The sequence below is a fragment of the Phaenicophaeus curvirostris genome, chromosome 1 (genome assembly GCF_032191515.1).
Source record: "Phaenicophaeus curvirostris isolate KB17595 chromosome 1, BPBGC_Pcur_1.0, whole genome shotgun sequence".
Classification (NCBI taxonomy): Eukaryota; Metazoa; Chordata; class Aves; order Cuculiformes; family Cuculidae; genus Phaenicophaeus; species Phaenicophaeus curvirostris.
In genome coordinates, this window is record NC_091392.1 from 177,821,343 (window position 1) to 177,965,521 (window position 144,179).

General features: G+C 41.8%; 1 protein-coding gene across 7 annotated transcripts; it reads right to left on the bottom strand.

Moving 5' to 3' along the window:
• Nucleotides 1-25,806: 25,806 nt before the first annotated feature.
• TSC22D1 (TSC22 domain family member 1) lies at nt 25,807-118,326 on the bottom strand. 7 transcript variants are annotated; one of them, XM_069881260.1, is made up of 4 exons: nt 117,896-118,291; nt 114,546-117,406; nt 28,125-28,176; nt 25,807-27,220 (listed from the first exon to the last, which is right to left on the bottom strand). In XM_069881260.1, the coding sequence occupies exons 2-4, from the start codon at nt 117,371-117,373 to the stop codon at nt 26,963-26,965; spliced, it is 3,138 nt and encodes a 1,045-aa protein (XP_069737361.1). In that variant the 5' UTR covers nt 117,374-117,406; nt 117,896-118,291; the 3' UTR covers nt 25,807-26,962. The 7 variants fall into 7 exon arrangements, 5 of the variants coding, with proteins under 5 accessions (XP_069737361.1, XP_069737352.1, XP_069737367.1 ...); XR_011339456.1 differs by lacking the exons at nt 25,807-27,220; nt 28,125-28,176 and adding exons at nt 77,337-79,529; nt 80,500-80,760 and having other exon boundaries at nt 117,896-118,326; XR_011339462.1 differs by lacking the exons at nt 25,807-27,220; nt 28,125-28,176 and adding exons at nt 77,339-79,529; nt 80,500-80,692 and having other exon boundaries at nt 117,896-118,325.
• Nucleotides 118,327-144,179: the final 25,853 nt, after the last annotated feature.

Here is a 144,179-nt window from a genome sequence, read left to right on the forward strand (position 1 = left end):
TATTAACTCAGAATGGGAGAAGACTCAAGCCATGGTGCAGGAGCATAACAGACTGATGTTCCCGGGAGTGCAATTCCAGACCGTGCTGATTATCCTACATTTGCACCAAGGGGACCCAGCCAGTGCAGCGCACCTCATTAACCAAGGGACCTGGGAATCCTATCATTGCATACTTTTCTCCACAGTTCAGAAGCAAGGAATTCCCTAACATTTTCCTCTTTGCTAATTTCCCCTCACTGCAGATCTAACTAATTTTAATTAAATCAGTACGTACTAAGAATAATCCCTGTGACTTCATATTAATGCCAGCCAACAGAGATGGAAATCTGCCTTGCAGTGCCTCCTTCTTGGCAGTCATCATCCTGATGAACCTCAGTTGTGATTAACTGAGCTCCACCTGTAGAGATGAACCTAAAGGAGGTGGTTTGATGTGGAAACCCTGGCAGGAATCCCAGAGGAGTGGGTGAGAAATCCTAGAAAATGTCTCATAAACTTCAATGTAACAAAAATTTCACCTTTATCTCCAACATATGTATGTATTCAGGATAGACTTGCTATCCTATTGTTTTCGATATATTGTCCTGAGCTATAAAACAGAGTTAAATCTGTTAAACAAGTAGCTACTTAGTCTGGACCTACTGCTGCTTTGCGTAAGTGGAATGGCAAAAGGCAGCTCGCGAGTGTAGTTGAATCCAGCCAAAGCTTGCCCAAGATTTTTCAGTTGGAATAATTTCCTTATAGAAAGACCGTGGATGGGCAATTAAGTAACCATTACAGGTTACTGAAGCTAGAGAAATGGTTTGAGCTTTCAGTTGTATTAGTAAAACCCAGAGTATCTCTGCTTGGAGGTGTGGAAGTGGGGTGGCTGCACCAGGGCCCCGCACCGTCTGGCTTTGAAAATGGGGGAGGTAGAAATAACCTTTCCACGGTGCATGCCAGGACCTTGGGAGACACTGAAATATCACTGGGATTTAGGAAGGACATTCAGATCACCTGGTTTTGGGTCATGTCTTGGAGGTGAGTGCACAGGAGTGATGCTCAGTGAGGAAACGGATGTTCTAATAGGCCCTGGGTCGGAGTGATTGGCCAGATCAAATGGAACCACTTTAGTTCCTCTGTGCCTACTCCCAAGGTAAATACTACACAATTGAAAAAAAACCCCACACATGCCCACAGCTCCTTCTCCGTCACACAAAGTACTTTTCTCAGGGCACATATTTTGAAAGATGTTTATTGTCCTTTGTTTTTTTCAGGAAATTAAAAAGATGGAATCCACTCCCCAAAACTGTTTCTGCTTAATTAAAGTTAATATGCTCCACCAAGACAGACGTTATTCTTCTGTTTGGCTGCTATTTTTTGTTTGCCTCTATTCATTATGTGTGTGTGTCTATTATTATTCTTTATCAGTAATCTCCTTGGAGCGATACAATGATACAAGATTCTGACATTTGCCACTCCTAGAGCTCACTATACCAATCACAAACTAATGATCATCAAGAACCATAACAACGGAGCCACTGATGTGAGCCAACCTTTGATCTGTGTTGGGGATTTGAGGAATCAAAAGATTGTCAGGACCTTGAGTTTTTATGTGATCCATCAGAAAATGCTAGGGCACGTTCAATGCACATTCTTTTGAGTATGCTAGGACTTTTTCCTTGGTTGGGATTTTATTTCCCCACATATGGCACTGGTTTGAAAGTATTTAAGTGGTGATTATCCCTTATTTTCCTACTTTATTGGCAACAGTGAATTGTGAGGATAAACAGAATATGTGCAAAAAAAAAAAAAAAGCAGAAAGGCACTTTTCTGGGTTAAGAAAATGAACTGTGGAGAAAGACCACAGCATGATTACACAAGCTTATTCACTGATGGAAATAAGTGCTGTGGCAGGCAATTATTTCCAGATCTTACCATGCAAGAAAGGCAAACTGTTTGCTGGAGAGCATTCATGAGGGTCAGATGATGGAGGGAAAGGCCAGGAAGACAAGAAGGAAAGCTTTCACATCCCTTTTTCAAGCTGTCACATGAAAGAAATGCCTGCAGTAACACTCAATGAATGTGAACTGGAGGATGTTTGCCAACTGCCAAAATGTCCCTCAGTGGGGTGGAGGGAGGAGGAAGAAGAAAATTATCATGAAATAAAACAATAAGACATGTCATGTCATTTTTGATGTCCACATCCAAGTGAAGACAAATGAGTCATGCCTGTCTGGTATGAGCTACAACAATGCTATTACAGGTACTGTATAGACTTCTCAGGTGCTGCTAGTGAGGGGCAACTCAATACGGTTTTATGTCTTGAGTATTTAATGACAACCAGGAGGAACTAATCACAGTAAAAGCAGAGTCAATAAAGGTCTTGGACTTGACTTTCCACCACATGAAAAACAGGAGTGCTAGAAGCATGTTCTCTGAGCCCTGTCCCAGCTGCAAAATCACCTGGGCTTGTTCAGAAAGAGTACCAGTCACAACAGCAGGTGTGCATACAGGGAGGTGGCTCTGGACCTGCCAGACACTTGTACAACTATCCCAACGCGCAGGGGAATGCACCCGTTCCTGTGGGTACAACAGTTCCTTTAGCCCAGGGAGCTGCTGAGAACGAAGTGATGCTGCGGAGAAAGCTTCTCAGGAAACGCAGCCATTCAGGCATAAGAAAGCATATCCTGCTATCTGGAGATAAGGGGTTGAAAAACAGGAAAACGAGGTCAGGAGCAGACAGCCAGTTCTCACAACGGCACCAGGATAGCAGTGACCTTCCATGGGGGTCTGTACAGTGACCTCGGCTGCTCGGCATCTTGGTACACGGCCTGGAAAAGAGGTGAGGAGTGAGGTAAGAGAGTATGGTGCTGATAAGGAGTTATCTGAGTACAATGACGCGTCTGTGGGAACTGTACATGGTGTGAATTGTCAAAGGGCAGATGAAATTCAACACAGCAAATTAGGTGTTTGGAGGGTTCTAGACACACATGGGCACTGCCAGTCAAAAGCTGGGTCCTCTGTTTAGTGTCCACTGAAACGTGAGCTCAACGCTCAGCAGCAGTCAAGGGAGCGAGTCAAGCACTAGGAACATGCAGGAAGGGAACAGAGATCCCAGAGGTTACCAGGAGAAGATTCACAAGCTCTGTTCTCCCTCTTCCCACAGCCGCCACAGCTGGAGACAGATGCTGGGGTGGATATGAAACTGATCTAACCCAGGCAGCCAAGCCTGCTCCGTTGGCCACAGTGTCACCTCAGCACACATCTGGAGCAGGAGTTTTCTGCACCACACAGCATTATGGCTATGGCCTTCCTCTCTCCATACCTAGTAAAATGAGAAGATATGCAAATTAAATGAAAGTGAGACCCTTATGCCTTTCTACAAAGATAACACTGTCCCAATAAATGACTGAAGTTCTTCTCAGCCTTTAACAATGGGTTATGAAATGTCGATACTGAAAGCAGAGACTAGAATACCGACCCTGGAAAGGTCCATCATGTTGATTGTTTGTTGGCTGAAAGTTTGTTTAAAAAGCATCTAGCAATAGGTTTATTTCTTTTGGGTTGGTAATGACAAGCTACATTGGTTTCTAAAGGAGTCACCTGACCATGCAGCTATGCCATAAAGCACCATCCTCTCTGTTTTGCCACATGTAGTCAAACTTTTATGCTACAGGTCTTGTCGCAGGGCTACTGCAAGCAGCTGGACAGTTTGCCATGTGTTTTCGTCACTACAGCTTGAAATAATTAATACGGATCTGTTCTATCCTGAAAGCTGAGACAGCCCCAGACTAAAGGAGCCGGAGAGCCGCCTGCACTCTGATTTCGAGAACCAGTCAGTCTATGACAAGTGGTCAAGTTCTACCAAACTGCTTCAAGTCCCAGATTTCTCCCCCAGAGGAAATTCTGCACTCAAAGGGCTGGAAATAAGTGATGCCCATCAGAGGGTGAGAGCATCATGAGAGGAAAGCGGTCTTCGCTTTAATCTCAGAGACCATCCTCGCTGGTGTTGGGAACCACTTCTCCCAAATGCCATCTCACCTATCTATCTATATAAAGAGAAAGATATATACTTTAGCCTGGAGAAGAGGAGGCTGAGGGGAGACCTCATTGCTCTCTACAAATACCTGAAAGGAGGTTGTAGAGAGGAGGGTGCTGGCCTCTTCTCCCAAGTGACGGGGGACAGGACAAGAGGGAATGGCCTCAAGCTCCGCCAGGGGAGGTTCAGGCTGAACATTAGGAAAAAATTTTTCACAGAAAGGGTCATTGGGCACTGGAACAGGCTGCCCAGGGAGGTGGTTGAGTCACCTTCCCTGGAGGTGTTTAGGGCACGGGTGGACGAGGTGCTAAGGGGCATGGTTTAGTGTTTGAAAGGAATGGTTGGACTCGATGATCTGGTGGGTCTCTTCCAACCTGGTTATTCTATGATTCTATGATTGTGTGTATATATGCTTAAAATTAATTTATATATACGTATATGTATGTATGTATATATGAAATTAGAAAGCAATGAGAGCCAAACAGTTGATCTGGATGGCAAGTGAAAAGCACAGTGAACCCTTCACCCACCAGAAACGAAAGATAGCCCAGCCCTGGTAAGGTGCTGCTGGGGTAGTACAGGGGGTGGCAGGGGTCCTTTTGTATGTTCCCCCAAGGCAAGTAAGGTTTCTTCCTCCCTGGCATCCTCTTCAAAAGGGAGGAAAATAAAATGCATGTTAGTTCACTGTGAAGCGTGCATCTGCCCCAACGAAACCAGTAGAGGAAGCATCAGGCTCCACCCTGCAAAAAATATACCCATGTGAATGTGTACGTACATTTCTATATACAGATGGTTCAGGGGAGCAGTGGTTTTGTGGCCAAAAGGCATCGAAATCTCCCCTTTGCAGCCCTGGTAGCTGTGTCTGTGCTCCAACTCTAGCAGTGGATCCACCCAGCAACCAACGCCGCCCACCAGCATTCGGGCTGCTGAAGCTAACAATAGCCAAAAGCTGGCTTATGAAACATGGCTTTTAATTTAAGCCTAGCCTGCCTTTATTTAAAATTCATTTACAGCTCTTACCATGTCTAAATTCACCAGCAAAAGGAGATAGATGGAAAGCAAAGCGTGGATGTCCTCTTTTCCCTTCTCTCCATCCCAGCAGTACAGCTTCCCTCCAAAGGAAGGGGGTGATTTCTGCTGTCCCAAAGGGGAGGAGGGAGACTCACAGCAGGGATTTTTTGGTGGCCATCAGGGAAGTGACCTACTCCACCTCGGAATCAGGACTTCTCTTCAGCTACATTTGGCCACAGTCCAGCTTTGCTGTTGAAACACTCTCACATCTCTGAAGATAAACTTTAAAAGAAAGTATATTACAGTTTTTGATGTTTTCTGGTCCTTAGGTAAAACTGGTAATGTTTTTTTTTTAAAAAAAAGAGGTAACTCAAAGTCAACTATTGCAATCTAATTTGAAACGCAGTGTTTCTCCAGCCCAGTGCCCTTCTGATAGTAAGAGGGGAGGGTTTGGTTGGATTTTTTTTTCATGTTTACTTTAAACCAAGTCAATCTGTTTTTTCTTTTCGCTCCTGCCACTTGCTGATGAGCGAGGCAGCCTTTGTGCTTGGGGCACCCATGACTAACAGCAGGAGTAACCACTCCTGGCATAAACAGCCTGGGACTCTTGGTTGCTACTCTGGTGCCTCCTCTGCCCGCAGCCCCATGCAGCTCCAGATCTCATGCCTTGGGTCGAGGGGACACTCCCGTTGAGTTGTGTTATGCCTGGATTTTGGACTTTCTGCCTCTGAAATAGTGTTTGAATGTTGTTTTTTATGCTCAGCATGAACCAGGTACATTGCCTTGTGTCAGAGGGGACCAGTGTGGGTGAGACCCCTCAGGATGATTGCTCTCAACATCCTTCTTTGCCCAGTGGGTTCCCTGGGGATGTGGCACAGCCAGGGGTGCTGCCAATGCCCCTTCATGCCAGTGGGGAACTGCTCCGGGATCTGCCTCCAAGGGCTGGGTACCCAGAGCTGGAAGAGCAGAAGTGGGGGCTGTCAGGAGGCAGTAATGATACCGACATTAAAAATGGAAAGGAAAAGAAAAAAAAAAAGGAAGTAAGAGTAGAGCTTCAGTTACCTTTCAACAAAGCCAAAGGGGAGGAGTCAGTCTGTTACACTGCCTTTACTCTGCTACTGCTAAACTCTACCCATTGAACAAGTCTAATGAGTAATTATCGCTATACATAAGCTGTTATTTCAGTCCTGGCAACATCTGCATTTAGAGAACATCTGGGGTTTATGTGAAGCTGTGAGTGCTATAGTTAACATATCAGTATTTAACTCTTTGTTAATAAAAAAAAAAATCTTCAACCTGTTCCATGAGTACCATGCTAGCAGTGCACATGCAAATGAAATTCACTGGTCCAAAATGGATATAAATTAATCAGCTTCTTCTTTCCACATTCTTCCCCAGCGCCAGAGCTCTGCCTTGTGCTGCTTCATTGTATTGTCTCGAAATAAACTGAATCGAAGTTGCAACATCTTCGCACATTTCACATAAGGGTATTCCTGGCATAGGCTGAGAAGTATCTGTTTTAATGGATTGAGAGGGGATGAATAACAACTTAGATGCTTATTGGGAAGAGGTGTCTGTGTCACTAGTGACTGAGGCATCTCAACAAACGAAAAAGAACAAACCTCCTGTGAGTGATGCTACTGGGCTGTTGAAGCTTTCAGACTTCAGAGAATCTTTTATGTTACTTACAGCTATTCTGTGACTAAATACTGTTTTCCAGTTACTATATTATGTGTTTTTTCAGTTGGACTCCTTAACCGTTCTTCGAAGCAACATGACCACATGGTAAAATGTTTTTGAGGAGTGTTGGCTGTTTGAGGTTAGAAGCTGAAACCACAAGAGTTCCTTATCTTGTCTTTCTGTACTTGTTTTCACATGAGCTAGCGGGTCAAAAGCATAAAGTGCCAACAACTGAAATCTTCTTTTACCCCTCTTCCCACCCATGTTTTTGAGGCCACAGGAGGAGAAGTGTCCTGTAGGAACCAGCTCCTGGCTCTCTTTTGTTTTGTCGTCTGCCGACCAGGTATGAATACACTTCTGAAGGGCGGGCAGGGAGGGGAGGAAAGGGGCTGAGCTGAAAGGTGGAAAGCAACCACCTACCTAGCATGGTTCCCCATGAAACATGTCTTCATGGCTTAGGAAAAAGCTCTGGAAAATTCAGAAAAATATTTGCTACCTTTCCTCCGCAAAATTTCAGCATCTATTTTTTAACTGCTGCTAAGTCTTGCAAACAAGTGTGTCTGGATGTGAAAGCTGGTGGGAGTCTTGATCAGTACGTGGGGCCCTGGGGAGTGCAGAGGTGCTAGCTGGGGTCTGTTCTCATGGGCTGCAGGTTGGAAATGGGTATGGGAGGGTAGTGACTGTCACTGCTGCCATCTGAGAGAGTTTTTTGTAACCGACAGAGAAGACATTTGGGTGAGCCCAGCTGACAAAATCTGCTCTTGTTATTCAATTTATGTTACAATCTTAAGAGGCTTCTAGCTGGGACACACCGAGCCACCTTCACAGGAAGGGATGGAGCTTCTGGGGGTGAGTGTCTAGTCCCCGTGCTGCACTGTGCTCTGTTGGTATCTTGAGGTCTTTCAAACCTGCTCAAGCTTTCACAAGCCTTGAAGTGTATTTTGAAGGCTTTTGTTTTTCACATGCTCCAGTGTTCATGCTGGATACATCCCAGTATGATGTTTTTATACCAGGACAAGTGTGCTGGTACAAATAATTTTGTAATGCTATCTCATGCAGCCTCCCAGAACTGCCTGAGTTCAGAAAAGGCTGGACAAGCTGGGTTTGGTATTTGGTCTTTAACAACTGCCATAGTTGGGCTTCTGTGGCTTCTTGACTTTGTGACCTTTAGCTAAGAGAGAAAAGATTAAAATGAAAAAAAGATGAACAGTTTCTTAGACATATCTCCTGGTGTTATTGTTATCTCTGAGCAGCTGTTCCTTGCTGTGACAAGGTACCCAGCTGTTTCAAGCTTCTTCGGGCAGGCAGCACAAACACTGCCTCCTGTGCTCACTCCCCATGTGTTTGTCACATCGAACCAACCCCATTGGAACAAATGGCACAAAATCTGCCTTAGAGCACCTGAAGCACCCTGAGGCCAAGAAGAGGAGGAGGAGCCAGTGAGCATGTGAGTTGAAGCATGTTGTGACTGAGAATAAGTCACCAGCGCACAGCTAAATAGGCAGCCTAATCTTGTAAAGCTCACGGCTGAATCTGGGAGATGACATGATTTTTCTAGCAGCAAACGATTGCCTCAATCAATGGATTGATTTCCAAGTGAAAACATTTGTAGTATTGAACCCCAAGCGGCATTCATTATTTTTCAACAAATTACTTGGAAATTTTGCCTGAGCAACAGAATTAGTTTCATTATCTGGAGACCCATCTTGAAAACACAGCACTGATAATGACCTGGATTTAGTGCTGCCTCTCAGAAACTCTGACTTCGTTCTTGAATAAGACAACCAGGGGAGCTGTGTTTAAGAAAATGCTTCCTGCTGGCAGAAGTTTCCAAATCACTTGTCAAGCTCTGTGTGATCCAAGCAGCTTCACGTCAGCAGGTGTCTTCTCCCCAACACTGAACTCTTATCTCAATGTCTAACCTGAACCTTGTTCCTTCTCTAGATTCAGGACATTGGTCCTTGAAGTAACTCCCTGCTTTCTTTTCTGTTGGTACCTGTCACTAAAGCTGTTCCCTTCCTCTCCTCACTTGACCCTTCCCAGGAAGGACCCTTAGCAGCCCTAGGAGTTACATGCACAGGTCTGTTTCTGTCTTCTGTGTATTTGAGCTAGGTTTTTGTATGCCTTTCCTAAACACCAAAGCTCAAAACCACAAACTACATCTCCCATTGGCCACTATGGCATTATTAACCTCATGGATTTTTAATGCAATCAGCCATCATTCCACTTCCCAATGTTTTTCTCCACAATGCAGTGGCATTTAACTTAACGTTTGCCTTGCTGGTAACTGCTCCCCATCCCCAGGGGCTTGGCAGGTGTTTATGTTCACAGCTCCACGATCCCACCCAGGGGAGAGATTGCAGGATGCGATGGCATCACCCTTCTGCTATGCATGACTGGTAACCTTCCCAAACAGAGACTTCTGACATTGGAAAGTGCATCTTCTCAATAGCTACTTCATCTCCTAGACAGAGCAAGGACTGATGTCTCTTGCACATGAGGATACAGTGGCATTCTTCCCCTCCTTCTTCATTAATTTGCTCTGACAGGCAGTAGAAGACATTGGCATCCAGGGGAGAAGCTGCTCTGCTGGGGCTACCTGATGGCTGGAGTTGCAGAGGGGATGGGACACCGAACAGCACCTCACAGTGATGGGGCAAGTGAACTGGAGATGTTCCTCCTCCAAGGCATCCCAGTGTGCAGCATCCCTGTCTGAGCACCAGCCCAGGCACTGCTGCTCATCAGCATGAAGGCATGTCCCATCCAGAAGCAACTGAACCCAGGTCTGGAGAGAGGAGCCTCTTCCTTCCCACTGGCTATTGAGGAAATGGGTTGATCTGTTCTGCTCTAGCTAATTTTTAAATATCTACAACTAGAACTTGTACATCCCACTCATTTAAATTGTTTGCAAAGTGCCCAGGAGTGAAAGGCATCTTGTGGATGTGCAGTGTCACTGCTGCTAAAGCCCCCCTCATCTGCTTGCATAGTGGGAGACCAAAGCCCATTTCCATGAACTGGAGCTGGTTGAGGAACCCAGTGACTTCTTTATGTATTTTCTTTTACTAATTCATCTGTTGCAGACAGAGAGGGATTGACAGGTCTTGTAGCATGTTCTGAATCACAGTCTGAGAGCATCCTTCCCCGAGATGCTTGGAGAAGGCGCAGCACATTTGGGTGCTGCAGGAGGCAGACCAAGCAGCCAGTACCTACTCTTCTCGCAGCTTCTCCCTGCTTCACTCTTAGTGGGTCCAGGGCAGAGATGATACAATTGCTTTTGCTGGTCCTCAGAGGACATTTCTTCATCCAACTCCTTCCATATCCCCACCGTGTGTCTCTGAGAGCACCCCAAATCCAGCACTGACCACAGGACAATGAGCAGAGATGTGCTCAGCCGTCCAGCCTGGCTGGATGCTGAAAGCAGCTCTCCACGTGCCTGCCTTGCCTTAGCCCATCTCAATTTCTTTCTCTGCTTTATTTCCTGTGACAAATTTGCCATGCTGAGTCTGTGGAAAGCAGCTGGAAGGGTTTCATGCCTGCAGTGTTTTTCTCCTTCTTTATTCTCCTCAGCAGGCCTGGATCTATTCAAATCTCCATTTCTTTTTATTCTTTGTTTCATTTCAGTGCAGCTTCCTACAGTTTCAGCTTTTTGGCTGACTCGTGGCTTGAACTCTGTCTTTCCTCTTTCCCAGTGCTTCCTCCTCCAGTAACTCTTCACACACCATAGGCTTGCTTTTCACAAGTACATGGAGCTGTGTTATGCAGAGCACAGTGAAAAGCTGCTGCCTTTTCAGTAGGAAGGCTCCCATCACTCCCAAATTATCTCATTAACATCCCAGAGGCAGCAAGGGCATCATCTGCTTCATCCCACAGATGCAGACATGCAAGAGAAGAACATTGGTGCGTTGTACGCAGCTCCTCACCTTCCCACGGGTTTTTCCAGGAAAAAGTGGTTCCAATCCCTGTGTCAGAGCTTCTGGGACGTGAGGTCTGCCTACCCACCAGCTCTCTGTGTGGTTTTAGAGTTTGTCAAGAAGTTACCAGCACCTGTTCTGAGTGATGGTAAATCTCTGAAGCCACCAGTGGAGAAACAAGCCTAATGTCCCAGCTGAACCACATTCCCTTTCAATATTGTGTTGTGCCCCTCCTTTCTCTCTGTTTTTTTTCCTAATATTACAGGCAACATCCAACAAAGCCACATATAAGGAAATCCATGGCAAGAAGCTTTGGCACCACATGGCAAACTCAGCCTGGTCAAAAACGAATGGAAAAGGAAAGACCCCTACAAAAATAAAGTCACTCTTTTGAAATGCTGTTTCTCACTTTCATTTAACTTTTTCTCTGTGTTGGGTTTGGTTTTTTTATACCATTTCATGGCATTTCATTAGTGCTGTGTGTTATATAAGAATATCTTACTAAGGTTTTATTCTGTTTCATTTTAAAACTATTAAAGCCATCTGCCACTTAGTAAACACTAACATATTTTCTTTTCTAGATCAAAGTGTCTCCTGTCTGTGTTGTAATGGAAGTTTGACATTATTTTTTTTACAAGACAGGCAGGAGACACTTTGATCAGGTGCCAAACTGTTTCACTACAACAAACAGGCAACACTCTGAGCTAGAAATGATAAGAGGTTATTATGTGCAGTGATGATTTCATGACATGTCAGCCTAAATGTTAAAAACCAACTCTACACAACATGGAACATTCAAAATATCAGTGTAAAACTCCAGATTTTTAAAAAATGAGCAATTTATTAATTGAAAGCATTCCTTTTGTATTTTTCCCTAAAAAACTGGGACCTTTTTCAAGTGTTTTTTTGAATATTTTTGTAATCCTTTTCATTTCAACAAATCGGTATGTTCTGTCAAAAACAATTCATTGAAAAAAATTTGATGGAGTCGACTTGAAAAGCTTTTCTTGGAAGCCTTTTTTATATACAAAAGATTATTGTCCCTGTCAGCGAACAAAAGAATCACCTGCTGGCCTTTTTTTGTCATTCCTAAATAAATTAATTGCTCAAGGATTATCTCATCCGTATTTCTCAAACATGACCCTCCCCATCACCCCTTGTACACAGTTGCCTTTTATCCTGGGATGCAGGATGCCTCCACAGCAAGCCCCAAGCTTTCCAAACCCACAAATACTGCAGCTACACATAGGGGAGAAAAAAAAATAAGCGCACGTTGTCATTTCTGTCTTAATTTGCATGTTGAAGAGAAGGGCTCTTCCACAGTCATCGATGTCAAACACCTGGGCACCAAAGAGGGGCTGGACATGACTGCAGGAGCTGCAGGTAGAGTAGTTGAAGGCAACCAGCCCCTCTCCCTCTCCTAAAAGCAGGTCTACTCCTGTTTTGTTGAGAAAAGCTATTCTAGTTTTCCATGTAGACAACTGTTAGTTGTCCCCAACAAGTTAGAGAGGATGCCCACAGCCTAGAATCGCTGGTAGCAGAAGGGCAGAAGCATGCATGAGGGGAACCTATCTCACCAACAAGAAAAGCCAGGCACTTCTCATCCAAAACCTGCAATTTATCTCACCCTAAAAGAGGAGAGAAATTTCAGGGGCCCCAAATTTGGTTCTGTACAATGATTAAAAAGGAATCAAAGACGTCTCTGTTGTAGAAACCAGAAAAAAAAAGTTACACCAAAAAAAAAGTCTGATTGGGTATTAGGGAAAAAAGCATTGCAAAAACTGGAGGAGTTTTCCCAGAGGGGATGTGGGATCTTTGTCCCTGGAGGGTTCCAAAACTCAGCTGGATTTGGCCATGAGTGATCTGTTCTAACATTACAGTTAGCCCTGCCTGGAGTGGCCAGTCGGATTAGACGACCTCCACAGGTCCCTTAAAGATTCAGTCACTCTACGTCCATGTTATGACATCCCTACACTTACGTGGGATGAGTCTCATCTCAGGAGATAACAAGCCTCAGGTTTACCTGAACCTCGTCTCTCATCCTTACCCACAGCTCACAGCAGGAACGATGTTTGCTGCATCAGCAGTGGTGCAGGTCACCGTCTCCTGTGGCTTCAGTCCTTGGCTTCCCAGATAACCTCATTTCAAAACATGCATTTGAACCAATCTGGGGTTGAAGGACTTGCATCTCATTGCCCAAGGTCGGGAGGAGACCCCAGGCAGTGCTGGTCTGCGGGTGTTTCAGCACGGGAAGTTGTTTGTAGCAATAGAGCCACATGCTGGTGCAGCATCCACACACGGAGCATGTCCAAGAACAGCCTGGGCTACCACACACTGGGGGGTTTTGTCAGTATGCACAGTGAAAACAGGCACCAGGAGTGGGCTGCTTCATGTATTGATCTGTTTTCCTCCCCTGATGTTTTGGGTCAGTGGGTGTCCCTGTCCTGAGAATGACTTCCCAGCATCGCAGAGCAAAGGCGGCTCAAGAAACCGAGTCTTAGCTCATCTTGTCCTCTTTTAAATGCAGGCTGGTTAGAAACAAAAGCTGTAGGATTGTGTACATTTGTCATTTCAACCCAGCGGTGAGTATTTTAGTGTGCAATAAATCATTATTGAGAGAAAAGGTCAGAAATCCAGAGCCTGAGAAGTTAGAGGGGTGCACTGGGCATTTCGAACCAACTGACAGGAATAAAAAGACGTTTCATTCTCTAGGGTTCCACCAAAATTCACAGTTTTCATGTTTTTCTTCCTGAAAGGCTGCATTTAAGGCAAGTCTGTTTATCCTGGAAAGCTGAGAATTCAGTGGTTTTTTTCGCCTATGAGAAGAAGACCCACTTCCCACAGGTTGTTTATTATTTATTATTACCGGTTGTCTGTTAGCACCTCTTGCCCTTTCTTGTCTTCTCCAGGCAAAACTCAAAGCCTTTCCTACCACCTATGATGTTTTACCGTTCTACAGGATCAGCAACTAACTTGTGCTGTTCCTCCACACTGGATGACCCAGCCACCCACACAGCACAGCGTGCCCGAGGGCTTCCCTCCACACCAAGAGACGGAAACCACCAGGAAGAGACAACCACAACTCCCAAAGAACCCCTCTCTTCCCAAATGAAAATATTATGGAGCTGTGGCCTAAATACAATGGTTGTTTGCCAATGAGTCAGAAATGCCTGCATAAATCTACCCTCTGGCTCAGTGTGAGGACCACCTGGTACTCAGGAGCAGAACACCATGTGGCACTGAGAGCCCGTCCTGTGCTTCATCAGCCATGCCCATTCATCTCTGTGAATCAATTATAGAATCACAGAATCGTAGAATCATAGAATCACCAGGTTGGAAAAGTCCAACCATTCCTATCAATCACTAAACTTTGAAGGACTTTGATTTGGACTAGCAAAGGGGCTAGGGGTGATGCACACCAGGATAAACATTGCTCGTGGGCCACAGCAGAGACCCTTGGAGAAGTGCAGAATAGCCTTCAGTTCCAGCGCTGACAGCTCACTTGGCTGTGCTTGGCAGCTGCCAAGCTGCCTCTGCACCAAATATTCTGCCCTTTGCTGGCAGGAAGAATTTGAAGATTGCCGGGGTACTATGGACTATACACTAATAGTCCAGGTCATAAATGTGTCATTTAAACCTGTTTTTGTAAGTGTTCATGCCTCTCCCATCCCCAAAGACATCTCCAGAAGGACTGATCTACTATCCTGTGGCACCTCATTGAAATACCTCGCCTCTTAGTGAGGGAAGATCTTATTGCTCTCTACAACTACCTAGAAGGAGGTTGTAGAGAGGTGGGTGTTGGTCTCTTCTCCCAAGTGACAGGTGATAAGACAAGAGGGAATGGCTTTAAGCTGCATCAGGGGAAGTTTAGATTGGACATCAGGAAAAATTCCTTCATAGAAAGGGTCATCAAGCACTGGAACAGGCTGCCCAGGGGCGTGGTTGAGTCACTGTCCTGGGAAGAGTTTAAAAAGCGTGTAGATGAGGTTCTTGAGGACATGATCTAGTAGTAGACAGGTACGGTTGGAGTTGATGACCTCTAAGGTCTTTTCCAACCTAATGATTCTATAGTGATTCTAAGTAAACATTGCTGGAAACCCTTCGTATTTACCCACTCCAGCAAAGCCCTTTGGTTTAACCTTGTAAGGATGCACCTGCCAGAGGGGCAACGTACTCTATGTTGTGTCTCTCTGCTTGCGTGGGTCAAGGAAATGGGCTGCCTGTACAACCATCTTCCAGGTGGAGTGGTCCCTTATGCATCCACACCTTTGTTAGCAGTTATCAGACTTACATGGTATGTGAGAAACACCTTATATGTAACTGCAGGGCTGCAGTGTTTTGTTTAATCGTTTGGCTGACAGCAGAATACAGAATTGCCCCCTTGGAAACCTCCCTGACCACACATTGCAGGAAAGGTGAGATAAATTAGATCTCCTAACAGGCTCATGATAGACAAATACAGTTTCATGGGGAACTTGGGGAGAAAATGTTTGAAATTTTACTTTTTAAAAAAGGAAAGCTGGGGAGGGGCTTTTTTATCAGGGAGAGCAGTTATAGGACAAAGTGGAATGGTTTTAAGCTGAAAGAGGAGAGATTTAGATTAGATATTAGGAAGATTTTTTTTTCCTGTGAAGGTGGTGAGCCACTGGAACAGATTGTCCAGAGAAGTCATGAATGCCCCATCCCTGGAGGTGTTCAAGGCCAGGCTGGATGAGGCTTTGAGCAACTTGATCTAGTGGGAGGTGTCCCTGCCCATGGCAGGGGAGTTGAAACTGGATGATCTTTAAGGTCCCTTCCAACCCAAACCATTCTATGATTCTATTATTCTATGAAAAGGCTCTCTCTCTTCAGCTTAGCTACACCCCTAATGTAGTTCTGCAAAGACAACAGCGCACGTCATGGACTGAAGATGGGATTGTTATTGCTTCTAGTTATTTTTGTTGGAAATAGCTCTTGCTATTTTTTAGTCTGGTTGATTTAGCCAGCAGTTTCCCAAGAACAAAAAAGTCAGTGTTTTCTCTTGACCCTTCACTGCAAAATGCAACCTGAGCTTTAGGAAAGTTGTTGCTGGGGCTATTTTGCCCCAACAATGCCGAGGGCTGCAGGGTGGCCATGCCAGCAGGCACAGGAGGGCACTAGTCCTGGCTGCCTGGGAATGGTCTGTGAGAGCCCCTCTTCCAAGGAAGCAACCTACTACAGAGCAGCTGGTGTCACACAGTGCCCAGGTTGTAGGTGGTATAACAAAAGCCCTCCAGCATCTCTTTTGGGGTGAATGGATGGATACTATTGCTTCCAAAGCAAAAGCAAAGTGTAATTTTGGGAGGCTCAGTACAGCTACAGCATCGTGCAACCCCAATGTGAACGCTGTTTCTCCTTACCTGTTTGAACGGCTAAAAGAAGCAGCTGTTTGCATTTTCCATTTTCATAAACAAGGTTACAACCTTTATTCCTGTCTTAAGGAACAGAATGAATTGCTTTTGATGATCCAGAGTGATGTCATTATTTATTCCCTCCCCCAAAGCAATTAGCTTTTCAGCTTAATTATTTGCATATAATAGGAGTCACTGGACGAAATATTGTGGGTATAAAAATGCCCTTTGATGGAGAAATCGCTAGGGATATCTAAGGTTAAAGATCCAACATACAATTAAATACCTCGGAAACTTTGGCCTCACTTTGTGAACTAGGAAGGTTGATCCTGTGTTTCTGTTTGATTCCAATTCCTTAATTAATTCTTTGCAGGATCAGGGCACCGTAAGACCAAAGGCAGCTTGTACTATTGTTGGAGCTCATAAGGCACAGCAACTTTGCTCTAACACAGTTTCAGAGCTGTCAAAGCATCGAAAACCCTCCTAAGTCAGGCCCAAATGTCTTGTTTAATCTTAAGAAATTATTTTGAATGTTTTTACTCTTATTCCTTCTCCTATTTCTGGCTCGGTGCACTGCAGCTCGTTAATATTTCCCCTCAGAAACTGAAGTCTAGAAGCTGACTCATTCTTAATAGAAAGTATGAGTCTCACAGGAGCACCATGATTTCAGCAGCTCAGACTTTAATGGGACCATTAAAGCTATCTGGCATTACGATAATATCATCAGAAATTAGCAACACTGAAGGTATATCCTGGGTGTGCTTCTAACATAGATCGCAGCTGATATATGTATATGTCTGTACTGACATTGCCAAACAGACTCATTGGCATCTTTTGGACTCAAGTATAGCTAGAAATGGAGTTTGGTGAAAATTTCAACCAAAAGTAAAGGTTGTTTTCCTTCTCCTTTATTTTAAAAAGAAAAAAGTCATTGACATCTGTGGGTTTTCATATGCAACATCTCAAAAGGGTAGACCTGCTTCCACTTAAACCTCCCTTTAAGTATGCTGGCCACAGCCCTGCTGGGATGACATCCTCGTCAGGGAAAGAGAAAGCAAAACTTTGCACAGAAACATAAATGAGCCATTGAAAGGTGTCACATCTAATAAGAATCAATGCTGGTGAGGGATGCCAAAACCCAAAATCCTCTACATATCTGAAAGCAGAGAATTACTTCTTCTAAATATCTAAGCAGGCAGGTGAGGTCAGTGAAGGTGAAGAGTCAAGGTTTGTGGAGGACAGCACATTGGCCATGAGAGCCTACCTGACACTTCAAGGGTGAGGACTTGCAGAGGATCTCATGATACCAAGTATGAGGCAACACATCTGGAGCAGAAAACTCCATGTCTGAAGTGGTCCATGGGTTAACAGCACAAATCAGGGCCAAGGCAAGCACGAGCACTGGGGACCCTGGGGAGGTAGGCTGGAAGAGGACAACTGGGGAACAACTGCTTCTGCAGAGTGATCAAAAGGATGGAAATTAATTTAAACACATACCTGAAGGACACATCCAAAGACAACCCTAAAACACAGCTGTCCAGCTGCAGCCTTTGGTTTGGGAGGTCCCCAAGTTGTTGGCTGCGTCTTCTCAAGATGCTCAGGGACAAGGACAGCTCCACACCTTCTTCCCTTGTGTCCCTGCTGCTGGCCGTGGCCAGTCAGAGGTGCTGGGCTAGGTGGGCTGGGTAAGTCCTCGCCAACAGCCCCAGCAAGGACGTTACAAATGGATACTGCTCTGGGTTGCTCTGTTTATACTGAGCACAAAGCATTGCTTTAAGTGTGGTAACATCAATATCACAGCACTGCCACTGGATAAATTATTAGGAATACCCACAGCTAAAATACAATCATACCCACGCTAGGGAGTCCCGTGACCCCAGTAATGGGCTTGATCTCTAACAGATACCTTTACCTTTAAGAACATAACCGCAATTTTGGGGCAGTACTTTGGCGATGACTTTTAAGGGATGAGTTGGCAGACAGTGTTCCAGTATTGGGGTGCAGGATTTTTACGCTGGGTATGTCACTAAGCAGTGTGTTCTCCACTCGTGGCCTGGGTGCTGCAGCATATACTCGATCAGGCGCTGTCTGGAACAGTGATGAACTGCCAGGCTGTGATGGAAGGACTCTTTCTTCCCTCTAGGGTGGGCTGGGATAAGATTTTCATGACCAAAACCACCAAAAATCACTGTGTACAGAATTGCCCTTGATTCTGCAGGGTATTTTTTGTTTATATTAGTTTGGGTTGATTTGGGGCTTTTTGCATTGCTCATTCTTCTTGATTAATTCAAGTGCCTACCTGTTGAGAAAAGGTGAGGGATCTTACCCATCTGTAAACAACAGACTGTAGATATGAGATGTTTTTTCCCCTCTCTAAATCACTAATAACTGATATCTGCTTTTTCACATCCCAAAAAGAAAGCAGCGTTTACTTCTGAAGCAGCACAGTGAAGTGAAGAGTTTTGATGTGGGTTGTTTTTACCTCCGGGATGACTAAGATGAAATAACAGTAGCATGGAAAACTGGAGTATTTCCCCCAGGGCTGCAGGGTGCAGAGGTGCAGCCCTCTCCTTGCCCTCTGTGCCTCTGCACTCACTGAGAATGTTAACCCTCAGGAGGAGTTCATCAGCTCTCTTGAAGGAAGGGTGGGTGAGCAATGACCTGCTGAAAGTCCCCATCCGCTGTCACCTAATCTTACAGCTCCTCCACCTCCTGATCCAACAGGCTCAGCGTGGATGGCCTAGGGAGCATGGGCACATACATCTCTGCCAAAACCCAGAGTGTCCAGGAGCAAGTTTAAGCACGTCAGGCATTGAGGATGCTCCACTAGAAAAACAGCCCCAGACCTCCTCCACTGGCAACTCTTCAGAACAGATAGGGGTCCATGCTAGGCTTCCCTTCCCCTGTAAGGTTTCACTTCATTTATTAAAAATATATTAAGCACATCAATGGTGTGAAAGACAGGGGGAAAAAAGAGCTCTCTCTTCAATCTTGGCCCTGGAAGGCAGTCCGAGACTTTGCTGGCTACCAAGTCCACAAAAAAAGCCCAAGACCAGAGTAAAATCACTGCCCAACTCTGAGAATTCCAACACAGGAACTGTCATCCAACAGGTCATACCAGAATATGGCCTGTTCCCACCATCCCCCTCTATCCTACATCTACCTGACAACCCAAGCCCTGACTTATTTGTGTCCTGTTGTTGGCTGGAGCTGTTTCAGTTCTTTCCACACGCCCAGGCAATACAGCTGCTGCTGTTCCATAGAAAGCCTGAGTACATTTATGGCACTTAAGTAGTAAATAGAAGTAATTGCCTTCTGAGCAAACAGACTGTCCTGACTCAAATCCTCTACACAAACTCATTCAATGGGGAGCTGCTGTTCATTAAGAGCGTGACTGAACTTGACCCACCACCATTGCTCACTGGATTTAAAGTTAAAGATGATCAAGACAGGGAGATGGGCCAGGGGATGACTTTTTCCCACACTGTCTACAATTTCATCCTCTTGCCACCCCCTCCACGCCTTCCTGCCAGACATGAAACACTTTCATTGTCACCATTGGGTGGATCCCCTTCAAACTGCAGATGGGGAAAGTCCACGGCTGCAGGGCACTTACTGAGGCTTTACTAAATCCTGCACTTAGGGACTATGGCAGGTAACACACCCCAACCCATCGGGCCAGCTGCATTGCCCTGATCCCCACTTACTTTTCTGTCATCCTAGGCAAGAATTAAACCTGCTTCTCTACCAGTTGGAGGCTGCTGCTCCCTGAAGGAAGGAAAGCTTGCAGTGAGCTGCAAGCTATATCCATACCCCATGCTCACCTTCACTTCTCTTCAGGTTTAGGATTCTTGTCAACTGCATCTTTTCTACAAAGAAGCCCCCACAAATCTCATATGCCTGCTTTCTCTTGTGATTTGGCAAGCCTCTATCACTGGTTCTTAGTACTGCTTTAAGCAACACCACTAATGCACTTAGTTCCATCCTCCTGGAGCACTTATAAACAAGGTTGTGGTGCGCGTCAGGGACCAGCCTGACATCACTTGGAGGTCACCTTTACCTCTAGGGTCATGGAAATATTTCCAAAGAGCTGTTCTTCACAGAGGTTCAGTGGTGCGGCCTGCCCAGAAGGTGCTTGGATTTTGCCTTGGTCACCTCATAGGGTCACTTCAAGCAAGAACGGTGGTGCTGGAGCAGCCAGCACCAGAGGATATGCACTCACCGAACTGGAGACTGAATTAAGTTGGTGAAAATACAGAAGCCCAGTTTCTTTCAGTACAAACATTCCTATCAATTCTTTGTGCTTTCATGTCCATGCAAAAAGTGCAATAATTCACCCCCGGAGCACCTTTGGAGCTTCTTAATCCTAGCTCCCAAGGCAGGAAGATGCTACTCTGCAGCAACCACTTTCAACATGTTATAGAGAAGATTTTGTGACTCCTAAGTAATGCCAAGTTTCTAGCTTCTCTCCTGCTTTGCAAGGAAGAAGAAATAAACTCCTAGCAGCCTCCTACGAGGAATGGGTCCTCATTTCAAGCATCTGTAAGCAGGGCCAGCAGGGCAAGAGGGGGATAAGCCCGTGGCAGAAGTGCTGGAGCAGAACCCTGGAGGCTGCAGCACCAGTGAGCCCAGAGCACGGAGGGCACGCTGTTCTGGCAGCGGCTGGTTTCACAGAGATCATGCGTTTAAGCACATTTCTAATTGAATTGCAGATGTCTTTTCTGATGGCTATCGGGTAGCCAAGCTTTGATTAAAGCAGCAGTAGAAAGGCAGAACAGGCTGGTTCTCAGTAATAAAACTAATGGAAGGAAGAATGACCATTTACTGCAGCCTCCACAGGGAGCATAATGCAGGCAGATAAACAAGATTTCTGGGAGGAGTGGATGATACGCTAGAAGGCTGTGCTGCCATTCAGCGAGACCTGGACAGGCTGGAAAGATGGGCAGAGAGGAACCTAATGAACTTCAGCATCAGCAAGTGTCAGGTACTGCACCTGGGGAGGAATAACCCCACGCACCACAGTACAGGTTAGGGGCTGACCTGCTGGAAAGCAGCTCCCTGGAGAAGGACCGGGGAATCCTGGTGGACAACAAGCTAATCATGAGCAGCAACATACCCTTGTAGGCAAGAAGGCCAATGGTATCCTGGGGTGCATTAAGAAATGTGTGGCCAGCAGGTCAAGACAGGGTATCCTCCCCACCCTGCTCTGCCCTAGTGGGACCCCATGTGGAGTATTGTGTCCAGTTCTGGGCTTCTCAGCTTAACAAAGACAAAGAACTACTGGAGAGAGTCCAGCAGAGGCCACAAAGATGATCAGGGGACTGGAGATCTCTCTTATGAGGAAAGGCTGAGTGAGCTTGCTCTGTTCAACCTGGAAGACTGAGAGGGGACCTTATCAATGTTTATAAATACCTAAAGGGCAGGTGGCAGGAAGATGGGGCCACACTCTTCCTAACAGCACCCAGCGACAGGACAAGGGCCAACAGGCACAAACTTGAACACAAGAAGTTCCACCTTAACGTGGGGAAAAACATCTTTACTGTGAGGGAACAGGCTGCCCGGTGAGGTTGTGGAGTCGTCTTCTCTGGAGATATTCAAACATGCCTGGATGCGTTCCTGTGCAACCTGCTGTAGGTGAACCTGCTTCAGCAGGGGGGATCAGATGATCTCCAGAGGTCCCTTCCAATCCCTAACACTCTCTGATTCTGTGATCTGAGAGCTTAGAACAGATACCCAGCTTCCAGCTCCTAGAGATCCTGAATGTACATTGGACTGGAAAGCAGCTGTCAGTAATTTAATAATCCACAAACAAGCTCATGGCCCTCCCTTCCCATACTCCCTGATGAACAACAGATCTGCTTTCCTTTCTGGAGGCCATAGAGGTTCAGTTCTTCTTGGCTTTGTTTTTTAAAGGCTGACAGGTTTTTTTTGCTGCCCTTTTGTTACATCCAAGATTCAGGTGGTTTTCCCCTGAGCTTGTCCTTGCCAGATCTCAACCTCTCACCATTCTGAAGTGCCTTCAGAGCCCCGGAGAGGGACAACCTTAACAGACCTCCCAGTCCACCTAAACCAGAAGACTGTAAATTGGAGTGTTATGACTTTTTTTTTGCCTGTAGCCACTTTCTCATGACGACTTGAACCCCATCCAGAATGGATTACTACATACACATCTCTGAAAAACCACCTCCACCCAATGCAGCTGAAGATTCAAAGTTAAGCTCCAAGATGACCTAAGAACACAGCTTAGCTCAGGAATAAGGGTTCTGAGAACTGTTTTCCCTTTCCTTGGCTGACTGTTAATGCTGCACCCAAATTCCTGTTTTGTCACATTTCAGGAGCCTCTTGGCCCAGCACAGCTCTCCTGGGGGCGTCTCAACGAACAACCACCACCTGCGACTTCGTTTCAAGGAAAGTCATTGCAATTTTGCACATTTTCCCCTTTGAACTGCTGCCCTTTTCCAATCTATTTACAATGTAAGGAAGTTAGTTTATTCATGGTTTGGCTTTCAACTTCATTGTTGAGCTTGGCTTTGCTCCTGTTGGAAATTGGACCCCGATTCAGGAGGGCAGCCACCAGCGTCCGCTGAAAACTCCTTGCCGTGGGATTTTCAAACACACCATGTGTTCATCCAGCTCAGCACACACTAAATGCAGTCGGAAGAGTCTGCTTACTCATTGTAGGAAAAGGAATGGGCCAGTAGCAGGTGTTTTTTTCAGAGTATCCTCAAACAAGCACTTCAAATGCCTAAACTCATTCCAGACTTACCAGGAGTTCCCTCCAGCACCCTTCCTCTGTTTAGTTCCATACATCTGAAGTTACACTGGCCAGCAACGGTTGGAAGCGGGCTGATTTCCAGTTTAAGCAAAGCCTTGGATTTGTGACGTCTTTCAGGTTCACCCCATCAGAAAACTCTCTAGAAAGTTCAAATGCATAATCCCAAAGAGAGAGGAGAAAAGCAAGAAATAATGCAATGTCTGTAAGATGTGAACTGTTAGTAAAGTACTCAAGACAATTAACGAGGTTTTACAAGTGGCATCTATTAAGCTAAACAAGTATGCTTTCAGTCAGCGAGCCCGAGCACTTCTCTTTCACTCTACAAGGAATAAATAATAATTAAAATTCTTTGTATTGAGATTAATAAATTCACTGTAGCTACAGAAATCAAGGGTGGCAACTCCCAAATAGCCTCACTGGGTTCTTTCTCCAGTTAAAAGACGGGAAGTTGCCTCCCAGGCACTGATTTATTCCATAAGAATTAGAGAGAGGCATCTCTAAGGCACCGCTGCTGGGCAGCCATGTCTGGGTGCTTTCAGAAACGTAATGGAAGGGTATTTCTTTTCCACAAATATTGACAGAACCCTCAGAATGTGGATGATATGGACTTGCCTTAGAATTACTTGCCAAAAATTAATGGTTTAAAAAAAAAAAAAAAGTCACAAGAGGAAAAATAGCAACTTGGTGTCACTGATAATTTGCTTAGATCAGTTTAACATATTGCTGTCAAAAATAAAGCAAATATGCAGCTGAATGTCAACAAGAAGTTAAATGACAAGCAGCTTGAACATAGCCTGAAGAGCTACTGAATTGGAGATATGCGAGAATAAAGAACCTGACATATACGAGACAGATTACATTTAATTTGATTCTTGCTGTGGATGAAAACCTGAGCATTTCAGAGTTTGTACAAAGAAAAACTCCGTTGGAAAAAGACAACACTTGACTATTGATAACATTTGATTTAAAGTGCTCTGAAAAATGATTTGTTCTAGAACAAGAACAAAAATCAAAACAATTCATTCCACAAGTGTTACGACACCACCAAGTAAAACATCCACTCTTTGTTTTTGTCTCAAGTGCAATTTTAGTCAATTTGAATCCATTTCACGGAGAAAGACTGCAGTTTTTGACAGAGCTATTGCTAAAATCAGCTCAGCAGCAAAACATTGTTCTGTCTAACTTTAGCAATTACTAAACAGGTCCAAAACTGGCTCCAGAGTTTTAAAATTATTCAGTACCTAAAAACAAAATGATCAGCTTTGACAACACTGAAGCAGTGTACTAAAATTATCAATGTATTACCTAACAGAAGACCTTCAGACTTCCAGATACTGTATTAAAGAACAGTTTTAAACCCCATAATCTTGGATTTAGAAAACGCTCAAGCTGTTCTTTACACGAAGTTGAAGAAATAAACCCAAAGGTCAATTCCTTTTATACACAAAAAATAATTCTTTGCAGATTATGGTCAGTGAAGTGGGTGAAAAAGCCTATCTGCATATAAAAATGGACTTTTTATATACTTGATGTTATGGCCTGGAAGCGCTAAAGAGACATTCAGAATATAAAGGCAACTAGAGACAATTAGGCCATTTAAAAAGGACCAAAATTAGCATTCCTTTTGTCAGGTCCAGATAATTCAAGTGCTGTTCTGCCACAAAGGCTATCATCATTTTCTAATTTTAGCTTAATCCATCAAAAAAAGCATCTTGCGTTTCTCTCTGGCATTTCCTCATTAAGAACACCCTTGAATTCTGTATTTAAATCTCAGGAACACAAACTACGAGATAAAGTTCACACTCCCACTGAGACACACTCACGCACATACTTTGATACGCTAATCCCAATAAAAGTAACACAACAGCTTGTGCTGCATACAGCCAGGCAGTGCCAGAACGGCTGCCCGATGAGCATCCAAAAGCAAGAATTTAGAAATACATCACAGAAAAAGGTCCTGCCTTTGAATCCTCAGCCTTCTCATTCCCTCTGCTGCACCTGACTATTCTCAATTTAGTGCCACAAGGTATCGCCTGATTTTCATTATATGCAGTAAGCAGTCATATAAGACTGTATAAAAAACTTTGTAATTACCTGTCAGTTTAATGTCTTGCATTTGAATTCTAGGACACTGCTTGCACAGCCTAAGTACTGACCTACTTATCTTCAAAAGGACTGATCATTTTAACCTACTAATTGTGAATACTGCAAGTATTCAAGACTGCCATCCTTAACACCAGTTAACAGAATGCACCATAAAATTGAAAGTTCCTTTACTCCCACAGCTGCAGACTGTAACACAGTATCTGTAGTCTTTCACCTAAAAATCTGTAGGTTTAGATTCAGTTCTATTTTAATTATCATAACTAGAGAGGAAAACTACTTTTTCAAATTGAAGCTAAACAGTTTTACTTTGAAACAGGACTGGAAACTCTTCTTTCAGAAAGCAGAATACATACAAGTTTATGGGATTTAAACTCTAACCCCCATCCTATGAAATAAATAGGGTAAGACTGCAGAGGTGAAAGTGAGAAATTTTTGGACAGAAGAGATTCCAGCCTCGTCTCATCATAGAAGCTTTCAAGAGAAGACAGCACTACAGCCGGGGAAGCAGTAATGCCCACTGCCTTTGTCACCCCAAAGTTAGGGCACTGCAGATGCTGTCAGTGTGGGATGACCCGTGCTCAGGCAAGGGATCAGCTGTTGCACAAGACTTACTCATTTATGGTTGATGATACAGCAGAGGTCTGTGCCCCTGCTTATACATAATTTGATGTATAGTAAACACCCTGACTGTACGGGGCTGGAGAAAAAAGCAGAGCTTTGCTCTTCCTCAGGCCCCTCCTCCTCCCTCCTTCATCTGAATTCACACTTGCTGCAGTTTTTAGAAACTGCGGAAAACAGGAGCTACATTTTCAGCGGAAACTTTTGAGAAAACTCTGACACCAAGAGACAGGACCTCACACCCCGATCTACGCTTCCTGACCTCACTGTAACATGGCGAAAGTGACTGCACTTAACATTAGTACAATATACAAACAGTGATTTATCAACATTGTATGCTTTATTGAAAGTTGACAAGTGCAACAGTTAAATACATCGACGTGTTACAACTGTTTAGAGAACATGCACAAAAACATATGCATACTACTATACAGATCATATGCAAAAAACCCATACTGGGAAATCCAACTTTTTTTTCTTTTTTAAATTCTTTGCTAGCAGGGTTTGATAATTTTTGGAGTGGTTTTCCCTGTCTTGAACCAAACTACAATGAACAAAGATTTACTTCAAGATAATCAACAGCCAGGGAACTTCAAAAGTTACACAAACAGCATAAGTCTGCCAAATTCTGAACAGTTGCGTAGGTGCATTCTTATTTACGTAGCATAAAAAAAAAAACTTCCCAAACTTCTTCAGATCAGCCAATGAAACAACTAAACTTCAATCTGTACAACCTAAATAGTTACAGTTTTCTATTTTACAAAGTAATTACACTAAATACACAAATATACAGTAGGCAAATAACCTTCATTGTATCCTATGACCCAACTGTACGTCACCTACCTGCTTTATATATATAATACAGCTTTATGCACCTGTCCACTGCTTCAGAAAACGGTGCGAATATTTGCACTTAAGGTTTCAGGTGACAATTAAGTGTTAAACACTGAATTTACCTTTCTCCCTCTTCCTCTGTACCTTCCTACGCACCAGTCCTCACTTTGGAATCCCAGTGCACTATGGGGGATTTAGCCATCGTTTTTCACTCCAGTCTATTTCTTCTCATTTCCAAGCTTGAAAAGCACTTGTATCAGTTGTATCACTGGATGAGTGGAAGATTTAAAAACGAAAGAAAAAATTGAGGCATGCAGCTTCGTCTCTCAGCCATTTGCAGAAGCTGCTTGAGTCTCCAGTGTACTTGTGCTAATTGTCTGGAAGAAGTTTTATTTTATTCAATCAACTCAAGAACAAAGACTCCTTCAAGCCAAAGAGAAAAGGGAGGGAAGAGAGAGACAGATAAGTGCATAATACAGGGGTGAGAAGCCTCTCTTGATGTGTGCAGGGCATGGAGTCCTCAGTCTGGGTTGCAGTGTGCATTGAAATGGGTGAAGGGTGGCTGTGGCAGATTCCCGCTAGTCCTTCTTGCTCTGGGCAGTCCAGAGGCCAGCGATCACGATGGCAACGGCATCTTGAACTACGCTGAAGGCCCCGACCCCTGTGATGCCGGCTGAGCAGGCTGCTGTGTTGTCCCTTGTGACTGGGAAGAGGAAGGCGGGGAACCAGTCTGCAGCTGTGCTTGGAACTGGGCAAGCTGCTCTGGGCTGGCGAGTGTTTTTAGCAGAGTGTTTTCTTGCTCCAGCTGGGAGTTCTTCTCCACCAGCTCTTTGATTTGCTCTTTGAGGACCTCCACTTCCTCCCTTACGGCATACATCAAGTGACTCTTCACCAGATCCTAAAACGCAGAAGAGAGCACATACGTTAACACAGCGGCGCAGCGCCAGGCCCGGGCTCCCACCTCAGCTCAGCGAGTGACACGGCGGTTCCACCTGTACAGAGAGCGGGTGCAAACCCAGCTCTTCGACTGCAGAAGAGCATCCCAGCAAGGGCCACGAGCCCACAGCTCATGCCAGCGAAGGAGAGAGCTGGACTGGACAAAAGCCCCTCAATCGGGGGGACGGTGACAGTGACAACCCCGCCGCACACGTGCGGCCCCGGGAAGGGGCGGAGGGGGAAAGGCAGCAAGCCCCGCCCACCCGCGCTTGGCCCCGCCCCTTACCGCTTGGTCCCGCCCCTCGGCCCCGGCCCCGCCCCCCCCGCACCGGCTGCAGCCAGTTCTGGGCGCAGGTTGCCGCATTCCCCTCCCTCCCGCCGCCCGCGGGTGACGTCAGAGCGCGGCGCGGCCAATGGGCGCCCGAGTTATTTATAGCCGGGAGTTAAAGGCTCGCAGTTTGCCTAGCAACAGCCGGCGGAGGCTCCCGGGAGAGCGGCTCCCGGCACCGCTCCAGTAACAAAGGGCGGCCGGGCCCGGGCGGCGCAGCGCCCGCCGCGGGACGCGGCACGGAAAGCGCCCGCCCCGCACGCCTGGGAGGCGACGCGAAAACAACCCGGCCCCGAGGCAGCGCCGCGTTCCGCCCTCCCCCGCGGCGCGGATCGGGGGCTCCGGGAAGCGGGAGCCCAAAGCGGTGCCGCAGCTCCGCGCCCGGCGTCCGTAGGGAAGCCTCTGATCGATAAAGCGGCAACCGCCGAAATAAACGGGAGGGCGGTTTGGGTGGGAAGGGACCTTTGGGATCGCCCCGCTCCGGCCCCCGGCCCGCGATCGCGGCCCCCGGAGCCTCCCCGCCGCGCTCGGTACGTACCATCGCCTGCTCGATCTTGTTGTCGATAGCTACCACGCTGGCACCAGAGGAGCTGCGAAAGAAAAAAAAAAAAAATAAATAAAATAAAAATATAATAAAACCAAACACCAGGCACGCACCGCCGAATTATCGCCGAGCCCGTGAAGGTCCCCGCGGCGCCGCCGCCCGCCGGGATGCTCGGATGCGCCCCCGCGGCCGGATCGCGCGTCCCCGCATCCCCAGAGCCGGAGCCGCCCCGCGGAGCAGCCTCCGGGCGGACAAAGGCGGCGCGGAGCCCCGAGGGCACGGCGCGTATTTACCTACTGTCGAGCCTCAGGGACGAGCTGTCGGCGCCCAGCAAGGACGATAGGAAAGAAATCGAGAAGTGTCTTAGTTGATAAACTCCTAGATCCATTGCCACCGGTCTACAACATTGGGCGTTCATGCGATCGCGGCCGGAAAGGCTCCCCGGAGGAATCGCGGCTCCCCGGGGGGACCCTGCGGGGCGCGGGGCTGCGCTCGGCCGGCTCCGAGGTCAGCGCTCCGCCGCGCCGCACAAAACCTTGGCCATCCCGGCCCCCCCCATAATTTATGCGCCGCCGCCGCCTCCCATTGGCCGCGCCGCGCCGGGGCCGCGCCCCCTCCCCGCTCCGCCGCTTCTCATTAAGAGCGCGGCCCTCGCGGCGCCCGCGGGGGGGGGCAGCGAGCGTCCCGTGTCCCCCCGCATCCCCCCGCGAAACCCCGATGCGAGGCTCACCCGTTCCCACCCGCGTCAATGGAGCGGGGATTAATATTAATAATAATAATAATAATTAAAGGAGCGGGGGAGCGGCGGGAAGGCCGGGCCGGGCCGGAGCGCGGCCGTCGCCGCGCAGACACCGCCACCTATTGGCGCAGCCCGGGATCCCGGCGCCACCCGAGCCGCCCGGGGCAGGTTTTATCCCAAGGCGAATAAAACCGGTACCCGACGGCTCTGCGGCCACACGGACGCCGGCGCACACTAGAAAAAGTGTTCCAGACCCCTGCAGATCTGCTAAAGCTGCAGTGCGTCCCCTTCAGCCCTTGCGCGGGTCTTATTGGCCCGTAAAAACGTGGATGAAGAGATTATTCAGCCATCAGATCGTCTACCAAAGGCACGCACAGCACAAACCTGCACATCTCTAGCAAGCCAGGTGATCTTTTTAATGGCTTTAAATTGGAAGAGGGAAGATTTAGATTAGACATCAGGAAGAATTTCTTCACAATGAGGGTGGTGAGGCACTGGCACAGGTTGCTCAGGGAAGCTGTGGCTGCCCCATCCCTGGAGGTGTTCAAGGCCAGGTTTATGGGGCCGTGGGCAGCCTGGGCTGGTGGGAGGTGTCCCTGCCCATGGCAGGGGGGTGGAAGTGGATGATCTTTAAGGTCCCTTCCAACCCAAACCATTCTCTGATTCTTCTACAATAGCAGAGGAATGCCTATCCACCCATTTTCAGAACATACCGTAGAACACTTAAGGTCTTAAAAGTTGAAGTACATGCGTTAATATTTTAGGAAAAATTCTTCTCCCACCTAACTCCGCTGTATTTCTCAACAAATATTACGCTCTCATGCATCCCAGAACACAACCACTGGAGTCACCACCAGTCCAAGGGTTCCTCTCTCCAGCAGCAGTTCAGGAGACCCAAGACTGAACAGGACTCCCACAAAATCCTGCCACCAAGAAGCAACCAACCCCTAAAAACTATTGTTTCCAGGCTTACACTTTCATCAGGCATTAAACTACTTAAAGGCACAAAAATACATAAAAAACATCCTCAATTCTCTATAGCGTACTTCTCCAAGAACTACAAGTCACATTTAAGTCACAGGTATTGCTTCCGGCGAAGCAGGAAAGTCAGGAGCCACGGAATAATCATCTTAAAGCTAAATTTAGCATTTGCGTATCTGCATCATCCGTATTAGTTTATTTATATTGTCCTAGTCTACTATTCTTTCATTCAGTAATGCCAGCAGAGTAGTACAAACTAATCCTACTCATGAGAGAGGTCACATTTAAGAATAAGAGCTCCCCATAGCTGCTTTCCCAGTAGTGCATACACTGCACATCCCACAAGGGCACAGCTCTCATCACTTGGACTTTATGATCTCAGAGGTCTTATCCAACCTTAATGATTCTATCTTGTTCCTTGGGTATCTGGGCAAATTGCACAAAATACTGCCTAACAGGCTGAAAATTAAAGGAAGTTTTTGAAGAAACCTTTGCTGGTATTGACTTGCAAATTCAATAGCAAGCACAATAGAATCAACACATTAAAATACAGGCATCAGGCTCCAGCTTCCCTCCTACCTGATGGACACTTCAACTCCCCACTGGGTCTTTGCAGAGGTTACTATGTACAACGGTACCCACTGTATTCAGTGATCAAGCGAGCCATTTAATTAACAGCTCCAAAAGCACATCATCTACACTGGAATCGCCATCAACTTCTGTCCTAGGGTTTATCTAAACTAATGTTTTATGAAGGGTTCAGCTTGAAAAATCACTAATGTCTCAACTCCTCATCAAACTGCAGCTGGACACCAGAGCTTGTCCCCTGAAGCTCTTAATCGGAAAAGGGCAGATTAAGTGCGAAAAAGGAGAAGTCGTATCTCTACTGTTTAGATCCTTATAAATAACTTGCTGAAGACAGCAAACTCAAATGCCTCAACAGACACATCCTTTAAGTGCCTTCTTTGTTGTTGCGGGACAGACAGCAGACATATGTATTTTCATTTGTACACATAAAAACAAAGTCATGTATGCATTCCAGTATGATTGTCAGTGCTGCCGTAACAATTGGTAATTATTAAATGCAACCATTCCACTTACGACAGGAAGAGTAAATCAACAAGAAATAACATTGCCCTCTTTTAATCTAGATTAATTTATCTTCATGATGAAAAGGTACAGATATGGTCGTAAAACCACATTCCCACTAAACTCACTAACCATCTTCCAGGAATTTCAGTGGGCTTTTAGCAGATTCCTTAGTTTATTTTTAGATGCCTACAAGCTGAGTTGTGATTCAACAGAAAGCTGTCAGCTGCGTAAGTAGGACTGCATATTAATATGCATGTTCTGCTTTGCCCACCGTGTAAAAAAGCAAACCATAAGTGTCCCTTTATGGCTGAGAAAGCTCTGAGCTCTCAGATCACCTAGGAAATAAAAAACATGACATGCACTGCTTTCATCCTCAAAACTTGGGGGGAGGGAGGGAAAAGCATCACTTATCTCTTGATATTTTGCCTCAACTCCCCATTTTCTGCCTGAGAAGGATAGAGACTGAACTCAGTATTTAAAGGTTGGGGGCGGGTTCTGTTACCTTTTTTTAATATATATAAACCTATTAAATAAAACATTCTATGGAAAAGCTATGGAAAATAACCCTCCAAACTCCCTTTTCCCCTTGCTTGATCGATTTATTTCCTCTCTAGCCTCCTCCACCACGATCTTCACAGAGATGTTGTTTTGACTCACTCTCCTTCCCTCACAGCGCTACAAGGGAGTCAAGATGACTACCTGGATACTCAAAAACCTTCTAACCACCTCTTTTAACACCTCATTAACAGGTACTACACGATATTAGACTCCTGCAAAAGCTTACAGTTTTATATCCGTAGGAGAAGAGATGAGAAAGGCTGCAGAATTGCTCATTTCTGTAAAGCCACTCTGGGCCTGCACCAGGCTGCACTAATCCGTGTCCCCTTCAGCTCTGGACACTCAGGGAGGGACATTTGCGGAGAGACCCGTCTCGGCAGGATACAATAAACAAGCACCTCACCAGCATCTTTGATCCTCAAATGAACAACAACTTAAGTTGAAACATGAACCCTAGTCAAAGGCTTTTCAGCACACTTCACCCTTTGTAGTGTTTCAGTTCTTCAGCACTGTTTCGCCCACTACATAATTTCTTCTTGTCTCAATTTAATCATGCTACGCACTTGAAAAAAGTGCTTTTCATCTTAAGCACATAATGAGGCACACGCTGCAGCCTGGAATCATTGTGTCTCCATGCAAGCCTGGTTCAGCAGATTTCTGTGTGCATGCACCTCCTGAAGGCGAAATAAATCTAGTCTTTTGACTATGTTGCAAACAGACCACACCAGAAACAGTATTAGAAAACAGCAATTTCTGTCACAGCACACTTCGATCTTGCACTATAGACAAGCTCAGATCCTGTGGACTCCAACTAGCTTTCAATTACAAACTAAAAGAACTTAAGAGGTTAAAAAAAAAAAAATCTTACTCAAGAAAAAGACTCCAGTAATTAGATTCTACATGACATCTGACTTTACATTTCACTTGGCATTTAAAATAGTCAATAAATGTAATTTTCTGCCTTAAAATACATAAATTCAAAACTGTGTGTGTATTGACAGCAACCCCCTCAATATCAAACAATTCAAAATTGCTCCAAGTTGATAACCAAAAGAGGAAACTCTGGCAGCAGTTGACACTAAGGGTTATTTACTGCAATAGGCCATGTTTTTATATTTCATCTCACAGGCAAAGAAGCTGCCCAGGGATTTCTTTCCCACAATTAGTCATGATTTTGTTTTTAGCAGACTAAGGACAACAACAACAAAAAAATCACATTTCGATGGTCTAAATAAAGATCACAACCTCAGTCAACCTCCTTTTCTAGCCCCAAACTTGTAGCTAGAATCGATTTAAAGAAACGAAGCCACTTATTGCTCAGCTCCTAAGGCTAACATGTTTTATTTCTAGTTTGAATTCTGCAGATTTCAATTTATGGACCTCTGCTAAAGAACCTCTTACTACCCTGTATTACTCTATCACTTTCCCTAAATGCATACTTTCCCTGTCCCACAGTAAAGTTATTTGCATCTGTTATTTAGTTTGCAAGGAACTGGTTTTTAATACCATGATAAGCAGATAAAAGGGAAAGTTAGTTTCACTAGCATCTTGCCTAAGTGCTGTATTTGTAATTTTTTTTTTCCTCAAAGCATAACTAAATAAATATTGAGTGGAAAGAATACGTACACACTACTGGGGTTCTGGAAATAACCTGACAGCACCTCTAACAGCAGTGCATACACAGAGGTATCATGCTGTGCGCTCTGTCATGAGACAGAAAGCTGCATTTAAAAGCAAGAAGACAACCATGTAAGATCAAAAGACAAACAAGGAGAGGTTCTTCACTGGTTCCTCAGAGGACATCCTCCTCTTCTTTCATAGGCAGCTAATTGTTAAGTCAGCCTCAGTTGTTTTTAGTGAGAATTATAATGATTCTACCAATTTTAATGCTGACAAAATAAAACATACAGTCTGTATATAGACAAACAAAGAGCATTCTGCACGGAAATAGGAAGCCATTGTAAAGCAATTTCAATGCTCAGAGAGGGAAGGATGTCACCCTCTTTCCTGAGATCATGCGGCTGGGGTGAAGGACCCTGTTCTGTGCACATCCACTGACTCTTAACCAAAAGTCTCCTCAGAGTCAAGTGAGGTCCATCCAAACTGAAAATCAGAAATTGCATCCAGATGCTATCCCACCTAAATTTAAGGAGTTATACATTTGCAGTAACATCTAGTTTGGTAATTGCAGGCTTCCCTAGTTTCATATCCAAGCTTAAAACGAGTAAATGTAAAATATTTAACCTCATTAAAAGTTAAAGCCCTCCTCAGTATCCCATAAACTGCCCTTCACCAAGGACTGGAAATGGGAAAGGATTCACCAACCATATTAGCCTCCTGAAAGTTTTAAGTGAGACATTTGAGCCTGAAATTGATTTTCTTTCCTCCAGAAAGCTGCATGCAACACTGCATGCTGTCACTGTCCCCAGGATGGGAGGGGAGAAATATCATTTAGCACCTTGAAGCAGCTCATACAGAAAAGTGACAATATGTTACCATCTAAGTTTCACTACCCAAAGCATGGAGCTGAAATTCATTTTTCCTTTATGTGAAATCTGCTTTAAACAATTCTAGAATTAACTCATAAATAAGTGTTCAATTCCTATGTCTTACATGCACCTTTCAGGTACAATGCTTTTCTCAAGGCCAAGGAGAACAACTCAGAGTGAAAACCACTTACACCAGCATTTATACCCACTTGTTCCAACTGTGAAACAGATTTTTCAACCATGTGCTCCAAAATTAAATGAAGAGGAGGAAAAAGGCACTGGAGCATTTCAAGTTACACCTAACATAACAAAAGAAACACAGAAAAAGTGCAGGAAGTGGTTAGGCACAGTGGCACAACAAGCATTTGGAAAGCTGAATTTCTCTATATTACACAGCATCTCTGACCTATGGGGCCACCAGCTCAGGAGGGATCCTGGGAGAGGGGCTGGCACGCACCCATCCCACCCTACCTCGATACCACACAGAAGGATTTAGTTATCAAATTAAAAAACAGCCAATTTAACCTGTAACCGACAAGGGTCTTCTTTTATTATTTTTTAACTCTTAATATCTTCTGTTTCCTTAAGGTTGTGTAAAAGTGACATTAAGTCAAATGAAGTGAGAATATTACATCTTACTGACTGGTGCTAATTGGGGAAGGGGGGGGTAGAGGACCTTATGTCCCTCCATTCCCCTGTTCCCAGCTCTCTATAAAGCCTATGCCCATTATGTCTTTTTTTTTTTTTTACCCCTTAATCCCTTCCTTTTTTTCTTATCTCCTCCTCTTTTCCTAATTTTCCCCTTGAAATTAGACTCAAAATCTTGGATCAACTAAATCACACTTATTAAGAAATTATTTATATGACATAACTGGCTTACACTTCTCACTGCATATAATTTTCTTTGATGGCCACTTTTTGATTCAACACTTGAAATTAAGCCTGTATTTTCCACAGAAGTAGACCACACTAGAAGCCACCTGAAAGTTGCTAAGAACAAAGCCAAAATCCCTGCAATTAAACACTATTGTGCTGTCTTCAGGAACTTTGGAATTAAGCTTCCTACTCCAGCTCCTACAGATATTATTAAAAACAGTCAATGATGATCAAAGACGAACAAAAACACAGAAACAAAAAGTATAGTAAGACCACAGTGTGGGAAAGAATCCAATCTGCCATGAACTAGGATGAAGGTTCACCACTGCTCAGCTTTTGAGATGGCAAATCATAACCACTCTGTCATGCAGAATCATTTTAAGGCCACTGTGTTAAATAATAACAAAACTTCAACATCGCAACTCAGTTACATGTGTACTAGAATAAACACAACAAGCTGAGAGAGTTCAACACCACTTTTCCTCCTCAGCAAGTATGCTATGATGACAGACCTCTATCCAGTTGTCCATTTACACTCCTACAATTTTAATCTCTCTGCAGTCACTGGCAAACAGCTTCAAATGTATTGGCAATATCGATGAACAAGTTGGTGAATGGCTTTCAGATTAACTCCTCTGGCTCTAATGCGTGTATATTCCACAAATTTGTAATACAGTATTTCCTAATTCCCAAGTGGTCCAAATGTTCTCCTTCACTTGTGCCTGAACCCACAATTTACCATCATGTTGGTGACTCCCTAAAAAAATTTAGAGAAAATTCCAGACCTGCTGGTCCATCCAAGCAGAAGTGCATGGCACAGGCTGAATTTGCCTAATGGGTTTAAATTCGGTTTTTACATCCAAATGGAAACTTTAATTTATAGAAATTAAACTCCATGTTACTTCCACCCATTCAGGAAGCGTAGGGGAATTTCCAGAAACATGTAATGATGTGACCTGATTTGCCAGATGTATTGCACAATGCGGTGTATCCCAAAGTCTTGCTCCACTTTACCAACCACCAAGTTGGGCATTTGCTGGAAAATTTCCTGCTCAGCCTGTGCTTCCCCTGCTCCCTTTCCTGTAGAAATAAGGATAGAAATGGAATTTGATGTATGCTTGGGCTTCGGCTCAGTACAGTATTGAGAAACAGGTACAGCTAAACCCTCTAGGAGCGGGAAAGTACTCTCAGGCTTCTTAATCCAGGCATAGCTGCAGCGACTTAAGAGACAAATCCTGCTGAGTCACGATTGCGGAAACCCCAGCAGTGTCTCCATGTAAAAAAAAAAAATTAAGCTCTCCTTGCTGAAGGAAGAAATTGTAAAGCAATACTGGTTTGAAATAGAATACAAGATACTTGAGAAAGTACGTAAGACTATGAAATCAGGTGTGCTTAAAAATTATTTTTAAAACCACCTGAAGACAGATAAATAAATATTCTAACATGACCTGATCGTGCCTTAGGGTTTTAGAGTATTACCCAATTTAGCACAACTCTTCTTTCCGGTAACCCTGCCACACTGCAAAGCAACATAAACAGTCGGAACACAGATGTACCAGCTTAGCATATTTTGAACACGTCCATGGAGCACCTTCTAGGCCAGAGACTGCAAATGGCTGGCATAGGTCCACGTCATCTACAGAAGGCTCACACATCCTGAAGTGCTGCTTCTCCTTCAAGTAGGATTCAGCCTTCCCCAGTACCTTATTGCTCCTCTAATGCCCTAGTTTTCCACAGGACTACATCTTCTGGCTGATAAACAAGCACCACAAGACTGTTGGTTCTGTGGTGGCTACGCCGGGCAGACACCACTGACATTCAGCCACCCTTGAGCCAGACACTGTGTGAACAGAAGATATAGTCATTCTTCTAATACACAACCTGCGAATGAAAGATTACAGCATATAATTTCCTACCTGTTCAATGTGTGGGTAACTGTCTTTAGGCAGAGTTGGTCAAGTTTATGAGCGGCACCCTGTTTATGAAGCAGTTATTGTCCACTCCTTAATACTGCTGATGTCTGTTTTCTGGTGGATAACCACCTAAATTGTTTCATTAGCCGTTCAAGTGTCTTTTGTACAAAACAAGGTCTGAGCTCATGTAGATGCCGTGTCAAATGCCTAATACTTCTCAAAAACAATTACCTCACGCTTCCAAAACCTCTGTCATTAAGATGACACCTTGAATCTTTGCAGCTTAAAAAAAAAGCAAAACCCTCAAAACAAAATGAAACCTCTACAAAATCAAAACCCAACCAACTCCAGTATCAGAAGTGTGCGATGAGTAACCCACTTAGTAATGCATGGGAGTCCAAAACAGCTCCCAGGTACATTTCCTCATTCTCATGCAGGGAGGTAGCCCAGATGCCCCATGGCCACTCTTTTACAGCAGCAATGTGGTGAGCTGCTGCACTGCTGTCAAGTTACAGGAAGGAGAGAAAACCCCTGCTGCGATACGGGATTTAAAACCCCTCCTCCAGCTTCAGCCATGAAGCCAGGGAACTGCTGCTGCAGTGTCCCACCAAGCACACAAGATAAGATGACTCTTCTAAAAACCACCCTAGACAGCCTCCCATCCAGGAAGGCCTCACCTGCTCCCACATAAGGCACTGAAGAGGGGATTCCCTCTCTGACTCTTCCTTGCTGCTACTAATTGCTAGAGGCCCTGGGCAGGCAGATGGTAATATCAATCAGCAGTTCAAGTACAAGCAATCATAACAACGATAAACAAAAACATTTGAAGTGAATGTCTGAGTCACAGGACAGCACGGGTGCAACTGAGATAGGCTCCTGCCTTCAATTAGTTTGCCCAAACCTGTTTTTCGGCTCCATTTCAGAAGAAGTCAGCACTTCAAAACAAGCTGTTGATAAACTAAAAAGGGCAGAAAAAAAACTAGTGAACCAATTCAGAGACTGGGGTTGGGGCAATTTACTTATACTGATAGACATAGAAAGTTCCTTGAAATCCTGGGAAGGACTGAGACGTGATTTAACTTGAGTGAAAAATTATCTTTAAATAGAGAAAACTCTAGGTTTCAGGAGCTACCAGATGTCTGTTTAAATTTTTCACAAAGTGCATCTATTTAATCAAGTCTGCCTTGCAAAGACAGTTACGGAGGAATAGCTCGTAAACATAGTTATCTTTGTCCTTTGAAATCATCACACAGGGACTAGATACCCTTCACTAAGGGATGCTTAAGCAAACTGAAGTCACTCAAGTTCAGATAGGGATGACCCAAACGTAACAGTGCAAGACAAGTTTTTGTCCCTGCCTTCAGCATTGTTCATGTACTCTAACCTACTACAGCCCATCTTACTCATTCCAGCAGTTATCAGGTGTACCCAGCACTCCCTTCTTCCAGCTGATGCCATAACCAGAGGCAACCAAGGGCTGAAGCAGCTTTTGACTTGTTCCTCCTCTTCTGGCTCACATCTTCTGCGTCCCCAACCAAGTTTCAAAAAGAAATGGATAGGAGCCACATCATCATCCACTCAGTATCATTACCCAGAGGTGCCAATACACACCAGATCTCCAGTGGACACAGCCACCTGTCCGCAACACAAGAGAAGCAGGAGCTCCTGCACCCTCTTCCACTTGCAGCTGCCTAATGCTAGACAGCTCCCCAGTTGCACAAAGACATCAGGGATCACTTTTCCAAAGCACCTTGGCAGAACTCCAGTGCCTGAACTCTCTACCTTGGACTTCATTTTGGCAACCAAACTTAAAATGAAAAAGTATAAAGTATTTCTTTCTTTTTATTTTTTTTTTTAAAGAGTAAAAGTCCTTCTCAGGATGCTCTAAATTGCCCTTGACAAAGGACTGCAAGCAGGAAAAGAGCTACCAACTGCATCAGTATCCTGAAGTTTTAAACAAGATGCCTGACCTGGGAACTGCTCCTCTTTCCTCCAGAAAGCTGCACACAATTGCACTCTCTCTCCAAAGAGAATCTGTTTTTAACCTGGAGAAAGCCAAATCCTTCTTTGGATTTGGCCCACACACTAAGTGTGGTCAATTTTGGAAAGAAAACATAACCACACACAACATTAGCCAGGAACACCTGCAGGACAGGTTAGAGTTTCTTCATTTTCAATTTATGGCGACATGCCAGTCAGCCAGCCGAGAGTAAAATCCACATCTCTGCAAGAGAAACTGGCGGAAACAAAACAAATGAGAAGAGGAAGTAGGTGCTGAATAAGAACACAGGAGAAATCATCCAGATTTTCTGTATAGTGTTAACAGATACAGATTTTGGTTTATGACTACAGGTGCTACACCATGCTGCTCTGTATCAGTAAAAATCAGTTATAGCAAAACCTCTTAATAATGACAAAAGGTTAAAGAAAATCACACATCTACTCCATCACACTTTTTTTTCCATTATACACTTTGTGGAATAGATTGCTTCATGGTAGGAAATAATTTTCTTAATACTACCTTTCTTGTTCAGGAATATATAGTGATACAGGTTATTGCATGCGCACACTGCTCAAGCATAATGTACATGTTGTCATTGTGTTAATTACTATTATAAAAAATTCCCATTACACTCCTTCCTTAGGCGTTCAGATAAACTAATTTAGTACAATTTTAAATGAAAAATGAGTTTTTATAGTTTTCCAATGTATAAATTTATACTCTTTGAAGAAGCACCACTTGGGGAGGAAAGCTATTCTCTGCAGGCATTACCACAAACACAACATAAGAACAATATCAAGTGAAACGTATTAATCCACATTTGTCAAACTCTATATGAGAGCAAGGGATTTGCAGTTTAAGGGTGTGGCATAACAAAAGCACCAGTTCAGAGATCAGAAATTATGAAGAACATGTTCTCTGCACCCACCCACGGAACGGTATTTGCCTTCTGTACACAGAACAATAATTCTGCACTATGAGCAGTCAGGGCATTTCCCCCCCCAACATTGCCATACATTTTTACCTCAGTAATTCCTCCCATTCACCGAGTTACTTGGTATTCATTTTAAACACTAGAGAGGAACCAGACCAAACCCACACATTTATTATTTCACTGCCTATATGGAAAAGGAGGTTAATAAATGTAACTTCCAGAAGACTGAGCTGTATTACGCTGCCTCTCCAAATATTTAACAAGAACAATTAACTAAACTTTTCTCTGAATATGTGACAAGACAGAAGATAAAATTTATATTATGTATGAAAAATCTTTGAATGAATACAAACTTGCTTGAGAATAAGTTTCAAATAATGTTAAAATTCTTGGTTTTGATTTAGCAGTATGTCACAAGATTTGGAATACTTATAATCACACTCTTCTTAAGGAGGAAAGAAAAGTACTGTAATGGCAAGCATTTTACAATATGGATTATTTTAAATATAGGGGTACAAACTTCTAGGGACACACAGATTTTCAGACAATAAGCAAACCACTCTGTGTGACACGGTACTCTTGACTAATATGATCCTCCTACCTTGAAACAGTTTTAAGAAGTGCCAAGCACCTTGGTTTAGGAGAAACATTTTTAAGTACTTGCTCAAACAAAATAGTTTTAAGAAACTATTGGGGGGGGAAGGGGGGGAGAATGACACACAAGTAAATCAAGCATCTAAAAATTAAAAACTATAAATACCTCTTTAGATGCTGTTCCAGCTCCAAGTATAACACTTTCATAGTTATTCGGGCAGAGCCTTGCTTTCGGAGAAGTGTCACTTTCATTGATGTATCTATTCAGTACCTACTGATTCGTTTCTCCCAGATGGAGGGTCGGCAGAAATACCTCTCGGTCCTTGGAAGCCGCAAGATTAGCATTAGCATTCCACTATTAACCACGGGTCCTGAACTCCACAGCACTTTCAAGAATCACAAAGCCTTGCCCGTTAAAGATTATCCACTCGCTTCTATTCAAAGTTTGCGGAGTTTAAGAGTGGTTGGTCATGATCAACAAAAACAAGAAGAGCGAACGGTGACGACACTACAGATCCTGAGATCACATGGTATTCTGTTACATAAAGCATCAAGAGAGATTAAAATCTTCACGGTTAGGTTTTGAAATCTCAAACAAATGCATCTTCTTTCAGCAGTGCCAAATTCATCAACTCTCCAGCTGATTCAGCCTGCTCCCACTTTTTGTAAAGCACATGTTAATCGCTGCAGGTAGCCAGTTCTGCTTAGAGAAAGGCAGCTGAGCTGTACTACTTCAAGTTCTAGTGCTTCATGGCAACTGTAATTACACATAGAACCCACAGTACTCAGTTTGCTAAAAAATATCTTACACCAGCAAGTCCTATTCCTGACTACTGTTACAAGAACCAGTGACGAGAGTTACAATTATGCATATGGATAGAGTCCTCTGCAGACCAGAAAAAAGTAACAATTCAAAAGTCAATCAAATATTGCATATTCTTTCTCACAGGAATGCAGGTCACCATACAAAATGTTTTGTGCATTGTAGTACACCCACACCATGTAACTACAAGACCACTTGCGCAGGTACCACTATATAACATTGCTCAAATGTAAACATATTCCTTCCTCTATCACGGTGAACAGCTTTTAGTGCAAGCACAAGCTGATTGTCCACAGTGCACTGTGGAGAAGTGAACAAGATCCACCTTCCTAGTAGAATCATAGATTCATAGAATAACCAGGTTGGAAGAGACCCCCGATCATTGAGTCCAACCATTCCTATCAAACACTAAACCATTCTCCTTAGCACCTCATCCACCCGTGCCTTAAACACCTCCAGGGAAGGTGACTCAACCACCTCCCTGGGCAGCCTGTTCCAGTTCACACACAAGCTGGAGAGCCAGAGATAACCCTTAATCGTGGAAATAGCTGGCTACGTGCAGCATGTGTGCGGGAACCCCCACTGCACAAGAGAGCACGGGCAGGGATATGACACTTTTCTGTCAGATCATGACCACAAAAAACGCAGGGACAAAACCAGAAATCAACCCTCGTAAATGTTACTTGGGCTCACTACTGACTGCCAAAGTGATGTCAGATGTGTTTCCTCAAGCAGATTTGCCTTGCAAGACTATACAGGAAAGAAACAAAAGGGCCAAAACAAGTTGGCTCCAAGCATGTCCATCCACTATTTACTTTCATTTCTGTTGCACCTTGCCACGGCACCAAAGAAGGGACTGAGGGCAAGGGAAGCACATATTACATGATAAAAAGAAAAGTCTGGCTTGGGGGAGGGAAGGCTAAAACCAACACTACTTACTAGAACCCACAGGTTCAACATCACACAAAGGGGGTATTTTGGTTAGGAGGTAGAAAAGAAGCAAACAAAAAGAAATAACAGTAATTGTTTTTTTCTCTCCTGTGGGTGAAGGGTGTGGTGGTATTAGTTCCCCATTCCCAGAGCCAAGGGAGAATTCAGATTCAGATAACTTAAACTGGCCATCAGAGCTACCAATTGAACCAGAGCAAAATTTTTTTAAGTCATCTTCCTAGAGCTGGTATGCCTGGCTTGCAAGGACAGCACATCATGTTCCTTTAAAAATACAGCAAGGTTACAAGATGCGTTTCTCTCATTACATCAAGTCCACCTCCTTCAGCACTGCATGGAACCAGATAAGAGTCATGGCTCATCCTCCTCTTACTCCCACTGAAAAACTACGGAGGTGGAAGCACTCGGATGGTAGAGCAGTTGTACTCCAAGATCTGTCCTTGGAAAAGAAGCTGACAGACATAATGGCCCTATGAGGATGTCTTGCTCTGAAAGCAGAGCTACTCTTGAAAAGCTTCAAGAGGAGATTAACATCGCAGAACCAAAAATGAAGGAGGAGAAGGAATATTTGCAGATGGAAGTGGACTTCCAACAGGTGTTCAGGGAGCAATAAGCTAGGAACAAAGGGATCAACAATTACAGCAATCAACAACTATTAAGATGAGAGAGTTTGACTCAGTATTATTGAATAACTTCAATACTAAATATGAAATATTACTTACAGTAAGGACTCTTTCTTATTTTAAAAAGTTGAAGCAATAATCTGACTAAAGAAATGCTTAAACACAGCTCCAGAGAACTGAGCCAAGACAGAAATTATAATTTGAGTAGCATCCTTGCATATCTTTTCATAGTCAAGAGACTTCGTACAATAATCCCTAATGAATCCTACTGGTAACTGATACATCACATATCCTACAACCTCCCTTGGCCGTTCTATAAAATACATGGCTGAATCTGCATCCCATAGAACTGCAACAACAGCCTTGATAGCTCTGGATTTTAAGTTGCCCTTCTCCTAACCTTGTAACATCCTTCTTCCCATCTCCGCTGCCTGCACCCCCCTCTGTAAAGCTGCACAGTTGAAATCAGATGGGAAGACAATCTTTCTCCATAATCTTTCTCCATAACTGTTGTGCATACAGTACGTGCACTGGTTACAAGTGTTCCCAGGATGCCTAAACCAACAAATACACATTGAAGTACGCTGGGGTGGGAAACCGATGAAAGCAGCAACGTTAGTCTTTGCCATGAGCAGTCTTTACTTTTTCCTTTCCTATTCCAACACACCTTCTGAACAGGAGCTCATCATACTAAGGCCTGTGTCAAGACAGTTAAAAACAAGATCCAGTAAGCTGTGCACATCTGACCAATACACAGTTCCACTCCAGTGCTGCTCTGACTCAAATCCAGGTTTCATACATAGCCAGAAGGATCATTAAATGTTAGATTACTGGGGTCATCTTTCCAGCATCCTCCTAATTAGCTTACACTAAGATATTTGTAATTTGCTGCTTATTGAAAGAAGTTGTGTCAGTCAGTTTGAAAATGCAAGGCACATGTATATGCACGTGTATGATGTAGGACTAATGAATACATTCAGCTGCTTCATTTTGCAGAGAAAAAAAAAACGCTGCTGGGCCCACAAAGAGAATCCATAGGTAGCCCCATCTCAGCTAATGCTAATTGTCTTTCCTCATGCTTCAGCCCCAGTTCTGATGCTTACTCTACAGCAAGGCAACATTCGATGCTAATTCTCCAGTTCCACCTAATAAAATTGGTTTTATACCACTGACTGAGAAGTACTTAATTCCAACTCATTACCTTTTTATCTGGGGGAGGCGGGTTGTGCCCCAGAGTCTTCTTATCATTTCCATTTATCACCTTCATGAAAAACAGCAAAGGATTTGCTTTGTCAGTTACCAGACTGAAACCAAAGTAAGTGTTAAAAAGTAACAGCTTCAGAAGCAGCTATTCCAGTAACCACCTGATTTTTCTCATAAGCATTCCCATAAATTTGCCAATACTAGTTACAGTGCGTTCAAGTAATTAAAAGTATTGCTCAGTTATGTGAAGGTCAACAACTTACAGGTAATAGAAACCATAAAGAAATTGTAAGTCAACTGGATTAATTAAGCAATGGAACATTTTTACTGCTTTGAAAAACAGCCTCTAGCTGCAACTGAAAAATGCCCGAAGTACAAGGATCTTCTTTCTTCTCCTGTCACATTCAAGAATTCAGCACCAAGCTATGCTTCCCTTCCTTTGTCCTGAACCATTCTGGCTGTTATATAAAGTGACAGATTGCGCACAGATGAATTATCACTGTGGGTACACTAGGATGTCAGATACGGAGAAGTTTTAGCATTTAATGAAACAAAAAACCAACAAGATTTCACGCATGATAGCATCAGGGTACCTAGGTTTCTCTCCCCACCCCGCCCCATAGCAGGGAGGAGGGAGCATGTTTCACAATACTTAACTTGTGGTACTCCTCAGCAGTTTTGCTTTAAAAATAAATATATCAGCTCGAGTTTAGATTTAACCTGGTAAGTGCGTGAATCTGGCATTCAGCCAACAGAATTTACTGTTGATGTCAGTGTGAATGAAGCACAGCACTTAAGCATGAATTCCTGAGCACTTCACACATCACTGAGTGAGCTCCCATACCTCCAATGGGGTAAACACTTAGCAGGTTCATTTTCCAGGTACTACAGAGGACTCCAAAGACAGCTTGAACAACCCAGACTTTATCATAGGAAAAAATAAAAGTAAAGCACAATTTTTAGACTACAGATATGAACCCTATGATAACAATGTCAATTTTGATGGGAAGCAACATACTATAAATAAATTTAACATTCTGATGTGCATACAAGCGCTTGACAAAGCAGACTATAAACCACACAAATGTTCGAGCTCTTCTGGAAGCTTTAAAAAGTTACAACCATGCAATCCTTAAGATTGAAAAATTACTAAAATAGTCATCCAAGATTCATACAAGCCACTAGCTGTCAAGATTTCCAAATTTTGTTTTCTGATTACAACACAGCCTCCAAGCCTACTGCTTTAGGGGTTCAAAAAGAGTAAGTGAACATTTACATTAAGTTGCAGCGCTTATCGCTTTGGGAAATACCCCAGATACCACTTATATCATAACTTAGGGGGTTTTTAATGCTTTGTTCCCCCACCACCTTCCCACCTTAAATCAACTTTTCTAACTTTACAAAGTTGTTCTGCAAGGCTCCTAGTGAGCGACCTCAGCACACAAACCTCAAATCTGACTTCAGAAAATATTCAGTAGAGCTCATTGGTGAGGCAAGGCATGCTGGATTATCAAAGGAAATAAAACTGACAACAAGTAAAAAGCACTAATAGCTGTACAAAGACATCTGCATCATAACAAAAAAACAAAGTGCTGAAGTGAAAGACAAGTGCATGGATGCCAGGTTGGGAAGTATCTCATTCCTAAATGCTATCAGCAGAAATCACTGCTGTACCTTTGCTCCTATTCTGAACAGATGTAATGAAGTGCAGTTAAAGAAGACAGCTTTACTTCAGTCCATCATTAAGTAACTCTAAAAAATATGTCTTTAGCAACTAACATGCTAATTGAACATCTAAGGAACATTCTTACACCTCCTTCATAGCCACCACCAAGTAGTACATAAGGTAAGACTTCCAGTTGCACAAAGTATTACAATTGCACAAAATTAGCCTGTTTGACACCTATTTATTTTCCTCTTATTATCACTACATATACTGCCAAAAAGCACATCTTCCCTGTGTGATAGATCAAGAAACACATACAGGAAAGATCTTACTGGGTCTGAAACGCGTATCTAGCCCAGAGGCCACCTCAAGGCAGAGGCCCAGGGGAGAACCCAAAAAAGGCAGGCAGATAAACACAACTCCTGCAGTTCTTCCTGCCTGCCAGCAACCAGCAGCTTGAGGAGCTCCTACACAAGAAAGGATAACTTTGTGTTCAATAAGAGAGATTTCTCCCAACAACTGCTCCAGTTTTAAAGAACTGACTCACATCACATAGTTTGAGACTTTATAAAACTCTGATCAAGTTAATTACCCAGGGAAGAGACAGTTTTCAAACTATTGAGGATGAAGCATCAACACCTCTGGCTGCTAGAGAGTTACAAATTTGAACCTCCAGAGCAGACCCGACATAAGAACATACTAGGAACACTTGGAACCCACCAAAAGCATGAAGGAGCAGCAGCTATGAGGAGTCAGTCTTCTGCTACTGCAGTGAGCCATCTGCAAGTAGACACTTCACATTCCACTAAATGGAAGCCACTGAACTTCTAGCATTTAATCACTCAGAAGAACAAATGTCCTCAAAGCACACTCAAGCTGTAGAACTATGTTAGTATCGGGACAAAGAAACGTTAAAAAAATTAAGTAAAATATCTCTGGGTGGAGGAAGAAGTAATCATGAGTATTGGTACTGAACTGATTGCCAATTAAGAGTACTGGTTACTGCTTTTTGTGTTGTGAAGATCAATAAATCAGATTAAGCCTACAGGAGACAAGCCTAGTACCTCTTCTACAGGCAAGGCATCTCTTTACCCTTGCTATGCTGTGTTAGCCTAGTCTAAAGCAAGCACTCCTTTCCTTTACTGTAGCAGCTCCTAAACTGAAACCAGCAGAATCTCTGCAACAAGAAGCCTGATTAACATGGTCTGACACAGCACAATAACAGCAGCTCAGCGTTTTCTGCTGCAAGGGGTTGTCAATTTATTTTGCAAGTTACGTCAGCTGAATACAAAATTAGACACTAGGCTAAGGCTGGAGGGGAAGGAACCACCCCCCTCACCTCCCATTTCTGGTTGTGTTGGGGTTTTCTTAACCTATGCATGCAAGAGAAAACAGTACTATGAAGTTGCCAGTCATAAAATCCACAAAATGGAGCCTCACAGTTAAGTGTAAATTAATTTCAACAGACAAACACAGCACAAGCAGGACTGACGAGCTTCCTATTGAGAAGGGCCATCCAAAACTTACACGGGACAATTTCAAAACAAATCTGCATCCTGCCCAAACCTCAAAATTGAGGAGGGGTCTAGCAGGAAGCAGTTACAACTATTCCTGGACACCAGAAACTCCTCATAATACAGGAAATTGAGACTAAGTTACAGCTAATATTTCTTGGGCATTTGGTGAAATCTATATTAAATGAGTAAACAAAAAGATTTGCAACAATGTAGTTGTAACTATTACCAGGGTAGGAAGAGTCGTCACAGCGATCTTCCTCCAGATTTTTTCTTTCTTTCAGATTTCAGAGAGCAGCCTGCATGCCAGCAGCGGTTCAGGCCCAAAAAGCTTCGGGCTTTGTGAGGCCATCATATTTTTAAGAAGTCAACCGGCTTCAAAAAGGAAGCAAGTAGCAGAATGATGTGGCATCACCTCTGAGACACTACACAAGCCCAAATTCATACAGGAGTAACCAGCCACTCCCCTTTTAGTATCACTAGCACAGCAGTTGTAACATGACCTTTGATGGTGGAAAGCAAGCTGCAGAGACCAGAGACTGGGTTTCCCTCCCATGTGAGCATTTCCCCACAGAAGGAGAGCAACACTTCCGCATCTTAATTCGCTTGTTCATTTAGACCACTCAGTGAGGCAAGATCTAGCTAAAAATATCCTCCTCTGATGGTTAAATCAAAATAAGGCCTTGCAGGAACTCATTGGTACCAATGGCAAGGCCACTCCACGAGACCCGAGCAATCAGCTCCTGGGCCACCAGGACCAGAGGTAAAGCAGCACCACGCACAAGCAGTGCACTGCAGGTGCGGCGCAGTCAGAAGGCACATGGGTGTAACTTGCTGATGAAACTGAATCTTCAGGGTCCAATACATATTCTGTGCATAATGTGTTTGTCAGGGTGCTGTGAAACCTGCTCATTTCTGTGAGGACGTGCAAGTGCTTCAAGAGCTTGGACAGGAAAAGAGCAGCAACAAAGTTAACTCCACAGGTAGCACACTGAATGCCTCACCATTTTAAGCCACCCATACTCTTTGATAAAAGAGTGGCCCACCCTGAATCATAGAGGCACACTAGTTCAAGAACCAAGGCATTAGAACACAGTGCTAAACCTATACTTGATTATTTTTACTGTCAACATTTAACATTTACACAGCTCCCACCCTGTTACCTATTTTGGCACTATCCTAAATTGAATGCAAAATAAAGTAACAACCTTCCATTTTCTTAGCTGGCTACATAACAGCAGTAAGCAATTCTGACATCAGCTGCTCCTGACAAAGCATTTTCTTCAGAGACCTTGTGACTACATTTTCCTTTCTCTCCTTATCAGGATAGAAGCACAGAATGTGACAACACTGTAGATGTGCAAAAGTGTCCCTCTCAAACTAGAAATTAGGACGTCAGTTCCACAGCCAGTAATTATCAGCTGTTTCATAAAAATTAATTGTTCTAATCAGGTAGGCAAAAGTGGTGGGAGGTTACTGGGGGGGCAAAATAGCGGTTTGGAAGAGTATCACTGCAACTCAGGAGAAGAGAGATTTTTATACGCACCACTATTAACGAGACTGAGAAATGTATTTATCATTAAATTCAATATTAAATAACAGAATCATAAGAAAACCATCTAACTATTTGGAAACTAGAAAAGCACACCAGTTAACTAAAGAAAGATAACAACGAGAAGAATAGAAATAAAAGGCAAGTAGAAGCAGGGAAGGAACAGGAAGAAAAAGCAGTCAGAGAAAACAGCAAGGAGAGGAAAGCATTAAAGCAAAAAAGGTCAGGAACCTCATAAGGGTACGAAGAGGGTAAAGGAATTATGGGCTAAAAATGAGCAGAAGAAAGCTAACAGTACTTGGGGGTTTTTGGTGCACTTCACATAACATCTGAAAAACAGAAAGAGCATTTCTGGGAATGTCAGCGTTTTCTGGAAAAAGAGAAATCTGGGAAGAGTTAAGAAACTAAATCCATAACGAGCAACTGCCAAAGCCCTGCAATCTCCCTTGGCACACCAGCACTTCATTACCCAGTGCCATGACATTACTGTCTTATGATGGCAGCTTTTGGACAAGAGGAAACAAAAATAATATCAGAAGTTTCACAGTTTTAATCTCTCTTCTCTGCCGATGTGAGCAAACGCATTCAGCCTGCGAGGACTCTCTCCTTAGTTCATGCTCAAAATAAGATAAATACTTTAAACTGTTGAAGGTGCCAGAAGGAAAACAGTTACATTAGCCAAAATCTTTCTGTGGAACTGCATACCCTACAGGAAGGGACTAAGGTGGCAATGCTAGGGTAGCTTATCCCAAAACAACTCGTACAGCTCTGAACTGTGTTGCCCTGTGTGTCGTAGCCATGCACAAAGACCTCTCCATAGAGCAAATTCTCCTGTCAGTAGCACTGAAGCTCAGTATGGCACCAGCAGCCCTTGGTTTAACCACTGCAAGCAGTTGCCTTTCAGCAGAGGCGAGCTAAGACAGTGCAGCAATTAAAAGCAAAAAGCCAGCCTACACCCATCTTTCCACAATCACAACTGATTTGGTCACTACAAACACGAGGATTTAAAAGAATGGCACTCTGTGAGCTCCAAACAGTACAGGGCTATTTCACTCCTCTTCAGCGCACTGGGAGGAAGGGAGCACGAGCAGGTGTTTGCATGGGGAGGACACACGAATAGGTCAATAACTAGCTTTGTGTCCATCTGCATTTCAACCACAGTTAATAATGGCTAACATTTCCTACCAGTCACTGAAGAAATGCACCAGAAGTGATAAAAACGATGGGCTTTAAGTGTATTCCAGGAAGTCTCTGTACTTCTGGCTTGTGAATATCAATTTATCAAGGTATAAGAACTGAGAGTTCTTGTTTCCAAGGTGCTTAAAAAAAGAAAAATTAAAAAAAAAATCAAAGTTTATTACTTTCTCCTTCAGTGAACAGTTCAATATCCCATTAAACATTTGCAGTGATCCCTATTGGTACATACATACCAATCTAAGTCCCAAGATGTAAGTAATCTGCTCAGGCATTCATGGCAACAGGCATTCCATTGACAAAGGCTGAACTTTTCATGTTTTAATAAAAGGCACAAATGCAGCTAACAAGACAAGTTAAATAGCATTCTTTTCCTCTCGCTCCATTACACATATTCCACTATTGTATTTCCCAATGAACTCCCACTAACTGTCATGAAAGGTTCTCCCTACTTCATCCTGCCCACATCATCTTCTCCTCTGCACTGGATCTGACAGAAAACCAAAACCTATTACCAGCTACAACATGTGAACAACATAAAAGTGAAGGCAGAAGTGAGTGACAGGCAGCCAGAAGAGAGAGAATATATAAACATTTTTCATCCTAGGCTGCTTTCCCCTTCCTTACAAACACACACATGAAACTCTGCACAAGCTCTAGCAGGAAACACTGGACAGGAAGGGCTACCACCAAAAAAGCAAATGTCAGGGGCTTCTGTTGGCATTGTCTACCCAAATGGTTGGTGCTGTTGTTCTTAAAAGGAGGGAAGGAATAAGAAAAGCAGATAAGGAAGAAAATATTCAAGCTATTTTCTTGGCTAATCATCTTTTCTAGTGATACTCATCACTGCAGCGGGATTTCCCTTTCCCAATCTACAGCAGTGTGGCTTGTCTGATTAAAGATTCATTGGGCACTGCCAAGCAGAGGACATGATCAGCAAACACAGAAACAAACAGACTCATTTACCTGTGTCAGAAGTTTATCAGAACACTTGAAGAACCACATTCCAAAGAAGATAAGCAGGCAGGCAGAAAGGATAGTAGAAAGGAGAAAAAAAACCTAACTTATAATCAAAGGTATCTTAAGAGATACACAACAGCATATACAATTAATATTAAGCCTATTACTTGAGAAGTGACTAAATCATTTCTGCCAAGGAGCAAGGAAGTATTAACACAGACACATCATTATACGTGAAAATCAATAATTTATTCAAAAAAATATAGCTAAGCCATGGATTTGTCACTTGTGACACTGTCGGGTCCATTCAAAGGAACACTTCAAGATAACCACATAGTTAAAAATAAAAAAATCTGCCTGCATTCTTACTGGAGGTAATTCACATACTGACTATCAATAGGTGTTCCATAAAGTTCACTCTAGCACAAGAAGGTCAGGTGCCTAGAGGACAGCACCCAGCCTAAGGGCCACTGTCCCCACCTTTCATCCACTCAGCACAGCGGCAGCCCCACACAATACATGTCCTGCACTATGGTTAGCCTTTATAAATGTCCTCCCCTCTTATAAAGCAGTTTTCCCAGTGGCCAGCATAAGCTGAACTCTAAAAGGAACACTCATAAACCACACAAACCAATTCAGTGTACTAAGAATTCTCATAGCTAAAAGCCATTTGGCACAGCACCAAAGGACACTCCTTCGCAAGGTTACTCAAGCTGAGGCACTTATTATGAAGGAGCTTAGCAACACCTTTTCTGTTCCTGTGTTTCATTCCCTCGGCTTCTAAGCTTGTCTAAGCACTGCTTCTCCACCTCCCCTGTTTTCTTTTCTCTCACCTTTCTGATACTTTTCCCTTTGGATTCACAGACTGGCACATAGCAAACCATCCCGGTGTTCTCACCACCCCCCAGCTCCTCAGAAAACACAGTGCAAATGACAACCGGATCTTGGGCTGCATTAAAAGGAGCGCGGCCAGCAGGCTGAGTGAGGTGATTCTCTTCCTCTACTCTGCTGTTGTGAGACCCCACCTAGGATATTGTGTCCAGTTCTGGAATCCCCAACATAAGAAGAATATGGAACTGTCAGAATGGGTCCAGAGGAGAGCCATAAAGATCAGTGGCCTGGTCCTACCTCTGCTATGAGGACAGGCTGAGAGAGTTGGGGTTGTTCAGCCTGGAGAAGAGAAGGCTTTAGGGAGACCTTAGAGTGGCCTTCCAGTACCTGAAGGGGGTCTACAAGAAAGATAAGGAGGGATTTCTAAAAAACCATGTAGTGATGGGATGCGGGGGAATGGCTTTAAATTGTAAGGTGGAAAATTTACATGAAACATTAGAAAGAAATCCTTCACACTGGGGGTGGTGAAGCACTGGCACAGGTTGCCCAGGGAAGCTGTGGCTGCCCCATCCTTGGAAGTGTTCAAGGCCACACTGGATGAGGCCTTGGACAACCTGAACTAGTGGAAGGTGTCCCTGCCCACAGGAGGGGGGTTGGAACTGGATGATCTTTAAGGTCATAGAATAACCAGGTTGGAAGAGACCCACCGGATCATCGAGTCCAACCGTTCCTATCAAACACTAAGCCGTGCCCCTCAGCACCTCATCCACCCGTGCCTTAAACACCTCCAGGGAAGATGAATCAACCACCACCATGGGCAGCCTGTTCCAGTGCCCAATGACCCTTTCTGTGAAAAATTCTTTCCTAATGTCCAGCCTAAATCTCCCCTGGTGGAGCTTGAGGCCATTCCAACTTGTCCTGTTCCCTGTCACTTGGGAGAAGAGGCCAGCACCCTCCTCTCCACAACCTCCTTTCAGGTAGTTGTAGAGAGCAATGAGGTCTCCCCTCAGCCTCCTCTTCTCCAGGCTAAACAACCCCAGCTCTCTCAGCCGCTCCTCATAAGGCCTGTTCTCTAGCCCCTTCACCAGCTTCATTGCTCTTCTCTGGACTCGCTCCTTTCCAACCCAAGCCATTCTATGAGGGTAGTGTAAGGAGACAGGTAGAGAGTGAGGGCAATTGATAAGCCGGGATAATTAATCTGAGCTACAGCTGCCTCTGTAGAGAATGGAGAAAAATTGTTTGTCCTAACACACCACACTGTAAGGAAAGCAGAGATCCACAGCACACACAAAAAAAAGAGGTCAGTCTGTCACTTTTAACAAAGCTAAAGGTAACAGGAAAAAAAAAAAGAAGAACAAAAAAAGTAGCATGATTATTCTAAAATGCACAGACTAGCCCTAAGGCCATTTTAGGCTCAGGTATTTTTACATTTAGTTTAACAGCCCCATGAAGTGCTCAAAATCCAGCAACTTCCACTGCTCAAGAAAAATGGCTGGATTATCATTTTTAAAGACCTGAACTTCAGTTCAATTGCACAGTAAAAGTTATCTCAAGAAACTGAAGATTATTGTCTTAATTCTGTTTTATCATTTGTCTCAATTACTTTCTTGCCAACCTGAATTAAGAGAAAATCGGATAGTTTTCAGTCTGTATCTGTCTATCATGAGCCTATTAGGAGATCTAATTTACCTCACCTTTCATGCAACGTGTGGTCAGGGAGGTTTCCAAGGGGGCAATTCTGTATTCTGCTGTCAGCCAAACAATTAAGCAAAACACTGCAGCCCTACAATTACATATAAGGTGTTTCTCACATACCATGTAAGTCTGGTAACTGCTAACAAAGGTGTGGATGCATAAGGGACCACTCCACCTGGAAGATGGTTGTACAGGCAGCCCATTTCCTTGACCCAGGCAAGCAGAGAGACACAACATAGAATATGTTGCCCTTCCAGGGAGGGGGCATCCATTTCACCTTCTCCGCCTTTGCATGACCCTTCCTCTGACACTGCACTTGATGCAGCTGCGCTCCCAGGATGAAGCTACCACTAAGAAAAACCTCAAGTTTGCACACAGTTCCTCACAATTCCCTGGGCCACATCAAAAGCAGCATGGCCAGCAGGTGGAGGGATGTGATTTCCCCCCCTCATCTCTGCTCTTGTGAGACCCTACCTGGGGTATTGTGTCCAGTTCTGGAATCCCCAACACAAGAAGGATATGGAACTGTTGGAACGGGTCCAGAGAAGGGCCATAAAGATGATCAGAGGGCTGGAGCACCTCTGCTATGAGGACAGGCTAAGAGAGTTGGGGCTGTTCAGCCTGGAGAAGAGAAGGCTCCGAGGGGACTTTAGAGCGACCTTCCAGTACCTGAAGGGGCTACAAGAAAGCTGGGGAGGGACTGGATGACCTTTAAGGTCCCATCCAACCCCAACTATTTTATGATTCTACGATTCCCGAAGACACTACTTTCACAGGAGCGGAGCTTGTGTGGAAGAGGGTTATTTCTCCCGCTGGCGTTGATAAAACCGATTCATAAACGCACACTCGTGAAGCACGACGCGGCCGACAAACACAAGCGCTGCCGAAAGCGCCTCCCCGGGCTGCCGCCAGCCGGCTCCGCGACCCAACAGCGCCACCTGGTGGGCAGGGAGCCCCCGCCCGCCGCGGCCGCCAGGGGGCGCTCGGGCACCGCCGGGCTCGGGACGCGCCTGCCCTTCTCCCGAAAACACCCGCATCTCCCTGAAAATCGAGGCGCCCGGCCGGGCTGGCGGCATCCACACGCGTCATCGCTGAGAGGGAGATGTTTCGCTTTCACACGGGGGGAGGCACAGAAACAGGAGAGAGACCAGGCTGGATGGGGCTTTGAGCAGCCTGGGCAAATGGGAGGTGTCCCTGCCCGTGGCAGGTGGTGGAACTGGATCATCTTTAAGGTGCCTTCCAACCCAAACCATTCTCTGATCCGATCCTGCGACAGCACTAAGAGGTACTGCAGGCAAACCCAACTTCCAGCAAAAAAAGCAAGTTGTTAGATCACAGCAGAGCACGCCTCGGAGACAGGGAACTGGGATCTGCTGGACGCCATCTGTCTCAGCTGCTGTGCATCCTCCAGGCCTGGGCCACGCACCTCACATCTGTTTTTCAATCCTCCCCTAGTTTTCTGTGCTAGGGAGAATGTGCCAAGGGGAAGTTCACAGGGAGAATTCTAGAGAAAACCTGAGCAAGTAAATCTTTGGCCGGGGTCACGTTCCCACCAGCATTTCCTCTCATTGACTGTCCCAGAAAGGGGGGCCAGGATGCAGCACCAAGCCCACCCGCCAGTCCCTTCCCCAGGACATCCATCCCAGTTACTCACTACACTTTCAGGTCTATAAAAAAAATCTCAGGGCCAAAACTTGTGTTGGTTTTTCCCCTGTGTAAATATTTAAGGCCGCGTGCACACATGCTGGAGAAGCCCAGATGCCTCTCTCCTGGCGTCCCACACAGAAGAAACTGTGAAGCTTTAATTGCTGGAGCTGGCTTGTGAACAGGGGCCAGAATGAGGCAGTGATCTGAACTAGGCATGGAGCACACTGTTCTTGGGAGAGTTAAACTCCAAGACACCGTGGCAGTCAGGCTGGAGAACACCACACTGACCAAGTCAAGTGAAAACACTGCCCTCCCTCCTCTCAAGTCTTCTGATCTGCAACAAAGGCACAGATACAGGTACCAGGTTATTGGTGTCACACCAGACCATCTGCACCTGATCAAAAATAAAGGCATTTCACATTACAGCTCCATAAACTGAGACATCTCTTGTCTTAAGTGACACTGTATTTAAAAATCCTTCTCCTTTCCCGACTGTCGATTCTCAGATTAAATTAATCCTTACATTACTTGGATAACTACATTACCTCCAGTGTCTTCCCTGAAAACTCCCCTAAATTTGATACTTTACACAACTAGGAGGTCAGGAGCTTCCCCACAACACACAAGCCCACAGCACTGCAGCTTTATTGAGAAACGACCCTTATCCTTTGCACCCCCTCACAGCATATAACTGGAGAAAAAAAAAAATCTGAAGAGTTGTTTTAACCAAAGGGTCACTGGACTCTCTCAGCAACCCAATCCCACTTTGCTAACTGGAGCTACCTTTGAGCAAATACTAAAGTAACAAGATTGTTCTGCACTTGAATTCTGCCACTGTTCCCAGCGAAATGATGATTGTGAAGACAAGTCTTCGCTGAACCCAGCTTCAGAAAATACACACCGATGCATGTGTGTGACATCAGCACTCAACAGAGGCTGGTGTGTCAGAACACACATTTCAGACATTCTTAACTTCCAAGACTTTTTACTGCTAGAATATAATTTTAAAAATCAGATTTCAGTATTTTTGAAAATGTTCCTTTGTGAAAAATGGGACACAAAAAACCCCAGAATATTCCACCATGCAATCACTATCAGTACTGGTGAATACATAATTCAGTGTTTTTCCTTTTTATCAACACCAAAACACTTGAAGGTATTGGGTTTTTTCCTGCCTTTTTTTTTTTTTTCCCCCTGCTTGTTTGTTTTAACAGAGCATCAGCCAACATGGCAGAGACTTGTTGTTCAACTGCCAAAAGCATCACTAGTATAAAAGTGATGTCAGCACTGTTTTGTTAGTGAAGTTGGCCTTCCCTCTGAAGAGGCGAAACATACACATTGCCAGGTCAAGCATTAATGGAAACTATTGTTAGTTTACTTAGCCCAGCAGCGTGAAATCTTGTAAGGCAAGACATCATCATCAAAGAAGATGTGGGATCACCTCAAACTTAATCACTCCAACTCACTGCTTCTGAAGATCCATAGGCTCAGAAATCCAAGCAACTGAAGGCATGGAAGAAGTAATCACAAAAAAGGGATTAAGCCTTGACTTCTACGCACTTCTCCACCTTATCTTCACCCCTGCTGACTTACCTAAGCAGTGGACCACAGTACTTTTCAGAAAAAGATACGCCTGCAAGTTAGTGAACTCAATGAAAAACAGGCATTTTATGCTGTCTACCCTTCCAAATTTAGTAATGAATCAACTGTCATAACAGGATTTGACACTAGAGTCTGAATCTTTTGTTACCGTGCCAAGCTAGAGTTTTGTCTACTACTGCAGTTTCAACACTGCACGTAGACTCCATGAGTTATCTGATCAAAACCGTATTTACACTTTTAATTATCAAAGAAGTATTTTACCCAATTATTTTAGTGAATTGGCTTAGTTCTCCTGGTTACTTTCCCAAGTATCTGAGTTCTTACTTTCATCTACTTCAAACAAAATTATGAGAGAATTCTGACCGTGGACCTTAACCAGGATATGCAGAAAGAGGAACACTCAATGGCAAATACTCTTAACTGATCGAATGCCTTTTGCTATAGGTTCTACAAGATAGAGAACTTCAGTTTATCACTTCAAGCTCTGGGAGCAAGTAATGACACAGCAGGCCCAAAAAGAATAAAGCCATCAAGTAGAAAAAAGAGAAAGAAGCCTTGGAAACCACTTAGTGGGTGCTACCAACCACTAAATAATGGCAGAATTTAGATTGGAAGGGTTCTTTGGTGTTCATCTACACCAACCTCCTGCTCAAATAAGGGCTAACTTCACAATTGCATCAAGTTGCCTTCTGAAGCAACTGAACAAGAATAGCAGACCTCAAAATTTACGAGCACTACAACGCTGGCAGACCACCACAAGTTGGAAGGTGCCATCTGAAAGACACAGCTGTACAAATGCAAAAGAGCAGTAACCAAAAATGGCGCAAACTTCATACAGACCTTGCAATTCACGTCAAGGGCCATGATTTTGCGATTTCCCCACCCCCAACTAAAACAGCCCAGGTTTTTTTCTGAAACAGCAGAAAGGAAAAGTACACAGCATTGGAAGAACTAGCAATCAGTTCCCAAAATATTACAGTTTCAGGATAACATGAACCAGGAGAAATCGTATGTACAGCAGGCAGCTCCTCAGAATACACCTTACATGAAACTGTTTTTAAAATTACTTCAGCTATTTGGCCTCTGTGCTCCTGGTCAGAGGCCAAACCAGAACCTCACCTCTCCAACAGCAGTGGCCTTTAGTATGTTGTACACATTTTCTTGCAACAGTTTAAGCTTAGAGAGCATACTAGTCTGAAAAACAGCACGTATAAATAACACTTCTCCCTCCTGGATGTTTTTAACGGAGAAAAGTCACAATCCCTCAGTTTTCCATTGGTAAGGGTAAACAGGGCAGCAGCTGAAGAGAACAAGAAACTCAGTACATGAAAACTTTCCAGAAGTGCCCAAATTGCGTGCCCCCCCCGCACTGTGGGGTGGGAGGGGAAATATCAAACTGGGAAATGACAGTGAAAAGAGGACCAAACATGCCAGTCAGACAGGCAGCCACAGATTGTACAGCACTGTCCCAGATGAAACCCTGCTCACTTGCCTTGCAAATGTAAACACAGTCAGGTTCTAGCTCCAAACCACCCAGAAACCTCCAAAACTTAAACTGGCATAGTTGTACCACCAGGTCACCCTATAGGATCCAATTACATACTTAAAAACAACGGTCACAAACAATTATGTTGTAATTAGGCATGATATCATGATCCAGGTTGCAGACAACATTGAAAGAAGGCAAGAGAGATCCTATCTAAAGCACAATCCCAGGAGACTGATCCAAAACATTAATGCTTGGAAGACTACAGACTTAAGACTAAGTAGAATCCATATACACTTTTAGTGCTGTTCTGTTACACTCAAATAACCACTTTCACAAAGTTCAACACCTTCGTCTCCTGGGACTCTTTCCTGCATATCATATCACTTGATGAACCACTATTTCAGTCCAGATGAAGGCTGCCTGAGTTAAACTAACAGTAACAGTTTGTTAAAGTGCAGAGATACATATTTAATAAATAATTCAGTGGATACCAGTCTCTACAGTCACTTCTGGAACTTAAAAGTAGAAAAGGAGAACAGAAACATTGAAATTAAAAGATGTAGAAATCAATTTAAGAGAGGTATAAAGGAATGTTGTGCATCCCTATAATCCAGAGAAAAAATCACAGTAGAAAGCAGAGTATGTGAAAGGTTAAGATTGCATAAATGAACTGGAGACATATCTTCTACCTTCTATCATCCCATTTAGCATTATTCTCAAAACGCCTGTGTTACACAACTACAGTTCTAAGTATTTTTGAAGTCTATCAAGAACCAGTTATTGTTTGACTCCCAAACACTCTTGCCTGCACTGAATGCCAATAGTACTACATATTTAACCAAATATCCTTCTGTAGCTTCTATGAGTTAAAACCCAATGTTTTTACTGTTTCAGTAACTTGATGGTCACAAAGTTATGATGACATCTTTCTTTCTTGTTTTAATGCTAGACGTTGTACTCCAGGGCGAGGTCAAGAGACATGTTGGAAATGTTTGCAATACATGTTTGCTGAGGTTAAGAATAGCCCAAAGATAAGCCTGAACTAGGCAGTTATGAACTGGGACTCGATACAGGCACAAAACATTCTTCTGATGCTCAGTCTCATTTGTTCTCAAACACTGACTGTCCCGGCTCCAAAGCCATACAAAAGTTTAATGAGGTGACAATCCCCTGCTGTCACAAAGTTTTGAGAGATTCAGGTCACAGCAGGAAAAAAAAAAAAAACCAAAAAACAAAACAACCACGGGTAATCTGACATAACAGGAGCTCACTGAAGAGAATTAGATAATAGGTGCTGGGAGTTGGGTTCTTCACCATCATCAAGATAAAACTCCTATATTATTTTCCAACATCAAAAGAGAAGGTTCACACTTGATATAAGAAATACGAGTATATTTGATCCTTGAATCTTGGGAAGGAATTAAAGAAAACCTCTGATCAATCCACTATTTTCAGGCATGTCAGCATTAACAGTAACTTCTTTCCTGAACTCTCAAAAGCTTGAAACATCTTCAGACAGTCTTTCCTTCATATGCATCCCTATTAAAACTAAACTTAGAGGGTAAGTTAGCAGGAAAAGGAGACATGTAGCAACACATACAACATCATCCATGGCAATTAAGCAAGTCTGCCTTTCATCAAGAGTGGCACATTGAAACTATCTTTACTAACAGCATAGAATTTCCCATAGCATTCGTGGGAAACAGTTTTGCAAATTCAGCATTATTTAATCTTGCATGCTGCCTACATCATTTCTCCTGAAGCCACTGCAATCCTATAGATACTGGAAAAGCAACTTAAAGTCATGGCAGCAGTAGAAGAATTCCCTCAGCCCATAAAGCATATCCATTTTGTCTACAGTGAAACACTATTGCTTTGGTTTTGTAATTTTACATTCCACTTTCAAAAATGAAGTATATATAAGGCACTGTTTGTACCACTAGAGCCCATCAGAATCATTATTCCTATTTAAAACTTGGTCTAAAAATATTCATATACACCCTGAATACACACACACTAACAGTAACTTAAGTAAGAGTAATGGTACCTGCCTGTTCTGTATTCGTTTTATTTATCACCAGTTAGCATAACACTTAAGAGTCTATTAAGTTCAAATGCTTCCATATAAGAAAGCTATACTGAATCATTTTGCAACTGATTGTAATTAAACAGGACTTTTCCCTGGAACTGGTGATCAGTTTCTCCAAGTAGACCATGAACAACAGGACAGATTCGTCACCTAAATTAGTCAGACATTAAAATCCTTTCATCTTCTTCCCTTTTTTTCAGAGATTCTTTGTAGGAAGTACCTAGGTTTCCATTAATTTTAAAAGCAAAACCAGACACCATGGCATTTCGGTCTCTGAAAATACAAGAGGGTTCTATTTTCAGTAGAACAGTGCTGCTTCACATTGGTATGGAAGACCATTGCCCGGTCATTATATTTCACAAGCATTAAGAAAATGGAACTACCAGATTAACAAGGGGAAGACACAAAAATCTGCGTATTTCCTCATCACATGTAACGGACAAAAATTAAATGATCACCATTTTTAACTCCAGCTTTACCTCAATAACAGTTTCTCTGTCTGCACACAGATGAAATTGAAGACTTCTAGAGAAGAATGAAAATAGCTGCATCTCAGAACTATTATAGCATTCAATGGAAAGTTACTCTGGCTGGTGATGGATGCTACCACTATAAATAGCTGCTGGAAATAAAGTGCTGAATAAATTGTTAAGCTAAATGCAAGACTAATTTTCTTCCTCAGGTTAACTCTCAAACATGCTAGCCATAACCAACAGTATGATCCTCAAATATTAGCTAATAAAAAAACCTTCATAAAACATGAGAACTAAGAAAGTTAGTGGAGTTGGAGGCAGAGCTATAAGTATTCAGCATATTCTAAAATACAGGAAAGCATCATCGACACAAAATAGTCAAAATTATAAATACAGCATTAAGAATCTCAAGGATTTTTATTCCTTTCTTACCCTAAAGAGCACAGAAAACTGAGAATCTTACTCGGCTTTTGATGGAGATAATGACTACTTTTGTCTTTTGTGAACTGCAGTGTCATCCATTTCCAACTGAAACCAATGCACTTATTAACTTAGGTGAGAAAGATTTCACCTTCAATTCATTAAGTATTTCAGAAGTATAGGTTATCCTATCTATAATTAGCATCCCTGATGATTTAAGCATGGTTTGATGATTACTAAATTCATCATGTTTAAATAAAAACTTCTGACTCAGCACCGGCAGAATACAGACATTTTCATCAACTAATTTAGCCTAAGACTTTTTGGCAAGCAAGAATAGGAAAGAACCGATAGCTTTTATAAGATCAGTGAAGGCAGGAATAGGCATGCAAGCATGTTAACAAGTAAAAGGCAAAATATTATCATGAAATTGAATCCAAAATCATTGCAGACAATTGTTCCCATGCTCTGATGTTTTGCATTTTAAAGTGAGTAATCAGTAAGCAGACACTACACAGACAAAAGAAGTCCTTATCTAAGTATTCAGGTAAGGAACCTACCCTTTTGTTATTATGATTAAACACTAACATGCTTTAGAAGTCAAGTCCTATCTTGTAGAAGCTAACAGAATATAAAATGGAAAACATTTATTTCAGTAATTAGTGGTCAAAGAGGATGAAGTTAATGTCTCCTAAATCAAAGACTTAATCCTATAATGGAGCCACAGCATTTAATTGCCAACGATGAGCAGAAGTCATCTATCTCAGCAAGTCACCTGCTGAGCAAGCCAGGAAACAATACAAGAAAGTAAAAGACGATGTGTATCCATAGCGGAAGAACGTATGTACAAAGACTGAAAGGACATGTGCCCACTAAGATCCTCAGCAAACAAACAAAAACCAAGATCAGGTACCAGAATTATTTCATCAGTTCATTACTGCCCAGAATCAGACCCTTTCCACAGCTCTACAAGTTCTGACACATATTCAAAGGCCAGATCCAGAACTCTACAGGCCATGTGAAGTCCCAAGTCTTGTTTCTGATACACTGGTTGTCACACAAGACCGACTGCCAATCTTTCTAAGCACAAAAGGATTTTTTTTTTCCAAAAGAAATAATCCTTTACAGTAGTTCCTTGGCAATACACATACACCCCAATAACTGCACCAGAACACTAGCCATCTTGCATATCAAGCTTTAAAGTCTGTTCAGTGTAGAGGCTCCTTGGAAATCTGGTTTGCCTAACATATGCTTTCCGAAAGACTCCTCTGCTGAAGTTAATATTTTTTTATTATTATTTTATTAAAGATGAGGCAGTTCTGTTCTAGCTTCAAAAACTCAATCTATTTTTTTTTTTATCTTAAATCAGCAGAGGACCCTTACAAGACAGGCAAACATATCTTTCCACCCTACAGATTTTAACTGAAACCAATTCTTTCCAGATTCAGTGACCCCTCAGCTTTTATATATTGCATTGAATTATTTATTCCACATTGCACATTAAGATATTTGAGACCTTTAACTCTCTTTTCTAGGGTGTTACATCAGTCTTCAGCTACAGGGCTGCATACCATTCCCTAAACAGCACAAGCCATTCAGTCTTTTAAGCAGTACGCACTTACGCATGCAGCAAACCAATCCCTATTTTCCCCCTACATCGTTTGCTTTAAAATAGGTGAGACCTTAGAATGATGCTGAGTGTCTAATGTGAGCTTCTCCAGAGGTCTGACCAGATTTTAAAAATAAAGACGTGACAAGCTTACCTGTATTGTGTACAAGAATATGGCTGAATATAACAACCTATTTACACAGTGCCTGTGACATTTTGAAACAGCCTTAAAGCAAAATATCTGAGGCTCCACAGATCACAACAGGATCAAACATTTGTTCACATGCTCACTGCAAGTAGCTTTCCACTTTTTCTGGGGTTTTGTTTTGTCTGGTGGCTATTTCCTCCGAAGAGGTGGCTAAGGGAATTCACCAAAGCAAAATTTTTTTTTTAAAGTGTCAACTTGTATGTTACTAAAAAGGAGCTTAGGTATCTAAAAGGTTTTATGAATGATAGCTTTTATTCAGATTTAATTTTATGTCACTAAGGAGAAACTTGTTTCAGGTTTATATACAATTTGCAGTCTCCAGTAAATCTAAATGGAGGCCAATCACAGGAACTGATGGCACTTAATTACATGTTGCTTGTCTGGATTTTTCTTTAGAGTGTGCATTCGGAGAGAAGGCTTCAAGGTCAGATTTAGGACACTGAATTTTGCTGAAGTAGTCTAAAACGATGTGTGACAATAATAAATAAATTATAATACACTAGCAAAAGGATTTCATTAACATTCTGAAAGTCTACTGAGTAGAGCTCTAGCCGGGGAATGATGCTGTCAAGCACACTATAACCACCTTAAGTTGTATTTTAAACCAAATTTTATCTTCCAAATTACATACATCCAGTGTTAGTTATAAACAGCATAATCTCAAATTTCTGACTTTCTGTAAGCCACAGCATCAGTAAATCTTTACATTAAAATAATTTTCCATTATTCCACTATACAAAGTTTCTTGTGCTTTTCTTCAGCACATTTGAAAACCAGAGTTAGTATCTCCTGAATAAATGATCTCAAATATTCATTTTGAGCTTTAAAAAGGAGAGCTTTTTCCAAGAGCCTTAGTATCTCTCAGACCTGCATCAGTTGATGAGCAGCTGCCAAGTTCAGCAGCCCAACAGAGGTGACATAGGCCCAACATAGCCCAGTTGCAAGGCCAAGCACAGGACCCCATAGACAAAGGATTAAAACGTGCACAGCACATATACATGGCCAGCCACACAGATCAGTGCAAAATCAGCATTTGGTAACCAATAGCCACCTCCTGCTCCCCTCTGATCAGGGTGGCAGTCCATTAGGAGAATGCATGCATATGTGCACACACAAACAGAGAACACTGATACCCCTGTGACTGGCCTTGGGTCACTGTCTCTAGACCTCTGTCTCCCCAGCTGCCAGTGTGTGGCACAAGAGCCCCTGTGGCCCCACTCCAGTTGCTGGTACTCAGACCCCCTTGCAAACACACAGATGCACTCCCTTCAGATCCCTCCAAGATCCGGCCTTGGACTTTGTCTAGCCAGCAGCTGGCCCCCTCACCTCCTGCCTCTGTTCATGCACAGATACACACATGAGCAGGGGTCTCACCAGACCCCACGGCCTGCCCAGCAGTTGGCCTAAACCCCCAGTTCTTCCACTAGCCAGCTCCTCCAGCTCTCTCACGCAGACACACATTTTGCCTGGACTTGATGGCTGCTCTGAAGTCCCTTCTCTCACTCCCCGCCTAGCCCCACTTCAGTCCCCAGCAATCACATGCCAACACACGCACCCTCACACGACCCAACAACACCAGCCCGTCACCCACACTGGCTCCAGCTGCTGACGCTGAAATCCCATAGGCACACACAGTAGACAGCCCCTTACCCAATAATTAGAGATAAAGTTTAATGAGCAGACAGGACAGACCGTACTAATCAGGGCACACAAACATACGGCCCAGCCACCTGTTTACAAACAACCAGCCCACCCACAGTTGTTCCTTCCCTCAAAATCACCCCAATCCCTCCTTTCTTCAACCTTGGTCCCTGCCCTAATTATCCCATTCTGATGGTTTGACCTAAAGTAGAATCAGCTGTCTAACTTCAGCTAAGTCTTGTCATACCATACACCAAGTTGCATACAATCCCAAACTGTTCTTTCCCAAGTCCCATAGCAAATCCACAATGACCCTATCTTCCCAAGCTACAAGCAGACCCCACAGAGCCTCCCCGAGTACTCAGGTGCCTGTCACAAAGGTCCCCAAGGTCAGGTGAACTCTGGTGACAGCACTGGGAGCCAGGTCAGGGGGTTCGCTTCTGACCAGGTTACTGGGCACTCCCACCTGCCAATGTGGCACCGAGCTGCTCTGTTCCTTCTAATTACATAACCCATCACCCTTAATATTTCCAGACTGAACATCCAAAGCCATTCAAAGAGTATTTATCAACGCCGTGAAAAAAAAAAACATTTCAAAGTTCAAAGCTAATGTGTTTGGAAAGTCATCATGTTCACTACTTGTTTTAAGTTGTGGGGTTTTAGATTAAAAAACACAAGCACATCATTTATCAGATCTACTTACTCAAGCTGTTGCTTTAAGTGTCAGGTGCTTGCTCATGTGTAATCCTAATAAACGTTTTCCAACAGTTATCAGGACACTTAAGTAATACAAAAAGCACCACATACCTTGTTGAAGATATCATATTATATTTGCTTTATAAACACTCATGCCTGCTAATGTTATTGCTAAGCAACTGGACTATCTACTATCCAGTATTTGCATAGCACTCTGTATCAGCAAATTATTTTGAACTTTTAGTGCACAATTCAGAATTACACACAATTAACACTAAAAAGGTTTTCAAACTTTTGGTAAAATATCCAAATCATATGACCAAAAACTCACCACCAGCATTTTAAAGACTGGACCTGTAATGAGACTGAAAAACACAAGAAGTTTGGTTGTATGGGAGATTACGGAAAAGCTTAAGTTGCAGTCATGGAGCAGCTCTACAAGGCAGAGGAAGCAATATCAAAGACATTATCTGGAATTTGCCAGAAGGTGAGGGAACTCGGCTCTCCTTACTAGCTGTTACAGAAGCTGCAAAGATACAAATCTGTTCACGCACAAAAGAATTAGTCAGTCAGAAAATGGAAGGGGAACAGACAAAGAGGAACCAGGGCTGTGTTTCTTATGTTACAAATGAAAAGCTGCTCTGCCAGATATTACCTTAGCCAGTAACCCTCATTCTGTCCTCCTCTACCAATACATGATGTGATAACTCTTTCAGATCCCACTTCATTTCCATTTTCTCTGAAAAGCAGAGGTTTCTTTTTGTTTTAAGTAAAATCTCAGCATTTTCAAATAATGTGATCCTGATGATGTAATCTACAACCTGGCAAAACAGCTACTATTACTGAACTATACTCCAACACCCCCTCCCTGAGTTTCACTGGAGTTAAACGGTGCGTTCCTTAGTACAAGAAATTATACAACAATTCATATTCCAAGAGAGCAGTGAGCTTGGCCAGACAAGCTGAGTGAGGGTGCATGGTTTGGCAACCTCACTAAGGGCAAGCAAACTAGTTCTTGCAGTTTGTACAGGGAGCAACCCCTGAACTGCTGAATTTCATCGAGGGGCTCTGAACACCTGACCTAACAAACAAGTTGTGCTCTCATCACCACAATGATGAACCAAAACCTTCTCAGTCACAGCTGTAGAAAGGTCAAATATACAGTAAGAGTCAGTGTAGTGTTTCAAATGCCCCAATCTTTCATGCAGAAGCATCCTCTGTTGAACGGTGTAAGCAGCCGCACACCAGCTGAACAGCAGTAGGAGGAGCTAACATATTCCTGTCACTGTCAGGTCAAAACAGCAGGTAATTTTAGAACTACTTCACAAGACACACATTTAAAATAGACAGATGAATGACATGAATTGAGAGTGGTGGGTGAGATTACAAAAACTCTCGTTACCAGGAGTCTGGAATTGACTCCTAGAAATCAACCCAAATATTAGGCAGGTTTTCTAAGCAAGGAGTTTCAGGTCTATGGCTGCCCACACAACCATATGTTTAGGTTATACCAGACGTTCCCAACATAAATAGCCTTATATTTTGTATTGATCCCTCCCTCATCACTACTAATTTCTCACCTGTGGGGGAAACTGCGGCATCACTGTTTGCAGCCTACAGCTCAACATGGACACAAGTGCAAAGAATTACATGCAAGAGGATATGCAAACAACACACGTAAGAATATACAACTGATTTAAGCTGCACACTGACCTGTTAGCACTGTGTGTGAAGTTTCTAGGCTAGAGAATATCTTTTCTGTATTCAGTATGAGAGAGGAAGCTTCAATTTGCTTGTGAAGTCCACATTACAACAGCTGGGATAGAGGTAGGAAGAAGTGGCAGGAAGAACGTCTTACCCACCAAGTGGAAGTGGGCAGACAAACGGAAGAATGGTGCCACCCTTTAAAAAGGGGGAAAACGAGCCTTCCAAGGTGACTTTCTTAAAATTTCAGAGCATAAGGCCAACAGCAAGAATTAAAAGTAGAGTAGGGCTGAAGAGAAAGGACACCGCTCTCTGCCTTTCCAGTCCTACAATGTCTATTTAACACACAATGAATTAGTAAAATCATGTTCCCAGCAGAAGAATTAACCTAAATAATCACTTCCTTAGGGTTAACTAGTTTTATTAAACAATACACATTTATACAATGACAGTACCTGGCATCATACAGGCCTGAAGTCTCTGCGGATAATGGCCTATACATCAACTCTGTCTTCCTATTAAAAAGTAAAGGTATTCTGGAGACTACATCACTGAATTTTTCCAGGGAGCCAGGGAATGCAGAAGGAAATGGTACAGATGGATCCTTTTGAATATATTACATCTGCTTACTCAGATCAACAGTCATAGTTTTAAGCCATGTCATAGAACCATATTATTTTTTAACATAACAAAAGAGAAGGGAAACAAAGCATGTACCATCACTGACAATGGAGAACTACCCATGTACTGATATACTGGGATAGTTTTAGTATTGTAATGTAATAATGACAATTTTGTACTGGTTTAATTCCATTGCCAAAACAACAAGATGGACCAAATTTCACATATCCCATTATGCTGGAGCTTGGATATCAAAAGGATGACAGGAAGGCATGAGAAGAAACCTTGCAAGAAGGAATCTTTAGATACACAGTCTAAAATTCTCAGAAGGAGGTATTACAGAAAGAGTCAAGAGCATTTCATTAACTCCGATGCTGTTGATCACAGACTCTACTCAAGCTGTTATGGTTTCACCACTCCGGTTACAGAGGAAAGGACTAACATTACCAACAAGTATTTTTTATGCTTACATTAATATTATTTTAACTATGCTTTGTGCATAGTTTGTGCATTCTCCTTCTATGTAAAATCACGAGTGCAGTACTTGGACTTAAGACGGAAGGAAAACAAAGCCTTTATGGCTCAGCAAAACCATTTCCTACTCTCACTTACACTTTCAGTCCTATCTCAAAGGGCAGTCAACAAAACTTCAGTAAATTACTTCTGTAACTTTTGGTTCCTTTTTTTGTAACAGCTGATCTGCTAAGAAGAACTTTTATTTGGTCTACGTAACATCAAAGTAAGCACTATAAAATGTACTGGTAGAAAACTGGTAGAGAACACCAGTCTCAAGATTTGAGTTATCACAATTAAAAAGTTCAGCCAAGCTGTGCAAGATGTCTTTTAAGTCATGTGTGGGTACAAGAAGAAAGCACATATTTCTACATGTGAAGCACCATCTGTGAGCAATAACTTCTCTACCTTATTCCGGCCTCCAGGAACGTGAATAATGGCCTTTCACACAGAAGACACACAGGTGGAAGGGGTGCCAAGATAAGCCTGGAGTACACACATTTACTGTACCAAGTCCTACACAATCATTTAGGATCCGCAGGAATAGCCTCTCCTGGAAGCCTGTGTCTTGCTTCTCCCTACACGTGCCCCACACTACACCACCTGTTCTGACATGCTGGAGGAAATTCTGGTTTAGTTTAACTCAAAAGCTGTCAATATGTCCCAGGAAGAGAGGAGGAGGAGAGCTTCCAGATCTCCAGTTGAAATATGAGAACAAGACCTGCTTGTCCTGGTTTCAGCCAGGATAGAGTTAATTTTTGTTCTAATGGTTGTTACAGCACTGTGTTTTGGATTTAGTATGAGAATAATGTTGATAACACACTGTTGTTTTAGTTGTCACTGAGCGGTGCTTACACAGAGTCAAGGTCTTTTCTGGTTCTCACTCTGCCCCACCAGCAAGTGGAGTGGGGTGCACAAGAAGCTGGGAGGGGACACAATTGGGACATTTGACCCCAACAGACCAAAGGGATGTTCCATATCATACAACATAATGTTCAGTAATAAAACTGGGGGGAGTTCACTGGGGAGGGATGGGGGTGAGTGGATAACAGCCTCTGCTTGGGGACGGACTGGGCAGTGGGTGGTGAGCAACTGCATTGTGCATCACTTGTTTTGCACATATTAATAATCCTTCCTTTTCAGTCCTATTAAATAGTTTTTATCTCACCAGCCCATGAGTTTGTTTGGGTTTTTTTTATTCTCTCCCCGTCTCACTGCAGGGAGGGAGGGAGCAGGCGGCCGTGTGGTGCTCAGCTGCCTGCCTGGTTAACCACAACTTCTCTTAACAGCATTAACAGGACTACTTAACAGATTGGGGAAAAAGCACTGCCCTACGCACCGTCATCCTTCCAAGGAACCACAATGTCAAATAAGCGTAAGTTTAGAGTTAGAACATACCCTGTAATTTGCAGAACAAATGCAACAGGCAGCTATGTCTACCAAAAATAGCAACATGTCCTTCAAGGGCACATCAGCTCACAGAACGTAAATTGAGACAAAGATTCCCAAAACCTATGATTCCACCAGCTGGTAACAGTGTTAGATAGTGCCTTTCTACCCATAAGGGCCACAATATGTCTCTGAAAATTCAAGAGTCACTTCTCAGGGAGGCTGCATTGCTGTAACAGTCATTGCCAGTTAATACCATGCAGAGTTCTTATGCCCCCTCCATAAATGGGAAACTGAAGCTGTATTAATTAATTCTGGAGTTCTTAGATGAATGAAAGATCTTTTCATGAAAAAATCTTTTCATGGATGGCCTCAGGAATTAAGAACGTCTCAAAATAGAAATCTGGAGTTGATGCTCTTGCAAACACAACACAGAAGTAGGAAAGCCTCTTCAGTGTTTGAATCTGTTTTTAAAGTGAAGGATTTCAATAATCTTTTCCATTCAGTGGGACCTTTGGTCTTGGTCTGATATACCGGTGACTGAGAACTACTCAAGTCCACCGTATCTGAAGTTCAGAAGTTTGTGAAAAATTTAAGTTGCAGGTCATGCTATTTCATTACCATTACTAGAGGACGCTACTCCATTTTCCTCAAGCCCTAGCTCACTTTATTCCAATTTTCACTGAGCCAGTTCACTCACATACCAAGTCACAGGAGTGGGAAAGTGACCTCTTGATAAGCAAGCCTACTGTTTTGTAACACAAGGCAATCTCTTCTACAAACCACACATTTACAAATACTTGCACCAAACCAGACTTGCACACTCTTCATATTCATCTACAACCTTCATCTTTAAACAAGTTAGTTCCACATTTGTTACTGATCACTACAATAGCTACCGGGAGAAAGCAGATTCAGCAGCTTACTACTTTAAACTTCACAATTTAAGGTTGAGAACTAAAACCACCGAACACCACAAAGGGTTTAGAAATCCATATTGCTTACATAAGCCATCTCTTCTTGCTTAAAATGCAAATCAGTGACCACTCAAAACCACGTTAATACTTTATTTAAAAAATGACAGAATTAACTGACTTAATGCCTTGTTAATCAGTCTGTGCTCAACATTTAAACCTCAGCGCCCTTACAGGGCAAGAACATCCAGGTCAAGTCAAAATCAGCACACAGGAGTAACAGATGGCAAAAAAAATAAAACTTCCTACAGCCCAGTCTAGTGACAAGAGGGACACCACCACTGCAGTGACTGATCACTGCTCCTTGTGAGGACAAAACTATTCAGTTACAGATTTGCACAGAATCATTAATAACTAAAGGTAGTACAACAATATCGTTTTGCACAGCTGGGAAAAAGTTCTTTTAAAAGACTATTTAATGATGGACTTTAAAAGTCAAAAGGAAAAATAATAATATGTTGGTGCAAAACTTTAAAATCTTAAGAAATACACAGACATATCTATATAACTGCGTATATAGACAGAAAAAGATGTACAGCTTCAGCTGCACAGAAAAATATACCTGATACTCCAACATGCTCTTACAGGCTGCAGGAGTTTGGAGTTGTTATAAATTCATGCTTTTAACTTACCGAGCACTTTAGAAAGTATCAAGAGCAATGGTTCTGAAGCTGTGTAAAACAATTTACTGCATGTCCTCACTTTGAAAATAGTCATCTGCACCTTAACCCCACCTCCTTGTAAGCAGAGAAAAAGCCTCCCCTGGAACCCTCGCAGAACTTATTGTCTTAGTCTGCTTTCTGCAGGCAATCACATTTATTGCTTTAGTTTAAGCTTAGTTTGGTTTTAGCTTTCATTTGAAAGGTCAGTACGAGTGCCTAGTGCTATGAAGCAGCTCTTTAAGACATCAGAATTTAATTTAGCGCTTTTTGTTTACCCTTCAATATAAACGTCACACAACATACAGCAACATCTCCAAAGCACTTCTTCAGTATAAAAAAAAAATACACAATACAGTGTTACTCAGCTACAGATCCCTTCGTAAGCTGATAGATACATATTTGAGTGTATGAATGCACATTCCTACACAGATAACACTCATGAGTTGGAAAGATACTATTTTGATTTCTTCTATATACAAGAGTAAAAAACTATATAAAATACTAAAAATACATATTTAGTTCCCTTGCATGTAGGAATGCTCTAATTTAACAAAAAAGCTTACACAAACTCATCACTAACAGCATAGCAGAGAAAAATATAAGCTTTTACATTTTAACTAAAAAAAAAATCATCTTCCTACTACTTTTACTGGAGGAAGACACTACTACAAATTCTTGTCAAAATAATACAGTCAGTGTGCTATATAATACAGGAACTACGCTACAAGGGCAGAGGGCTTATTAAAAGTGTAAGGTCTTCACTAGCAAAGCCTCACACCACTCACAAGTAAAAATTATTCCTTTTTTAAAAAACTCTAGCTGCGGGGAAAGAAGGGCAGAATCCCCACTCTTTGAGGATATAATTTTGTGTCATGCTAAAAAAAGGAAATACTGTATCGTATTATATTGCATGATGTATAGTGTTACGTTATATATAATTATTATATTATGTAATCTATTATACTTTATAAGTCTCAACTCCACTTTTGCGGAATTTTTGCCTTAATGAAATCCTGGTATGACAGACTTACGTCAGAATATTGATGGAACAATTTTCAATTTTGTGTGCAAATGAGAAAATTCAGCTTAATTTGAGGTATAAATAAAAACGCTTGCCATATGATCCAAATTAACAAACATTTGTATCAACATACCATCCATGAGGTTTTTTTTATTAAGCAAAGTCTCCTTCTTAGTATCAAGGAGTAAATAGTAAAAACAACACCTTGATTTATTTTACACAGACTAAACTGAAGTTCAGATTTGGTGGGGGGGGGGGGCATGGAAACAGCATTCACAGCGCATTACAGTCACTACAGTTCGAAGTTAAAAGGTAAATTCCTGTATTTTGATACAGGTTTGGGGGTTGTGGGTTTTATTTTTGAGGTATAGAGATTAGTGTATTTTATAAATCAAGTTATGGATCGTACTGGAAGCAATGAAATTTTCCAGGTTTATCTAACCTGCATGCATTCTGCGATGGGTGGGGGGGGTTGCTAAGTACATCTTCATTGTACCAGAAATTAAAAAGGAAACACAGGAACGAAGAAGGGAAAAGAATTATGGGGCTCTGGCAGCTTTATTTTATTTGCTTTTATCCGGAGCAGAAAAAAGTCCTCCAGGTAACAAGCACACCGGCTTTGCAGAAAGCCAGTCACTGCACTGTGAACTCCAGCTCAGTCCATATGAAGTGTTCCAAGGAGTGTCCTGAGAATAACTGAATATCACATGCCAATCAAACCAGGCATATTGTTCACCGAACCAAGGCCTTACACAATATGGTTCTCAAATATCCCCAATCTAAAACCTTGCACTCCATGTGAAGAAAAGAATCCAAACAGCTAGACAAGTCAAAACATCCAGCATGTACTTAGTAAAGGCAGAAAGGGGAGTATCTCTATAAAGTACGCTAAATGACAGAGCAAGCCAGACTTTGAAACAGTAGGCACTTCAAGAGATGGAGGTTCAGGCTGACAAAATGTGACTATTTAAACCATTCACTGCTTAAGTGTAAAGGTGAGTGAAGAGCCTGGATTGATCTCATCCCTTCATACATGGTGTTAAGGCCTTCACAAAAACGTTTAACTTGGAGTTAAAATGGGCAAGAGGCATAACAATCCTTTATATCATTATTATATTCCCACCAACATGACAATTTTAAAAAGTGTCTCCAAGAGGCAGAAAATTAATCTGAAACAATAACTTAAGTTCACCTACAAGCAGGAATTTGGGTGTTAAGATTGCCTGGGGAATAGAAGCAGAACACCCTGCAGCTGAAGTGCTGCACACTGGAAGCACTGGTTTGACTGCTGGCAGAGATACATTCCAGTCTTCCAAGCAGCATGCATTTTTGGAGAACAATGCAAGGACTGATATGGGGGCAAGAGTTTCCTTCATTCTTCTTAAGCATTTATTATCTGAACAAAGGTAGAGTTACTGTGCATCTTCCTCATGTCCAGAAATTGCTTTATAAAGAAAACAGTTCCGAGCTAGCTAATAAGGAGGTATTACAGAGACCTGACTAGTGTGCTCTTTCATCTGGGAAACACGGGAAAAGTCACTGAAGTGGATGCAAGTGTTGGGAAGAAAAGCTAAAAACAAATTGATGAAAATTAGCATTAATACAGGGAAACAGAGAGTTAAAAGCTATCGCCTGTACAAGTGTAAAGGGAACTAAAATACAGATGTGACTCCTTGGAACACTCCTCAGCATAATACATAACAGAGAAAAGCATTCTCCAAAATACTCAAAGAAAATAATTCCATCAGGTGCTGTGTAAATTCTGTTTAAAGAAATTCAGAGATCAGTTAAGCAATATATGAAAAATACTAGTTGCATTCTAGGATACTGCAGAAGTAAAACTGAGATGACATTAACACAAAAATCCAAAAAAAATTTTTATAGCGCTTCCTCATTTTCACAACTGCTCTTGATTTATCAGAAAGGAACAAATATAAGTTCTTTCAGTGAATGTCCCTATCAAATTTTTAACCTATTTCTAATCTCAACCAGCTTCCAAAGATACACAAGCTCTTAAACAGTTACATAAATGGCCAAGTCCAGGAGCTCTTCTAACTCCTTACTTCTTTCCCCTTAAAGAAAAGCTGCAGCATTAACACAACTGTTTCAGGCACTATTTAGGTGATTAACATAACCAGTGCCCAAGGCTGGTTCAAATGCGCACTTATAGTTTATTAAGACACCAGAGAACCTAGCCGCAAGAGCTACAAATCTATAGAGTCCAGACTAGTAGTGTCATTGCTTACAGGGCGGGGAAAAGCTGAGCTGCTGCCAAGTCATGTTCTGTCAAGTCTGCTGCCTGTTAAGGGAGAGTTTCTACATTAGCTGGCTGCTTGTTATTCCAATGCCTGCACTGTTCCGGTGTCCAACACGGCCTTAATTTCTCTGCAGTCCTGAAGTCACCCAGGACATCCCATCTATACTCAGCAACTGTGCTGAAGTCAGCTGTTCTCTATTTAATCTTACGTGCTTCAGTCCAATTTCATCTCTCTATCATTTAAACACGTACTCATAAAAGGATTGTGCAAATTAATTTTTCATGCTTCCTCCTCCAATGCACAGTACTAACCGGAGAGCAGGAAGACATTGTAAGAGCTATTTCAGATCTTACTGTTCCGAAAAGCTCATGCCAGCAGCAGGTGCGTGACAATTCCCCTGCAGCACTTAAATGGATACGGATGCTTTCCCAAATCACAGCTTACGTGTGTTCAAGGCATTTTTCACCATGTCTCAGAGACTGATGTTTCACATTCACATGCTACTTCTACACCACATTAAACAGTATTTCTTAAGTTTCAGTAATACCCTCCCTCACTAGTAAATGCCAGGACATACAGCCTTGGAACAATGTAACAAATGAGAACAGATTAAACATCTACCTTTAAGAAGCCGAAATTTCCCAATTTTATGACTTAAGCCTTCCCCTAGCCATAGGGAACTAAATAAATTCTTACGAATTTTTCCAAAGCTACTTGTCAGTGATTTCTGCAAAATCCCATGTCCAAAGTCTTTTCATGTTCTGCAGCTCCATGCAAAAAGTACAGAACACTGTAGTTTACATTATGCTTTTAACAAAGGTCTCCTACTGACAAGAAGCAAAGTCTGCAAACTCACACTGCCTAGGTAGTTAAATCAATTTTAATCAAGGTAACATCCTGGAAAAAGTGCATAAGCTGCAGAGAATGTTATCATACTTTTACTAGTAATTAAGCTACAAAAATACACTGTCTACCTTTTAACTTACAGCTTCTCTCATTTGAGAAATCTTTTCATCTTTCACCAAAAGGCTAAAACCAAAGACAGAGACAGTTAATTTCCCTATACGCCATGGCAATAATTCTACGGATTACTTAAACGAGTATTAATTTCTAAAAAGTTCCTTTTCTGAATAGCAGTTTACATTTGCTGGCAATCTTTCTGCATTATTATTATCATGATTTCAATGTGGCCTCTAAACGCGTAACTCCATCTGATGAAGAGACCATAGTTCAAGTCAGTACAAAGCCAAGTTTTGGGAAAATCTAAGTCACATTTCAATTTTCAAAAGTCAATTGTAATCCCATTAAGTATATTTAGAATCATAGAAGTTTCATTATTTGTTCAAATGCTACTTACTTCAGAATTAAGATAACTGAGTTTGGCAAGAAGGGGTCAGATACTGCTAAGTTTGGAATTGCTGAAGTAGTTACTAAGAACAAAACTACCCCAACACCATATGCCTCTCTGTGCAATCTCTTACAACTGACCATCAGGATTAAAAGATATTTTACCCTCAAAAAAGTGACAGCCCTTTTATGCAAGATGGATTTTTTTCACTTACTGTGCTATAACAGAAACCTAACACTCATACGTTTTCCTGACCTCCACTTGATTGGTACATACTAAAAGCATAAAACATCAGTTTCTACCAGGAGAGAGAAAAGGAAAGCCACTCACATGAGAGTGAAGCAAGGGAATGGAGCGATACAGCACAGTTTATTTGAACAGTAATTTTATATTCTACAAAAAAATTCAGCAAGTGATCAGGGAAGTATCACCGTCATCAGTAAAAGAAAAGCTTAATATGGTCTTCACAACCATTTTTAAAATAGTTAATTTGTGATGCCTTCCACACCACTTGGACAACCCAACTTTTTAAGCAGCAAACCACAACAATTCCTGAAACAACCAACCAACTCACCTCATGTTGCTGATGTCAACTTACAGACCTGGCTTAGGAGCTGTGCAGCCACCAATTCTTCATAAAATCCACGCAACAAACAAAACTGGAATGGTTCAACTGTTTGTTACCATTGCTTTCAGAGAATGCCTTTTTCCAGTTTCCAATTAAAAACACTTCTTTAAACTAATCCCTAAATCACATTCCTTCTTTCAGTGATCAATAACAGAGGTTTGGCAAACCAAATTATCTGCTTTACTCAATTAAAAAAAAAAAAAATTAAAAAAAAATAGAGCTAGGAAAGGATTTTTGTCACTACTAAAATCCCAATGCCCTGGACTTGAGAAATTAAATCCAACCTACAGTATGCCGCTGGAACCACTCTGGCTTTCAGAAATTCACACTAAACTGCCAATGTTTTGTTACCCATCTCCCTCACTGCAAAGCAAGGGAAGATAAACAACCCAGAGCCTATGCTCGTTATTCTCATTTTCTTGTTTATATAATCAACACTGGTTTCTGAGTTATAAAAGGAAGACATTTTTAGATGTATCTCCCTTCCTTAAACTACTCTGAACTGACAAAGCATCTCACACAAATGACAGGTTTACCCTTGGCTGAAGTAGCAAAATTTTGCCTCAAAATTCCTGATCTTTACAGAAGTTTTCCTCACTGTCAAAGCGTAAGAGAAAGAGCTGCAACATAAGCCACAGCAAGTGCATAGAGGGTGGAAAGAAAAAAGCAAATCTTTCAGGTTAAACAAGATAGCTCTTCTGGGACAGGAAAAAGGAGCTGTCAACAGCCAGGTTTTTACAGACTCGCTATGAAACAATTAAGAGGAGCTGGCATCTGGTCAAGAAGATATAAAGGATTACGTAAAGTGAGTTAGGTGGCTCAAATGCTCAAGGAATTTTACAAGGAACAGATAGAGGAAAAATAGGCACACTACAAGTCTATCTGGTGAAATTCTAGTAGTACGAGGGACTAAAAAACTGAAATTGTACTGTGTTTTTCCATGTTTCCTGGCATTCTGGATTCAGAGGAGTCACTTGATATTCATACAATTACGTTAAGTACAATATAAACAAGAAGAAAATTGTTTTAGACATCTTTATTATTTAATAACACAAAGGCAGGAGTTATTGCTCTAAAGATGTACCAAGAACCCAGGGTTCCAGCTGCAAAACCTTGAACATGAAAGTAATACGCTAACACAATACTGACAGACAAGAAGTATCAAAATACTGACCACAGAAAAGCAACAGGTTCTTTTGGTTGGTTGGTTGGTTTGGGGTTTTTAGGAGAAGGAGGTTTTTTGGGTTTTTTTGTTTCAATTGTGACTGTGGAGAGGAGAGGGAGGGTTAAGTCATTTTAGCAACTGACACAATATTAGAGACAGTTCCCAGTGCCTCTGTTATTTTGCTATACGTATTTGGTTTCGTATTTGACGGTCTTAAATTTACCCTTATATTATAAAACAGAATGACCAAAAACCGTGACTGAGGCAAGTATACCCATTAAGGGAGGCACAAAACATACCAAACCTCAGATGGACTAAAAATTAGAAAAACAGGTATTTTCAACTAACAGCCCTGCTGGCACAGATCTCTAGCCACAGACGTTAGTATTTGTTTCTGAGACTCACAGATCTTCATCTTATAGCTTTTAGATTACTCCTGTTCAACATACAATTCATGCCAGTACCTCTAGAAACTACTCAATTTTAAGGTCTTCACATATAAATTTTCACACATCAAAGTATTGAATTTGATACATTAAACTGTTTTCTCTTTAAACTCCAAAGTTCACAAGTGTTACTGTGGCTGCATAGTTTAACACATGCATCCAACTATCAGTTTTCTAAAAATACCGTTATAAATTTAGCATTTTACTTGATAACCAAAGAAGCAGCAAGACAAAGTTGTTTGATATTCACAGAAAAAAAAAAGAAAGGGTATTAAAAAGCCATCCAACAGAGCCAAATTTCAGAAAGTCCAGTGAAAATAGCTCACTACATAAGTATGTACTTAAACAGCACCATCTGAACAATTATTTTTAGCATGTACTAAGACGGCAATGCATTCCAGCATAGTAAGAAGTCTCAACTGCCATGGTGCAGTAGCCTTAGGGCTACGTTAAGACTGCTCAATTTAAATGCACTGCTGAATTTAATGGAAGATCTAGGCATTAGTTAAAAACAATGTTTTGTGGTAACCGATTTAAGAAATAAATTGGATTCAAGCACAAGCATCTGATTAGTTTACTCCAACTGCCAGAATTATAAAACAGGAAAATAAACGTGCTCTTTTCCTACTGCCAGAGGGTCCCGTTCACCCTCCTGCCACCCCTTCTCACGTTCAAGCTTCAGAACAAAGCTTTCCCCTTTGCTAACCTGAACATTAAAAACAAGTCCTATTCTTCAAAACTAATTTCCTATAGCAAAAAGAACAAAAGTACATGGGCATGCGCGCGTTGTTCACTACTGCCAAACATAAGGTTTTTATTTGAGATCTTGCAAGACACTAGATTGAGTTTGACTATAGAATCCCTTAAGGGAAAAACAATTAATGCTCTCTGCTTTCTAACAAATAACTTTTCACTCTTAAAGGAAAATCTAAGTTTTCCCAGTTTTGTAGCTCTCAATGCTTCCAATGCACCTTTTCTTGACACAAAACCACAGGAAACCTCAAATGATGCAGTACTTCCCATATTGCCATTGCAACATTTTTGGCTCAAGATATATTTTTAAGCAAATTTGGAGAGGCAAAAGCCTAATTAAGTATCGTTTCCATAAGAAGCTTTATTAATATTATTTCTAATAATTTAAATGGATTATAAGTAGAAAAGGCTTTACAAATATAACAGTCAGAACCACAGAAGAACCCAGTTTCACAGATTCATGTGGCATCTCCTATGCAGGGGATGGCAAGATCCGATCACATTATTAGACCTACGAACTTAAAACTTGGATTTGTTGACTCAATCTTCAAATAGGAAGATACCAGGTTTAGGTTTTAAAAAAAGACACGTTTATGACATTGTAACAAAAGGACCATGCGAGGCCAAACAGATTTCCTAAAGAATGATGCATTAGAAGTAATTTTCTGCCTAGGCCTCCATTTCTAGGGTGCCTCTGTGTGACGGAAAAAGGAGTCATTTCTTTCCCAATCCCATTTTTGCCAGGAGATCCTGCTTAAGGGAGGCCAAGATCCAAACCCAGTCATCTTCCAGCAACATAAATGGCTCTCAAGATCTTCTGCTGAAGGCTTGTGATGCAGTATAAAGGTTAGGTGTCCTGAAGCAATTTGGAGGGAATGAAGAGGGAGAGAAGAGTCACAAGATGCACCAAAGTAATAATGCACTTAACATAGCTCCAAATGATTGCAACTCAGCATGAAAGAGGAACTAGTAAAATCTCCCTAGAATTTAACTACAAATTTTCAAGTGATACCTTCTGCTAAAAAATCAAAAGGAAATTTAGAATAAACTTCCTGCACCAGCAATGACATAGCTGGAGAAAGAAATGTCTGACTGTGGGCTACTGATGTCTGGAAGGAAGAGACTGTTGCTCTGCACAGCATGAAGCAAGGAAGGCAGAATTTACCTGAGCCGATTCTACTGACTCCTCTGCTCTGGGCCTGAGGGACTGCCGACCATGTAGGTTAGTAACACATCCCCTTAATAAGGGCACCCCAGTCTTTTTCCTTCACTTGGACAAGGAAACAAGACTCCATCCCAGCAGCTACATGCTCCTCTGAAGGAAGAATATATTTACACATTTAGAACTGGGGAACTTTTTCAGTGCTGGGAATCAAGTCAGATTTCAAACCCGTTTGGCAGCCTCCACTTCAGTGCACATTCAACCCAGCACAAGTGTAAAGAGACAGGGAGGAGATGGCAATTGTGTGGCTGTGGGCCATATACAATCAGTGGCCTTACCTTCGCCCCAGCCACCATTTTCTGCTCTTAACTTCTTTCCTGTCTAGAAAAGGGTCAGACAAAGAATGTCATTAGTGCTTCAAAGTACTGAAGTATAAATATGACCCACGGACAGGAAGCTTACACAGAAGCATAAAAACATTCTTTCCAAGTGCCCAGGATATTTTTTCTCCTCTCTCTCTCCTCCACATATTTCTTTAAACTCCTCACACTCTTTCCTTCTCTCAGCCTAGAGAAGTGGAAAACATCAACAAAAATAAAGAGAAACAGCATAAAGTCCATCCTTCACACCTCAGCGGATGGCAGTTCAAAGGGGCCCTACCTACCTGCAACCCTGTTGTTTGCTTCAAGAACTCTCTTTGCCCAAGGAAAAAGAGACGAGCAAATCCTGGAAGCAGATCCTTCCCCAAAGGAAGTTTCTTTCTGAGTCTGCAACCTGGAGCTTTTCACTTGAGACTCAGTCCTCTGAGCAGATTCTTTCTTCAAATTCTCACACTGGTTCTTTACTTTTGTGGGCAGCTGGAAAAAGAATGAAGCCGTAGGCTGAGGCAGGGACTCCATACTTCCAGGGTAGGGAGGCAGAAAGACTGGAGGGGAAGGAAAAGTGCTAGTTGGTGACTTCTTGAATAATGATCTGCATTCCCTCATTTTCTGTCACACAGAGACATACACAGAGTCACTGCAATAGAGGAGGATGACAAGAGATGAGTACTAGACATGCAGTTTTCTCATGCTCTGATGTCAAAAAAAAAACCAAAACCCAAGTGTTGAGCTGGGAACTTTCAAGACTTTTAAGACATCTACCAATAGATGAGATCAATCATAAGATGTTTTGTCCAGAAAGTTCTCTCAGTTTCTTACAAGGAGATGTAGGTGCAGGGGGGGAACAAAAAAAAAAAAAACCCAAACATTTAAGTGTTCATTTCTTGGAAAAAAATTCCAAATCTCTCCTCTGCTCACTTTCTTTCAAGTGAATTAAAAGTGGCACCTATTGCAATGCAGTGAACATTTCCCCATAATCTCTTTAAAAAGAAATGATCATACTTACCTAAATGATTCCCTCATCAATGAGTTACTAACCCCACTCCCAACTCCCCTGTGAAAGCCTTATTCCAATCTCAGGTCTGCTGTTCTATTTGCAAAATCAGACGGATCAAAGGCTGACTACAGTTTAATGCTCTTGTGACAACCCCTGACATAACCTAGGCACATTATTACTGCTGGGGAAACTAAGAACCTATGCAAGTTACTGGATCAGGTTTCTAGGTTTCTAGAATAGTCCTTGGGTTTTTTTCCCTGAATACCTAGATGTCCTAGCAGTTAACCATCATTACCTGAACAACAGAAATACGACGCATAAGAAAGCTGAAATTTTCTTCTTCACAAATCTTGAAAGCTGACATACTCCTGCAAAATTTTATCAGCAGCACAGAGCCAGCCAAAACAAAACTAGAAGTCACTGGACTTAAAACACAATTACATGCACAGCTGCTCATGTATGCATTTAGTGGTTACCATCTATTGCAACACCTTCTGCACAACAGCAACACTGTGTTGTACTGGTACGCAGGGAGCCATTGTGCTGTTGTTTTACCTGCAGTGCTCTTCAACGCTCTCAAGACACCAGGCAGAGCATGATCCAACACTGAACCAATATATGCTACTTATTATGTTTGACGCAACTCCGCTTAATTCATTGCGGGACAATTTTGGTGGCGTTTTCTTCATCTTCTCCTTTAGAGCACACACCTAGACAAAACAGCTTTAAATGGTTAGGTATCTCATGCGTCCTTCAATTACAAGCTCTCCCCTCCTTAAGGAAACCTTCCTTCATTAGGCCCCAAATAATACAAGGAGGAGTTGGAAAGAAACACTAGGTTTTGTCATTAAAATCACAGCAATAATACCTTTTTTGAAAGGCATCTTTAATTTTTGTCATTAAACTAGCAGACAGCAAAAATTCCTTTGTTTTTTTTAAACAGGTGACAGATATAGCCATCAAGGACAGAAACAGATATCCTACAGTAATTGTAAATCAGCAAGTTTCTTCCAGAGAAACTGCTTGGGCACGCAGAAAGACAGTCTCGTTTTTGGTTCCTCTGAGGACAATGAATGCAGTGACAGTATTCAATTTCAGCTGAGAGGTTTTGCTCTGAAGAGTAAGACTATTTCATAGGAAAATAAACAGCATTAACTGTTATTTAGTGCAATTTCATGTCTTTTCAACAAGATCAAGATGTCTTCCTATGCCTTTCCACTTGACAAAGTGCAAAGTGTTGCCCCTTTTTGATTATTCAGATCAGCTTTCAAAGGTTAAAGTCAGGTTCAGCTTTTTGATCCCACATGCACGTTTTTGTGAAAGAAAGTCTTTCTCTCTGGAAAGAATAACTGACCAGTGCACACAAATGTACTTGGCCAACAGATGTCTCCAGGATGACGTTTATGCTCTCCTCTTCCAGTAAGGTAGAGGATACAAAAGAAGAATTAATAGAACACATTCAATGCAAATTTCTACTGCTCTGCACTCCCTAGCTAAGCAACTATCACTAAAGGACAGCATAATTAAAAGCCCATTTCTTCTTAAGGTTCCCTAGTGAATAGAAGGTTCTTTTTTCTCACATAACTTACAATACATTGAATCTCAGGAACTTTTCAAGTTGCCAATACTTCTTAGTTACAATTCATAATTAGAATGTCATATAAAGCATTATAGGCTTAATTTCAGGTGATGAGTTAAAGCCTACAAACACTACTAACACTTTTGAAGTCAATATTATTTCATAGCTCAAAGCAATAGAAGGCATCAGAGCAGATGAACCTAGATGAAGCAGCATGACCCAGCTTATCACAGGTTTCTTTCAAACAAGAATCTGCCTACAGCCTCTGTAACATCAAGAGAAGGCTGCCTTTGAGACAGCCTCTTTCACCATGGAAAGATCCTGTTCACTGGAAAAACAGACTCCAGATCACCTTCAGTATTACTGCACAGTATGAAATCACCTACTGAAGTTTCAGGGGTGCATAAGAGAAGATTACTTTGTCTTACTCTACTTACGTAGCAGTTCAGTAGAAGAGGAAGATATCACGTAAAATTTAAGGAAAAAAAGCATTTATGAGGACATTCTCCACTGGTGTTTTTCACAAGAAAACAGCTGAAGAACAACAGTTTCTGGAAGACCAATCTAAAATATGCTGTTAGGAATAACTTCTTTTTAAATTCCTTTCCTTACATCAAGGTCATAGTATATCTCCTTTCCCAAGAAAGTGATAACGTTTTACTTCGCATTTTTATCCTTTCTTAGATCTTTTTTCCCTTGAAGAGACTTGCCCTGAACTCTAAATAATAAATGAGGTTGGCAATTTTTGTGTTCTAGCTATCAAAAATACTAGCCTGAATTTCAGGCTGAAACAATCACATTTGTCTGCATTTTGGGATGAGAAATGCTAGTAAATACTCCTTTGCTCTTCTAAACAGAAAAGATATCTAGAGTAGACCATCCAAAGTACCTGGATGCCCCTTATTGGAATTTTGGGAGAGGTCTTTTTTAGTTGCCTCAGATCAATCATCAGAAGCAATTCACAATACTGAGATGAGATGTATACTCAGCTCCTTAAGCTGGCTTAACAAAAGCTCTTCCCTCTGTCACCGTAACACAGAGTTTGCTGGTTTACCTCAAGTGCAAGCTACGATGGGATCCTTCTAATGACACAAGAGCAACAAGTATTGACCTTCAGATACAGATGAAGTCAGAAAAGGCACTGGTAGTTCTGTTCATGAGCATACAGAAGACCTGTTATCAATGTTCTCCTTTCCTTTAGGCAAAGAAAGGAATCTCTGTAATGTCTTTCTACAGTGACCTGACTATTGATAAGACAGCCTAGGAGGAAATCTCCTTTTAGTGCTTTCTTCCACCTTTTCTACACAACAGGTTTCGCTGCTACAAATTAAAAACCCAGTGAAGAGTGATCCCAATTTTTCTGCCTCAGTGTGGTTCTGCTCAATAGCCAGTAAAGAAAAGTTCAAAGAATTGTGAGTAAATTCTACAGCACATCATCTGCAAAATAAGCAAGAAATTGAATCTACATATTTGGTAAGGGTATAAGCAACAATACTTCTATTTGTGATTCAATTTACCTGCAGCTAAATCAACTAACTTAACTCTCAAGCTTAAGTTTTAAAGCGTCATGCAATTATTTTAGATTTGAAGTACAACTATCCATATGGAGTACTGGCAGTTCCTAAAATGAAACGTTCTAGATTAAGTAGCTGTTGCCCTGCTGCCATCAGTCATACCTCTAGAAACACGTGCAGGCTGCAAACCCACCGCAGGATCTACGCACCAGCATCCAGTTGAACTGTTATTCAAAATAAACATTACAAGAACAACAGATTTTAGTAAAGCGTATTTCTCCCGGAAACTAGCACCAACATGGCATGCATATTAAAGTATCAACAGGAGTGATGTAAGGCTGACTGCTTAAATTCCAAGCTACTGACACTACCAAAAGAAAATACTAGTTTCCCAAAACTTCCTGGTTTGTGGTTTTTTTGGGAGGGAAGGGGAGGAGGGGACTTGACAGGAGAGAAAGGAAGAAATCATTGAGCATAACACCTACACCAGTTAATGTTATCAAGTCCTAAGATGGAGAAAAGGCAGCAAAACAACTGATCAAAGCATTGATTTTAAGAGACTGTCATGCAACCCATCATTAAAAGCTAAACTTGCAGACAAACAGAATGGTAGGAATTTTGACCTTCTGCATTTCAGAATTTGTTTTAAAGCATTTGGCCTCTCTCCAAAATGTTTTGTGCTCAGCTTCTTTAAAGGCCTACTAAAAATCAGAGAGGGCCATAGCGTTGGTCTAGATTATCAGACAAGGCTCCTTGTCTCAATATACCTACTCCAGACTGGCGCAGATCCCTGACAGACCTTTCCTACTGCCAGTAAAGAGAGGTAAAAAGCTAGGGCTTCTCTGATCAAAATATGACAGTGAATTCTGAAATTGTATCTAGCTGTCACAGCAACACATATTTGAGAAACACAGCCAGTATTTCTTGGTGCATATATACAGCGGAAAAATACTAGGGGTATAAAATTGAATGATTAGGAGATTATAGAAAATACTACCTTATAAAAAGAATTCCCATTAATAGATGCATTAATTTTATGAAATTAAAGTGGGTATTTGTTAAACATTATAATTATTTTTTTAATTTTTAAAATTGTGTACATAGCAAGAATATTTTTAAATGTCTATTAACATGCTTTTTGTTTCTTGTCAACTTTGTATGCCAAGTACAGTAGAGAGCAAACCTTTTTTTTGGCCCAACTAAACTACATTTTAAATCAGATTAGCACACTTTACTGGCACCAACGTATATTTCAGTCATCAAGACAGTTTTCATTCAGACTTAGAGAAATTCAGCGCTTCTGGGCAGAGTACATAAGCCAATATAAAAAATATTGGTGTTTTTAAGGCATCATATACGTCCAGGTTATTCACTTTTTTCCTCCTTAAGAAAGCAAACTACAGCAACAAAGGTTACTGTACTTATGTATACCTTAAACTTATTTGAACAAAATATATCAAATCTCCAGCTGAATATTAACAGTGTCTTTGTGCTTGCTTTTTTTAGCTCTTAATATATGGTTTGCTTGATTTAATTTGATCCCATTTACAAGAATTAGCTTACATAACTTTCTTCCACTTTTTTTTTTTTTTTTGAAAACCATTTCTCTTATTAAGTTTTCAATCTCCATTTAACTTCTATACTTCCCTGCCAGGGTCTTTCAGCCAGTATATCTACAGAACCTGGAAGCTGAAATACTACACATAAGCAATGTTAAAAGCAGTGATTCCAGCACTGTTCCAACAGCCACATCTGACTGGATGCCTGTGATTTGAAGGTGTGGGTTTTTTGGGGAGTGGGAGTCCAAACTGGATTTTCAGAATAGTCCCAAGGCTCTTCTCTTTGATTGTCTCCTTAATGACTTTCCTCTGGTGCCTAGGATCTCTGGAGAACTCAAGTCAGCAAAAGTGCCCCTTGGATACAATACTTGCTTAAACACATACATTTAATAGATTAATGCTAGTAATGGGCAACATGGATGCACTGGAAAATAGAAGTTAAACAAATGAGTTGCTTTTTTTTAAAGCCACCATTTTTAAGGAGTTCTACTTTGAAAGGTACTTAAAACTTGCATTTCAGAACTGAGCACTTTTCACATTACTTTCCCTATCAAATATTAATTTCTACATTTATGTTAAAAGAACTCCCAGACTATCAAGCTTACAAATTCTGCACGCAATCCGACCAACAGGCTTGATCCTTTCCTCAATTTCAGTAGCAGTAAGAAATGGACAGCCAAAACTGGACCAAGTTTTCTAGTAACTCTTAACTGCTGAGACAGGAACTCATGTCAAATGCTCCTGTACACTGCTTTAGCTCTCCAGCACTAACAAGTGCAATGTAACTGAGGCTTATTTTTGTCTAACAGAAGCTGGTGACAGTGGAGACAGAAACCAATTTAGAGTCATGACTTGCAAATAACTTGCAAGCACCTCATACTGCAGAGGTATATAGCCTGACTCTTTGACTCAAGATGCAAGTTTAAAGTCTCAAGTGTTGTATTATACTTATTTTTACATAGTGGGCGTTTTACAAGTACATGAAATATGCATTCTAGATAATCTTGTACTGCTATCACCCCACAAAAAATGCTGTCTTTAACTAGCTAGTTAAAACTGCTGTGAAGTTTTGCTGACTTAACTTTCCTTAGGGGACTAGGTGCCTCAAACTCACCCATATTTTAGTATCCAATTAAAATTGTGTCAAATATGACTTAGAATAAGACCACCAAAAGTTTGATAACAAAAACATTCATAAGTTTGCTGAGTTAAAGGACATTTGAAACGTATCATTTGGCTCTGTTTAAGCAGAACTGTTTGCATTGGGCTGTCCCTGTACCTTCTCTCCATGCAAACACCTTCACACCTACCTGCTGAGACCAGCCAGAACTCCCAGCTGTTGCACTACTAGAAGTGCAATGTCTGATTGTCATTCTGTATCTGTTGCAATATTAGTGCTTGGTTTAGGTTGCATGCAAGAAGAAAGAACAAACAGTATCAAGTCATACATAGGAAAAAAGCCACATATGATAACACAAAGATCTATTTCTAGCCCAGGCTTAATGCTTTCACAAAATTATTCAGAACAGGGCAAAAGAGAGACATCAAACATCCATACCAAAATATAAACTTACCCCACTGACTGATCTGGGTTGGCAAGTGTTTAATCATGCACTGAATCTCACAGGACCCTCTTTCCTCCATTTGAGTCAAGACTTCATTGACAAAAATAAACACAATCCAGGGCAAATAAAAAAGAGCTTCCCACGCACTCAGGCAAACATGCAAGACACTATAAGCCCTCTTGATAAAAACACCATTTGAATCATTACTTATCACTTCTGTCTATGATTAATACACACAACATGCATAGTTTATTTTGAAGTAAGTTTGACAACACACACCACAGCAGCAATACTCTTGACAAGACTCTTTTCACATTGAATTAGTTGCCTCATCTCCAATTTCTGTGCCAAAATGCAAAGGACAGCATTTCCTCAAAACGGTTGTTAAACCGCTTTTGCCTGCAAGTTAGTTCCTAAGATCAGTACTCATATAAAAAACCAAATAAAATTCAGCAAGTCTCCTTTCCTTCCATCATTTTCTTTTTAAGGCAAGATACTAAATTAGTATGCACCAGAACCAAAAGAGATTCACGTTCTATCCATACACTGTATGTAAACTCTTCAAATTTTCTTTCAATGGCTTCCTAGTTACAAAAAAAAAAAGTAGAAATCTCACAAGTATTCCACGTTGCCACTGCTTCTACACACAAAAGAGCTCTCATAAGAGAACTATCCTATGCTCTTAAATTATTAAATCAAACTCCATCTTTTAGCTTACTCAAACATACAAAAAGGATAGTGCACGTGAAAAAGCTTGATGCAGCCAATGTAAAGAAAACAGCAACACAGATAAAGTAAAGTTCTTCAAAGCCCATTCTCTAGAGGTTGTAGAGTTAAGCATTACATTATACAGAACTGAATCAAGAATGTGCCTGTATTTAAGTGTAGTTGCTGTAGCATAGTTGCTGTTCCAAATAGCTGTTTCCCCAGGTTTTAAATTATTCTTAATTCATTGTTCAATTTATGAGTAACAGAAACCTCCATGAACACTTTGGAAACTAGACCAGAGCTTAATACTCCGGATCTGCATTTTTTCTTCCTCCTATTTTGCTAGACGGGCATTATATTGAATATTGATTCATGTAAATAATTTCACATATGAACACCAAGAAATTTTCTGTTCTTGTATTTCCTAAGTTTTTAACTGTATACTTCAGTCCAACAGAAAAAGTCTTCTAACAGAACTGCCAACTTCATACTTCATGGTGTGACTTACTGTAAGAGTCTGCTTTTCCTAACCCTGGAAATCTTTCAATGTCTTACTTTTCTATTCATCAGGGAACTGACATTTACCAGTTAAGTTCTTTCATTCTCTTTCATAAAATAAAGTATGCATATATATGAAGTGTTCTGTATGACAGAAAAATCAACATGTGGTACCCACAAAAAGGTATTCTAAAGGTAGTCATATAGGCAACTGCACAAACTTCATTGGAGAGAAGCTATGGAAAGTATTGGGGAGAACACTAAAAGACACACTGCAATACATGCACAATTCTATGGGGCCAGATGAGAGACACCCGAGGGTACTGAAGGAACTGGGTAACTGCTCATACTAGAAATTGATCTAGTTTACATACATAGTGTAAAAACTCCATAAGCTTGCAAATCGGTAGTTATTACCCTTAATGGTTTGAAATGATAAACCATTAGAGACTCTCCAGTATTAGTGCCCATTATCTCAGTTTTATTTGTCCTCAAAACAAAAAGAAACTAAAAAACATGAGAAATCATTTGTTCCTAAAAAAACAACTTCCGAGTCGATTGTTCAATTTAAATTCAGTTTGGCACCTCAAAGAATAGGAATAGAGTCATGAAAGTGACGGGGATGAGCAAAGCCCTACTTCTGCGTCCACAAGCGCAAGGCAATGGATGGCAAGAGGCACCCTAGTGTTACTCATTCTGAGGGACAACAAGCAGCTCTCCAGGCAGCACATCCCAAGCTGACAGAGCCTAGACTGTTTTTTTTCAGGCACTTGTCAAGCCTAAACACACAAAGCAAAAGGGTAACTAAAGGGGGAAGGCAGAGGAAAAACATACAAGCCCAGCTTAAATTACTGGAGACAAAGGGAAGAGCAGCATGGCAATAGGAAAAGGATAACTGCAGTAGCAGAGTCAAGGAGGCTTCCGATAGAAACCTCTAGAAGCCCTACACACAATCATGTCCTCCCTCTCTTTTTTAAGCTCCAGTACTCGTGGAACTTTGTTTCATTCTCAAATAATAAACAAAAACACCTTGGAGGGAAACAGACTTAAAATCAAGTCTTTTAAGGTTAGTTCCTACATTCAACACTCCTCCTGGAACAGAGCCACTGACTGGAGTGAATGCGACTGACTTGAATGCTCTTGCTGCATTAACTTATTTCATTTATGAAGCCATTGGCAGGACTGGAGCCAATGTTATAATACTTAGGCTTCAACATTACCCTGACTATTGCATCAGCCATGCTATTTGTAAGTAAAATTCAGCTTTTCTTTCACGATCCAATGTAAGCCTCTATGTTTTTTTGGTTTTAAATATTGAACAAACTGATTTGAAGAGTATTGCCTTATTTGCCAGCTTTTTAAGAGGCATTCTAATCTTCTAACAATATCTACAGGTGAGAACATATACTAAAAGCAACAAGTGCTATGCTTGACAAGAGAGCTGCTACTATTTAAATTTATTCTTCAAAATAACATAAAGAATTGGCAAAATATTTTTTGTTATTACCTCCATTTAATAGTTTAGGCTCTATGAAAAGCAGTATCAAAATGTTCAGCATCACTGTGAAAAAAAGTTAAAAGGCATTGCAGGTACTAAGCCCTAAACCCAAAGCTTTTCTAACAGACATGCAAACACTAAACAACAAATAAAAAGCATGATAATTTACAGTGGAAACTTTGAATAATCAGGTTATAAAGGTTTAAACAATCCAAGTAGAGGGATTCTCAGAAAGACAATATCCAGTCTTCAAAACTTGTGACCAATACACATTCTAACTTGTGTTGTACTACAAGGAACTTGATCACTTGAATTTACAACTCAAAATTTTAATGTAATTTTAACTTGAAATTTGTAGATGTATTTTTTCAGATGATCAATGCACATGTTAGCACTGACCAGAGCTGACAATTAAGCTTTTAAAAATTAGGCCCTGTCAAGAATATTTTGCAATAGATGCAGTTTTCTTCCCAACACTTTTTAATTGCTTGTATTGAGGGAGAAGAACATTAAGTTCCCAGTTTCTAAGGAATCCCTTACCCTTTAACCAACCAAAGCAAGGATGAATGTTTTGAAAGTGTTCTCCAACCGCAAATGGTTTTGAGTGCCCAGTTTGAAGGATCTTTGGCTCAATTTCAGGAGCATTACTCCTTTGAGACCACCAATATAAGTGCGTCTTAGAAAAATATCAAGTGAGACCAGTCTGTGCTAGAATAAATACCATCCAAGAGACAGCATGAAACAAAGAATCAACTAAAACCAGAGAGGTTTCATTAGAACACAAAGCTGCAATAAAATGGAATGCAATACGAGTCAAAAGTACAAACAAGAGAACTACATTGGAAAAAAAACGTTTCTTCCCAAACCTTTGGGGATGGGGAGGAACAACTGCCCTTCACCGTGTATTATGTTATTTTTATGTACTCAACACAAACCAAAGTTCAAAATATTTCCATAGCAGCAAAACCACATTTATGAAACATTTATGAAAGGTAGTGCATACCCTCTTAGAAAGAATTCAGCATAAAATGCAGCTTAGCTAAAAGGCTAGTACTAAAGAAGCATTCGGGAGTTCTCAACCGAAGACTGCAGCAGAAATGCAACAGAATTCTTTCCACAGTTTTGCTGAGCTTTCACCAGTTTCTATTCTGTGTATCTAAAGAAGTGCCTTCCTAGAGTTGTCAGATAATTTACAGCATCAGAAAAAAATTGAGTCTGATTTGTTGGGTAATTTAACTCAATTTGGAGGTGATAATCACTGGTTTGTTTCTCATGCTGACTTTATCTTAAGACTAGTTTTCATTTCCATCACAGTACATTCAGGATGACATACAAAATATTGGCAATTTCTCAGTGTAACACTAATAATTCTTAAAAATGCATCATGGGAAAACAGTCTTATATCATTTATGAAACTCCTGTTGTCATAGCGATATAATGAGTCCCCAAAATACAGGACCTGGCAAGGGGAAGACAGACTTAGTAACACGTGCTGTCTCCTATTTCTTCTAATACTTAACATCCTAGCTTTTTAAAGAAGTTTCAAAGAAGTTCACAAAAAGGTACTCTCTAGGCTCAAGACTGGGTGTTCGAAGACGGACACACAGTTGCAAATTCCTCTACCTTTGTTTTGCCTGAAGTTGACTATCAAAGTCATTTATCAATTCAATGAAATGGGAAAATAAATAGCTTGAACAGATTTGAACAAGGATTCAACAGCATATTCTACTTTCTTGTCTCCAGTGCACCAAACTCTGGTCTGCTCATCAGCCAACGTAAAACTACAAAAAAACTAACAAGTTTTGAATACTATAATGCAAGTCTGAGCATGTTATTTTCACTCTATCATGCAGTTATGCCACATTCTCTGCTAGTTCAAAAGAGCAAAATGAGGAAAGTCATAAACAGAAACTTTCCAATACTAGAATATCTGGAAACAATAGGTCTGGAGTATCCCACGTCAGGCCTTCAGACTTAGAGATGCGTACAGCAAGCCAAATAGATATCCCTCCTCTTGTGTCACAATCTACATCTACCAAGCTGCTGCCTCCTTTGGAAGGAGTTTCAGAGCCTGCACAGTTTGACAACTGTCCAGAGGTTTGTAGGCTGCTACCCAAAGCAACAGGTAATAGCATCCCACAAGTGGAAGAGTTGGCAAACAGGAAGGGCAGGTCAGCAGGTCCTCCTGCAATACCCTTCAAAACTTTACAGCTCTTTACTTCAAGCTTCTCTTCTCCTCTATAAGCACCAGTGAAAAGAAATTCACAACAGAAGAGCAAACCCAATACTTTCTTTCCCTAGACATCTCCCCAAAAACATGCATAACAAAATTAAAAATCCCCCGAACCCAAAGATCTGAACTCAAGGCAACTTTGCTGATTGCACTGAGGATTCCAAGACTGAAAGAGCCAGGAAAGGGGATGTGATCCAGCTATAAGGCAAAGGGTCAAATGGGCAGCATTAGTTCCAGACTGCAGAAGAAACATTAAGTTTCCTTATGGTTCTTCTAGAAATTTTACTTTACAGAAAGCTTGATGTTCTCCACCTCAAGCTAGAGTGTAGCAAGTTACATTCATTAAAAATAAATATTCACCATACTAACACTTAAGATACAAAATTGTACACAAATTCTGTAGCTTGCTAAAGCTTTCTACTTTTAAGTCAAACTGGCAAACTCTAAATATGGACAATAACCAGTGTCAGAACTGTGAGCTTAGTAGAGATAAAACACTACAGTCCATTCACCATATCTCCTTTCCTTTCTCCTTCACAAAATATCCAAAACCTTCAAATAAAGCAAACTAACAGGTCAGGAAGGAAGGCAAACATACAGCCAGCCAATAGAGAAAGGTAAGGGACCTTAGGGTGGAGGCAAGCTGTTTGAAACAAGCCAGTCTTTGAAATTTACAGCTGTATTTATGTCAACTTCCTTGAAATACAAGGGATTAAGGAGGGAATACAGGTGTGTGCCAGGAGTGAGTTAAAAGTGTTCTAGAGAAACAAGAATTAACTGCAAGCTTAAGACAACTAATACAAGTCAGGTTTGCAGTCTGCACATTAACCTAAGATACCCTAAGTTTTTTGGTTTCAGCTCTGTGACAGAGGAAGAACATTATCTGTTTTAGCGAGGCTCTGCCTTTAGCTCCTGTTTCATCATGATAGGTCCCAACTTTTACGTTCATAGCTTTAAAACATAAAAATAAAATCATCAAACAAGTAATCATGCTTCCTTGCTGCATAAGTAATATATTTAAAATACTTGGTTTTAATAGATTTTTAAAAAATGTATAGAAATGTATTGAATTTCTCACAGGATCATGAACAGGTTGAGGTTGGAAGGGATCCGTGGAGACCACTTAGTCCAACTCTGCTGCCCTGCTAGCAGAAAGGAGTAACAAGCTACAAAATGACTAGTAAGCCACAAGACTTAAGACAAATGTACCAACTTTTGAGACTCAGAAGCAAGTAGGGCTGGCCAACTAACAGAACGCCTTCCCCTCTTCCTGCCTGTTTTTAAGAGGCAGGTAGCAATGGCACTTGTACTTCGTTATGGGAAACAGAAGCTGCTTTTAAGAGACCTGTACACTAACTTTTGGGAAGCACGGGCTACTTCTTTACAGGAACTATTATGCATTCAGTGGAGCACAGTGTGCCACAAGGCCATTAAGTAACTATATTTACAATATCGTTCTGACACCTCATTATCAGATGAGTAAACTTTCTTGTTTACACAGGTGTCACAATTTGATATTTCCCAATTTAGGGGAAGCCTTTCTCTATTTGTTGAGAATATTTGTTGGCAATATACCATACCTTCACTGACAGGAAGAGTCTATCGTTGATTCATAACCAAAAATCTATATACAGCAAAACTAGGACATCACATTAAAAGCCTGCATCTTAAGTTTTATTTACAAGACTGTAAAGTGTTTAGCAAAGACTGTAAATTCTCCAACTGATACAGTCCTGAACCTGTGCAATAACTATTTTTTAATTTAGACCTTCTTGCTTGGAAACTGAAAAGCCAAGAGATAGCTACAGAAAATGTGAGTTTTCTTTTATCTATCTGTATGACTTAACCCAAGAAACACCAAAAAGCATGAAAAAAAAGAAAACATGAAGAGAAACAGAAGCTTCAAAGAGCTAGTTCCAAAAAGAGCGAAGATAGCAAGCAATATTCAGGTACTTCAAGGGATTTTCACCAGGACACTTTGGGACACATTGCATTTGAAGAAAGTACATGCGATGACTATTAAGTAAACCAAAAAAGCAAGACTGCAAATAATGTAACCCTGCTTAAACTATAGATATTAGCAGGATGTCTTTTAAGTGTTGAGTTGCATTAACTCAAATACATAAGCAAAATTAAGGAGACTAATTTGCTTCTCCCTAGTTGTCAAGTAAACTCTTACAGTCACTTGGGACCCTTTTAAAGACAGTGATTTATTTAAACCAGGCCAAAGACTTTCAAATTAACACGGGCATTTCATACTACATTTTTACATTAGGTATTACAAAACAAGGTTTTAAACATCAAAGATTCAGAGATTTTTAAAGCTATGACATCTGTTTTAGTCTTTATATACTAACGGCCACATTAACGATAAAGAAAATATTATACCACACACACAGTAGAAGAGATGTAACGTGACTCATGAATAATCCCGCTGGCTTCAATAAAAACTCTTTAAAGTACACGCATGTTTTCAGCTAAAGCTACGTTATTAAACCCCTGAGGATACAAAAAGTTTCAGAAACTATTCAATCCGAAGTCAAAGTCAGAGTTGTGAAAAATCAAAATCCTCAAGGGGAATCTAAATTCCTACTCACGGGGTTCACCGGTGCAAAAGATAGATGAAAAGTTCAAAGAAACGGTATAACCAACTCTGTATCAATGTATGGCAATTCACATCTCTCCCCACTCCCGCTAATGTTCCCTTACAGAGCCATTCAGACAAACAAACAAACCAACCCCAAAATACCAGTGAGCAGTTGCAGTACAACATCTCAGTAATTTTTTTAGAGGGCTATGAGTAAATTCCAACAGAAAAAGTTATTCCCTGGCTACCTCACTTCTTCCTCCAGGGAATAATGGGTTCCAGAAATCTAGAACTAAGAAGCATTTGTCAAAGACTTTGAAAATTAATCCTGCCTAGATACAACACAGAAATAACTATAATATCATAACTGCTAAATATCTCAGAAATTCTTTTCCAGGATCTATGCAGGAATGATAATGTATCATTTAAAAAGTTAAAGAAAAGATTTGTTTCTTCATTTCCCTTACACTGAAAATTTGATGCATTAATCCTCAGGTGATGGGATTTTTTTCATTATTTAGCAGTTTTTCTATTGCACAGCTAATTATTTGAACTGATTATATTAACCTTTGCAGAACAAAAACTGTTAGTACAAAAAAAAAAAAAAAAAAACCAAGTAATTTAACAGCTTGTTTTTCTGTTGGAATGCAATGTAAGGTTCTTTTGTGCCACAACTGAAAAGCTTAAATATCATGAGGGATCAGATAATCCCAACCAAAACAGAAAAACAGCGTTACACAAGTATCTCAATCGGGTTCCACAGTCCTTAGAACAGTTCATATCGTCCATATGAATTTCAAGCAATGCAAAAGTATTTGCATTTCAGTCTCATTCCAATGAATAATACATTTATAACTACAATCACTGAAATTCTTTTCCATCTGGTATTTCCTAAAGCTTCTGGATTTACCAGTCTATATTTTAAAATACGTCACCTACAAACAGGAGTGCCAAGCTCCAGAATAGATCTACAGAACATGCAAGTGTTTGTATTCCCTTTTGTATCTTTTAAGGGCAGGAGTAGCTGATTTCTTAGCAATTTACACAGCACAATCATGCACTAAGCTCTTCCGGTTTCCTTACTTTTTCCTCAAAGCTTTGTCTTCATTGCCGTTTTACCTGCACAACTTGTTTTTTTTTTTACTTAAAAGAACTTTGGTATCATTTTGGTATACAGTTTAGAGTAGTATTTAAGCCCTATCAATTAACTAAACCAAATTATTTAAATACTCTGCAGTACTAGAAACTCAGAAATTCCTTTCATCATTTTCTTTCACTAGTCTCAAACACCCTAATAACGAAAGCATGACTGTTTCCCACATACAAACAGCAGTGACAATTCTTCTCACAGGCAAAATAGACTCAACATTTACTCTTCTTGTTAATTATTTAGAACTAGGAGGCGTATCAGGAGACCCTTACCTTAAGTCCTCATCCAGCAGAAGTAACATTCCATTCATCCCCACAGTCTATGAACCAATACTGACTTAAAACACTTCTGAAATTCACAACTGATTGCGTAATACAAGCTTTTGCAAAAGGCACCTATTAAAATTACTGGCACTAAGTTATTAGTCTAATCAGATTTATAACGTCATCCAACCCAGTCCTACAGAATTACTTAGCTAGTTCAGAGCAGTTTTGCCCTTTGTACTGTTGAACTGTTCATCACAGGCATATCCTGTTGCATGCAGGAAGCGGCACATAGACATAAAATTATTACACACACATCTTATAAAAAAAAATACCTCAGTACCATAAATATGGAATATAAAAAGACAAGCTTAACACCTGAAAGATGAGCAAAAAGGTCTAGTCAATGGCAGTGTGGAAAATCCTGAAAAAGGAGCAGGCCAGCCATATTAGATACACCAGAACACACTGAGGAAGTTAGACAGCTTAAAATAAAGGGTTAGAACAACTCATACTATTAAGAGTAATATCTGGAAAAAGAAGATATCTTTACAGTCAATGGACTTGGCTTTATCTTCCTGCCTGCACCTCCTCACCCATCAGTGCTTATAAATATTCCCCACCAAAAGATTTCTTTCATAAGAAGATATTACATTTAGTCTTGACCACCAGCACGCCTTCTTTGTCCTGTATTTTGGCTATTTAACCACCTTCACGAAAACAGTTTTCCCCTGCAGTCAAGTTTCTACTCCTGATCTTCAGAGACACTGCTGTCTCACATCGCTCAGTGACTTAAAAATTCCTTTTCCATGACACAGTCCAAAAACCACAGATCCATAAAGTCAGCATTTCTTCATGCCCCTTATCTCCTAGGATGCTTTACGGAGCAACAAAGTCACATTAGAGAGGGTCAGCTACATTGTCTTAAGCATAAAGCTACACAGAAGTCAGTATGTGTGGCTGCATTTCCCTTCCCCAGATTTTAGCACACAGTTTGTCTTCCAAGAATTAAGATGCTCACGTTTGTCCCTCTTCCATGTGCAAGATGTGGCACATGGTCAGCACTAACATAATAAGAATTATGGCTGATATTTCTTTACAGATATTTTATTCTACTTCCAACAACTCTGTGCCCACTTCCTGAGACGCTTAAGACATTCAAAATTAACTGAACAATTAATTCATCGCCTTAGTGTTTCCATAAACAATATCACCTAAATAATAATATGATGCAAATTTCAAACACAGACTATCCAGCATGAGGAATAAATAAGCATCCTGAACAGTAGTCAAAGTGTAAATAGAACACTTGGCTAATGCTATTTTAATTAGCGTTACACAGCACTTTTTAATCTCATATTCAAGATGCTTCATTAAATTAATGGAAATATAGTCTACATTAATTTATTACATGAAACAGGTTATTAACCAAAAGAAAAAAAAAGGATTAAGAATAAAAATTCATGTCAGAACACTAATCTGCAAAATCACTTCTCCTAACTGGCCTAACACATTATATACTCCCAAATCATTATAGGTATATGACTTTGGTTTTTGTATTTTAAGCTAAACATAGTAATTCCCTCTAATACAGGGATGTTGCAGCCAAGGAGGAATATTTGAGATAGCTTGTATTTGATACTTAGAAAATATTAAGTTGATTTATTACCTTTAGCAGCTGTCATTAATTTACAAAAAAAAAAAAAGCTCTGACAAACTTTTTATATTTATAACAAGACCAACAGGCTTTCTGCATTTCTAAGTTTATTCTCATTTCACTGATAACTTGCAACATAGCTACATTATTTGTGTATGATGTATGCCACACTCCGCTTTAAAGTCTAGTAAAACATCCTCTCTATACACTAAGTACAAAGCCTTGAAAAGTCCATGGACTCCTCCAGCTTCTGAAGTAGGATTCCTGGAACAGATACCTCGGATCAAATACAATACTAATATTCAGCCGACACCCAGATAAGGAGAGAGGCAGGGAAATACAGTACTTAGGGCTTGCCTTAATTTAGACTTTGATTTAAGTCCTTCCCACAATGGTACTCTCTTAGGGATCATATTCGGGTCTTGTCCAAGCACAAACTCATTAAGCAAAGCATTAATTTCCATAGACTGTGCAAGATACACATTTGGTGTTAAGTATTCTGCTGTTGGATAAATTTAAACATAAATACAACACAAAGTGAAAATGGCTTTCTTTTCAATCTTACAAACCAGAAGTTCTAAATAAAGTCAGAAAAAAAACCTAAGTAGGTTACTTGTCTCCTTTAGGGTTTAGTAACGTCCGACGTGCTTGCTGATCTGTAAAGCATCTGATATGCCAGCAACTTCAGGAACCTGGAAGTCCCAAAAACGTGCTTCAGAATTTATTAGAAGCAAAAAGTCAAATTTCTCCTCCCTCTTACTTAAAGCATCTGAAAAAACAGCATTATGGTGGAGTGTTTTGAACTGGCCTGTCCTCTCTTTTTTTTTTTTTTACCGTCAACACAGTTCAGAGGAACTTTGGTAAAAGCATTTACCTGACAGAACTGGAAGGAGAAGCACAGGAAGCACCTCTTCAGTTCCCTTTGCAGGTAGCAGTAATATTGAGAATCTAGTAATTTTAAATGTTTGCTACTTACCTGTTTATTCCTTAGTAATAGCTAACAAGATTATCCACAGACACTGAGAGGGGTTATCACAACAGAACACATCTTTCACCCCCTGAGGCAGGTTGTAACTACCAAGGATGACTCAGAGGGGCAGGGAAGGAGGCTGCTAAAGGCTATCCCTCCTCCTGCTACCTGCAGCAGCCCACAACAGGACAAATGACATCCTTCAATTCCATCATACAACCACTAAACACACTTATATGTCTACAAAGAACTAGCCTAGAAAGGCCCACGGTGTATCCCAGTGTATAACCAAGCATTCAAAAAACAAGCAAGCAGAGGGAGCAGAAAAATCCAACTGCTGAAGTTAATCTCTTTTTACCTCAAGGGTACAGCTACCACTTTATTCCTTCACCACTTTACAACTTCAGTAATTCTTTGCAGCTAGCTGCCCTACTGCAGCACTCCTATAATCAATTTAATTATTTTGTGTTGCTAGTAATAATTGTTTCTATCTAATGTGCCTTTACAGGATCTTAAGCTCACCCTCAAATATTTTGTTAAATAGACACATAATTTTAATACTTTAGAAAATATAAAGATCAGAAGTTGCCTTTTGAAGATCTGCTTAACACTTAAAGCATTTTTCTTCTTTTACAGGCCTCCTGGGTACTTGCCAATGGGGCTATAGCATCCAAAATGCTATTTTAAGCCATTGCTATGCTGACCATTACATTTTTCAAGCACGAGAACAGCTTCCCGAAAAACAGTGATTGTGAATTAGCGGTTTTGTTTTTAATGAAACCATAAATATCTTGCTTCTGCTTACATTGCATCTTAATCTCTGACCTATGCTTTGAGAGAGTATGGCAGTTATTACATCTTTCCCTACTTTAAACCACAGAATTATAGAATAGTTTGGGTTGGAAGGGACCTTAAAGATCATCCAGTTCCACCCTTGCCATGGACAGGGACACCTCCCACTAGATCAGGCTGCCCAAGGCTCCATCTAACCCGGATGGAGTTGAACACCTCCAGGGATGGAACATCTACAACTTCCTTGGGCAACCTGTGCCAGTGCCTCATCACTCTCATGGTGAAGAAATTCTTCCTTACGTCTAGTCTAAATCTGCCTCTCTCTAGTTTATATCTGTTCCCCCACATCCTATCACCACAAGCCTTTGTGAACAGTCCCTCTCCAGCTTTCTTGTAGGTCACTTACAGGTACTGGAAGGTCACTAAATGTGCAACAACCTCTAAACTTTTGCTACTCCATTAAGTCAGTCATGCATCACTGAATCCCTGCTAGCTTTTAGCACCCATGGGATTAATAGCAATCATTCACATTTCTATAAACAGTCAAGGATACGCACAGCCTTTGTCTGTACCTCTGTTTTTCCATTTGACTCAGTTTTCTCTAATTCCCTCATGCTTCAATATAATTTTCAAGAAATTTTAACTAAAAATAACTAGGTTTTAACTTATTTCTAGTTTGGAGTAGAAAAGCATGGAGCAGTAATCATCTTCAACAGTTGCAAGCACCAAGTACTGCAGACATCACTGAAAAAGGTGACAGTAGCTGCTACTGTCACCTATCTCAAAGATGTACTTGCCTCCCACGAATTAGCCAGCAGTAGTCCTAGAAGCTGAAGCCGAAAGTCACTGAATCTTCCATGTGCTATTATTATTATGTATAGTTTACTACATAGATACACACATGTAACACTTTTTTCCTTTAAGTGCTCTCAAAAAGATCTCATAGCAATGAGCTCCATAGACAAAGCCTTTCTTAAGATTAGCCATATCCTCTTGTTCCCAAATTATTAAAGGGCACAAAGTCCAGATCTTGTCCTAAACTACTTCTCATTGATAATTTAAAGCACAAAAAAGAGGCTATGTTATCATAGCTTTAGGCCTCTTATGAGTCATTGTCTCAATCACAAGTCTGATGCAAGTTTACCATCTTTAGAGCCAATTTAAGTATTACTTCGTCATTTCATTTTGAATTCCTTCTAATCCCTGTAGATCATTTTTAGTACATTTTTAAAAATACACCACCACAATTCAATTCTGAGACATTGCAGGACAGGCTCCAGCAACACAGCAGGCCTTAACTTATTAGATTTTTGTTTGCAAAGGCTCAAGTTAAATTTATAAAATGGACATTCTGGGCTTTGTATCTGTCCATACCAAAACAAAATGATCATTTTGGCAAATTTGGCAATAGATTTGGAACTCTTAAACATCTTAGTTAACCACAGTAATAGTAAGTAAGAGTAGAAAAGCCTTAGAAAGGCAAAGGTGACCAGATAAAGAGATTCTGCTGTACTTGAAAAAATGTACGCGTGAAGTAAGGGAAAAGAAAAGCCCCTGGTTCAACCACCAGCTCCGCTTCCTGCTGGCACCAAACATTAGGAGCAAGCAAGCCTAGCCTACAAGGCTCCTGGTTAAGAGCAACCCCTTAGGAAAACAAAGAAGGGACAATACCAAAGGAGTTCTTCCCATAGCCTGACAAGAATTAGCAGCATGCAAACTTATCATTTAGTTCATCACTGGTACCATCCTTCTTCTTACTCCACTTAATTGCTTCTGCTGCAAAGACTCACCAACAGAGAGCCTCATTCTCCCAAACCAAAGTACCGACCGTTCATTAAAAGCTCTCAAGCAAAGAACAGCTGACACTGAACCAGACTGGACACGTGGAAAAAGCACAGGACACAGTGCTGAAGCAGAACTTTATGACACCATTCCAGGCTTCAAAACAGGATGTTTTAGTTCAGCAGCATAACCTAGATCTGCAAGTTTTATATTTTGCCAACATTATCAGGAAAGGAGAAGAACAAAGTTTTGAAACCTGTACATGAAAGCATGAAAGCAATGCAGTGAAGCTATAATACAAACACTTCACATGAGGAAAAGTAAACACACTAGGAAATCTTAAAATGCAAGTTGCATGAACATGAAACATTATAACCCAGTAAATCAACAACTAACATCAATCAATTTCTTGCATCAATTAGAACAATCACTTCCCTCAGCACTCAGTCATACTAGCCAGACTCAACGAAACCCACTCTAAGTGGCTGAAAGCTTCTCCCCTACTCACCTGTTCCTACAGCAGTGGGCCTCCGGCCATAAGTCATCAAGAAAGAGTAGAAACTCCTTCCACCCCTTCCCAATAAACCATATTGAAGGCAAGTGAAGCACACACATTTCTAGATAGCAAGCTAAAAGTTTAGAAATCTCTATTGCAAGCTGCTCAGAAATGCATACTTGAATTCAGGATTTTCAAGCTTTTCACAGGGCTCTATGCAGCTTCCTCCTTCAGCAGCTGTTTCATCCATCATTGTTATCAGCTACTCAATTGCATGAATTAACATATGTCCTTCAACAAGACCAAGCTGCCAAGTCAACAGCAGCCATCCTGGCATTTCAGGTGTTCATTCCCACATTTCAAAAAACTTTTATTTAGTTATAATTTTCAGAAAAGCCAGAACTGAACAGACAGTCTTAACACTCATGTCTGTGCAATCTTAATTCAAGCCACTAACATCAACACTTAAAGGAGAGAAAAAACAATGACTTCACCAGGAAGCCCAGCAAATCTCTTTTCAGATACTGCCTTCCAAACCATTTCTTACCAGTCTGCAAACAACTTTTGTTTACAACTTGCACACAATCTCACAGAAACTGGTCACATTCACTGACAGACATTAGCATTAACTACTATTCAGAAATGGCTGGATTTTCTTTCATGAAGAACAAAGCCTACTTATCCCACCAATTACATTTGGCACATTTCTTTTGTGGTCACTTTTGGCTACCTTCAACTAGCTACTTAAACTCTTGTTTCTAAAGTAAAATGTAGATCCTTCCATCAACCTCGTGATTTCTGAAAGGACTTCCCCCCCAATGTTGCCTTTTCATTAAAGGTAAGTAATATAAATCAGTGGCTGAAAACATACAACTATTTAGCAAAAATTAAAGTATCCAGTGTTTATCTGTCATCATCCAAGTATTTTGCGCAGCAAAAAAAATTAAACTTCAGTATAAATGACATTTTTAAGAATACCACCCAAGAATTTGAAGCTTTTAGTACAGAATTTACAGAAGCTCTACATACACATATTACAATTTACAACAGAAAACAAATTTAAATATTTCTCCACACAGACAGAACTCAGTGCCAAATTGTCTATGCCAAATTGTGAAAAGCTACACGGCAATATTATTCAATGAATGCAATCTGTATGACTGTTCTAGAGATCACAGTAATAAAACGATGGAAATATTTGTTTAAATGCAAAAAGGCTACAGAGTTAACCCAGAAGCCTTCCTCTTAAGTTGAAGACAGTCCATCTAGCACCTATCATGAAGTACTTCTGTTTCAGAGCTATCTGACAGCAACTTTAAGAAAGCAATTCTAAAAAGTACCTATAAAAATTCTATAACTCAGTAATTTAAGTGTCAAAATAGAAGAAAGGAAGGTTATTTGGGATTTTGGATAACTGCATGGATCTTCTAGCTAATATAATATCTTTTTTCTTAATGATCAAGTCTGCACATCCCAATATTTCAGCAAATTTTTGTTGGCTTTGAAACATAAAAATGAATGAAATATTTTAGATATTTCTAAAACGTACATGCTCCTGAAACATTAAGAATGGTTTAGTCTATCACGTTTGGAGATTGAAGTAGGAAAGAGCTACTTTTTAAAATAAAACTTTAAAAAAAACCAAACCAAGCTTCCTTAATCACTCCTCCAATTAAGAAGTATCAAGAGGGAGAGTTGTGTGGCTGGCTTAAACACTTTAGATTAGTAAATATCAAGACAGTCTTCTAGTTGAAAATACGTATGAACACAACACAATTTCAACGTCCTTCACAGAATTCTTTAGAGGACTGTTTTCCATGCTTTCAGAGAAAACACTTTCATCCAGTACCTTCAAAAGCACTAAAAAAGTATGTTCTAAATATTCCAGGTATTTGGACAGTAAATATACACATTAAAGATTCCCAGAGATTGGATTCTGATGGTCAGGCAAATACAAGTAGCAAAGGTAACTACTGCTAGCCACAACTGTCTGCTATAGCATGCTAATATTTATTTTTCCCCTTCCACAGATCACAGTACTCTCTAGAAGCTGAAAGTATCTTCACGGAAATCATACATTACCTGCTACTTACATGTTAAATTCCAATGAAATAAAGCAGCTGCTCACTTATTTCACTACACTTCAGCATACGCCAGCAGCATGAAGAATCTACACATCCCAAGAGCAGAGTCTGAAACCTTACAAAATATACTAACCCATAGTTTCATGACAAAAGGGTGACTCAATTTTCAACACATTAGTATTCCGGAGATGGTGTACACCATTATTAACAAGGTACATCTCTACAAGAACAGAGATATTACTATCCTGCTTTGCTGTTTTGTTTTTTTTTTTCATAAGGCACTAAAAACATTTAAGACTTTGCCTTCCTTAGGGCATCACAATCTTAAAATCAATTAAGAAATTCTAAGTACATCAGACAGCAAGTCCTTTAGGATCACCTTTTCTGTTCTTTGTTACAAAGCAGCCAGCAAAGCAGAGCCCCAGCTCACAGCCAGGCCTTTTAGCTACTGTCCCATAAATAAGAAGAGGCAGCATTGCCAACAACTGTGTATACTTGGCTCTAACACACGCATACCTCATAACCATTTCAAAAATTAAAATCCCTTTCCCCACCAGAAAAAGAAAGAAGAAACCAAAACCACCATCATAAACATTTCAGACGTTTCCTCCCTCCTCTCTCTCCAATCAAATGCGTGCTTGGGAACTCCTCTCCTTCACAAGAAATTACGGAACTGGAAAGAGCCTCACAAACTTGGAAAGAAAGAAAAGAACGTGGAGGCAATGCATGTCCTGCACCGTTCCCTGAACATTCACAACAAACTTGCCATTTCACCTAATTTGGGATATTAGGCCTCCTAAAGAAACACTTGGCAGTGCAATACGCTGATCCATTCTTAGCATAATAACCTCATTCAATAGATTAAAGACGTACACTTATACTTTGAATTCATTTGAGTGCAACAGTAAATTATTTAACAAGTACTTAAAAGATGTAGTCATTAACTCATGGTTCATTTTATTTTCACCTGGTCTTATTTTGTAAGAATGCAAGAAATGAAACTAAGAGCAACAATTGCTCCTTCTCTTACCAGCAGGTTAGGTTTGGATTTTGTTGTTTAGGATTTTTTTTTAAATAAAGCTTCCTATGTTCTCATATACTGGTATACACATACGCATCATTCAAAACCTTAGACCAAAGAATTTCCAATGAAAATTAATCTAGATGTTCAGTAGATCTTTCAAGTTAAGGCCAGATAATGATTTTCACTAAACAGCTTATAACAAACAAACCATAATGCTGAATATAAACTTATTATTACCAGAAACCTCCTTGCCAGATTTCAGAGATGCTCAGAGTTTGAGAAACCTGCACTGCAAACTGCATCAAGGGACAATGACAATCAATACCTTGCACGAGTTTACATAAGCATGACAATCATGAAACATCCCGAGTTGTTCTGCTTCCCCTTGCATGCCTTTCCATAGGGCAGGCATTGCTGCATGAATCCCCACAAAATCCTGCAAGAAACAGAAGGATTCCACTTCTGTCACACTCACACGGGAAGCAAGAATTAAGATGCCATCTGCAGTGCACAGGCAGACCTCCTCGGAGAAACACAGAGCCTTTTCACATAGCAAAAAAACACATTATGATACTTTGACACATACATCCAGTAAAATTACCAGGCTGAAACTAATCTTACAGGAAATCTGCAGAAGTTATTTTTTTGACTATGCTTAGCCCAGCTCAGTGGCAATGTATGCCAAACAAGTCACTCAAGTCAGATTCTGCCTGAGAAGTTTTTGCTTGCTCTTCTTATTATTTCACAATTGCAGTCACAATAGAAGTCAAAGCAATTGTACATGAGTTACTGGGTTTATTTTTAATCAGTCTTCCTTAGTAGTTATAACAGCCCTAAATACCTAAACTCACAAATTTAGTATGGTTACATTCTGAGTTCTTTGATTTCTTATATGTAAGTTATGCCTGCCAGTCATCATCTCTCATCTACGCACAACTGTGACTGAGTTGGGTCAAGCAAAGGTCAGAGGAAGCTTTAAAAGGCATTTAAAGTTCTCTCTCATCTTGACAGGGATTCTACCTCTCTACAGTGCAAAGGGAGTTCAAAGTCAGTGGAAAAATATTAAAAGTTATTTCTATACCATACTTTTTTTTACAATGATTTAAAGGAAAACACCATTTCTAATCCAACCACCTCACAAGAGATATCAAGTTCAGAAACTTAATATTTATAAAATTAGAAGGACAGTTGACCAGATATGCCAGACTGAAGAAGATTAACATTTGGTTATCAATAACTAGGACTGTTACTGACCTATGTTACAATTGATTACAAAGAAGAGATCAAAAATGTCTGCAAAAAAAAAAGGTGTAGCTTGCCTTTTGATCTTAATAGAATATAACCAATAGCACTGCATGCTGAAATCACCTTACCCGCATAATTCATCTCCAAGAGCTACACTGCAGTACAGTAGTTAAAAAAGCCATTATTAAACGCATTAAGCCACTAAGACTATGGCTCAATGTGTATCCACATTTTCAGCAGCTTTCAGTCCTGTCCCTTTTTAGGACAGTACTTTGATAGTGTTGCTTAAGCAACTGCTGGAGAAGCTCAAATCTTCATTACGCATGAAGAAATCAGAGCCCTGAGAAGTTCCTGCTGGATATCCATGCTAATTAAAACAACCAAAAAAAACACCACACACATAGCAACAGAAGGCTGGACAAGCACTGAAGTCACAAACAAACTCAATTTCCCTGGCCAAGTGGTTTAGCGCACTTAAGCAGCAGCTTATAAAACACTCTACAAACAACTTCAGCTGCTATCAAACCTATGCTTTACTAGAAACACTGTCTATACCATCCATATTATTCTGTTAAGCCTAAACTTACAGAAGATCTTCTGGTGCCTGTTTCAGCCATTCATAAAACCACCCTCCTCCACTATTCTCAAAATAATGGGTTATTCAAAAGTATATAAACAGATGATCAAGATATCCCTCAAGTTTCAATAAAATAAATACGAAGCAGTTTTCTGAAAGTATCCCTGTGAAAAAAACAAACATCAGTAGTACCTGCATTTGTTCTTTTACAAAGATTAGAGTCAGCTTCAAAAAAAGTATTAAACTTCTAATCCTTAATGATAAAAAGTCCTCAAACTGCTTTACCTCCTAGTCTATTATTTTAACGTACTCCCAAATTTCTGCCCCCATTTCAGCCTGTACACTACAGCCCCCAGCAAGAAAGGATAATAAGGGGTAGGCAGCAGTCCTCTGCTGAACAAAGAAAACTTACTTTGACTCTCCTGGACCACCAGTGGCCCTGCATGGCAACAAGAAATAGAAACTGGGAGAGCTTCAAGCTTGAATGCTCACAGTACTTAAATATACAACCCGACTGTCACGCAGCTTCAGTCTAGGAAGCTTCACAAACACTACACACCTCACAAAAGCTGTATAATAAACATTTAGACAGGAAGAAAAAGAGCATTTAAAAAACACATGACAACGTACATTGGCCTAAGGGCCCAAAACCAGACATGAATTTTTCACTCCTAGCACAGTGGTGAAAGCTTGACTTAATACACACATATGGAACACCACTTAGACTGAAGCATTTTCCCGTGCTTATACAGCCCATTTGAAACTTTTTTTAATAATTCCTATAACATTAGTTTAAACTTACAGTAGCAATATTTAAACTCAACTTACATTTTCTCAGATTTTAACTATTATAAGACTACTGAAATTCTGGAAAATTACTAACAAGTTTAAAAAAAAGTTATTTTAAAAAATTTATCAACACAAGTAAAACAACTTACATGAAGTCAAGGCCTGTAAGCAAGTTAAGCAGTAGTAAGTGTAAGTAGTTAAGTAGGAGTAGAAAAAAAAAATCAGGAATAATTTCTGAAGTACAAAAACTAATATCAAAATCATTTAAAGAAAGTGTCATAACAAAGGAATTGCTTGCTCAAAGAAAAAATGAACAGGTTTACTGTAACTCTTCCACTCTACTGAAACAGGCATTCAGGATTTCATTTTGCAAGTGTAAAACATTTCATAAAATTGAACAAGTTTAGTTGAACTGTAATGCTGTATTCGAACTATGATATTATTAATTTCTGCATGACAAAATCAGAAGCCCTCATTTAGTAGGTACCAGCAAGTCACTTAGTCTATAAGGAAATCAACAATGATAAAATAAGAATCATTATTCATAGAATCATTAGGTTGGAAAAGAACTTTGAGATCACCAACTATCACAGGCAACACTCTCCAGCATTTGCAAGTACAGGCTTACAACAATCCCTGCCACCCAAACACACACAACCTCTCAGTCTCTCTCTCAGGAAAGTCTCCAGTGGAAGATGGAGACTTCTGCATATAACTGCAACCACAAACCAAATCCTGCTTCAAACACTGATAATGTGTAATAGGTGTTTGGAGGCTGGCACAAAATCAGCTGATAAGGGTTTCTACAATACAACTGACTGTAGTTCAACTACTGTCTTTGTTAGCATATTCCACAGACAGACCAAGAGTTAAAGTGTTGCAAGACATTAAAGCCAGAAGGATGACCAGGTGCTCCAGCTTGATACCATAATTACACTGCACTTCCATCACACAATTTGTAACTCTGAACACTTTAGAAGAGGCTAAAATAAATAAAGTGCCATTTCCAGTCACACGAAGGTTCTTTCCAGTTTAGCTTTAGGCTATGGGTTCTTCTTAAAATCACACTGAGAACAAACTAGCTCCTTACTTACGATGATCACTAGCATGAAATAATTTACTGAATAATCTTACCCTCAGTCCCTTTCAACACACTGTTAAAGCGTGCTTCTGCTTAACAGCATTACTTCGGGTGGTGTAAGTGCAGTAAATGAAAGGTACAGGCTCACTTTTAAAAACAGGTTTCGGTCATATGTTAAAGTTTAATACATAGAAGACACAGCACATTTCAGTCACATAAATAAATCAAGAATAGAAAAGAACCAGTGATTAACAGTATTCCGCAAAACACTAACGCAGTAAATCAAAGAGAACAAAGACACACCATTATTTTCAATTCTTGTTTACGTTTCACCTACACCAAACTGCAGACCCAGATCACAAATTTTTCCCAAAAAGGTCATACTAATATACTTGCCATTATTACACTGATATTCAGGTGTGGACAGTTTCTTCTTCCAGAAGACTATACTAGCAATACTACCATTTACAACCTGATCTACTTCCAGAGCTGTTAAAGACAGGTCTGAAGATGCCTATTTATTACCCTCTGTAAAGTGAACAGCATTATTATATAGGGGTATTTGTAGCACAGGTGTGCAGTCTATGTGACTCTTCTTGAGCAAGGTCCATTAACATTTCAGAGGGGTTTGGGGTTTCTTTTTATTTTCCCCTCCTGTCCTCCTAACTCTTCTAGCTTACCGCAGTTACAGTCATTGCTCTATTGTGGCACTATCTAGACAACATATACTTGAGTAACTTTGTGAAGGCTGAAACACCTCGCAAACAATACACAGACTAACAAATGGAAAATGCTCATTTCCAGATTAGCTTGTGACTTACAGAATTTAAGTCCAGAGACAGTAGCAAAGATTCCTTTTAAACATTAAATATTTTAAAGCCTTCTGTTGTTTGGTTTTATGTACACGGATATAGATTATTTTGTCTGCTTACCTACTGACAATTTCCAAAGAGCAGCCAAAACTACAGTGCTAAAGAACATACTCTGGAAATCCCATTATCAGTTGGAGAGGCGCATTTCCCAGCATCTCCAACAATCTGCCTTATCTTAAGCACTAAATTACTGCTTTTACAACCCCCTGAAATCTATTGGTTCTTCCTGTCCTTAAAGACAATGCAACACCAAGCACTGTAGCAATCCTTAGTTCAAAGCACACTATGGCATGCAGAAAATTCGTCTATAAAAGAAACCAGGAAAAGGTCCACCTAAACAGGCATTGCCACCTACAGCCTGCAGACAGAGAAGGTGCAGACCCCAAAGTCCTCATTGTTCTTTACTTAGAGCAGAGAGGTAACAACATCAATTTCACCAACGGCAGTATTTTATTTCATCAGATAAAATAACAGGCTGGACTTCTCAGCCTGACAACAGCAACAACATCATATTCACCAAAGCACCCCCCTTTAACACACTGGACTTGCCATTACTGAGGGTAACTTTTTTTCAAGTTCCATAAATGGCCAAAGTAAAGATAGAAAGAGCCTTTTCTAAAAGATCGATCTCCTGGAATTCAAGTTATGCCATTTTTGAATTGGTGGCAAGACTCTGAAGCAAGTTTAAAATCTGAAAAATGGAAGACAAAAATGCTACTCTACCCCTAGGAAGCAACTTAAAAAAAACCCACCACCATAAATCCTTTGTTGCAAAGTATCTCCCAGAAGTTTCTTCTCCTTTTTTCATCAAACACACAGAACTAAAACTTAGAGCAAACAGAAAAACCCATATAAATTCTAGCAGCTTACAAAATAAAATAAGTATGCAAAATGGTTACCACATCAAAATGACGTTTAATCGAAACATCCTCACTGCTGCTTACTGATATCTGCAACAAGTATTAAATTATATCTGTAGAAATTGCATTGGTACCCCACCAGCCTTCCTACTGCATTCATGATGAAAATTCATCCAACTTCCTGACCATACTCTTGATGTACAAGCCAGTACTGGTTTCTGCTAATAAGATTCTTAAAGGCCATTCACAAGTCTTCTCATTCTCACCTTCAGCTTTAATCTTCCAGCCTCTCCATGAATTTAATAACAAAGCATATGTCCTAGACAGAAAATTTTTACTCCACTTCTTTTTTCCTCTGTACAGCTGAAAAGGGACTTTTTAAAAAAATTTCTCCTCAAAAAGAACATTATGAGAGACTGTCAGATAATAAAGGATACTTCAGATGTCTGTGTCAATTTTACATGTTTATCAGCACCTTCTCCTCCATTCTCTTTTGCTTCGCTGCTGTATGAAATTCATAAATGAGTGAAAACAACTTGCACCAGACTGAAGAATGAAAGCAATTCTACCCTGTCAAGGACAGGGAGACAGTTATTAGTTCTCTTATCCTTCATTCACAGAACCTGATTTTGGGTAATGGTAAACAACATTCCAGATTAAGTTATTTTTAAATTCACCTACAGCTGCCTTTATAAATGCTGTAAAATACATCGATTTTTTCCAAGTTTTCACTTCACAGGTAATTTAAGAGTTATAAAAGTGTGCACGAAATCTTATTGCAAGCATCTACAACATAATAAAACATTGTCTACAAAGACATAAAACTGAATTTGCAGCACTAAGTATAAAAACACGAAAGAATTCACTGCAATATAAACACATATTTTTCCATACTTAAGTTTTAAACACATAAAAATAAAAGATACTGTCTTCTGCAGTTCTAGAGATTAAATACTAACCTCAAAAGACAATGTTCAAAATTGACAGGATTTAATAACGGAATAAATTGAGGTAACTGCTGCAAAACCAAGAAACTACAAGAGAAGCAGGCACTAAAATGATCCATACCACAATCCAAGCTACGAGAATAAAAGATATTTAACATCAAAAAAAAACTGTCTTGCATTTCAGTCAACTGAAATTTTAGAAGAGATGATCAACGTACCAACATACAAATATCTATGGCACACCTCCACAGAAGAGCTAGTGGTGGAGGTTTGGAGTTTTATTTGGGTTTGTTTGTTGGCTGGGTTTCTTTTAATACAGAAACCATAACAATATTATTTCCATACTCTCTTTAATAAATAAAGTTTGCAAGCTAATTTTCCATACAGCATTCTGCCAAGCAGCTCATTTTTAATACCTCATTTCAAGTCATAGTGAAGATTTAAAAAAAAATAAAATACCATTCATACTGGGGAAATAAAGGTTACAGTTTCCAAAGCAGATACATTCCACACTGTCTATATTTAAAAGGCCATGCCCTGATAACAGGCATAGAAAGAGCTGCAAATGGTGTTCTAAAAACTGAACAGGGCTGAAGACTTAAAGATACTGGCATGTCTTTAAATGTAATTATATACAGGTTTAACAAAAGCTGGGAGTTAATCTAAACAGGTATTACATGGGGCAGATGTTTTTTTCAAAGACACACCAAATGGAATTTTACAGCTTCTTCACTGGCCCAATTATGTCATCACTTACTGCTTTATCCTACCTTTTCCCCTGCCAGGTTTAGAATCACTTGGGATGTATCAATGTAAATCTTCGGTGATATTTATGTGTGTGCACATAAGACAGAGAGAAATGGGGATTATATACACACATATTTACAGCATAGCTGCTTCTTAAAACATTTAAGTATTTTTACAGTCCACTACTCTTTACCTCCTTTAAAAGAGGGAATAATTTAACAAACAGGAAAAAAACTCTCGAAAGAACTCTAATTGGAGGCATCAGATGTCCAGAGAAGTGAGGAGCCAAGCAAAGTAACAGCATATCTTGCATGATGAGGCCTCAGTTCCAGATCAAAAGAAATTCCAGTGAAGGTTACAATACAAATTATACTTTGCCCTGAGATTCCCTGGAAGCGGAAACAGAAGCAATCTCACCAAGTTTTGAATGTTATGGACAAAAGTGCTGCTATTAATTATCTAACTGTACACAAAAGTGACCCAACCACTACTGCCATGCAAAAAAATACAATTATTTTTGGTCTCCATTTAATAGCACCATATCCTGCTCTGTGTAAAGAATCTAAATGATTTTCCAACTGTAGCTAAACAAAAGTATAGTCTACCTGGAGATGACAGATTGAACAAAGACGCAACATGCATGGGAGAAGAAAGGATATGATCTTTGGCTAGCCAAATAACAGAGGAAGAAGGTATTTCTGGCTATTGTTACCCTGAGGGATTTAAACATTCTGGAAAAACTACCAATTGTGACAAACAGCTAACATATGCTCTTAAAATCAGGATACAGTCATAAGCTACACATCATTTTCAAAAACACTGAGTATCGATGAGTCTATGATTCTCTTAATCCACCAGGACTCCCTGAAAGCTTAGAGGGCATTTTGGTTGGTTAAATACTAAGAAGAAAAGCAAGCCCATACCACCAAACACAAACAGGACCCACGAAGAGAAGGATTAGTGTTCTGGTTTAGAAAGATCGAAGGAAGGAAAACCAAAAAATGCTTCTGAGAAAACTGACTGCTAGTAGCATAACAGTGACACTGAGGGATTTAGCACCTCAATCTGTCTTCTACCACCTTCATGTACTTATGGACTAAAAAACATAATCAGAATGCAACAATGTTGGAACTTGTCTTCTAGCACTCCTGGAAGACAAGCTGCTACTCATTATAGCTCTCTGGCATCTTAGAAAGACGTGATGAAAGCCACTAAGGCAGTCAACACCTCATGATCAACATAATCAGAGACTGCTGAGAGAGTTAGTATTTTCAGTATCAAGAAGAATTCAGCCTCTCCCAGCAACCCATTTTATTATTGTTTTTTTAACAAAGTTTGGCCAGTGATATTACTCCTGATTTAAGTTATGGCACCAAGAAGATGTACTTAATAAGTGCTTCATCTCCCATTGCTATGGCATTTTTTCCACCTAGTACGCAACAAATGCTTTATTTTGTCTCCTCACCCCAGCCACACAACGTCCAAGAAATGAGAATATTCACATGCACGTACTATTTAGACCAGACGGTCATTTATTTGAAAAGGTGGAGGTGGAAGAACTGGTGCACCACATTGAAAAGCTCACCAGCCCTCCTTCACAGGCCTGAGCGTCTCTCACAAAGGGCTAGCGCTTTGAAGCAAAACCACCAAGACCAAAAATGCCCCAAGTTCAATTTGAAGAGCCACAATGGTGTTGCTGAACCTCTGTTTTCCCACCATGCTTATTTGCCTAAAGCATCTTTCGGGTGTCAAGGAAAAGGCTTCTACATAGAGCATAGACTTGCAACTGGTTCAACCTGAGTGAAGTCAATATTTGAAAAAAGAGTAGCCAAGGCAAGATGAAGTCTGGGCTTGTGAATTAAAAAAAAAAAAATATCTACCTAAGGATAAATATTAATTATTTCAGTATAATAAATTACCTAAACTACAATCACCACTAGCACACCCACATTCCACAGTATTCTTTTGTCTTCCTCTATACAATGGGAATATATACACAGTGCCACAGATTGTTATACACAATTTACCCACGCAGTATTTTCAGAGCATAATCAATACAACCCACCCCCTCAAGAGAAAAATAAGTATTTTAATATAATACCCACATGCGCTGGGACCTGAGAAACAGTATTTCCAATTAAACAAAAAACATCAAACCGCTTTATTTCACAGAATGGCTGTAACGAGACCAGCAAGTTAGTGCAAACCAAACTATGAGACAGCGTTATCTTTTAATAAAGTTCTACGCAGTCTTACCTCTCATCCTCACCATCTACGAGGGGTGTTGTCAACGGCAGCACCTTCAGCGGAAAGAGGGAAGCTGAGGATGGCATGTTGCTGCTTCCGCCATCTGAAACGGCTGATGCTCCAACACCACTCTCACCACTGGCAGCTTGAGGTAAACCCACTAAGGAAGGTTCTGTAGGGCGTCTGCCATCTTCAATTTGGCTTACAACTGACTGAGCTAGTGGTTGTGTGGGGAACTGGGTAGAGCTTAGCGGCATCTGCTGTGGCACACTCTGTGCCACTGGCATACCTATACTCGTTGATATCAAGGGAGGCTGACTGACACTTTGAGCCAAATTCCCATTCTGCACAGCTGAAGCTTGCGCTATATTCTGTGGCTGTCCCAAACCTATAGAAGCAGAAGGTATGCCAGGAGGCACAGCTGAACCAGCTTGACTTGGTGCAGAAACAGTACTAGCAGAAGGTACAGGGCTAACTGCAGGCAGCTGCTGGCCAGTCATCCCTTGGACTACAGATTCCACTCCTTGCGCCTGTGGCTGAACAGGTAACAAGGTGTTTTGCTGAGCAATGACCATTTGCTGAGGAAGGCCTGAAGCACTAGCCTGTAATCCCTGCTGCATCATTCCTGTCTGCACAGGCTGCACTACTTGTGAAGATGGAGGAGCAGCCGTTGATGGCATGACTGGAGGTGGAATTTGGTTTGCAGCAGATGGTGGTTGCACCACAGGGGCTACGCTTCCTTGCTGCCCAACATTCAGCATTTGACCACTGGTACCTACACCCGGTATTGCTGCTGGAGCATGTGCAACAGGCTGAGCTGGGGCAGCGGCTGGATGTGCTTGCACTGAAGGCTGCATGCTCTGTGCCTGGGCAACGGGAACTGCTTGCCCTGCTCCGACTCCTGCAGAACTGGGCTGCATAGCAGGGGCTGGAGTCTGAAGGATCTGCTGATGTTGCATGTAGTCTGGCATAGCCCCCGTCACAGAGTTTTGGTTCACTGGCTTAACGTGACCAGCGGCCATCTGCGTAGGAACTGTCTGTTGCTGCTGCTGCTGTTGACCATACTGCAACTGCTGCTGCTGCACCACTGGCAAAGTCTGCATGGGCTGCGCCGGCTGAGAATACGGTAGCTGCTGTTGAGCCATACTTTGAATGGCAGGTTGCTGGTGGCCCAGAGATGGGGATACACCTAGGATATTAACTGGGGCTGGCTGCACCCCAGTAACAGTGGTTAGACTGGCCTGTGCAGGAGGTTGGACCCCTGGCTTCTGCTGCGGATAGTTTACTTCTTGAGAATGCAGCTGGACTTGTGCAAGCTGTGACTGAGAAACACTCTGTGGTATACTAGATGCTGGCATCGCCGGAGGAGCAGCGCCGCTAAAATCCATCTGCTGTGGACCCACACCTTGAAACGCTTGCTGCTGTACCACGGTAGGTGCTCCTATTTCTCCACTTCCCACACTTTCTGTATAGTGACTCAGTGTGCTTACATTGCTGCTAACAGAACTCCCACTGGTGCTCTCCCTTTCAGAAGTCACTTCAAGCGGGTTTTGTTTTATTGTCTCTACTGCTTTGTTTACTGCTACTCCGTCTGAAACTGCAACAGTGTTTTCTTTATCATAGAATTCAGTGCATGTCCATCTACCTTTTTTGAAAGGTTCAGAACTAGAATCTAATTTTACGACCCTAAACCTTGACGTGCCAGATGCAGGCTGCTGCTGGCTTGATCCCACTGCTATTCCTGCAGTTGGATTAGTAACATTGTTAATGACGCTAGAGGAAGCACTGGTACCATTGCCAACACCACTCAAGATATTCACATTAACATTGCTGCTAGTTCCAGACAAAGCACTTACATTACCACCACTTGTGATGTTGCTTAAATTTATAGTACCAAGCACGCCGCTTGGCACACTAGAACTACCACCACCCATATTATTTAAGGTACTAGTTCCAGTAGCAGGACTTACACCTAAATTGCCAGGAGTACTTGTAGTGCGGATAGTAGACCCGACAGATGCTGGGGAACCAGTGGATGATGCAGCAGAAACTGGTGCAGTTGATATGACATTGTCAGAGCTTCCAGTTGTTGATAGTCTTCTAAATGATGGACTGGGTGGTGGTCCTCCAGAAACCGGGGCACTGCCCACTCCAGGATGCGATGGATGATGATGCCCATGATGGTGGTGGTGAAGATGGTGGTGGTGATGAACATGATGGGGGTGAACATTTCCATTGATCACAACACTCTGCTGTGGGTGATGAGGCAGAGGAACATGCTGCTGAGGAAGATGAGGCTGGTTTGGAGAAACAGCCCCAGGAGTCTCTGCCTCTTGGAAGTTATTCAAAGTCTCTTCAGAGGAGCTCCTTTCCGGTTCTCCCAAATCAGTGGCCCTAGATAAAGAAACATCCAAGATTTCTGAAGACGACAGGTCTTCAGTGTGGGACTCGTCCAGGTCATCGTAGCTTTCTGTATCCTCAGCTATGCTGTTATTAGAGCTCATACTAGCTGATATTTGAGCAGGGGTCACACTGGTAATTTGGAAGCCACTTTTCTTTTTCATTTGGGCTCCAGTCTGTGTAAGAGGCTGTGGCTGGAGCTGAGACTGTGAGAGGAGGTTCAGGCTTTGTGGAGGAGGGGGTGTCGCCTGTGGACCCACCGATGAAGATGCTGCAGGAGATGGAGGCGGCGGCTGGACCAGCAAAGGCGGCTGATAATCCTCAGCGGAGAGGGCAGCGCTCCCAACGCCGGTACCTGGTGCAGCGGGAGCAGTAACGCAGCTGCTGCCGCTGGTACTGCTGCTGCCCCTTCTAGGAAACATTGCCGGGTGCGCCATCTTCCTAGCACTAACGTCTGCGGCTGAGTCAGGCTGGTGCATTGTATCGGGTGTATTTAAAGAGTGCGGTCCCCCGGTATGGAGAGAGACAGACACACACACACACACACAGTTAGCTTTGCGCTCGCGGCAGGGCAGACACCACGCACAACCTCCCCCCCTCCTCCTCCCGCAGAGCCGGGGCTGAGCCGCCTCGGCACCGCCACTACCCACCCCCCTCCCCTCCGAGACAGGGAGGGGGCGCGGACCCGTCCTCCGCCGCCTCCGAATGTGACACTTTCAACGCTCCGCCATTCACTTTCTCTCCCCTTCCCCACACCCCCTTTTCATCCCCACCCTCCTCCTCACACCTCCCCCCCTCCTCTACCCCCCCCGCCGCGCCTCTCCCGGGGTTTGTGGGGGGGGATAGGAAGGGCAGCAGCTATGCCCGCGACCCCAGGGGGGGAGCGAAAAACCCGATCTCCCCGCCGCTCCCTCGGGGCAGCCCCCTCGCCATCACCGGAGGAGAGCGCAGATACGTACAGGACCGGCGCACGGCAGGGCGGCAGCGGCGGGCTGAGCCGGGCAGGCACATCCCCGTCAGTGGCAGCCATGGAGCTGAATCATTTTGGGTGCTAAGGAGACGGGAAAAGGAGGGAAGAACGGCAGCAGCCCGACAGGAGAGTCCATGAAAAGAGGGAGGGAGGGAGAAAAGCCAGCCAGGCAGCCTCTCTCTCTCCTCCCTCTGTGTCTGGCTGTCTCTGGAGGAGGCTCCGCACGCTCTTCCTTCCCCCTCCACCTCCTCCTCCCCCTTTATACAGGCGGCACCCGCGCTTCCGCAGCGCCCGGCGCTCCTCCCCGCCGCCACGGCCTTTCTTCCCCTCGGGCCCTGCCCCGCCGCCGCGGGGCCCTCGCTCGCCCGCTCTCTTCCCCCCGCCCGGCACGTATCCTCACGGAGCGCTGGAGGAGGGCGCTGCGCCGGGATGCAGGAGGAGAAGGAGGAGGAGAAGGAGGAGGAGGGGAATGGGGGAGGGAAAGCTCGCCAAAGGGGAGGGCAGGCGAGAGACGGCGTTAAGATGGCGGCGGCCGCGCACGCGCGCCCCGCTGGCAGCCGGGACGCCCCGTCTAGCCTGGGCAGGCGGAAGCGCGCTCGGCTCGCGAGGCGGAAATTGCCGAGCGGCGCCGAGCCCGCGCCGAGGGGGGCGGGGGGGAAGTTCCCCAGTGGCGGAAATTGCCGAGCGACGCCGAACCCGCGCCGAGCTGGGGGGAAGGTGGCGGAAATTGCCGAGCGGCGCCGAACCCGCGCCGGGATGGGGGGGTGGGGCGGGGGGGAAGGGGGAGGCGCTCCCGGCTGGGGAGGGGGCGCCGGGCGGCGGCCATGGCGGCTTCCCCATCCCTTCCCACCCCCTCCCCGACGCCTCTCCCCCGGTCCCGCAGCGTGACTGTGTCTCACATGACCCGCCGCCGCCTCCTCCCTCCCCCTCTCCTCAGCTCCGTTGCGGATTTATTCGAGTTATTCATCGCCTTTTTCCCCCTCCCCTCCCTCGGCCCAGAATATTCCTGCCCGTTCCTTCCATCCCCTCCCCCGCCGCGCACACGGGGGAAGCGGAGCCCCGGGCCCCTTTGTGCTCTCACGCCCCGAAATGGCCGCCACCCCCCCCACCACACACACACCCCCCGCTCCCCGGGCGGGAGGTGCGAGGCTGATGGCGGGAGGGAGCACGTGGGCGGGGGGGGCGGGTTGGGGGGGTACATTGGGAGCCTGGAGGAGGGGAGGCTCCGGGGAGACCTTGGAGCGACCTTCCAGTTCCCGAAGGGGCTACAGGAAAGCTGGGGAGGGACTCTTTGCAAAGGGTTGTAGTGATAGGATGAGGGGCAATGGGTATAAACTGGAGGGGGGGGGTAGATTTAGATGAGATGTAGGAAAGAATTTCTTCACGATGAGGGTGGTGAGGCAGCCTGATCTAGTGGGAGGTGCCCCTGCCCATGGCAGGGGGATTGGAACTGGATGGTCTTCAACGTCCTTTCCAACTCAAGCTATTCTATGATTCTCGGATGTGCATTCACAAGGGGAACACGGATGCACAACTCCACCCCAACCTGTCTGTGTGCATGTTCAGGACCTCCCGATGAGAGCTTGGCAAGACATTGCTCCAAAAATTGCGCTATTCAAAAGTATTTTCAAGTTACTGCGTGGAATTCTTGATAGGAATGGTTGGACTCGATGACCCGGTGGGTCTCTTCCAACCTGGTTATTCTATGATTCTATGATTCTATGAATTGAGGTGAAATTCACCCATCTTCCCTCGCGGTTTCAGTGCCCACATCCTGCCAGGGAAGGAAGACCACAGTGACCTTCTCAGAGCTGGGCAGCAAACCTCCACCATCCCATCGTGGCTGGGCTGCCCCAGCTCTTCCCCTCTCCCAGGTGGAGCCATGGCTTTCTGATCTCTGAAGACACTCCATGCATGTATGTCCATCAGGAGATTTTCCTTCACGCCCTTTAAGCTGTTAGTGTGCACAGAGCTGCCACACAGATAGGCAGGTATCCCAGCGTTTGCACCATAGGATCATAGAATAGTTTGGGTTGGAAGGGACCTTAAAAATCATCCAGTTACAACTCCCCAGCCATGCGCACGGACACCTCCCACTAGATCAGGCTGCCCAACACCCGATCCAACCTGGCCTTGAACACCTCCAGGGATGGGGCAGCCACAACTTCCCTGGGCAACCTGTGCCAGCGTCTCACCATTTGTAATGAAGAGATTCCTCCTTATGTCTAGCACTCTCCCTCTCCAGGAGCGCTTTCAAATGGGGCATCCCACTTTCCTGTGGAGAGGGAAACATGTTTGCACCTTCTCCCACTTTTTCTAGCAGTCCACTGCACTAAAATCTGGAGAGCCACTTATGTTTCCCATCTCCTGGCAGCACGTCCTCACCTGCTAACATATGCATTCATGAACTAGTGGAGATGTCTCAAATCGCTGCTTTGAAATTGGTCCAGTTCGAGTGGAGTAATAAAATGCTTGCAGGACTTGACTGGCTCAGGCTGATTCTGTAACTTGACTATGAAGCCCTGTGGTAAAGACAGTTAGCAGGGGGTGGGGGGAAAAACGGGTTGGTGGTTGCTGCAGTGAGTGTTAAAGCACATTGCGAAGAGTAGTAGAACTGTAACGGGAGAGAAGTTGCAAGAGTCCGACGTGCTATACCATATAGCTGAGTCATTAGAGAGTTCTTCTGGAACATGTAAATGTTAGTTCCTTCAGGCAGAGAGGAGATTTGAGCCTCCCATGTTCAGTGTATGACATTTAATCAGTGAGGTTCTGAAAAGCTGCTTTTCTAGCTCCATTTTGTGAACAGGGTGAGAATTCAAGGTCACAGAAGCAGTGGAAGCTTTGGAGCCTATTCCTGAATTTCACCCTTCTGCCTTGCCTCTCCCTGTTAACCTAGCTTATCTAGGTTTCATTTGGTGTGGGGACAGTGGTGGCTTTGAGAAAATCCTGCCTTTTGCAGACTAATTCCTTTTATGTCTGGAATGCAGACATTCAGCTCGGGTCTCCAGATACCCCAAAGGTAAGCTTGCAACCTTTGCTCCTTCCATGGCTCTAGGACACTGCCTGTATACAGACCGTGCCAAACACTGTGAAACAATTGACATGAAATTAAATGAAAATCTGCCGTTTGTGGGAGCAAGACAATATTATTTTTTTAAAACCGTTAATCAGATAAAACCATTTGAAGACCACACTGCGTGAACATGAGCTCCCTACCTTTGTGTAACCCTCACAGATTTCAGGAAGGCATGACAAAAATGCCCACAAACTGTCTACATTTTGGTGCTTGATGCAACACTGAGGCCTTATATGTGTCTTTAATGAGATTCTCACATGTGTAAACATTTTTGAGATGAGAGTCCGAGGTTGCAAGCCAACTTCCACTATAAATTCCTGTGCTGTCTGCTTATAACTTTCCCAGAACAATTTCCTTGAGGAATTAAGTCTATGATTAGTCCCAGCTCAAAGATGATTTTTTTAATGTTTGAACAAAGTCCAAATACTTTTGAAGCACATATACTATGAATACAGATGAATTGGTTTCTAACCTTAAAAATCTGTGCAAAAGTGACAAAAAGGATTTAGCTATGAAGTTTGTGTGCATCTAATAGACATCAGCAAACCTGAAAAAGTATTAAAACAATAGTATTGTCATTGATTAAATGTTTGATTTTGCCCACACTAACTAGCCTATATTGATTTTGAATAGTTGGTAGACTTTTAGGCTATAAAATTCTTAGTACAGTTCTTTAATTTGGCTCCATACAGATCTCTTCTTATACAAGAGAAACTGAATTAAAAATTAAATCTAGGTAACAGTGTTAACTTACCTGCATGATGTGGGCACTGGTCAGTTAACAAGCCAAATGATGGTCTAGGCTAACAAAGCTCATCTGAAATGGCATGTTTGAAATTAAGTTTTTAATACTGTTTGTAAATACAAACATTTTCATGTTACACCTTTTTTTCTTTGCTTATCCATTTTCAACAGGCATGTGCTTACACTTCTCTCTCATTTTCTGTAAGACTTAGTCTAAGCATGAAAATGGGATTCTGGAATTAAAGATTTTAATTCCTTTTCATATCCATTAAGGTTTATGAAATTAAATTTCAACCATCGAAGGTGATATTTTAATTTCTATTAATTGTGTTACTTAGTTATTGTTCACATACGGACAGAAACTGAAAGTACCCAATAGTTATTCCAAACAGGTCCACCTGCTGTTTTTTAGTGAATGGTAACAATCAACTAGCTGGAGCCAGAGGCGCTTGTATCATGACTGGACCGATCCAGCACCCTGTTCACCAGGGTCACACCTCATGACTACAGGGCAAATGCTCCTGCAGTCCCTTCATTACCTCAGCTGGAGATTGAAGACTGCTGGAGGGTTGCCAGTATAGAGGAATCCCCTTGGATTGCATCTCCTACATACATGCTTCTCGAATGAGCAAACACAGATGGGCTTGATGCAGCCCTTGCTGCCAGGTAGGGAGAGTCAGTGTCTGGGAGAACTCTTATTTCAGCCATAAAATCTTATCATTCAGGTTTGTGCAAGAGTACAAGATCTTCCCAGTGTAAATATTTAGAGATCTGTCTCCCATACACGTAATATTTCTTCAGACAGGAAACAACAAGCTTTGTTGGCACCACATATTCTCCAAGGATACCAAGAGAAGCAGTATTTTCGTATTTTCTTTATTTTGCTCCTTTACTGTTTAACACAGTTGTATGCATTCATCCTAGCATAGTTAATGTCTTTGTACAGAGTAATTATAAAGCCAACAAACAGGAATACTATGGTGTTTTTTCCAGAAAGTCAGAATCATGGCAAATCAGTCTGATGTGTGTTTTAAATCCTGTGTGACTGCTTCATAAATAATTTTTAAAAAACTTTAATGAAAAGAATTTTTTATTACAGGCAGCTGCCATTGTTAGTTTAGAGAAGGCTTTATTCTGTGTTCATTAATATTGCTGACTGTAATCTCCAAGTTGATTTGCAAAGATGTATGCCATTTTTTTTCTTCTTCTTAGGGAAGCACTCATAAGAAAATTTTCACCTTTCAGCTCTGAAAAAGTTGTCATTCTACTTCTGCATTTTCTTAGAAAGTTCAAGTCAAGTCTTGATCTCCTTTCTTGTTTTGTTTTTAGGTGGCTGGTTAGTTGGTTGATTCGGTTTACTGACTGGTTCCAAAACGCCTACTGAGATATTTTTCATTCCTTATTTTAATTCTTATGAAACACTGTTGAACTTTTAGGAAAGGGAAGTTTTCTCACAAGATTTTATTAAATAAATGCTTGAAGAAATTGACAATTCTAGCAGTCTTTGAAAAAAAAAAAAAACCAGCTTCTTTAAGACTAGTCGGGTCTACTCCAGTGCCAATATACTTGAAATCTTTTAGATCATCTGGAAAAGTGGTTTTTTAAAATATTCATTATACCTGCACTTGGGGAATGTAGTGAAGTAGGTACTCCTTTTCTCCTTTTTTTTCTTTTGTAGGGATTGCATTGAAATTCAGATTTTATGAAAGACTTACAGAAGCTTTATCATCACTTTAAGATGTGTAGTCTATAGGTGCACAAACTCTGTGCTGCATTGTAGGAGTGAGGGTTAAAACTAAGTCCTCCACCAGCCCGTGACTGATGCATTACCAGCAAAACTCCACCATGATTTTATCACTGTTATCATCTTGCCTTCCTTTACTCCCCCACTTTCACTTGTGTTTGTAGTCAACTGATGAAATTGCATCTTACAGAAGTGCCAGGTTCTGGGAAGTATTTCTTGGATACCTCAACCTACAATTGTAATGGATGCAGTTCATCTGTAGTCTGAGATCATTTATTTAATTAAGTGTTGGTAGAGTACAGGTCCTAGATTGTTAACTGTTTGATCTTTGATTTGTCAGCCAAGTGTTATATATAATTAAGCTGAAGATCAAATAAAATAGATGATCGAATCATTGAAAAATGGGCCAGTTGTTAAATAGACCCTCCCTTTTTTAACTCTGGAAAATCTATGAGCGAAGTAGAAAGTCAACCAGTTTTTTAGGTTAGTTTTAATGAATTATAAACATTCACACGGGACTGTTAAATAGTGTTGGAAATGTGAGGTCTTAGTTTGTAGTTCTCAGTCAAAAAGATTGTGTGGAATTGTTTTCTTTAGACTGATCCTAACCCTGATAGAAGAAAACACTTAGAAAAATGCTTTGTTTGAGAACACACTTTGTGTCCACTGACTACACTGGGAATACTATGATAACTAAAAGTTCTGCAATTTGTGTGTGATTTTCTTGAGTCATCAGGGGTGAAGATGTCTGTTGTGATGAGGCACAAATCTTTAAAATCTCAGGCTAGGAATAAGTAGAGATTATTATTCTCCCCCCCCCTCCACTTTGGAACCAGACTTGTTTGATGCAGAATTATTTGGGAAAGCAGGACATGTAGTGAGTTAGTATTCAGCATAGTTGCATTATTTTTTCATTGTATTACCACATAGTAACTGGAGGCAGAAAGACTGTCCTAGTTGTGAAGGATACAGAGAAATCCTTCTTGAACTCCTCTGAATCTTGTGTGTCTAATTTTTGTCTCCTTTTCAACTGTGTCAACAATATTTCTTCCCATCTAAAACATTTTCTGGGGAAGCAAATATTTGTTTGCACAAATGCAGGATTTTCTGTTGGACAGTACTTGAGCAAACTTAAACTTTGTTTTTTATATGCATTTGTCACAATGTAACTGAACTGCATACTGAAAAGAAGTACAGACTGGTCATGAGCACCGCAGAAGCAAACAGTTTTTATGAGTAGTCACGTGGTATGTTTTTCCATAACTCCAATAATAAAAATCACCTATTATTTCTCTGCTAAAGGACATAGAAATTTATTCACAGTAAGAGTAAAGCTGTGTATTTAATTCCTTCACCTCTGTAAGGTTTTTGGTTTCTCTGCTTCATAATTTTTCAGGGATGTTCTCTTTGATTGTCTCTGGATTTTCCATTACCAAATGTGACACTTTTTCTTCTGCACGCATACACTGGCGAGCCATGAAAAGTCAGATTATGTGTCCTTGTGACAAAAATTCAGTGAGAAGCAGGTTTAGGATTTCAAACTCCAGCACCAGGAAAAAATGCCTTTGTCAATTTCACTAGAACAAAAGATGTGCAAAGTCCTGACAGTTCAAACACATAGTCAGAGGTTTAAGTTCAGACACGTGAATAGTCTCTTTGACTATTAACTTGTGGTCACTAAAACCCTAAAAAGGTAACATTAAATGTGTAAATATTTGTAGGCTCAGAAGACAAAAAGATGAGGTGTGTGCTAAGGTGTGGTCTTACGGAGCCTTAGGACTATGTTGACCTTTAGTTACTAACAGTCTTGAGTCCTTATCTAGAAGAAGGTTACTCTGTATGGTGCTGGACCAGGTATTCAGTATTTTTTTAAAGCTGGTAACTCTTTGTCTGATAGGAGCTTTGTGTCTTAGCTTAATAAGGCAGCCCTGCAATATTTCACTGCTTTAGGATCATGGCACATTACCTCATGTCCAGTTTTACCACTCATTAAGGCATTTTAACAGTTGTTAGTAAGAAACTAGAGAATTGTCTATTGTAAATAGACCATCGAGCAAAAAAGCATGTTTAAGCAGTGTTCGCCAGGGCTCAGTTTGGGGGCAGGTTCTGTTTAATATCATTATGAATTATTTGAATGAGGGGATTAAGTGCTCCCTCAGTAAGTCTGCAGATGCCACCCAGTTGGGCAGGAGTGTTGATCTACTTGAGGGCAGGCAGGCTCTGCAGAAGGACCTGGGCAGGCTGGATCAATGGGCCAAGATCAACTATATGAGGTTTAACAAGGCCAAGTGCTGGGTCCTGCGCTTCAGTCAACAAAGTCATGCAACACTCCAGGCCTGGGGAAGAGTGGCTGGAAAGCTGCCTGGTGGAAAGGGACCTTGGGGTGTTGGTCGACAGCGACTGAACATAAGCCAGCAGTGTGCTTAGCTGGCTGAGAAGGCAAACAGCATCCTGGCTTGTATCAGAAAAGGCATGGCCAGCAGGAGTAGGAAAGTGATCACCCCCCTGTACTTGGGGTACAACTTGCCATTGCTCATATACCCAAGGAATTGTAATAATTTAAGGACATTTTGATATTAGAAGTATATTGGAGAACTAGAAGTAGTCCAGAGAATGCAATGAAAGTGATGTTGGAAAAAGCTGGAGTTTCAGCTATAATTTGTGTTTGTTTTGCAAGCGTCTGCAAGTCAAGGCATTAAATCATACAATAATAATCTCCAATTATTTAAAAAAGGAGGGGGTTGATATTTCAGACCCAGATCAGCTCACCCCCAGTAAGGTACCTCAATTAGAAGTGTTGCTGTAAAATTTCTCATAGAGAACAAAAAAACCTTCACCTGCAACCTCTGGAGCTGCTCATTTCTCTCCACTGACTGATAGGAGAGTCCAGGATAATTAGATGTCTAGCATGTGTCTCTCCGTAGGGACCTAGAGCAAGGTGGGAGGTATGTGAGCCAACGGCATAAGAAAATGAATCTTTAGACTGAACGTCAGAACAAGTGGGGTTGAATATACATTAGATACTAACAGTGAAATACAGCTTGTGAGAAAGTGATAGAAAATCGATTACAGGGACACTCAGATTTAGTTAGGGTGAAATAATAAAGAATTGCCTGTAGAGAGTAATCCTATACTGATCAAGAGAGAGCTCATATAATCTCTAAGATTATTCCTACCATTAATATATACAATGCTCTTGTCTGGCAAAGGACAATAATCTATAATTTAAAGCTCCTACCCAATATCAGGATTAAAGTGACAGGTGATTATCCAGTGCAGAAAAGAATGTGATTTTATTCAACATTATGCTTTATATAGATAAATATATTTAATTATATAAACATATGTTTATATGTAAATATTTATATATGCGGGTTTATATTGAATATATATATTATATGTATTAAAAATTCTTTTTTTTTTTCCTAACCAAAGCTTGGTGGTGCTTTCACTGTCTGCTAATTGACACTTCTGCATCCCCCTGCTGTCAGATACCATTAGCTGAGCTCACTGGGTTCAGCCTGGCGTGGGCAGCTGAGAGCTCCTTCCCGTGTTTCTTGTCTTCATTTGCACAAAACTGGACAGCTTGCTGCAATGCACAGAAACAAGACCTTCCAAACCAAACACCGACAGGTAGATGAAAACAAATTTGTGGGTTCAGCCCTAGCTTCATGTTGCAGATATTGCTTGAGCTGCTCCGGCGTGGCTGCATTTGAAAGCAGTGATGTTTCATTCTGTTTCAAAAAGTATTTAAGACCAAATCTGTGTTCTAAAATTTCATCCATGTTCAGCTTCGTTTGATTGTCCTAACATACCTTTACCCTGTCATTTAAATTAAATACCATATTCCTCAGCACACTGAAATGCATTCATTGCTGTACTGATTCTGGGGGGGTTTCATTTGCCTTCTATCCTAGTTTTCACTTACTTTTCTTTAACTCTTTCCCCTTTCTGATGCTTAGATTATTTTCTTTCTCTGTAAAACTTACCCTTAGCTTAGATCAGCTCTAGTACATCTATGCATAGCTGCCACTACTCTCAAACTGCTGTTCTCAGACTTCCAGTCGGACCTGCTTCTGCTCGGGTGGGGTCACACCGAGGTTATGCTGCTGCTCAGCTAATCCTCACAGGCCTGGAAACAGGTTTTTCAAGTAGAATAAATAACTCCGCCTGGCCATTATGCTCATTACAAAGTGTTAAATAGCTGATTTCAGTGTTTTTGTAGACAATGATGAGCGAATACTGCATTTTGTTTCTTTTTTTAGCCTGCTTTCCTAAGGAAACAAAGCTTACACAACTGTTCTGCCTGGCTGTCCGTCTGCTTGTCTGTCAACCACTTTTTAATAACTTTGAACCTGTTGGTTGATTTCACGCTGGGATAGAGATGGCAGAGGTATGCTGGCCCTAAAGTTCATGCATTTCTACAGCTCAGGAGAGGGCAAAGTCCTAACACGGCTCTCGTGGGACAACAGGCATCCCTACAGCCATTTCGGGGCGGCAGTGGCCACAACGCCACGTTCCAGCCACCACGAGTTCCTCCTCAGCAGCAAAGAGCTTGGAGAGTGGGGCTACTCTGGTGAGGAGAAAAGCATTGATGCAGAGGGAAGGAAGGAGGCCTGCTCTGTATTGGGGGCAAATGTCCATAGGCAACTGAGTTTCATTATTGCTGTTGTTTGTGGAATAAGTGTGTTTATGACAGAAGAAAGAATACAAAGATAGTTTCCTTCACAGGAGACTTTCTCTTCTTGGAAAGAGTGTATGCACATCATAGACTCACAGGGCTTGTGTATTCATTTTTCAGCTGGGTGGCTCAGTCTTGGATTTGGGTCACTAGATGCCACTGAAATACAAGCAGGACGTGTTAATAACATCACAGTAGGAATGTTAGACTTTGTTCTTTGGTACCCAAGAGATGGAGCCTACAGCTTTCAATTTTCAAAGTCTTCCTGAGCATTCAAGTTTCCAGCTCCTCAGAGTCTTAAATCTTCTCAGCATTGCTACAGTTTTCAGCTGTTTATTCTTACAAGAATCTGGTCTCCAGATATCCAGTATCCAGATACTCAATATTTGTCCTCTACCTCTCTTTGTGCTGCGGAAGATGAGACTTTGCAGCTGCTGGTTAACAGACTTCACATTCTGAGATTCTAACATCTTCATGCTTTGGCTCTGGAGGTCATGGTCTGAATTCTCAGTCCTGATCACTAATAGCAAATATAGTAAATCATTTGGTTCACATGTTAAGCGATAAAGGTGCACATAATTACAGCATCTCAAAAAATCCAATCACAGTAGCAGTTAATACAAACAAACTGGAGAACAAAATCTGAACAGCTAAACGGATGCTAAAAAAACAACTCATGCATCTAAAGCTGGTGCGGGGGCTGGAGAGCAGGTCTTACGAGGAGCGGCTGAGAGAGCTGGGGTTGTTTAGCCTGGAGAAGAGGAGGCTGAGGGGAGACCTCATTGCTCTCTACAACTACCTGAAAGGAGGTTGTAGAGAGGAGGGTGCTGGCCTCTTCTCTGAAGTGACAGGGAACAGGACAAGAGGGAATGGCCTCAAGCTCCGCCAGGGGAGGTTCAGCCTGGACATTAGAAAAAAATTCTTCACAGAAAGGGTCATTGGGCACTGGCACAGGCTGCCCAGGGAGGTGGTTGATTCACCTTCCCTGGAGGTGTTTAAGGCATGGGTGGACGAGGTGCTGAGGGGCATGGTTTAGTGTTTGATAGGAATGGTTGGACTCGATGATCCGGTGGGTCTCTTCCAAATTGGTTATTCTATGATTCTATGATTCTATGATCTGGGGCTGAGAGTTGCAGTATCATATCTGAAAAGGAGTGCTGGTGGGAGTGAATTCTAAATAAGGTGCCATAAGCTAAACAAGTCATTCTGTCAGCAATAGATTTAATGAGGCCTATTTCCTGGGGGTTTGCACTTCATACTTGGATTTTCCATTGTCCGATGTTGTAGCAAGCTTGATACAAGCTTTTATTTTAGATGGGTCACTCCTAACTCTTTTCCTGTGGAGTTTCTCTTCCAGAAATTTAGCTGTACTAAATCAATTTAGGTGAACTAAATCAAACAGTCCCAGGGAGCATTTCTGGCCACTTGAATTCGATCCTCTCTACTGTCAAATTGTCAGAACGGTGCTTGGCACAGTGCTGGCCTGTGCCCATAGCAGTCTCCCAAATGGTCCCTGAACCCACTTTGGGATTGAGCTTTGACCAAGGCCATTTCTAGCAGTCAGTTTACATTGGACCACCCTGTTTTGGAGGGCAAGAGCATTTAGTAGTACACAGCATGGGCTGTTCACTGCCTGCTGTCCTTAATGGCAGAAAATGGTACTGGAATGCTGAATGTAGGAGTGTAGACATAGTCTCTGGGATCTAACAGGAGTTACACCTTTTCCTTAGGTCTGCTAATATACTAACAGAAATTTTATCCATTAAGTAACTGCCTGTTTATACAGACTCGTAGGAAATAAACATGTTAGAAATCTCTGTTCTGCTCTTAGATTTGGCTGGAAGTGGCTGGGAGCTTCAAAGTTGTTAGGTGATGTGCAGTGGTGGGAAGGGGAATCCATAGGCAAACATACACATGTGTTTGTGCATGTATGTGTGCTTGCATAGAGGCTGCAATCACAAACTTTTCCTAAGGAAATCAGGCTAGAAATGTGGGGGACAAATACAAACTGGTCAAATCTGGCAGAGTGTGCTCCATAACCAATCATCTCAGCTGTTTTGATGTGATTTAAGTAAGGTGACCTGTAATTTCTAAGGGAACTCGGCCCTTCGGAGCTCTACATTTGCTCAGGCCCCTTGAATTACTTCAGTTGAACTGAATTTTAAATAGAAAAAAAGGACACTGTGAACTAACACATGCTTTTTCAATGAATTTGACTATGTTGTATGGCAAGCAATCTACGATTGTGGGTGCGCACAGATGTACATGATCGACCATAAAATCAGCTTGGGGACACTCAGCAGTTTAATAATCTGAAGCTCAACATAGATAGGAGAAGCCACTTGAGTGATGGGGTGGATTCTTGTTTGGTGAGTGTGTCCTGCGCATACGTTAGCATATGCAGGGTGGCTTATACAAGGTTAGGTCAAGGGTATCACAGTATGTCAGAAAGGCCTGCGCTTAAACAGTGCGCGCTGCACAGTCAAAAGCTTGTGCTGTTGTTGCTGTCTGCTTCCAGCTTGAAGTATTCACCTGCCCTCTGAAGTTGCAAAGAAAGCCCTGAATGGGATGCACTGTAAACTTGAGCAGCAAATCTTCCTGAGTCTGAAGGCAACTGAACCAAAGGTTGCAAGAAGATAGCTTTTGCTTTCTGTAGCATGAAATCTTCAACAGGAGAGTTTAACAGTTTGACGCTAGCTGGTTCACATCTGGTCTCTTCAGTAGATATAGTTTATGTTCACAACCTGAACCTGCTTCTTATGCTCCCCTTGATACACTATCCTTCCCTTCATCATGTTCCCCCAATGCCTGAACATGGAATTGTTGATATGCTACCAGCTGTGGGTGGTTTATTGATTCTGCACAATGGGAAGAAAGAACATGCGAATGTTGTTTTTTCACCCACATTCTGAGCAATTTCCAAACAATTTGCAGCAAAAAGTAAAAGATTTCTCATAAATTTCTTCAAGGACTGATAAAAATTCAAGTTCTCCATGATTTGGATGGTGATTATGATTTTTTTTCTCTATCTGTCAGGAAACAATAGAAGTTCAGAGTGGCAGCCTTAAAGATAGGATGGTGCAGTTAGCACAGGCACAAGACATTATAGGCTGTCAAGATGGTATTGTTCAGGGCTGTCAAAATTAAAGACAATTTATGCATTGTAAGGGCAGGCTAAAATCAAGGCCTTGCAACTACAGAAGAACCTAAACATTATAGTAGTCTAGCTGCTCAAAATATCTCATTGACTGAATGTTAATGTGTCTGTGGGATTTTCAGGAGTGCACATTGAGGGCAGCAGAAAAATGGAATGGAGTTTAATCTGGAAAGAGACAAGAAAATGATGTCTCTCTCTGTTAAAATCAAAGCCAAAGAGAATTTGGATGCTTTCCATTACTAAGGACTGACTCAGCCTCTTTCTTGAATTTAGTGTAGTGTCTATTGCAAAGATGCCAACAAAGCTATCCACCGAAATGCTGGGAGGAAAAGCACAGGTGCTCTTCTGCCCCAGCTATTTATAGGAAAGCCCTGCAATTGCATGTGATACAAATGCCCTGGTTGTGTTTTTACATTCCAGAGCCCTAAGTCTAGCTCTTTGGCTGAAAATACAGTCAAAAATTTATAATTGACTATCAGTTGAAGCTGTTTAGTGAAGCTGAAAATATAGGAATTAAATTTAACTACAGGAGACTGAGAAAGGAGTTGTAAATTTGGGAATCTTTGTAGAAAAAAATACTGGCTTGAGAGAAAGGCATTAGGGCACCAAAGAATTTGCACAGTATGTTAGTATAACAATATTTTATCAAAGCCGCTACATCCCATCATATGCACATTTAGGATCCAGAAAATGCTATGGCTCATGGATACAGACCATGATTTGGACTGGCATATCATTCAGAAATTTTCTATTTGTTCCTCTGCTGTTTGAGGAAATTCCAAGTAAACTCATTTTTTTCTAAGATGTCCAATGGCCTTAGGATATACTAAAGGAGGTTTAGATTGGATATTAGGAAAAATTTCTTCACAAAAAGGGTTGTCAAGCACTGGAATAGGCTGCCCAGGGAAGTGATGGAGTCCCAATCCCTGGAGGTGTTTAACACACAGTGTAGATGTGACAGTTAGGGACATGGTTTAGTGGTGGACTTGGCAGTGTTAAGTTAATGCTTGGACTCAATGATCTTAAAGGTCTTTTCCAACCTAAACAGTTCTGTGATTCTGTGTTGCTGTGGGCTTCTAAAAGTTCTCATAATTTGTTAATTCTTAAGGCTAAAAATTATAATGACTATGAGAAACATCTGGAATTAAATCAGAAATGTTTGCAGCCTACTTAAGGAAACGTTTACAGCTTTGTATAATGATATGAACATGTTGCTTCTTTTCTCAACATGACTGCTATTGTCGCAGTTGCCATAATAACTGTTTCAGTATATTTTTAACCACTTCTTTAAATAACTCTAAGCAGATTGCAAAACCAGCAACAAATAAAGCAATTTCAGATTTTTACCTCTCTCAGGAATCTTCCAGCAGTTCTGCTAAAATTGATGTGCAAACGCATTGACCTACTTTGGCAGAGATCCCCACAAGAGTCTTACAGGACTTACAGTCTCTCTCTACTCTGTTGTTTCTATATTCTTTGAGCCAGTGATATGTTAGAAAGCCACATAATCAGTTGTTAAATTGGTGGTGAACAAAATAGGTGCATATTTAGCAAAAAAATACTCAACCCCAACAGTCCCTATTCTGTGCTTTGAGAGGGATTCTGCTTGTTCAAATGCAGTAGACTCTATACTTACTACCTGCTCACCTGAGAAGTTAGTAGAAAAAACATCATAAACAAAGGGTGTGGGTAACAAATCCCAGGATATTCAGTTTTGTGGGAATGCCCTATATTTTGGAGCCTCTGCCTCAGCTGATCTAAAGAAATTATGTCCTCATACTCCGTTCTCTCTTGTGCAAAACCCCATCTTTCAGAAAGGCACTTGAATATCTTCAAGGAGTTAATAAGCTGGCTGTAACTATACGCAAATTTTGGTGGCAACATACCACAGACAGCATTTAATCCTGCACCTCTTGTTTCCAGTGCACCAGTAGCTAGAAATGTTACTGCATGGAAGCGATGAAGACTGGCTTCCTGCTGATGAAAGGCTTTTTCTACAGAGCAGAAGTGCTCCTGTCAGCGAGGTGCCCAGCAGCTCTGTCCTAGCACTATGTCTATAAATAAAGTGCTGTGGCCATTTTACTCCTTTTGCTCAGCAGCATGGCAGAAAGTGAAAGCCCTACATCTAATGCATTACTTTTTTTAACCTAGTTTCCAGAAGATTTGAAACTTCTGTGAGTGCATATTTTTCCCATTTTTTCCCAAACCCCAGCAGTCACGTGTTCTTCTGAACAATATGCAGTTTTCACTGTATTTTGCAAAAAGATTGAGGTCCTAAACACCTTTAGTTAGTACAAGCTTAGTGCAAATAGAGAAGAAGGTTTATAGTGCCGCTTTCACTCCTGATATGTTTTGAGGATCAAGAGAAGAATGTAAGAGAAAGAGAGAAGCCAAGACTATTGCATGGAAACCCTGTAGTCAGAGCTCTCCTGAATTTCACAGATGCAGCTGGGAAGAACGCAGCTGCAGGGAACTGGGTTCTCCTAGTCCTGCTGCAGACCAGCTTGCAACCCTGCGCTGCAACAGCTGTGGAGGCTGGTTGTATAGCTATTACTAATACAACAGCATATGTGATGATGACTATAGGATACTGAGGTAAGGTAGGTGGGGAGGTGTCACGCCAAGCCCCACACCCACCATAACGTCATAACATCTCTATGAAAAGCCGGCGCTGTCAAAATGCTCTGTATGTAATTCTATGGACGATAAGTGATGTTTACATTGCTATGACGCTATCAGGAATTCTCTGTGCAAGTCATGCCATCTGGGAAGGGCAGTCTCCTTCTGGAACAGGAAGGTAAGCCTGTCACTGGCTCTACATCCTACATTCACACACCTTTGAAAGGCTTATCGTGCAGGTTTCCTTTGTAAGTTAGTAGAGGAAAGGATCCTGTGGGTTCTAAAGTGCGTTGGCACACAGTAAAACCCTGATATCATTGGGTGCAATTGCAATCTGGGAAGACCAGGGTACCGAACAGAACCGCGCCTCAAACACCCGCTGCTCACCAGTCCTGGCTTAGACTTCTGCAGTTAACATCATGCTTCAGAGAAAGTTTAAATGACAGCTTGGGCATAGGTAGCTATCAAACAGTTTAAATTTCTGGGTTGTTATTTTTTTAATGCTTTGCTTCCATAGCAATGTTTCCAACCCATAATCAAAGGTTCAAACCTTTGCTTAGCAATAGCAAAACTAGCTTCATTTGAAGAGTGTCCCTAATGTCCAAAACAGATTTGAGTGAATCTGATGGGGTGTGGCCCTTTTTTTTTTTTTTCCCCCTCTAGTGGAACCAAACCAAATGAAGAGGCATTTGCAGGCAGAGCCTGTGGGTACCTCCAAGCCCAGAGCAATCTGGCAATTCCAAGGCACATCTCCTATCAGAAAGGTCAGTTTAAGAGCTGGGAGAGGTGCACTGAAGTCCTTTTGCCTGGCTTATCTAGTGTGTCTCTGGTGATGAGCAAGCAGTTAGATGACATCTCACAGCTCTGAGCAATACATATCATCATACCGCGTGTTCAGTGTTTATGATGGGTTCCCTGAAATACACACCAAGAAATGCAGGATTTGGGAAAAAAAAAGAATACTAATATTGTTTTCTTGAAGTGCTGAAATAGCACAAGATAAGCTTATCAAGTGAAAGCCTAACTCCAATGAAATCAGTAGGGGTTTTGTTTGGTACTTAAAAAAAAAAAAGATATAATTTCACTGTAAACTAGTTTATAACTTCAGCTAGGTAGGGACTACAAAGTGAAGCTGTATCCCTGTACAGTAGACAGGTATTTGCCAACTGGGTTTGGGTTGGGATTAGAAAGAAATAAAATTTGCTCTGTTCTTTCCTTTCAGTCTTCTAATTAATTTCTGCTTAGTTCCACACTGCCTTCTTTGCTGCAAAGAGCAGACATTGAATTGGGATTGTATGTGTTGACAGTCCCAGCTTGAGCCTTCCTGAGGGTTGGCTGAGGTTTAACAATACATTTTTTCCCATGGTATTTTCTGTCACATTTTTTTTAAACAAACACTATTCTGTCAGCTATACAAGGCACAAAGAAAAGATGTGCTGTAAAACAGCAAACAAAAGGCAATTTTGTGTGTAGCATTTGCAAGATTATATAATTATATTGGCAACTCTCCTTTTCTATAATCTCTTTATGAAATGTATATTCTATTTACTGTGCTATTGAGAAGAATAAAGGCAATTAAGGAACGTTTCATTAAAAAGAATGATTCAATTTACCTTTGGCCACAGAAGCATAAGCTCTACTGACATTTTACAGAGTCACTGCCAACAGATCTGGACTTTGGCTTCAATCTAGAGGAAACAGGCACCTGAAAATGAGCCCAGCTGTGCATCTGCTCCCTGTCGCACTAGATGTGAAAACTGAGGAAACACGCAGAGCCACATGACGTCACACAGCAAATATTTGGTGCCATCACATGTACCGTGGTATTTCGTGGTCGGAAGTAACCTGGCAAGGTAGTTCATTTTTCCAAGAGAGCAGCCTTATGGTGTAATTGCTACTGTCACCACTGGTCCAAGCTTGTTCCCCTTGTAATCAGTAATAAAATTCATGTTGTCCTGAACAGGAGCAGTATGGAGCCGGGAAGCCATCGAACTAGAACACTGTGTGCTGCTTTGAAAGTTCAGGAAGCGTTGAGATCAGAATAACAACTTTCATTAAGTATGACAAAAACCAATGTCATTTGCACTGTCCAGCTATTCAGCTTGTTGTACATGCAGATTATCTGCATCTGGTTATCACTCTTGGTAATCTCAGGCTGGCACTGACTGAAAAAGTGCTTTACAAAACATACAGCCCAGGGCAGGAGACTCCATAAAGTCAATGTTTTTACTGTCTTTCTTATTGATGTAACAACCCTCTTGTCATGTAGATTTTCCTTTCTTTCTTATTTTTTTTTAAAGACAGGGGGAAAACATAGATGATAGAAGGCGATAACTTAATGTAGTGATTGCTGGTTGTTCATGGAGAAGCATAAACTTGACCTGGGATTTTGAACAGGGCCAAGAAAACGCCTGAGAAGATGGATCTTTGGTATCATGTGCTGCAGAGACCCATTGCAGACCCTGTCTGTGGGCTCCAGCTCCATATCTGCAGGTACCAGTGTCTCACTGTATAGGAACCACTGTGTTAGACACCAGGAATCAGTATTGAGAGCTCTTCAGGTGGGAGAAAGGAACTTGCAACTAAAAACTGCAGGCGTGATGGGTGTTACAAAATAAAAAAGAGGTGGGGCAGAGGGTGGAAAAAAACATCCTGGAAGAAGCACTTGGGTTCCTACCACCCCAAAGACCTGCCTGTAACAAAAAAAAATGAGAAGAGAGGCAGAGCTGAATCAAGTCCTGCTCTAAATGGTAGTGATGCATCTCTTGCTGCTGGTCCATTAGCTTGCACACTGTTCTGATCACTGATGGCATCAACATTTAGTTGAGGATGGCGTGCATGCAGAGAGGAGAGAGGGATGATTTTGCTTGCTGCTGCTTGCAGAGGTACTCTGGGTCCCCATATTCCTGTACTGCAATCCATTACTTCCAGAAGAAACATTGGGCTTATTCACAGACATTTACCCATGAGCTTGCAGGTTGAAGGGGGCTTGCATGTCCCTTCCTCCTGGCCTGTTTCTTGAAAGGAAAGTGGCTACAGCGCTTGCTGTAGACTAACCACATGTGCTGGACCGATGCAGCTGCCACTGGACTGCAGAGGACAGACTGACCGGGATGGAGCTGGCCCTCCCAGCAGCAGCAGTTGTCTCTGCGGCTCCCATTTCTGCTTGCATGGCAGCAGCCGTAATCTCACCGAATTTTTCTCCTCCCCACCTGCAGCATCCTAGACCCGACCCCTGGGGCTGGTGAGGAGGAGGTGTGGGCTTGCTAGGGATAAGGGGGGAAAAGGGCAAGCAGCTCCAGGTGCAGGTCAGGAAATAAGAGGGTGCATTGCAGAGTGGGGATGAACAACCCCAAATCCCAGGTCCAGCTGTGTTGGCTTCTGAAGTTGGACTTCTTCCTGGACAGGAAGGTTAGCAGTGTACAGCATTGTTCAAACTATGGTGACAGAAAACCTAGTTAAACATGAGTGATGAGAGAAGCCTGGTGGGATGAGGTCAGGAGGAGGAACAAACTTCTAAAACATATTGGGCAAAGCCTGATTGGCAGCTTCCCTGCTTGGCCCGCTGCAAGGGAAAATGTGCAGTTCATGCATCTGAATTCTCCTTCTAGAGGTCATGTACTGAAACAGTCTTTCAAAAGGATTTGTACAAGCTGAACAACCGTATTTTATTTCTCTAATAATACTAGTATTTGTAACTGACTGCCATAAAACCTGTAGTATGAAATACTGTGGCACACTACTCGAGATTCATCATAGCAATGAGTCTACACAAGCTGGTTATGTTTTTATGTGCTAGGAGCCTCCTTGCTGCAGGAGGTATTAAGTTACAGTGAACATAATGAAATGCTATAACATATGAGCCTGGATGGATAGGGCATTTCCAAGCAGACATCCTATCAGCAGCAGAATTCAGGCTGCTAACAGGCGTTATGACACTGAGCCTTTTTGCTCTCCTAAGTTCTTAGATAAAGTAGCTTGTTATTTCTTCTTTCCCAGGCACAGCAGAAAGTTCTTAGTGCGTATGACTCTTAGCTGAATTAGGTTGGTACTTAGCCAAACTTGGTCACAGGATTTTATTGAAGAAATCTCATGCTGTTGGCTGCAATAAGTGCTTCATAAATGGGTGATCATTACCAAAATACATTAGGTAATACAAGGGGAATCATTCAAACACTCAATAAAAATACGTGAACAAAGATGGTTATAACGTTGGCATATGTATAAAAAACGTATTTGTTGCAAGTTCTGCTTTTTCTGTCTAGTGTCATAGAATGTGAGATGAAGTAGAACATCTATTTTACATGCCAGAAGAAAAATAGCTTCATTAGTAGTATTCATTATTCAAATAAAACACTATTCTTAATTCTTTATAGAAACAAACACAAACTATCTGTCATTTATGGTCCTACTAGCATTATGTACTGTCTGACCACGCAGCATAGCTTGTCTCTTGCAACTTGGTTGTAAAAGGACTTTCTTAGCAGGTTGAAAAATCTCTTTGCACCTCAGTCTAGAGTTCAAACCCAGAGTGTCCACATCCTAGGAGAGAGCCATAGCTATCTATAGGTTGTGCAGTCTCTGTTCCTACTGAATATAAACCACTCTGCAATAGATGCTCATGGAAGCAAGATGGTAGGACAGGCTGAGGATGGCTTTGAAGGCTTGGGGTTTAGAAGCAGAGTAGCTTAGGACTTGTTTTGTGTTTTACCCAGCATGAAATGCAGATGCTGCCCTGGGATCAAGGACCTGAACCTCAGGATCTCCTTTCCTCTGCAAGTTATTTGCACATTGGTATTAAGAACATACTTCCACAGGTTAAGCAATTTCATATGTGATCAGTAGAAACAGACTATGATCTTCTCAAGGTCATTAATTACAGTAGAGCCCAAATGTTTAATGTTTTTGAGAGGATATGTTAAATTAAGCTAGTAGCAGTATCTATTGAATTATACCTCTCCTAATTCTGTCTCCTAGGAAGCACACATCCAATTCTCAATTTGAGGAAATTAATTAGAGTGATGAGGCAGTGGCACAGGTTGCCCAGGGAAGCTGTGGCTGCTCCATCCCTGGAGGTGTTCAAGGCCAGGTTGGATGGGGCCTTGGGCAGCCTGGTCTGATGGGAGGTGTCCCTGCCCATGGCAGGGGGGTTGGAACTAGATCATCTTTAAGGTCCCTTCCAACCCAAACTGTTCTATAATTCTATGAAATCAACAGCTTTGCATCCTAACTACAGGCCAGAGTTTTATCCATGATGTTGACTAGAGTATTTTCCATTTATATTGGTAGAAACTCAGAACTACTGAGTTAAGATGCAGTGTTTTATAGCGGAGGCCAATTTACACAGATTTAACCAGTATTTGTCTCCACTCCAGTATTTCACATTTCTGAACAAATGTTACAGAATCACTGTTCTGCAGGGGGCCGAATATCCCCTGTTTCAGCTCAGGGTCCAACTTGCTGCTTGCTGCAATCTCTGGGAAGTTTTCCATGGCTTCAGGATGCACTGGAGCTTGCTCACTCTGTTGCTTTAAAGCAGCAAACTGGTTTAGCTAGCACAACCAGCACTTTGCAGACAACTCAGCAATTATGGGATCATATAACTACAGTAAGAGGCTGAGCTGCAAATTACTGTAATTATGAATATTTCTGTTGCAAGGCAAATTTACAGCCAGATATGTCATGTCAAAATTATTTTATTTTGTGGGTAATTCTAATTTTGCAATACATTTCTAGAACTTCATTTTCCTGTTAAACAGCATTTTAATTTGAAGAGCCTATTACAGTGGTTATGGTGGATTATTGTTAGAATTCAGAGGCAGATTATGAAATGCAAACATGTTCCATCACAGCCTAAATCCTGATCCCAAACAGCTGGCAATGGTGATTAATATCATTATAAGGATATTGGACAGCATCTCAGGAGATGCTCAGTTTCCTCCAGTTCTTCCCATGTACCCAGATAAGGCTCCCTCTGTGATAAAAGGGGAGAGACAAGCACCTCCAGATAGCTCAGCTTTTGGGGGTGTTCATCTCGGAAAACAGAAGGAATCCCTTCTGTGAGGCTGCTTCTAATGTGTATACCTGGCTTGAATGCCAAAAGCACGGCAGTGGGAATTTTGTATGACTTTCAGTAAGTCACTTCATCTCCCCATGTGATATTTTTAAGTCTTCACCCGTACAGGAAACAAAATAGACCTGTTCTGGGAGGATATATTCACTGACAGCATTTAGATTCCCAGAAACTTTGGTAAAATGGTCTTGCTCATTAATAAGGTGGCAATTTCCCAATCATTTGTTTATCCCAGCCACCTACATCAGGTCACCCCTAACACCACCCTGACCTTAGCTTCAGGATTTTGAGTGGTGATTTCCACAGTTTAAGGCCTTGCAGAACACACCCAGGTCCCAGCTGTGGCACCATTTCTCAGGTACACCTCCCTGTTTCCAAAACATCAGCCTCCTCCAACCCTTCCCAAAGCTTCAGGTGCTGCCTGAGCTTTACTGAGGACAATGTGCAGCACAGCCTGAACAAGAGCGTGGCCTTTCCCTGCCCCATCCCTGATTGACATCAGGCAAGTGTGGTGGCTTCAGCCAGCTCTCCAGTTGTCACAAGCCTTGACCCAGCGCCAATGGAAAGAGCTGTGACCTGGGGCTGCCAAAAGCAGGAGTGACCTTGTCACCTTTGTCTTCATATCTGGTTACAATACGCTCCCTCTCAGGAAGAAGCCAAAAAAACAGCTCCCTCCCTTGCCAGTTTGTTCATTAGCACTTAATAGGACAGGCTTGACCCTTGTTTCCCCCACAGCCGCCTCCCTCATTGACTGCAGGGAGCTTGAGGCACGCGTGGCATGTGGGGCCAGGCTGTGGGGCATGCTCTGGGCAGTCCCAGGTGGAGCTGGTGACCTGGGATGTTATTCTCAGGAACAGCTGAAGGCTGGAGTGGTAGCTGGGAGCTGACTGCAGTAGTGCACTGCGTTCGGAGGGCTTGCACTTCTGAGATGTGAGCAAGAGGTGTCATGAGCTTTTGTCCCCCCAGCCTGGTGTTGGAGAATACTTTTGCCCTGTATCCTTAGGAGTTTTGGTCTCATCAGTCATCACTGGGATACTCAGGTGCTCCCAGGTCTAAGAGCCTGTCCCTGAGAAATTCAAACTTTGTTTTGTCTCCTTTTTGTGATGCAGAGGTAGCTGGTAAAGATGATGGGCTGTGGATTTACTTCTACCTGACTCTGTTTTCCTTCTGGCTCAGTTGTCCAGCAAAACCTCTCATCTAAATTTCAGGTACTTGTAGACAGATCCAAAGCCTGGGAGCGAAGACTCGGTCCCAAATATGCAGCCATTTCATGGATGAGTCTCACTCACCACCATACTGGTTCACAGCTGTTCCCTGCGGTTTGTGTTCTACTCGCAGATTAATTTCACATACCTCATCTAGGCTCTAAGTCAAGCAGCAAGGCACTGACTGACCTAACTCTTGCAACAAGATTTTCTCTTGGTGAAGCATTTGTCCCCCATCTAACACAGGAGAAGCCTCTGTGATACAGGCTTTCCTGCACAACAGTTGTGCAGCCAGTCTTCCCTCTGAAGACATGACCTTACCCACAAACCAGTCGATGCCATTGAACCCGTCCTGATTAAGCAGTGCCAGCTGCAGAATCCTACCCCTTAAAAGCCTGAGACTTTATTTTAAAAAAGTATTTCAGCCATTTCACTCCCAAATGCTGTAACATCCAAGAAGCTTCACGGTGGAGCTGGACATAGCCTTTGGTGGTCCCTCTTGCCTGCACAAATGCTTTCTGGGGAGCTCCTTTGTTCCAGCAGGAAAATCCAGAGACCCTCTCTGAGAGTGAGCCTGGTAACCAGGCTGCTGGGGACAGAGACCTTTAACAACTACAGTGGTGACTGACAAGAAAAGGATTTTGCAGACACCAGAAGGGTTTAATGAAAATCAGAGAGTAAAATGGTATAACAAAATCATAGAATCATAGAATGGTTTGGGTTGGAAGGGACCTTAAAGATCATATTGATATATCATTAACTTCTGCATTACGTCATAGCCAAATCACTGACCGTCAGAATTGGATATGATCTGACCTTACAATCATCCCCTCCAATGAGGCTAATTCCCATCAACTTGATGGCGGAGACTGGATAGTCCCCTTCACGAGGTGTCATTTATTCTGTGCACTTCAAAAGTCAGTAGGACATTTTAATTTGCAAGATGACTCTTAAATTAGCTGCTGAAGGACTGCTGCTGCTTCTTGAGCTCTGGTCTCACAAGAGATATTCCCACCTCATTGCTCCTTGTCTCACACATTTTCTCATGAAGCAAAGCTGATTTAAGTGATTCCTGCCCTGGGTGCTCCATGCCACAATTCACTGTCCTGCACTTGTGCCAGTGCAATTGTTTTGTGGGGTCAAGCAGTAAATCAGGTCAGCAAAATGTTAGTGGTCCTCCATGCGATGCTGTCACTGATTTAATCCAGAAGCTGGGCAAGAAGCTGTTTGTCCCAGCATTTCCATCTGATGTGCCTGTTTCTCAAAGGTGTCACTCCCAAGGTCCACTCAAACTACCAGGCAGGGCACTGCACCTGCATGAGCATTGTCCTTTCTCATATATGGCAAACTAGATTAAATTCTTCATGAAATCCACTAGCAATTAAAATCATAATTAATGTAAATAGCCAATTTAAGATACACCCAAGAGGAGATATTTAAATACACAATTACTGATCATTTATATTCTATTACATTACATTAGGCTGGAAGATCCATCTGTTATTAAGCTTGCCCAAGACTTCTCATTAAATGTAGTTGTAACAGTTGCTATAATGCAGAATTTGTTCATGCTGGTTATCTGCCTCAAGTGAAATAGCCAAATATTTTAGTTACCTATAAAAGTAAATACAGGAAAAAAAATGTGTTGTCTTGTGAAATAAAAGCTCCTTTTATTTCCTTTGAAAATGTGAGGTGAAAACCATTTTTTGAATTTAAGAAGTGTAAATGAGATCAATCTTATTAGTTTTGTCTCCAGCCCTGTTCAATGTCTTTATCAATGACCTGGATGAAGGCATCGAGTGCACCCTTAGCAAGTTTGCAGATGACACTAAGCTGGGTGGAAGTGTTGATCTGCTGGAGGGTAGGGAGGCTCTGCAAAGGGATCTGAACAGGCTGGACCAATGGGCTGAGTCCAATGGCATGAGGTTTAAGAAGGCCAAGTGTCGGGTCATGCACTTGGGGCACAACAACCCTGTGCAGTGCTACAGACTAGGAGAAGTCTGGCTAGAAAGCTGCCTGGAGGAGAGGGACCTGGGGGTGTTGGTTGACAGCCGACTGAACATGAGCCAGCAGTGTGCCCAGGTGGCCAAGAAGGCCAATGGCATCTTGGCTTGTATCAGAAACGGTGTGACCAGCAGGTCCAGGGAGGTTATTCTCCCTCTGTACTCAGCACTGGTGAGACCGCTCCTCGAATCCTGTGTTCAGTTCTGGGCCCCTCACCACAAGAAGGATGTTGAGGCTCTGGAGCGAGTCCAGAGAAGAGCAACAAAGCTGGTGAAGGGGCTGGAGAACAGGCCTTATGAGGAACAGCTGAGATAGCTGGGGTTGTTTATCCTGGAGAAGAGGAGGCTGAGGGGAGACCTCATTGCTCTCTACAACTACCTGAAAGGAGGTTGTGGTGAGGAGGGTGCTGGCCTATTCTCCAAGAGGGAATGACCTCAAGCTCCACCAGGGGAGGTTCAGGCTTGACATCAGAAAAAATTTTTCACGGAAATGGTCATTGGGTCTTTTCCAGCCTAGTGATTCTGTGATTCTGTGATTTGCACTGGACTGCTCAGACTGAGGGATAAGTATCATGGTAGCTGTTTTAGGTGTATAAAAATTATTAATCTAAGGTTGTGTCTACAACATAGTTTTTGTTTGCTCTGGGAAGGTGTTTCTGAAATGCATCCCCCAGGCATCTGTGCTTTCCATGCTATGGTTTGCATCATGAAGTAGTCTCAGAGGCATCATCTGGATCCCTTGCTGATGAAACTAAGCCAAAAGATGTTCCCTAGAGGCACATGTGGTGTGTTGATGGGATGAAACTAGACTGAGATCAGAGTATGTAGTGTAAACATCAAGTTTTCAGCACTGCTTCTCCCTCTTTCAGTGTTCTCCTATTGCACCTGCTGTTGTGGAGATGTCTGGATACATCCTAGCTAAACTGACTTAGAAAACTTGCTTCTTTGCTGTTCGTGTTAGAGAAGGTGAC

Coding starts and splice junctions, on each gene's coding strand:
- TSC22D1 (XM_069881251.1), bottom strand. CDS start 117,415: ATGCACCAGCCTGACTCAGCCGCAGACGTTAGTGCTAGGAAGATGGCG. Junction 28,177..114,545: donor GTAGATGGTGAGGATGAGAG/GTAAGACTGCGT, acceptor TTTCTTTCGCAG/CTCCTCTGGTGCCAGCGTGG. Junction 27,221..28,124: donor ACAAGATCGAGCAGGCGATG/GTACGTACCGAG, acceptor TCTGCGTTTTAG/GATCTGGTGAAGAGTCACTT.